Source organism: Vigna unguiculata, chromosome 3 (genome assembly GCF_004118075.2).
Source record: "Vigna unguiculata cultivar IT97K-499-35 chromosome 3, ASM411807v1, whole genome shotgun sequence".
Taxonomy (NCBI): domain Eukaryota; kingdom Viridiplantae; phylum Streptophyta; class Magnoliopsida; order Fabales; family Fabaceae; genus Vigna; species Vigna unguiculata.
In genome coordinates, this window is record NC_040281.1 from 3,375,631 (window position 1) to 3,486,228 (window position 110,598).

General features: G+C 30.7%; 8 protein-coding genes and 1 non-coding gene across 19 annotated transcripts; 7 read left to right on the plus strand and 2 right to left on the minus strand.

Annotated features, from left to right (window-relative positions):
• Window positions 1-11,901: 11,901 nt before the first annotated feature.
• On the minus strand, window positions 11,902-19,299 carry LOC114178515 (general transcription and DNA repair factor IIH helicase subunit XPB1). Of its 2 annotated transcripts, none has more exons than XM_028064470.1 (20): window positions 19,079-19,299; window positions 18,939-18,991; window positions 18,799-18,868; window positions 18,520-18,679; window positions 18,188-18,410; window positions 18,036-18,092; window positions 17,397-17,537; window positions 16,357-16,437; window positions 16,106-16,193; window positions 15,216-15,553; window positions 15,058-15,133; window positions 14,775-14,968; window positions 14,373-14,536; window positions 14,209-14,281; window positions 13,796-13,909; window positions 13,486-13,566; window positions 13,307-13,366; window positions 12,675-12,758; window positions 12,457-12,599; window positions 11,902-12,356 (listed from the first exon to the last, which is right to left on the minus strand). In XM_028064470.1, the coding sequence occupies exons 1-20, from the start codon at window positions 19,086-19,088 to the stop codon at window positions 12,260-12,262; spliced, it is 2,307 nt and encodes a 768-aa protein (XP_027920271.1). In that variant the 5' UTR covers window positions 19,089-19,299; the 3' UTR covers window positions 11,902-12,259. The 2 variants fall into 2 exon arrangements, with proteins under 2 accessions (XP_027920271.1, XP_027920270.1); XM_028064469.1 differs by having other exon boundaries at window positions 18,799-18,871; window positions 19,079-19,267.
• Window positions 19,300-33,147: 13,848 nt separating this feature from the next.
• Window positions 33,148-36,096, plus strand: LOC114178502 (probable E3 ubiquitin-protein ligase RHB1A). Of its 4 annotated transcripts, XR_003603331.1 has the most exons (6): window positions 33,148-33,342; window positions 33,990-34,114; window positions 34,858-35,287; window positions 35,410-35,519; window positions 35,622-35,727; window positions 35,822-36,091. XR_003603331.1 is itself a non-coding variant. In XM_028064441.1 (5 exons), exons 2-5 carry the CDS (start codon window positions 34,046-34,048, stop codon window positions 35,649-35,651), a joined length of 639 nt encoding a protein of 212 aa, XP_027920242.1. In that variant the 5' UTR covers window positions 33,148-33,342; window positions 33,990-34,045; the 3' UTR covers window positions 35,652-36,096. The 4 variants fall into 4 exon arrangements, 3 of the variants coding, with proteins under 3 accessions (XP_027920242.1, XP_027920239.1, XP_027920241.1); XM_028064441.1 differs by having other exon boundaries at window positions 35,622-36,096; XM_028064438.1 differs by having other exon boundaries at window positions 35,410-36,096.
• An 8,519-nt stretch (window positions 36,097-44,615) lies between these two features.
• LOC114179517 (AT-rich interactive domain-containing protein 2) lies at window positions 44,616-50,468 on the plus strand. The gene is made up of 3 exons (XM_028065884.1): window positions 44,616-44,896; window positions 45,026-46,110; window positions 49,317-50,468. Exons 2-3 carry the CDS (start codon window positions 45,142-45,144, stop codon window positions 50,181-50,183), a joined length of 1,836 nt encoding a protein of 611 aa, XP_027921685.1. The 5' UTR covers window positions 44,616-44,896; window positions 45,026-45,141; the 3' UTR covers window positions 50,184-50,468.
• A 1,803-nt stretch (window positions 50,469-52,271) lies between these two features.
• LOC114178222 (ubiquitin-conjugating enzyme E2-23 kDa-like) lies at window positions 52,272-55,129 on the plus strand. Of its 3 annotated transcripts, none has more exons than XM_028064006.1 (6): window positions 52,272-52,549; window positions 52,673-52,752; window positions 53,118-53,232; window positions 53,354-53,406; window positions 53,495-53,623; window positions 54,743-55,129. In XM_028064006.1, exons 1-6 carry the CDS (start codon window positions 52,506-52,508, stop codon window positions 54,871-54,873), a joined length of 552 nt encoding a protein of 183 aa, XP_027919807.1. In that variant the 5' UTR covers window positions 52,272-52,505; the 3' UTR covers window positions 54,874-55,129. The 3 variants fall into 3 exon arrangements, with proteins under 3 accessions (XP_027919807.1, XP_027919809.1, XP_027919808.1); XM_028064008.1 differs by having other exon boundaries at window positions 53,555-53,623; XM_028064007.1 differs by having other exon boundaries at window positions 52,380-52,549; window positions 52,665-52,752.
• A 1,487-nt stretch (window positions 55,130-56,616) lies between these two features.
• Window positions 56,617-56,688, plus strand: TRNAT-UGU. Its single transcript has one exon. It is a non-coding gene; the product is annotated as a tRNA-Thr (tRNA).
• A 745-nt stretch (window positions 56,689-57,433) lies between these two features.
• LOC114178221 lies at window positions 57,434-62,033 on the minus strand. The gene is made up of 3 exons (XM_028064005.1): window positions 61,653-62,033; window positions 61,312-61,381; window positions 57,434-60,667 (listed from the first exon to the last, which is right to left on the minus strand). Exon 3 carries the CDS (start codon window positions 60,580-60,582, stop codon window positions 57,598-57,600), a length of 2,985 nt encoding a protein of 994 aa, XP_027919806.1. The 5' UTR covers window positions 60,583-60,667; window positions 61,312-61,381; window positions 61,653-62,033; the 3' UTR covers window positions 57,434-57,597.
• Window positions 62,034-76,424: 14,391 nt separating this feature from the next.
• LOC114175778 (puromycin-sensitive aminopeptidase) lies at window positions 76,425-86,317 on the plus strand. 4 transcript variants are annotated; one of them, XM_028060575.1, is made up of 32 exons: window positions 76,425-76,488; window positions 77,567-77,647; window positions 77,763-77,807; window positions 77,972-78,112; window positions 78,202-78,277; window positions 78,405-78,481; window positions 78,847-78,960; window positions 79,088-79,162; window positions 79,262-79,369; window positions 79,456-79,668; window positions 79,761-79,822; window positions 79,971-79,998; window positions 80,084-80,170; window positions 80,419-80,444; window positions 80,686-80,749; window positions 80,858-80,938; window positions 81,113-81,160; window positions 81,282-81,300; window positions 81,463-81,467; window positions 81,563-81,574; window positions 81,655-81,711; window positions 81,802-81,911; window positions 81,988-82,068; window positions 82,189-82,372; window positions 83,932-84,080; window positions 84,167-84,305; window positions 84,404-84,550; window positions 84,633-84,714; window positions 84,804-84,979; window positions 85,362-85,589; window positions 85,704-85,775; window positions 85,887-86,317. In XM_028060575.1, exons 4-32 carry the CDS (start codon window positions 78,050-78,052, stop codon window positions 85,965-85,967), a joined length of 2,664 nt encoding a protein of 887 aa, XP_027916376.1. In that variant the 5' UTR covers window positions 76,425-76,488; window positions 77,567-77,647; window positions 77,763-77,807; window positions 77,972-78,049; the 3' UTR covers window positions 85,968-86,317. The 4 variants fall into 4 exon arrangements, with proteins under 4 accessions (XP_027916376.1, XP_027916373.1, XP_027916375.1 ...); XM_028060572.1 differs by lacking the exon at window positions 76,425-76,488 and adding an exon at window positions 76,572-76,850; XM_028060574.1 differs by lacking the exon at window positions 76,425-76,488 and adding an exon at window positions 76,572-76,850 and having other exon boundaries at window positions 77,573-77,647.
• A 3,945-nt stretch (window positions 86,318-90,262) lies between these two features.
• LOC114178605 lies at window positions 90,263-92,737 on the plus strand. 2 transcript variants are annotated; one of them, XM_028064611.1, is made up of 2 exons: window positions 90,263-90,586; window positions 91,150-92,737. In XM_028064611.1, exons 1-2 carry the CDS (start codon window positions 90,470-90,472, stop codon window positions 92,416-92,418), a joined length of 1,386 nt encoding a protein of 461 aa, XP_027920412.1. In that variant the 5' UTR covers window positions 90,263-90,469; the 3' UTR covers window positions 92,419-92,737. The 2 variants fall into 2 exon arrangements, with proteins under 2 accessions (XP_027920412.1, XP_027920413.1); XM_028064612.1 differs by having other exon boundaries at window positions 90,267-90,586; window positions 91,165-92,737.
• A 2,596-nt stretch (window positions 92,738-95,333) lies between these two features.
• Window positions 95,334-97,178, plus strand: LOC114178280 (BTB/POZ domain-containing protein At5g41330). The gene has a single exon (XM_028064097.1). It carries the CDS (start codon window positions 95,502-95,504, stop codon window positions 96,876-96,878), a length of 1,377 nt encoding a protein of 458 aa, XP_027919898.1. The 5' UTR covers window positions 95,334-95,501; the 3' UTR covers window positions 96,879-97,178.
• Window positions 97,179-110,598: the final 13,420 nt, after the last annotated feature.

Genomic DNA, 110,598 nt, shown 5'->3' on the forward strand with positions numbered 1-110,598 from the left:
TGGGTTAAACATGTTGACTCACTAGTTCACTTAATTAAAAACTACAGTTTTTTTCTTTGGTCACAAAAATTAAATTATAATTCTAACTAAGATCTAAATAAACTACAATACAATCCAAAATTATGTTAAATTGCAAATACAAATCAAAATTACAAAAATACAAATTATTATCTAACAACAAATTATAAATAACCCAAATCAACTCAAATGCGAAGCCCAACATAATAAAAAACACATGTGACTCTTTATCTGCAGGTTGGTGAGTCAACTTGACTCATCACGGGTTCAATTTGGGTGATCTTAGTTTTTAGTGGGTCGGGTCAAAAATTAACACATACTAAAATTTATAAAAAAATTTCAACTCAATCCAGTCTGAACCCATGATGAATTGGATTGGTCCTCGTCCATTTTGACAGCTCTAAATAAATGTGATATTAAAAGGAAAATTTCATATATATATATATATATATATATATATATATATATATATATATTATTACGATGTATGGGACAAACTTATAATTATCCTAAACAAAAGAAAAAAATATTTATTAATCATATGCCATTCACTAATAACGTAACATTCTCTTTGAATTTGGTCAAAATATAAACGATAAGTTTGGGCCATACATAGATGACTAAAATTGTAAATTACTTGATCGTCCCTTGATCATTTAAATTTTATTATCATTATATATGGTTGTTTCATTAATTCAATTTACCAATTTTGTAAAGTGGAATTCAGTCTTCCAATTAAACATTAGTCAAACAAATTCCAAATATAAAAGGTTGTAAATTAACATATATTTTATGTTTTGGCACTTTAGTGCTGTCAAATCTTGCTCTAAATGATCATTTAGCACACAACAAACACAAGTGTGGAGTGGAAGACATGTCCTTTAGGTTCTGCTTAAGTCCATAAGCAATCTTTCTTTAACAAAGCGCGATTCTGATATTAATTTTTTTTTTTTCCATGGGACGTAAGAATAAAAATTACCCTAGCTAGAAGGAGTGGGCTGCTTATGATTGATATTATTTTTTTATGCTTAATTAAGCAGTGAAATTGTTTTATCAATATTAACATAGTATCATCAATTAAGTCCATCGACTGATAACAGATTTTTTATTTATTTATGATTTGAATATTATATCCAACCATGTAAAATATTTATAAAAATGTCACTCATAATATATACTTACCTTAAGTATAATTGTTTATCATATGAATACTGTATAACGAATAAATATGAACATAATTATTTTCGATGTTAAATTATGATTAATAAACTATATATCGCGATACGTAGTAAACAAGAGTAGGTCATAAACTATTGTTGAAAATCGTAGTCTATAATATTGTTTATGAAAAAATCGAACCTTATTTATAATTATAGACTACCATTCATAAAAAATTATAGTCTATTTATGATTTTAAGTTATGGTTATTAGAGGATCATAGTCTATTTATAATTATAGACTACGGTTATTAAAGGAATTATAACATATAATCATAAATGAACTAGGGTTTTTTTGTCTAATCTGATGTAACTTATTGTGGAATTATTTAAAAAAATATATTTTAATATCTTTCACGCTCTATTAAATACCTGGAAATTAAAACCAAGTTTGAACAACATTGGATAACATTAATTAACTATAAACAATCAAAATAAAAATTCAGTTTTCACAACTACTAGATGATTTTGAAAAAATAGGTAGAAATTGTTTTTTGAGTCAAATTTTTTTATGCTAACTTCTATAATTGTATATTTGTTTGTAGAGTGTATACAATGCACATTAAGTTTTGTTTTGAAAAGATTTGGTGGAGAAAAAACTTAAAATGATCATAACATTTGCTGTATACCTTGCATGAAGATGTGTTGAATTACAAAGTTGTTGTAATGCGTTTTTCAACATTTTCAAAATTTTACCATTTAATGTATTTTTTTAAGTATTTTTTATATTTTAGAGATTTATTTCACTTACCTAAACTATTCAAAAAGTCCTAAAAAAGTTTCTGGTGTTTAACATTAAATAGAGATTTAAGGTTTAGGCTTCATCATCCTCTAATACTATTATGTACTCGTTAATTAACACACTTGAACGAAAAGGAAACAAAACTGAATAGAGAACAAGAAAGAGCACTTTAAACATGACCAAAGGTGAACCTTCAAACGAATGGTGAACTTGAAAACAAAAGAAGAAAACAAAAGAGAAAATGAAAGAAAAACCTATAAACGACGGTCTTCGCAAGGGCAAAGGGTAACAATATGCAGATCAAGTAAAAAATGTTGAAGTTAATTTTATTCAAAAGGTATATAGATTATGATTATTTCTAAAATCATAGCGTTGTCAAAAATTGTAAAAACGTCACTAAATTTTTAGAAATTACGTTCTTCTTAAAATCGTAGTTTATATGACATACTTAAATGCTATATCTGCATTAATGAGTAGTATACTAGTAGTAGTAGTAAGGCAAAGATAACTCTTTCTGGTTTCTTTTGTATATATATTATCTTTAATAAAAGGTAGATTCAGTTTTAGTTTTGGTAAGAAACAGATATTTGTTAATAGTTAATTGAATTGAAAGATATATAATAAAGGGATCCCTTTGTCTCTTTTCTTGTGTAATTTTGAATTTAAAAGAAGCATAAAGAGTTGCATACTTTTGTTGATGAGAGCATAAAGGCACAAATTGATTGGCAACTAAAAAAATGGCTGAATTATTGTGCCAAGATTAATGCATTATACAATCAAAGGCTGGCATAAAGTAGGTAACATGTGTTGAGCTGCCATTTTGGCAGCAATACTCACAAACATGGACAACATATATATGTATGTCAACAATTCAAGATAACTCTTACATGTACCAGATGCCGACACAGTACCACTTTACATTGAAAATTAGAAAAAAAAAAGTGGAACATCATGAACACAGAACAAACAACACAGTGATTAGATGCATGCTTTGCTTTCATATATATATTCTCTTCCTAAAAGAATGGCATTTCATCGTAACAGTGCCAGAGCAAAAGAGATGCTTCTCATTGTAAAGGGTGCCATAACATTAATTACGTGTTTCATTTCATGAACATCGAAACCCTAAAACTGCATCATTGAAAATGAAAAGGTTAAAAACAGGAACCAAAGGAAACCAAAAGCATCAAATGTATAAGACATTGTTAAAGAAAACAAAGACTGAAGAAAGACCGCATATATCTGCACAATCCCTGACAGTTAAATAATGATAAACTATGTAGCTTCCTATTATGATAAGAAAGTGATAGGAGATAGAGGGAGACAATGCCCTTAATGGAGAGAGCAAGATGAGAAATTAAATGGTAATAAAATTTGATGATTCTGAAGACCCACTTTTGACCAGCACCACTTCAACACCCTATCATTGCAGTGCTATAGATTATAAGAAGATGATTAGGTTGTGTTGCTGGTTCCCTTAGGCTAATCCTATTGGAAGTGACCCTAAAAGAATTTTATTCCTGGGGATGCTTGGTAAAGTTGTCCACTGGGTCTTTGTTTAGTCGAAGAAAAGTGTTGTGATTGGTACATGGAAGGTTCTTTTGATTAATTAGCAATGAAACAAAAAAAAAAAAAAACACAGTGGGAGTGCAAACACGAACGAGAGCATAGTGGAGATGAAAAGTTTTATAGTAATATATGTGTGATCTGGCAGACAAGAAAAAAGTGGTGTTATTGACGATGGAACTTTTGTCTGGGGTAAGACTGGAAAAACTGAAAAGTTAAGCAGAGAACAGAACCCTCTGAATTGGAATTGGCTTGGGTGGAGAATCCAGCACTCGTCAATTTGGTCTTCATCATCAAAGTCTGCGTTAATACTATCCTATCTCAAAAGGACATTGCTCACTTCATCTATTCTACCAACATAACTTTAAATAACTTTTTACCCTTTTTATTCTCTCCTTTATTACGATTTAAGTTTTATATTTCATAAATTTTGTTGACCGTGACATCGTAAACAATTCTAAATTACCCATTCTTATTTTAGGACAAATAACTCTTTTTTATATGTATTCTGTACCGTAGGGGTAGATCAGTTTACAAAGAGTCAATTAGTGCCCAAAAAAATTTGTATAGTGTCTGATCAGTTGGAGTCAACAAAATCTTCCAGGATGTACTGATTACTCTGGAAATTATGGAATTATATGTCAATGAACAACCTAATTTTGTTGGACGTGGCAACCACACCGGAGATCATGGAGCTGCGTTAGACATCAATGTCGCGCGAGCCATATGCCGTGTTAGATTTTTAAGGAGGGGTGTTACTGGGGAGATACAATATCAATGAGACCTGAACTCAATCATATAAGACATTAACACCACTCTCAACCCAAAACCTTAAGACAATGAGTTTATGGGTCTTTATTTTTATATAGTGCTCTACTTTTTCAATTCTGATTAATGTAGAACTTAGACTCACTTGAATTCCTAACATGCCGAGCATTAGACCGTTATGTGTCAACGACTAATGGTCGATGACAAGTGAGACACAGTTGAACGATCTGTCCGCCAACCTTTAAAGTTGTGAGTCTGAAAATATGAAAATATGTGCATCAACAACATATCGGTCAATCATTCTAATGGTACCACCCAGATGACAACGTCAGGATGACAAAGATAAGTAAGTACTTATGTAATTAGGATAAACAAGTTAGTAATCATGTTTAAAAAAAACAATTGGGCCTCAATTAAGGCAACCATAATCAAAGGTCTATGTAAGAAACTATAAATAAAACTCAAAGGTAAGTTGGTGAGAACTTTTCTCTCACATTTATTACAACATTAATTATTTGGACCAAACGAACCTTATTGGCCTAAGCATCATTAGAGTCTCTTTAGCAGGTACCCCGATCGGTTAGGAGATCGAATGATCGGGATACCTGCTATGCCCCTACACCCGAAATATATTCTAATCAGATCTCACCGAAAACTTTCTGATATGGTTGATCAGATTATTGATTATGTGATCGATGTTAAAGATGAACACTATATTTCGTATGGAAACATATATTTATGTTTTTTAAGTTTAAAAATAAAAATAAATATTATTAATGAATTTTGTTATTGTAAATATGAATTTTATTTTTTCAAAAATAATATATCTCATATATTATTTTTCTTATTTAATGTCGATCTTGTATTCGGAGATTTTAGCTTTTAACTCTATGTGAGTCAGCTAAAAATATAATAATATTGTAAATGTATACAGGACCGAAAAATATATACAAATAATTTATTCACCTCGTTATTTTTTTCTCATAATTTTATGTTTGACATCATATATTAAAATTAAAAATAAATAGTGTAACTTTAAATAATTTAAGTTATAGAAATAAAAAAGAACAAACATAAAAATTCAACTAAAAAATAAAATCCTTTATTTTACTATTATTATTTTTATATATTGTTTGAAGTAAAATATAATTTAATAATTTAATAATTATTTTATTTGTTATATATGTAAGTTAACTTTGTAAAAAATGTGTGATAGATTACCTATGAGTAAAGTGGAAAAATTATGCTTGTAGTTAGCATGAGTTTTTGGCCAAAAAAAAAAAAGGATTGGAATTGGATCCCTCTCCCCACTTGCAAAACCACAACCCACATCCTATACAAATTTTAAAATTGAGTTTCTTTGAATTGTAAGTCGTTTAATTCAGTTCATTTAATTATGAGGTTAAATGTGTTTTATTTTTTGCAGGTTTTTGCTTCAAATATGTTTTACAATTTAGTATAAGTTAATTAAAAAATGAAAACATCAAAATTAGATATGAAATTTAAGTACTTTTGATTAGATACTTGTTAAATTGTACTATTCTAAAAAATAGTACAAAATATCTTGAAGATATAATAAAATTGGATAGTCAATTATTATAAATATTTTTCATTCGCACCTACTAAAATGAATTTAAATTCAAAAAATGTCAAAATTATTTTTAAAAATGTATCTAATTATATCATATGTTGTTGATTTAAATGAAACACCGTAGTTTTTTACAAAGATGAACTTATATATTTTAAACTTTCTAGTTTTATTTATTACGAACGAAAAAAAAACATTTAAAAGAGAAACTCAACGAAAGCAGTAAATAATGTTTTTAAAAATATTAATCATCACGTAAAGACGTATTAAGTATTAATATGACTAGTGAATACAAAAATGGTATTTAAAGTTTGTCTGTGAAATAATAGTTTAAAGGCAATTGGTGTACATATGTTACAAAACATACAAACATATATTCTCCCTCTTACTTATGATTGGAAAATTGGTATTTGTACCTCAATCATCTTACAATACAATTTTTTTTTAATGTTATCGAATGTTCTCTTTCTCTTTTGTCCTAATCAAGTTGTTGTTTCAACTTTGAGAGGTAAATAATTTAGGTACAATAATAAATATAGATGTGTAAAATGAATGAATTGGATGTATTTTGTATTTATAATAAATTTTTGGGTTAAATATATTTTTTGTCCCTTAACTTTCCGTGAATTTTAAAATTAGTCCATTTCGAAACTTTAGACCAATTTAGTCTTTCATCTTTCGAAATACGTGAATTTAATCATTTTAATCAAATTTTGTTAAGTTTATTTGACATTTCAAGTGCGTTTCATAATAGTATTGATTTAATATTAAAGCAAAAATGTGTCAAATAATATAAACAACTTAAATACAATCTTGAAATGCATACGAAACATCAAATAAACCTAACAAAATTTGATTAAAAGGACTAAATCCATGTATTTTGAAAGATAAATGACTAAATTGATCCAAAGTTTCGAAATGAACTAATTCTAAAATTCATCGAAAGTTAAGAGATAAAATCATATTTAACCCTAAGTTTTTGTAATGAACCTTTAATTAAATGAGTGTGATTAAGTGTTCAAGTTGTCTTAATAATTTTTTAATACTTAAGCATATGTCATCATTTTCTCCATTTTAGATTATATTAATAGGACCAAATGTTAATATTTCAAGTTTCCAAATCTTCACATAACTATTGGGATTCGTGATAAGATGAATCTAGAAATGGATTTACATTAATTATGATTAATCACTTTTAGTCTTCAAATTTGAATTCATCCCAATACAACAACAAAACCCATTTTTATTTCTAAGAGTCTTACATAATTTTGGATAATTTTTTTATTTTTATTAAGCACCTACCCATTAATCATCTTTTTAATATGTTATTTTAATGTAAGACTTAAAATCATATTTGTATTTTCATATTTTTAATAAAAATTAACAAATTTTGACCTTGCTTACTTTACCCTATTGCATTGGAAAAAAATAAAATTAACAAATGATAATGAAGGAAGGTTGAGCACTAATTGTTTGTGTTGAAGATAGTTGGTTTGTAATGAGTGGTTTTTGTTGTTGTTATGGAATGAGATTCAATTCAACTACAAATTAATTTGCATAAGGCAAAGGTTAAAAGCATAGAGAATGTCCCAAAAAAGTAGTCAAATGCTAAATCTTCCTAACCCTAGCTCTTCACACCAAAACACAAGATTCCTTCACCAACGTCTTAAGTATTCACAAAACGCAACCTTCAACTACGTTCCTTTCAAAACCTATAACCTACGTCTCACTAAATATTTTTTTACACTTAATTTCACTTAGTCCTTGTAAATTTCAGTACATTCAATTTTTTTTTAAATTTCTATCTGATTTTAATGGGATTAAATATGTTTTTGGTCCCTTAATTTTTAATGAATTTTGAAATTAGTCAATTTCGAAACTTTGAACCAATTTAATCATTCATTTTTTCGAAATATGTGGATTTAATCATTTTATAATCAATTTTTGTTAAGTCTATTTGACATTTTAAGCGCGTTTCATAATAGTATTTAACTTAATATTAAAGTAAAAATATGTCAAACAGTATAAACATCTCAAATACAATCCTGAAATGCGTACAAAACATTAAATAAATCTAACAAAATCTGATTAAAAGGAATAAATTCACGTATTTTGAAAGATAAATGACTTAATTGGTCCAAAGTTTCGAAATTGACTAATTCTAAAATTTACCAAAAGTTAAGGGACAAAAACATATTTAACCCTTTTTAAATTACTAAAACTAACTAATTTTTATCTATCATTAATTATCCTTTAGTTATTAACAAAATATTAATACATCTTTTAGAATAACATCTATTAAAGTTTGTTGCGTTGTGAATCTTAACCATTAACAAGCTGATGAATGAATAATTGACCGGTCCAGATCTTTTTTTTGTTTCATTTCGTGCGCTGTCAATATGTCACGTCTTTAAAATATACTCATTTTAGTAGATTAATTTCTTTTAATATATTTTAAAATATTAAAATCGATATTTTAAAGTCACATTAAAGAAATAACACGAAAACACTGAATAGAAAATTCAAATTTATAATTGACAACTATTATCACTTTCGTAGATACCGTTTACTTTTTTGTTATCAATTGAATTAAATGAATGTTATTCATTGATTGAAATTGTTTAATTTTGCATACATCGGAAAACTAGGTCTACAATTAATTCTTTACGATCAAAATTACTCATTAACAAAACTACAAGGATATAAGATGCTATCAATTTCATTCTTATTAAAAAGGAGAGTAATGGGCAAAAAAATGCTAATTAATCCTTGAATACTGTAATTTGGTAACAAAATATTTATTGATTTAACATTAAATCGGTCATTAGAATTACAACTTGATAACAAAATTAGCTACACCAAATTTTTAAAAAAATATATAATTGTCACACATTTTACAATTCATATATGAAATAAGATCTTTTATTTATTTAATAAATTGAAAGTCACACAATGACCTAATTAATCTTACATTTATTTCTTCAAAAAAGGTTTTCTCAAGGCACCAAAATTAAAATAATTTTCACAGTATATATATATATATATATATATATATATATATATATATATATATATATATATATATATATATATATATATATATATATAAAGATTTCTTAACAGATATATTTCTGTATGCAGAGTCTCTAACGACTAGTTTAAAAAATAAAATTATTTATCCACCATCTATATTGATTGAACAAACAGTGACACAATTAGTGATGATTAACTGCGGCTGTGGAACAACTCCATCAATTTGAACGCAACACAAAAATCAAAAAGTAAATTATTAATTTTATATATCTTCATGTGCCACTGATAGAGAATTTTCTGCAGTTGTACTAGTTGGTGACCGGGGAATATATTATAGTATAAGATTGTCATTATTCTATTACACTTATGATCCTCCAAGATAACTTAGATAATATAAATATATATATATATATATATATATATATATATATATATATATATATATATATATATATATATATATATAACTTTAGGTGTGAAAAAGGTAATAAATATGTTACTTAGTTACATATATAAATCATGAATATAATCACAAACTTGTTATTGATTATTTAGTTAATGATTGAAATCAATTCAATGAAATAATGTAGCTTAGGTTGAGTTTAAAATTTTAGAAGCCTTTGTTATAGTAGTTAAGTGATTCTATCCTCCTACTATGCAGTTTCTGATGGGAGTGCATTTAACAAAAATAACTCAAAATATCTTATAGTTTGCTTAAACTAAGTTATGACATGATAAATTAATTTATTGGTCCAAAAATGTTTAGTTTTATATTAGTTTGATTATATATATGAATAAACTTTCTATTTTTGTTAGATAACAAAATGGCATTGTATAATTGTAATTTAATTTAAATTACTGTTACAATAAATTTACTTTTTATAATTTTTATTATGTGAAATTTTCATATCTTTAGTTACTTTAATTTGTAATGTTGACTTTTTTTAATTGAACTACATGAGAAATTAAAAAAGTAATTTAATAAATATTAAAAATAATCAATTATTTCTATAAAACAAAGAGTACATAATAATAATGATAATAATATATATATATATATATATATATATATATATACATTAAAATAGAAAGAAATAGTAATAAAATAAAATAAGTTACAAACCATAAATTGGTTAAAATATTTTGTAACATAAATTAAAACAAATTAGTTTGAGTACTTCATTATATATTTTTGTGTTGGTTAGAGTAATTTATAAACTGGTTAAATAAATTAGTAATTAGTTTGTTGATTTTACTAAACAAATTTTTAAAATATTTTTAAATTTAACAATGGAATAAATCCAGCTCTTAATATTAGAGGGCATTTATACATTTATACCACTTGGAGTTGAAAAAAAAAATTATGGTCTATTATAATTTTTCATATTTGTTTCTGAAAAAGCATACATGGAAAATAAATATTGACACATTTAATGTAATCTCAAACAAATATGTCTACTTTTCCTTTGTGTTCCTTTCTTTATAGATATGAATGTGGGGTTTTTTAAATAGGTCCAAAACAGTTAAGTAAAATACTGTAAACAAAATTCTATTACCATAGCTAATAAAAAGATGAAATTTATTATTTACTTTTAAAGTTTATTAAATAAGTAGGTTCTCAATAGACAAAGTTCTATGATCATAGCTTAAAAAATTAAATGTATTATATATGATCCACTTTTAAAAGCGAGAAAATGAGTTATTGTGATTTGATTTTGGTCAATACTACAACACACGCGCAAGAAATAAACAACTAAAAATAAGAATCTGTCCTGTTTAGGCGTAAGTTGACAAGGAAAGTTCTAAGTACCTTTCTCACAAAACTAAAACAATAGCCAACTTTATTTAAAAACCTACTAACAGTTTAGCCTAAATTTCATGTGGAAATAATTTGCTTCAATATTACAAAAACTGAAATTATAAAATAACCTAATAACAAAATATATTGCATTTTTTAATGTTAAAAACCTAAAAAAGACACTGAAAACCTACATAATATGTTTCATTTTTAAAAATATATATAATAGTTCAGAAAGTCAATCATGGATTCTTGATAAATCAATTGGGGGAGTACGCGTCCCTGTTTTAGAAAATATGTCTAGTTATCTTATAAGGTATCTGTAAAACATATTTACGGATTTTTCTATATCTGTAAGTATTTATGGATATCTTGAATATTTTTTATATTTTACTTTTTAATTTTCAATAAAATCATTTAAAACTATTTAAAAATAATAATTTTAAAATATCTCTATTTTTCAAAAAATAAAATAAATTACTTGTATCAAAATATAGATTTTTATTTCTTTTGAAATTCAATATCATGTATTTAAATAAAAAACAAATATATAAAATTAAATTCTAAGTCATTCTTGAATTATTAATATTTCTCAAATTATATAGGATACTTTACCCAGTTTGTGACCTCGCAAAAGTAAGATTGAAATGGAAATCTAATAAAACATAATACATGTATTAAAATTTGCCTTTCCTTCATTGACCATCTCAATTAGGGATGAAAAAAGGGATTTATCCAACTGATTTTGGTTTCCATAATGGGTAGCATGTAAAAAAAAAAGGACAATGTAGATTGATTAATCGAGTATTACTAAAAAAGGACAATGCAAATTGATTCATCAATTGAGCTATATCTGCAGTCACTTTGGTGCTTATGTGACTCAAACAATTGTTTCAGTAATAAAAATTTAGGAAAGTAATGATAATTAGGTTGATATACATATCGCTTCAAATTTAATATTTCGCAAAAGGACGAAACATACTACAGTTATTTTTCATTTTATCAAACAAAAAATCACAGAAAAAATTGAGCTTGCTAATTCTCATGACAAACAAGTAAATATACAAATGCTAAGGGACCTATATGTAGAACAAGCTTAATGCATATAATCTGCATGCTATGACTAGAAGAAGAGTAACAGAATATTATAGATATGTGAGAATCTAAAAAATATAGTAACTGATGATGTTATGATTAATTATATTGATTTTATTTTTACATTATAAGTTAATATATGAATATTTATAATTACATTTTTCTTAATGAAATACTTCTATTATGGTCTAAACAAACGTGATCTCAATTTCTCTCTTCTTAACATACATAGATAAGAGCTTATGGTGAACAGTGGAATATATGCATTATGACTTCTTCAGAGCATCAAATGATTTCTGTGCATATATTTTTGACGAAAAAGGCAATCAATATTGCATATAGGAAGGCTGAAAATCCTGTGTATTTGATTATATTGATATAGTACTTAAAAAGACGACACATTCTTCGTCGTTTATATAGAGCAGGTGTACCATTTAGGTTGCGCCATATCTTCTTTTAAATAAGAAGTGTCTCTTCGCTGGATCTTTTGGCTTGCTCTTGATCTGTCCTTGGCCTTTGTTACGCCCAGTACTGCACGGGGAAGAAAGTTAACATATCAAGGTTTAAGATCTAAAAGACATTCTTGAGCTCGAGATAATTTACACACTCAGGCAAACAATGAGAAACCTACCTGTATTCCATATAAACCATCCCTTTTGCACCGGACATTGCACTCATGGATCCATGCGTGCGGCGAGCATTGTGAAGAGCTATTTCATCTGAATCTTCTTCCAGTTGTTCTAATCCAACTGCATCATCACCAGCACTCAAAACCTGATAATAGATGCAGATTAGTTATTTTCCAATCAACCTCTTGATTCTAAGTAAAAAGGGAATCAAGATAAAAACCTTTCCAAGAAGCGCCAATTGATCCTCAATATGATAATAGCTCAAACTAGGACCTTCATCAGCAGGAGGCAAGCTTGTAATTACCTGTCAAGTATCGTCGAATAAGCATATATAGATTGAAAACTTGACAATGAAGTTATGGAGGCTGACATAAATTACAAATTATCAAGATTGGCATCGGGACTGCTGTTGCAATAGGGGGGATGACAATGTATTATTTATTAGACTGAGATCGAGTCTAAATATATGAGTCAGTTTCTACATAATGTGTTTCTAGAGCACTTTATGTGCACAAAAAAACAAGGTAATTGTAATATAGGAAGGACAACATACACCACACAAAAGCTTAGAATCATCCACAAGTGCTTTAAATACTTGACAACTGCTTTACAGTATATTTTAAGGACACGAGATTTTTGTAGCCAAAGAACATCACAGCAAAGGAGCAACTGGCTGAAATTGTATTAATAGGAAAAACAGAAACATTATCATAAGGAGATTCAGCTCGTTCTAACTTATTCCAAGACAGAAAACCACCCATCCCATCGAACACATAAAATTTAAATACAGAGAACAAACGGTGTCTCAAGGAAAAATAACTAGAAATGCAGCATGGAGTTAACCTAAAATACCTTAAAACTGTAACCCTGATCAATTAAAAATTGTTGCCTCTTAGTTGAGTAATACATCTCCTGCACACAAGCACACCAAAGCACATTACACCATAAATATCCAGTATAATAGTTCAAGTCTTACTTTTCAATGAATGCAGGACTCGATGAATGAATAATGACTAGGCATATATGAATACCTGGGTATCAGTTGAGACAAGGGAATAAAAAAAAGCATTATACTCCTCCTTACCCCCAGCCATCCTATCTTGAAGCTTTCCCTGGCATTCAATTCATTATTTTGAATGTCAGACAACCCCATAAGCATAAGCACTACTGACAGACACTAAAAAATCATGCAGCAGAGAATTTGAATTTCCACAAACAGTCAATCATCATTTGAACTTTAAAATTCAATCCACAGGGCTGGTAAACAGACATCAATGAGATATCATACTTAAAGACGCAACTCAGAAACAATAATAAATGTTGAAACATTTGGAAACTGACCTTTGCCCTAAGAATACGACCCAGACGCTGGGCTTCTTGTCTCCTTGAACCAGCATGTGAAGAGATCTGAATTATCACATTTGCTTCAGGAATATCGATTGAGTTATCACCCACCTGAGAATATAAGAAAGCATGCGAGGATTAGGTTACCAACTATCCCATTCTTTAAGACGTTAACAGGGAATACCATACAATCTTAATAATATCAACAGGAACTAGGGGAAGCAGCATAGCAGACAGCAATATAACATACTAGCTCTGCGTATTGCAAAATGCTAAGTAACCCAACAAAAATCATATACCCATTCAAATGTTTATATTCATGGCTCAAGATGCCAAACCAGTATATTATTTGTCATATTGAATAATAGTAAAACAAATAAGCCACAAAATAAAAAGTAAGGAACACGTACCTTCGAAAGAAATATGGTATTTACATCTTTGCTAGTTTTGAACGCTTGTAAAATTTTTGTCCTCTCTACATGGCTATACACAAGACATAAAATATAAGGTTCAAAAACAGCCTAACCCAAATTACAGCTTCCAATAAAAATAAATAAATGTATGCCCTTAGCACCTTGTAGCACCATAGATCATTGGTTTGCGAAGTTTCATGGCATACTCAGTGAGAGCAAACAGATTATCAGCAAAGACTATAATTTTATCACCACGTGCCCTTTCATGGTAATTTATGAGAAACTCGCACGCTCGGAACTTATTAGGATTCATCACATAAAGTGCCTGTAGATGTAAAGATCATCAATCAAGATGAGTGAATTCAAGCAAGTAAACTACAAATAAATTGAGTAAAAATTATCATGAAAATATTTTTCAGCTCATAAATAATAAAAATTCAAAACCACTTTCATAGAACATGCACTCTAGTGAAGAAATAATCCAATTTTCTGCATAACCTGTATTACATAATCACCCATAAATTTAATAATTCAAAGATCTACAGTGTTTCAAGTGGACTTGCCTGCCTCTTCTTGGAGTTTTCTTTCTTCAAATACTCGGCAAAAAACTCTTTTGTCATTGGACACCATACTTCAGCACACTGTACATTTGCAATGAATCCACCTTTTACTAGATCTAACCAATTTGCCTCGTACAGCTTGGGACCAATCAGGAAGTTTAGATCTGTAATCCTTTCGTCCTCTCTGACAAGTGTAGCTGCAATTTAAACAGTCATGACCTCTCTTTTAGTAGGGAAAGTTATGTTCATGATCAAAGCAACCACAAACCAATGCAAAACAGTATACCTGTGAGCCCAAGTTTACAGTGAGATTTAGTGATACTAATAACTTTTCGAAACATGTGGGCTGGAACCACGTGCACCTGTTACTCATGCCAAGACATAATGCATAAGGAACAATCCCCATCAGGTAAGGAGTATATAACCTTCAAGTTGCGTGACTACCTCATCCATGAGGAGCAATCCCCATTCTCTGTTTCGTATTTCTTCAATGATCTTTTCAGATTCTTCAGACCGTTTACCACCAAAAGCAACCATATTATATGTTGTCACGACAACTCCAGCATTACCACGGAATCTCTCTTTGCTATCAGATGTGAATCGACATATGTTTTCTTCTCGGATAGTTGACCAAAGTTTAAATTGAAAAGCCCACTGATCTACGGAAACAGCATTTGTTGCCAAACAAAGGCAGCTCTTTTTTATACGGCAAGCTGCAGAAACACCAACTAGGGACTTTCCAGCACCACAAGGTAGAACTATTATACCAGACCTTGCTCTGCCTGGAATGGTAGACAATAAATTGAACTCAGAAATAATTTATATTTAAATGTGCAATTACCCACAGCATACATTAATGTTACTGAAATCATGAAGAAGGTTGACACTTAACTATGCAAGAGATAAGTCAGTCTAATCCTTATCTTTAACATGATTTTTTAAATTTAATTTATGCTACCAGCACATCAAATACCCTAGTTATTAAAAGAAAGAAAAAAAACAGTAGCTATCCCATTCCTAATGGCTTCCAAGTGAAAAAAAAAAAAATCATTGACCAAATGTTGCACTCTTCTAAAACATGAACTGAAGTCTGCAAATTTTCTTCGCATAAAACTTCAATTTTCCTTAACAACATACTGGTTTTAAAATGAAGTTGAAAATTATAGTCTAGAACATATGAAAAACTAGAATGGTATGTTTTAGATCTCAATACAAATAATCCAAGTAAATTTGATCAAATTTAAAATAATAGTTAATGGGCACTCTTAAATTTAGCATGGGAAAAGTGAACAGCTCGTGACATGTGTCCTTGCAAATGTTGTCAACCTTCTTACCGTTTCCAAACATTTTACTGAGACTCTTCTCTTGATAAGGCCGTGGTTGTGCTTGAGGCTTTAGTTCCATGTCAAGGTCTGGGTTCACCTGCAACAATGAAAGAGTTATATTATACCCCATGAGTCACAAACAAAGTTTAAACCCCATGATGAAAATTTTAAAAGATTTTAACACGTCAGTAAATATATTGATTATAATTCGAAAAGTTTTTAGCCACACTGCTACCACATGTACATAAAGCATTACTCACCGTATCATTTCTGAAGTCATACTCCTCCAACATGGGATAATTTAATGCATTTGGCAAGCAACGTTGCTTTACATTTTCAACCTGTATATAAATCAGAGAAAATTTTAATAGAACAGTTTGATGCAAAGCAAATCTAGTTACTCTATTCTTGTGACTTATGATAGCAATCTAGTCTATTCCTGGAAGTAGCCGTCATATCTTTCTACAAAATTTTAATTTTCTTAGAGGCTTCTTGTAGTGAAACTAATGGAATGTTTTGGCACTGCTGTTAAAGTATTGGACACTTCTACAATACAAACCATGCACTACTAACTGCAATAAGAATTAACACTTATCACTGGCAACTAAAAGCACTTCAAACAGTGCCAGAGCTAAATCGTAAAGTAAGAATGTAGCATTAAAAAGTACATACATCTAGTTCTAATTGTAATATATGTATTTATTCATTTTATATTTTCTTAAATATCCATTTTCTTTTTCTGATATGTGAATGACCTCAGCCGGCATCAATCCTCCAAAAATATCGAATCATTGATACAATTTTGAGGTCTGCCTCGGGAATATAATGTAAAATCTAAATACCATGGATATATAAAAAAGACATTTTTTTTAAATTTTGAAACACAAGACACACATATGATACAAGATGAACAAAGAAACATGGAAAATTTCAAAAATCATAGAACATAGCACAGCTATAATACATGCAAAATTAATCTAAACAAAACATAAAATAAAATTCATAATCACAAGAGATTGATTCGTTTAACATATAAAAATGCTTAAGTTTATCTAAATGTTATGGTATTCCAATTCGTATTGATACAGAAGTTTAAAAATAAAAGTAAAAACTATAAAATGCAGCTAGGCAATGTGTCCTTGCAGTGTCTGAAATAAAAATATATCTGACATCAGTCAAACAAAAAGGGTACTATTAAAGGGTTTTGTACTTCTAACATAAAAGAAAAAACAAACAGATACAGAGCAAGAGTGTTAAGAAAAATCCTGCAATCTTGTCTGAAAGCTCACAGCTATATTACCTGAGAAGGATCAATTTCAAATGAATGTGTTTCTTTCTCTTCTGCAGCCGCTGCCACTTCTGCTTCGTTTAGCAATTCATCATGAGTGCCTTCAATTTCACCTGCTGCTTTGCTTATTGTAAATCCATCTCCATTTACATTCTAGTAAAAAAAATAAACAGAAATTTGTGAAAGGTTAGCAATTGGAATGCACAAAGCAAGAAGACAATAATATCGGCAATGTTAGAAAAAGCAATTCGCAAACAAAATTATAATTTTCAGAAAAATCTACAAAAGATGAAAAGACGTATGAGCAACCAATTCAATATGACAGTGCAGCATTTTAGTAGAATTTCTGAAGTATGCACTAGCATTATCAAAATTAAAACCAGACAGTAAAAAGAAGGTCAATCTAATTGTGCCCCACTAATACATGGAAATAATGAATGTAGTAACAGGCAGGGTAACAAATCAGCCAAGAATATGAGAACATATAAGGATAATGCACCATGAACACACATATTTATGTACCCATCACCAAGGCTAATGTAAGGAACAATCCAACTATATTTATCTGGATATTACACAACAAGGCCAAGCAAAGCCACCCCAAACAAGCTCTAGCTCCACATACAAAGAAAAAAAGAATGTACCACAAACCTCTGAAATAATCCTTGCTCGAGATATAGTGTCATCCCTGAGCAATGTCTTCAATACCTGCCAAATATGGTACGATGGACACATTAAATCTTACCACTTAGAAGAGAAACTCAAGAATATGGCAGAAAAAAATGAAAGCATCATGCTTATACCTCTGGAAATGGAGATTCAATAAAGTAGCGATTCTTCTTGAGCACGAGTTTCACCTTGCCATAATTTGCAGTAGAATCATGTATAAATTTAATCATCTCTTTGGGAAGCTTGGTCTTGGATAACTTGTTCAAAACACTTATAACTGTTTCAGTTTCCAGACCAACAGAAACAGCCGCATACAGCGAGTGTGGAGTAAGGTTGTACTCGTGCATAGACTCCGGCCTATTATCGATCAAAAAAACCCACATATCAAACACGTAAGTAATGCTGTTCCGTCAACTGAATATGACATTAAACTTGAATTTCTCCTTCTCGTACTAAAAACTTTTACCTGCAAACAGGCTCAGCGATTGCGATGAGAAAATCATAAGCTTGTTTGTACAAAGGCGAGAAAGTCTCGAGGAATATGCGGCCATTGCCGCAAGCCCACAGAGGGCGATTGGTGTGATCCTGTTTCAGCTCCAATTTGCTAAAATCCTTGGTTTTCCCTTCTGTTTCAGAGGCAAGCCTCGATTTATTATCAAACACATAACAATCCAAAAAAAAAAAAAAAACGCTCAAGAACTAACCCTACGGATAAGTAACTCTTTTAAACATAAATTAACATTACCGTCATCGTCGTATGCATCATCGCCGCCATATATCTCTTCATCTTCAACAAATCCTTTTCGAGGATCATCCTGCTGCAAGAAGCGTTAGGAACGCGAAATTTAACACATACAGAAAAAAACAAATCGAAGATGAACTAACGAATTTAGAAGAGGCCTTGAACTTTTTGAACGGAGGTCTTCCTCCTTTTTCACCTGTGAATTTCAAATTATAAGAGATTAATATTATTACATACATTTGATCTCAGATGGATTATAGAATTTGTATGAATGGTGAAGTACCGTATCCCATGATTCCGATGGATTGTGTTAGGGTATGAAATTATGGTTTAGTTGTTGATTGTTAAAAGGATTTCTTTCCCTGTGAAATACTGCAATAATCGAGAACAAGAATGAAAGAGGACCGAATCTGCTGATTTAACAACCATTGCTTCGTTACCGCTAATAAAAACAGCGATGGAGAAGACGGTGCAGGTCTCGTGCTCCCCCAACAGTTTGGGCCGGCCCAAAACTTCAGTTAGTTACTTGCCTCACTTGGGAATTCGTTGGAATAGTTTGATTTACAGTATATACTATATTATAATATTTCTATAAATATGTTTAATCACCATTTAATAATTAAAAATTAAAGTAGATTTAATTTACAAAAAAAAATACAAATGTAATTGAAGTAGTTATCGTGGACAATAACATATTCTCATGTGAATATATCATATACTCGTCCTCTTCTAGAGAAAAAAAAGAGACTAAAATGTAATTTCCTCGGAAATAAAATGTAATTCTTAACTCAATGCAATTTTACATAATTTATATATGATTTAGAGTAAGAATGTTACAAATTTTGCATACTAGGACATAGTTTTCATGGATGTTCCTTCTATTTTTTGTTAGTACATATTAAGCTTGGATATACTTGTATTGCTTCTTCTTCTTCTTTTTGTCAAAAAAGCATAATTCATTGAGGAAAAAAATCTTGAAAAGAAAGCTGAAATCTTAAAAGACACTAAAAAGATGTGAGAAAAAGAGAGAGAAAAAAATGGAACAAAATCAAATAACGCAAGGAAGATTCAAAATGACGTGGTTGCAAGAGGTTTGCTTTCCATCATGAAGAAATGTGTGATGATAACTCAAAAAGGGCATAAATCTGACTCACCTTAATTTCTAGCAATAACCATATGTCAGATCATCACATTCAAATACGTTTTAATTATAATTTGGACCAACATTGTCTTTTAAATAGTGTTTGTTTTTTCTTTGTTAGATTTAAACTTTAACAATTTCAACATATTTTAAATTTTCCTATGACACCGATCAATTATAAGTCATTAGAAATAATATCTAGTATTATTATTAAAAAATTAATAATTTGATTTTTATATTTTGAACTTTTATTTATTTTGATTTCTATATTTGTTTTTAATTTAATTGAGCTGAATTTCTGTTAATTAAAATTAATGTGATGTTTTTTGGTTAAATTAATGTTCATGGGATTTGAAAGAATAAAATATTTAATTAGTAATTTGGTTTTTATATTTTTGTTTTAACTTAATTGAGTTTTTATATTTTTTTATTAGTGAGGTCTTTTTTTTGTCAAGGTCGTCTTTCACAAATTCTAAAAACGAATGCAAAAGTCACAATTAGGTTCATGACTCAATAGTTTCTCTTTTTTTTTTTTTTTTTTTGAATGATGACCCAAATTGGTTTATTTGGGTTGATGACCCCAATTGTTTTGAGATTAGTAACCAGGTAGGACTAATTTAATATATAGATTTCTAGCTAAAGTTAACGTGGTCTTTTTTGACATTCTTATGGATTTTTCCAGCAAATATTCATGAGATAATCAGAAAGAGAATTTAAGATGTCTTTGAGATATTCAATTTCAAAATCATAAACACTTAAAATTGTTTGCCATTTGGCAAAAAATTGTTTTGATGATAGAATTTTAACATCTTTTTACAAAATGACTTTTATAGATTTACAATCAACATGAAACAAAAAATTTTGGTTGAGTAAATTATATTGAAATTTTGAAACATAAAGAAAAAATTGATAAATTTTATTTCTTATCAGTTGAATAATTTTGCTATGTAATATTCCAATGTTTAGAAGTAAAAGCAATTACATGTTTCTTTTGATCAAATTTTTGTTTAAGGATAACCTTTGTTTTAACTCATAAGCATTTGTCTCAACAATTTTAAAGGCTTCGAGTATTGGTAAAGAAAGGAAAGGAAGTTCTTTAACCAAAGTTTGACCTATTTGTCCAAGAAGAAGAGGTAGTTGTTTACAGGGCAGGAATACTATCATGAATGTTGTTATGTGAGTTGTATTGACAATAGGGACTCAAATAAGATCATCGTGAATGTACTAGCAATTGAATTCATGTAAATGAAAATAACTAGTTGTGAGAGTCAATAGAAATTCATATTAGAGTATCAACAATAGTCAAATTCATTAAGTATAAATTTATCTTGTCATACTCTATGAATCGGAAAAAACCTGATTATATTATAATTATAGCTCTTAGAAAACATGAGTGATTAAGCATCGGTCAATGCGTGATCTTAGGGTGATAGTTCATATACCAATCCTTTAGGGATTGTGATGTTTGGATGTTTGAATGAGATATGAAAACCTTATAGTTGAATGTTTGATGATATGATGTGAGAAATGCTTGTAGTTAATTTAATAAATTTATAGTAATGTCCTTTTTTTATTTAAAACAAATTTATAAATTTTAAATCACCTTTAACTTATCTACAGATCTGTAACTTATCTACATGTTTTATGTATGCGTGATGTTGTATTTATATGTCATGACCGTATATTTTACGCAAGCATAAGAAAATGTAGGTGCCCAAGAGAATTCATGTTTCTTTTGTGTTCTCAATTTAAGGGTTTTTTTTTTTTTTTTAATTATAATAATATTTACATTTTCAGCAAATCATTTTTTCGTATATATCAGCTTAGTTTTACGCGTTCCTTTCATAATCCAAAAGTCTGTTTAAATTTTATATTTATTTTTATTGAAAATAAAGTTTCGATCAACATGAAGGTAAATTATTTTACTATCTGTTAGTTTGATTGAAATATTTGTTTTTTCTATAAGTTTACTCTTGTTATACAATACTTTTATTTTATTCAAATTAAAATTGGTAATCTTAAAGATAGAACCATAACTTATATTGATTTCTTTTCAATTTAATATTAATTTCGATTTTAATCAAAAACACTTTGATAATAACTTTAATTTAAAAAGTATTAGTATCCCATAAAAGTTAATTAATAACTCCGTGAAATGATTCCTCGTACAGGTTCGATATAATTATTGGTATATTAATATAATTATAAAAAGAAAAAACAAGGAAAACAAGTAATCTAGTACGGGACCAGGCTAAGAAAATAACCAATTCGCAAGTTAATACATGAAAATACCTAATAGTACTGAAAATATATATTGGCCCACAGTTACCAGGTGCAAAATATTAAATTAATGAGCTGTATTTCAAAAGGGGAAATAGGCAATTTATTTTCAATTATTTTTTTATGTAACTTGTTTGGGTATTTTTTTTTTAAAGTACTTTTAAGTGAAAATATAAACAAAATTTTCTAAAATCTAAAATCAATTTACATGACACTTGACAGTAAACCATTTTTATGAAGTAAATATTAAAGGTATTTAAAACATAATTAACTGAAAAAACTGCATAGTAATTAGAAAATTGGAAATAAGAGAATAAAATTAAAATTTACAGTCTATTTTTTCCTTGCTGCTTTGCATTTTGGATTTGAAACTAAAATAAAATCAAATACATGTTATAATTACAAATAATTAGCAAGTAACAAACATATGGATGTATATCTTAAAATTTGTTTATAATTTGATTATATACTACTTATAATATATTTACATTTATAAAAGATAGTAAATTTGTATTATAATTTTTAAATATAAGATTGTATACTTTATTTATGAATACAGACTAAAACTTATGAATATAATGGAAATTATAAAAAATTTACTAAAAAATGTTTAATATTGTGTAATCTATCTGATGTTTGATTTTGAAAACTTTTTTATAATGAAAAACCAAATAAACTGAAATGCAGGACAAGAATCTTTTTAAAGCATATTCATAAATAAAAGGAGACATGAAAACTTACAGTAGATTTAATTAGTTCTAGACGGATATTTAATAAAAAATATTATTATTTAATATGTACTTTTTTGTTTTTTTTACATTTATTTTTTGAGTAAAAATTACAAATTTTCTCTCATAACTTCTATCAAAAATTGTAATTCACCTTATGACACGTAACCATCCAAATTCTTAATACATTTACAGATAATTGAACAGGAAAGTAAAAGTTAATCCAATTTCGGTATCTCAAATTTAAAAAGTATATTTTTAGTTACTATACATTAAATCCGAGAGATTATAATAATTCTAAACCAAGTTGTAAAAGTTAGTAAACATTTATATTCCTTTAGCATAACATATGATGACAGAGGGTTTGATTGTGCCGTCTGTGCTAAATTGGATTCAACTTGAAACAACATATATACTTACTTTTGTGTTTGAGTTTTTTTTATTTTTTTTATTGTGAATCAGATAAAAATAATGTTTGTAAACGCTAATCCAATTATGTTATTAGTCTTAGCTTTCCAACTAGGTCATGTTTTCCTAAGAAAAAAATGATTTCTTTAAATTCGTTTTAAATTTCTAAACAAAAATTTTGAGATTAAAATCATATTTTTTTAAGTTAAAGAACTTTCATTTTCTTAAAACGTAACAAAAAAAAGGAACGTTTTAACTTACAATTCTTAATACTTAAATAATATTTAATGCACAATAAATATATATATATATATATATATATATATATATATTAGACTTTTAATGAAAAAAGTGAAATAATGTTAATAAACTAAACTAATTTGACCTAATAATGAAAATCTCACCATATAAATTTTCAAGACACATTTATAATATACAAACTATAAATAATTTATCTCATCTATGATGAAAATTTTTTTAAGTTAATTCAACCTTAAAAAATATTCATCTCAACAAATAAATTTTGTTAGTACTTTCATAATTGAACATCTCGAGTGCAGAAAAAAAATAGCAAATAACATAATAGGTGTCACAATATATATTTTGAAATCATCTTAGAAAATGAATATTCAAATTTAACTCAAATTTAAAAATAAGATTTACACTCATTATATCATTTTTGTGTACCTACTAATATATATATATATATATATATATATATATATATATATATATATATATATATATTGATTTTCATCATATATTTAGTCCATGTTAAATATCAATCAATTTTTCCCAAGAGTTTGATTGTGACATTTTTTTAACAATAGTTGGCTTAAAGAAATGTTGTTATTTGATATAATCAATTATTAATATTTTATCGTTATGCTTTATTTGATTTGGATTACTTTCATGTTAGAATGAAAATAATAATTAGGCAGATTGGGTTCGGTTCAAAAGAAAACGCAATTTGATCATATAATATCATAAAAGTGAGCCTAAATATATGTACCATTTATAAAGTTGTTTCCATGGGAGAATGATAATGATTCCAAAAAGAAATTGGTATTCGACACAATTACATATTAATATTTGATAATTAATGTTATGTTGGTTAATTAGTACCACATGATTGTTAATAATATCAGTTTAATAAATGTTGTTGCTTTAAGTAAATTACATCCATACTTAATATTCATGCTCAATGAGACAAAATTTAATATTCAAACAAAAGTTATAAATAGTGTTAGACTAGAAAAAGAAAACAAAATGAAATAGAATAACTGTTACAGTAAATTCATTTACATAAAATATAAGTGTTTGAAGATATAACATATGATATTATTACATTATAGTCTATAAATTACATCCATGCATGATCTTTATGCTCAATGAGATAAATTTATTATTCAAATAAAAATTATAAACGGTGATATATATATATATATATATATATATATATATATATATATATATATATATATATATATATATATATATATATATATATATATATATATATATATATATATAAAAGCAAAGTTGACTAACTATTGTGTAAATTCATCTCCATAAAATATAAGTGTTTGAAGATATAACGGATAAAGATATTACCAAATTATAGTATATAAGCATATGTAAGTTTCATATTATAAAATTATTTATAAGATTTATTATGATATCATAGCAATATTTATTAGATTTATTGAATCACTCTATAATAGAGATGACAAATAAATTTATTTTTTATCAAATTAGTCCAAATTTTGAGACTAACAAAAAAAATTCAATATTGATTGAGTACATATAAAAGTATGAGTAATATCAAATTTTTTTATGTTGAACATGAAGAAAAAATTTATGAATTATATATATATATATATATATATATATATATATATATATATATATATATATATATATATATATTCCTCGTACACATCCTAATATTGTTTTATTTACTTTAACTTATATATAAAAAACAACTAAAATTCATTTTTTTTCTGTCTTTGATTTGGTAACATACTTTCAAGACAAACATTTGACTATTCTTATTTATTAAAATTCATATTTTTATTAAATATTTGTTTGTTCAAGGATAAAAATAATTTAAAATTATGTCAAAGTGAATTAGGTATAGTCCATGTTAGATTGAGTTGGCCTCAATTCATATTGGGCTAATCCAAGTCTAAATAGATACCATCCATGTTAATTTGAGTTGGGGAAGGCTAATGTACAACAAAGTTGGACAAAAACAAAGTCGAGTCATGTTAGGTGGGTTATGGGGTGGGATAAGTTGGGACGAGTTGTGTTTGGTTGGACCAAGTTGGATTAGGTCCATGTCGGGTTGGATAAGTCAGGTTGGATCCATGTTAAGTCGAACTAGTTAAAGTTCATATTAAGCCTAGTTGGTCAGGCTGAGTCCTGTTAAAAATAGATATGTCTAATTATCTTAACCACAAAGGGATCTGAATTGATTAACAAGCTTTTATATGGTTTAAGATGAATCTTGAATAAATCTTTAGGTTTTAAAGCTCAATTAATCAATTTCGCAGTTCTGGGTTAATGGACTGTTTAAATCAATCCAGAAAGATTATGAGAGAGAAGAAAGAAGCAAGACACACAATTTATACTGGTTCGATTCAAAAAGAATCTACATCCAGTCTTCTCCTAAGTAACACACTTAGGAGGATTCCACTAAACAGAAAGGTTCCAAGAATTACAAGCACACCTATGTAATTCTAACCCCCAAAACCCAAGAACTTGATTCAACAATCAAGAACTCCTCCTAGGAGCAATGCATCCACACAATTGCACCTAGGTCCACACTTCAAACCCTGAAGCTACTGTAATCAGAAATACAGAAAACAAAACAAGAAACGAAAACACCTAAGTTGTGCAGATTTGACTTGATGCTCCTTGAATCAAGCAAGATCCATCATGGTAGAATCAACCATCAACTCTTCTTGGATCTGTACTTGAGTTATTTGTAGAATCTTCTGAAGCTTTTGTGTCTCTCAGATGGCTCTATCTCAGATGAAGACTGCGTGATCTTTCTAAAATTCTCCAAGCCAAAACAGATTCCAAAACAACTTTTATACAAAGGTTTTTGCTGTCACTAATTTGATTAGCAAATTACCTAATCGATTATCGTGAGTACATTTTTACTCACTTTGTGCCAGACTTCACAGCTAATCCATTAGTTCAAAAACTAATCATGTGCAGGATTACACAGCAGGCCTGAAATACATTTGATAAAGAGAAACTATTTGCCTAATGCATATCCTAACTGGACCAAGCTATGTTTTATCCCAGATCAGTAGACATCATCAAAATTGTTCTTCATTTATGGATGAAAGGCTCCCCCTTTCAACAATCTCCCCCTTTTTGATGATGTCCAAAACATGGACTATGATAAGCCTGCCTGCAGCACATTAAGCAAACACAACAGCAGTACAAGCACACAAGGCAAACAACAACATAGGCATATAACAGATATCACTTTCATTTTATGCTCCCCCTATCAGTATAGCCTATCAATGCAGTGGCAAAATAATTCTCCCCCTTTTTGGACAGTAGCAAAAAGACATATTCAAGATGGGACAGGAAAAAAAAACAACTAAATAGCGCAGCAAAGTAAAAGATGCAGCAGTAGATAATGCATAACAACCAGGATAACAACCAGAATGCATAACAATTTCGCATAATGGATTAGCGGGCTCCTTTTGAGAAATTAAGTAGCAACTATGTGATGCAGAACTTAACACAGACTAAGCTTTAGACAGAACACGATAATGGATTAAGGCCAAGGTTAGGCAAGCAGCTACACAGTTTGAACACAGTAGGCATACAATGTATGACAATACTAACAACGCAGCAGGTGAAATCAGTAGCGCAGGTTAACATCAGAGTGCAGACAGCCATAAATCAAATCAGCAATTAAGTATTGCAATATCAGTTTAAATCAGTTGCAATATCACAATAGAAGAGGAACTTTTCACCTTGGCAATGCCTAAAATTTGACCTTTGTTATTAACACCTCTTGTAACATGAACAATAATTGGCTTTGTAAGATATCCTGCAAAACTTCTTCACATCTCCTTTCATGTGTCTTGAGCATCCATTATATAAAAGCTACATTGTTTTCCTTGCATCAAGACACACCTGAAACAAAGATTAAAGAGAAGATGCAGATACCCAATTGAACTTGGGTCCTTTCATGTTAGTGGTTTGAGGTGTTCCTTTAGGTACCCATTTGTACTCTCCTTTAGGAACCCCACAATTTTTAAAGTAGCAGGAATTAGAAAAATGGCCAGGTTCAGAACAGTAAGTGCAGATAATAGAGGATGGTTTGCTGATGTTGAGGAAATTTCTACACGATAATCGATTAGAGTTGCCACTGTAACCAATTCCCTCTTTATTCAGCACACTCCTTTGAGATCCTAGTACAACATCTAGGTTGGATCTTCCTAGGGTAAATTTTGAGAGAGTTTTCATCAAATACTCTATCTTTTCTAGCTGTCCTGGGCAATGCTCACATCTGGACCTAGGATGCTTTTCAGATTTTTCTAATTTCTCCAAGCAAGTTATTAAATTCTCATTTTCCTCTTCTAACTGTTTTATACTACCCTCAAGCCATTTAATCTCTCCTTTACGCTTGCTATTTGACTTTTGCAGTTTTGTAGCTTCCTTATGCAGTTCATTAAATGCATCAAGCAGTTCATAGTAATTATTTTCCTCATGTTCAGATGTGAAACTACTCACACTGCTTTTGGATGATTCTGCTTTAGCCATCAGACACAGATTATTTTCCTCTTCAGTGCTGTCATCAGATTCACTGGATGTGCTGGAATCATTTTCTTCCCAAGCAATGTAGGCTTTCTTTTTCTTCAGGTGCTTCTCTGCCTTATTTTTCTCTTCTAGTTTCTGCTTCATCTTCAGCACAGGGCAATCTGCCTTGATGTGTCCTGTCTTGCCACACTCATAGCAGGTTTGAGTTCCAGATCTGGACTGCTTCTTGTTTCCTACATGACTGTTATTAGTTTTATTCTTATACTTCAGAAATTTTGAGAACTTTTTCACCATTAGTCTCAAGGCTTCACTGTCAGAGTTGTGATCATCATTAGAGTCATCTACAGTTTCTGCTTTCTTCAGTTTTACTGCAGATTTCACTGCACTCTTCAAGGCTATAGTGTGCCTCTTTTCTCCATCCTCTTCTTCCTTGAGTCTTCCAAGCTCTAATTCATGTTCCCTCAATTTTCCAAAGAGAGTGGCTATGCTCATGCTAGTGAGATCTCTAGATTCAGAAATTGCTGTCACTTTGGGCTGCCATGTCCTATTTAAGCTCTTCAAAATTTTGATATTGAGTTCCTCTTTGTCAAAGGTCTTGCCAAGAGCTAGGAGGTGATTTACTATATGTGTAAATCTTTTTTGCACATCACAAATGCTTTCTCCAGCCTTCATTGTGAACATCTCATACTCTTGAATGAGAGTATTCTTCCTTGCCCTTTTGACTTCATTCGTGCCCTCATGGGTGACCTCCAAAACATCCCACATCTCTTTGGCGGATTCACACACAGATACCCTGTAAAATTCATCCAAAGTTAGTGCAGAGGATATAATATTTTTGGCTATAACATCATAGTGTTCCCTTTTATTTTCATCAAGAGTCCATTGTGAGAATTCTTTAAGAACAGTTTTGCCTTCCACAACTTTAATGGGTTGAAAAGGTCCATTAACTACAGCATCCCAGACCCCTTTGTCCACTGATTCAAGAAAAATTTTCATTCTAATTTTCCAAAAAGGGTAGTTTTCACCAGCAAACAGAGGTGGCCTGTTGATGGATGCCCCTTCAGCAAAGATTTGAGATGTATTAAACATATCAGGATCTTTCTAATCGATTATCGTGCGATTAGCCAACTCTGGTGCCAATTGTTAAAAACAGATATGTCTAATTATCTTAACCACAAAGGGATCTGAATTGATTAACAAGCTTTTATATGGTTTAAGATGAATCTTGAATAAATCTTTAGGTTTTAAAGCTCAATTAATCAATTTCGCAGTTCTGGGTTAATGGACTGTTTAAATCAATCAAGAAAGATTATGAGAGAGAAGAAAGAAGCAAGACACACAATTTATACTGGTTCGATTCAAAAAGAATCTACATCCAGTCTTCTCCTAAGTAACACACTTAGGAGGATTCCACTAAACAGAAAGGTTCCAAGAATTACAAGCACACCTATGTAATTCTAACCCCCAAAACCCAAGAACTTGATTCAACAATCAAGAACTCCCCCTAGGAGCAATGCATCCACACAATTGCACCTAGGTCCACACTTCAAACCCTGAAGCTACTGTAATCAGAAATACAGAAAACAAAACAAGAAACGAAAACACCTAAGTTGTGCAGATTTGACTTGATGCTCCTTGAATCAAGCAAGATCCATCATGGTAGAATCAACCATCAACTCTTCTTGGATCTGTACTTGAGTTATTTGTAGAATCTTCTGAAGCTTTTGTGTCTCTCAGATGGCTCTATCTCAGATGAAGACTGCGTGATCTTTCTAAAATTCTCAAAGCCAAAACAGATTCCAAAACAGCTTTTATACAAAGGTTTTTGCTGTCACTAATTTGATTAGCAAATTACCTAATCGATTATCGTGAGTACATTTTTACTCACTTTGTGCCAGACTTCATAGCTAATCCATTAGTTCAAAAACTAATCATGTGCAGGATTACACAACAGGCCTGAAATACATTTGATAAAGAGAAACTATTTGCCTAATGCATATCCTAACTGGACCAAGCTATGTTTTATCCCAGATCAGTAGACATCATCAAAATTGTTCTTCATTTATGGATGAAAGGCTCCCCCTTTCAACAAGTCCATATTAGGGATGTCAAAAAAATCCGTACCCGCAGGTATCCGCGGATAAAACCCGCAACGGGTAGGAAATGAATATTAAAAATGGATACCTGCTACCCGCGGGTATGGGTATTTTTGATACCCGTATGTTAACGGGGCGGGTACGAGTATCATAGTATCTATACCCGTGGATACTCATACCCGCTAAACTTTACCTTATATATATATATATATATATATATATATATATATATATATATATATATATATATATATATATATTAGTAAACAACATTATGAGTCTCCATCCAATAATGGTGGTCAGATTCTTACCCCACAAATGAGTAAATTACTTCCATATATTGTGGAGGTATTGATGTGTCTATAAGATTGATTATGGACCAATATGGAAGGTAATGAAATTAACACTTTTACTTAGATATTTTAATTAAGTGATTTTAGAAATTTTTACTTAACTTCTTATGTTTTAAGGCTCTTCTAGATTAAAAATGGACAACATGAAACTTTATACAATGTTGCAAGAGGTGGACATTGATGAAGTTAGTAATTTCTTTAATATTTTATTCAAAAATAAACTACAATATAAATTGGTAGTGATTTTTTATTTGTTTGTTTTTCAAGAATCAATCGGAGAAAGGGGACTTGTTGATCTAAGAACTAATTATGGTTAAATATTTATTTTTTAAAATATTTTTGTAAATACCCGCGGATACCCGTGGATACTCGCGGATATGAAAAAAATAGACGGGTACCCGCATAACGGATACCCGATGAATATGGGTATGAGTACGGGGCAAATATTTATCCAGCGGGTAGGGTACGGGGGAGCTACTACCCGTACCCTACCCGCCCCGTTGACATCCCTAGTCCATATCAACATGAGCAGATCAAGGTCAACATTAACTTAAGTTGGCCCGAGTCTAGACAAGGAAATGTTGGGTGGGATGAAATTATGAAGGTTGGTTTGGACTCGACTAAGCCCAAGTCATACTTTAGTTGGATCCACGAAGGTTAGATTAGGTAGTGTGCAAATCAAATTTGGTTGGTTCAAGTTTATGACAAGTTGAGATTGACTGAAGTAAAGTCTAAATCAATATATGTAAGGTATTGACATTGTCTTAAACTCAGTTAGTCCTACCTTAAGTTAGGATAAATCAAACTCGATTTAACTATAATAAGGTATAGTTGGACAAAGTGAAACTCCAAATAAAATAAGGTTGAATTGAGGAGAAATCAAATTAACTTTGACATAATTAAGGATGACAAAATTATTTGTATCCGTATGTATCTGCAGGATACAAATAAAATCCAGAAAGAATAGTTGGTACATGTGAATATTTATTACCTCCGAATAACAAATATTTTAATATCTATTCATAAATTATAAACTGGTCGGATACGAATATCATATTATTTGTATCTATAAGTATATGTTATTCAAAAAAATAAAATTAAAATTGATTTATGTTTTATTAAGTTAAATTTAATATATATTTATTACATTAAATTTAATTAAAATTAAAATTTAATCTGATATATATATTTTTATAATTTTGTTTAAAAAATATAAAATATTTTTTCTATAATATGCATAGATATCCGTGTATTTAGAAAAAACCCATTAATATATTTTAAACGGATATTCAAAATAAATAACTGAGCAAATAACGATAATTTTTTTTATTACAAATTAAATTACGAATACACACTGTCCATATCCAACTCATTTATCTTGACATAGTATCACACTTCAGAATCTGATGTTCATGTATCAAAACTATGGACGATACCTTTTTATTCCTCAGACTAAATGTTCTAGATATTTTATCCACTTATTTTGTTCGTGCTTTAATAGTGATTTAACGTATTTTTCGGTCTCTGAACTTTTTTAGGATTGTTTTATTTTAATTTAACTAAATGAGCATTAAAATATTTTACATCAAAGAAGAAAACTGTGTGAATCAGTACAGAATGAAAAAAAAAATACAGAAAAGGATATAACATCAAAGTATTTATGGATACGTACGAAAAACAAGTTTTATGACTTTTCTTAATTAAATATGGAACTTTTTTTTTCCTTCTTTTACTTTCCTTTTCTTTTTAGACAGAGAAAGAAAAAAATAATTTGTCTTTTATTTTTGTATAGTACGTCATATTTAAATGGATTTTGTTTTAGGTGGAATTAGTAAAATTAAATTACATTAATTAACTTCTTCCATCAACATAAACGTTATTTTAGTTTTGTGAATAGTTGAGCTCTCGGACGAATCTCATATTAATACGGAAATTAAAATGATTGGACAACTTTTTGTATTATTATTAATTACAAATTAAATTTAAAACATACAATCAAACGTAAACTAATTATATCAGCGCAATTTGTGTCTTGAATAATTTGTATAATATAATGGTTAAAAGATGGAAATTAATTATAGAAGAATAATAATCCTTTATTTGACTATTGCGTATCCAATAATTATACGCGTTGATTTAGATATTCAGATAACTAAGTTTATGAATATTATTTGCTTAGAAGGGAGGTTAATATTAGTCACTTCCAAAATACAGTTAACTTCTATTGTTTTTTAATAATCCCTTAACATATCCAATAATTACGTAGAATCAGGTTTGATGGATTCATAATCGCTGTGAAGATTAAAATAATCATATTTATTAAGTTTGTATTATCAGGAATAGAAACATACAATATCGGGTGGATGATCCTCATTTTCCATGATGGAGCCACATATTCTTTATTTATTTCATCTTTATCGATAAAGAACCACGGGTCATAAAACGAAAGAAAATCAAATCTACGCGTTTGATTAACTGAAAGGAAGAGGAAATGAACGGTTGAGATGCGAGGAGAAATGACGAAAGCTAACGAAGGGGGTAAGTGGGGGGAATTTTCAATTTTTCCGTGCAATTCTTTTCTCGTACACGTAAACCTGCTCTGCACTTGCGCACACACACCAACACATCATCGTGTCAAATACCAAGGAAAGCAATCACTCGCGCAGTTTCTTCTTCTTCTTCTTCTTCGTCTTCTTTTTTCTTCTCGTCTTCTGTTGCTGAATTTCGATTTCTCAATTCTCAATCTCAAGGTTCCATTCTCCATCGCCACTCCTATCTTTCTGCTGATTTCGGACTCATTACTTGCTCATATCCCTCCTTTTCCTTGCTTTTCAGCTCAGCTATTGGATACTGTGTCGTTTTTTATTTTTTTTTGTTGCAACTAATTTATCGCGTTTTCCCCTTTTTTTATATCCTGTTGATACTTGATGACTGCTTCAAAATGAATTCGTTGAACTTTCTCCTGAGATTTATCTATTTATTTGAAGCGCTTTTCTATCAATCTCTGTTTTCAAGTTTCAAATTAATCGCGGCCTGTTCTGATCGTTTTGCTTAGTATTTACTTTCTATTTAAAATTGGTAATAGGTCTTGATGAATTGGATTGCGTTTCGGAGAGTTAGGTATAATTACTCTCTTTCGGTGAGGTAGAGTGATTTCCACGCGCGATCGTGAATTTGCGATAACTGAATGGGTTGCTGACTCTCGTGGTTTCGTGCTTGTGTGGATTAGTGTGAAGTCGTGTTCTTAGTATAATTAACTATGTGAAAGAATTGTACATGCATATGGTGATGAAGTTGAATTATCCACCCAGTGTGTGTGTGTGGTTTTAAATGTAGAATCATGGTCTTTATATTAATTAATTATCTGAAGGGGTTTTGCATGTATGTGCTGATGAAGGTGAAATGATGCACTCAGTAGCTATAATTACTTTTGGATGCCGGAGATAAGGCGTGATGGGCGGTTGCTGCTGCTGTTGCTCTTCTAAGGAGACTGTGTTGAGCGCTCCACCTGCCTACTATTATGTCAGTGTGCTTTTCATAATTGAATTTTGTGCTTTTACTTTATTTTATTTTTTGCTTTTGCCTAACTTTGCTTTTCTGAGGAGGATTTGATTTATTGTTGCGGGACATGCATCGATTTCACTGTTTTTGGGTTAGAAAACTTTCCACTTATATTCAGTGCTTTCTTTCTCTTCAACAAAACCGAAAAGGAGGGAAAGACATAGATTGTGTGATAGACAGATTTGGCACGGAAGATGCTTGTAACTTGGTTTGCCACCTACTGAGGGAAGGTTTAAGAGGGTTCTCAATTAAGTCTATTCGTGTAAGAAAGGAAACTGATAATAAGTGAAGTTGATCAACATACAGTCTTCCGTTTATTAGAAAGAAACATATAATTGATCCTCCAGCGATAGGTGAATGCCATCAGTTTCGTCTTTTGAAGAACTAACTGATATGATGTCACTTTGAGGACCAATTTAGTATCATAATAACATTTATAGACTACTATGATGCGATCATAAAGGAAGGATGAATCATTCAACCTATTAACGCAACACCTAATTCTTAGAGGACCGAAATGAATATTTTGCTCTTGATAAAAGATATCAGATCATATAAGGTGGAGATTTTTAATGCTTTGTTCAATGAGGTTTTGAAGGCTGTTTCAAGTAACTGAGTTTATGATTGCTTTCCGTTGTTTATTATCTATGATTGTTATCTCAAAATGTTATAACATTGCTTCATTTGCTGCATTCTCTTAGCAGTATCCAAGAGCACCAGAGGAACATGTTCCTCTATCATCTCACCAGGGTGCCGCTTCTGCTTTCTCTGGGCGACTCTTGGTTGATACTAATCTAGATACGTCATCTCCTGATACTTATAGACCTCCTCCTGCTCCTATCCCTTTCAATGTTACGTTTGGTACCACGCAAACTCCACCTGCAGCTCAAGAAATTCATAGTGATAAGAATAATGCACCCTTGCTTTCTACAGATTCTAGTGCTATTCAAGAACCAGTATCTGAAGACAATCATGGGACCCCAGTTAAGATGGAAGAGCTGAAGGAATCAGAATGCAAAGTTCAGACTGATCTAGAGATAGATTCTGCTATGGGTTCTGAAATTGAACTTGCAAAGTCTGGAAAACCTGTAACTTTAGTAGAAGAGGAGGATACATGCCCAATTTGTTTAGAAGGTGATGTTCTCTTGGCTCCTTTTTTTTAAAATATTTATAGCTGATGGTATTAATTAGGTAATTTATTATGTGACAGTTATTATGTTTACTGATGACGGATGTATATCCTTTTATCCTAGCAGAATATGATGCGGAGAATCCAAAACTCGTAACGAATTGTGACCATCATTTTCACCTTGCATGCATTCTGGAATGGATGGAAAGAAGTGAAAGTTGCCCTGTGTGCGATCAGGTTTCTCCCAAAAATTCTCAATTTCTCATCTATCTTTACATAATTTTGGATATGCCCTTATGAATATGATACTTTGAACAATTCTGTCTTTTTCTAATGCAGGATTTGGTTTTCAACCCTCCCATTGAATAATACATGTCAACTTAGGAGTTCAAATATAGTGTGTAGTGTTTGAGAAGCGAGATTACAAAGTCATGACTTTAATATGGTAGCAACCTGAATTGATGGCTGTATTTGGATTGTTTCGTTTTCTTTGTTTTCTGGATTATTCCATTTTTTACTCACTGTCCTCTGCGATGCAGCATACAGGAAATTGAAGGAAATATTCTCCTTTTATAGTTTTATCAATTAGCATGTTTCAAAGTGATATCTGGATATTACATCCGAAAACAGCAGCCAATATGATTTCTCTTGTGGATTGTAAAACTTTTGTTACATTGCCAAAGAATGGTAGGATGTTCTCTCTCTTTCATCTTTTATAAGGTGGGAATACTAGTTCTTGTTTGAGATGTTACTTCACATTGTATATTTTAGGCTTAAATAAGTTTTTGGTCTTTTTGGATTGTCTTTTACTCAATTTTTTGAAGTTTTATATATTGCTTGAGTCATTTCTACTCTTAACTTCTATGTTAAGTTATTCCATGTATTAGTGTTGAATAACTCTATTACCCCCATTAACATGATATGTGATCCATGATCATATGATGCAAAAAAAATAATATATATATATATATATATATATTATGATAAAAAATATTGAGGGATACAAATTTTTAATTTTTTTTAAGAATTTATATTAAAATAATTATAAGATTTAAATAAGTTTTTAGTCATTAATAAATTTGAGTTTTTTCAAATTTCCAATACAAATTTTCACTCTTATGTAATATTTTAATTTTCACACAAAGTATCCGGTATAATTTTTGCTTTTGTCGAAGGTCTATGAATTTTCTTTAGTGTGTTGACTTGGTTATCAATGTGCTGACATGATATTACATGTGTCTGCAGCATTGACACGGAAAGAAAAAATGATAAGAGTTTTGAACAACAATGAAAAAGATATTGAATGCTGAAAAATATAAAATGTTGTAGAGTATTTAATTGAAAAGACTTGATTTTATTTAAGTTTAACGACAAATAAATATTTAATTTAAGGATTTAAATAAAAAGCTTATAGGATATTCAACAAAAGTCAATTATACATTAGGCGTATGAAACTTCTTTTAAGCACTATTTAATATTGAGATATATTATTATGAGAACGTATTCATAGGATTATAAATATATAATAGATTGAAAGGGCAAAAGAAATCATATTCTTATGATTGATTTCATTATTTAATAGAATAATAAGAGGAAAACTAGTTTTCTCATTAAACCGAATAGTTAAAAGTAATATACTCAAATATAATTGGAGGTGATTATGGATTAAATTTTTAATGACCTAATCCATATTTATTTTGGATCTAAATAATTGGATTAAATTTCCGATCCAAATTTATTTTTTTAAAAAAAGTAGATTGAATTTTTTTAAAATCCATATCCAAATATTTAGATCAAGTTTAAATCTAGATCTAAATATTTGGATCAAATTCAAAATTCAAAATCAATTTTTTATAAAATAATTTCAAATTAAATTTTTTAAAACTTGTGTCCATAGGGCTGACACCATAGAATTTGACAGATTTTTTGTCGAAGCCAACAAGGTCAAATTTTAGCAAGGGATGAACTTGGATGACTTTCGAATGAATTTCGGTCGGAGACGACGTGACCAAATTTGGGCCAAGGTCGACTTGACAAAGTTTCAGTCGAGATCGACCTGACTGGATTCGACTGAATTTCGGCTAGGATCGATTTTGTCTAATACGACCAAATTTTAGCCAGAGCCGACTTGGCCAAATATGGCCACATTTGGGCCAGGGCCTGATCAGTCAAATTTCGGTCAGAGTTGACTCCACTAAATTCATCGACCGGGACCGACTTGACTGAACATGACCAATTTTCGATCACAGCCGACTAAGTTGAATATAGTCAAATTTCGTTCAGGACTTACTCGACCGAATACAGCTAAATTTAGGCTAGTGCCGACTCGACCAAATTTTGGTCATGACCAACTCGACTGAATTTGGCCAAATTTAGGTCAGGACCGACTCGCCTAAATATGACCAAATTTCGGTTGCGATCGACTCTGCCGAATATGACCAAATTCAGACCAGGACCAACTCAGTCAAATTTTGATTGAGGCCAACACGACCTAATTTTGACCAGAGCCGACTCGACTGAATTCGGCCGAATTTCAGTCGTGGCTCACTCAGTTGAATACGACCAAATTTCGATCGTGATTGACTCATTTGAATACGGTCAAATTTCATCCTAGGCCGTCTCAGCCGAATACAACCAAATTTGGGCCAATGCCAACTCGGCCAAATCTCAATCGGGGCCAACTTGACTGAATTCGACCGAATTGTGCCTGGAGCCAACTAGGCTAAATACAGCCAAATTTTGGTCGCGGTTGTCTCAGTCGAATATGATCAAATTTTCTAGGTCGACTTAGCCCAATGTAGTCAAATTTCGGTCGGGGTGAACTCAACCGAATACTTCTAAATTTTGTCCAGGACCAATTGAGCCAAATTTTTTATAGGGTCACGCCAACTTAATCAAATACGACTAAATTTGAACTAGTCGGTCTCAACTTTTAGCCCAACCTAACCAGAAATATAAACTGAAAATTTGAATTGGATATTTTGGATTATCCATTTTGAAAATCTAGATTTAGAGTATGGATATACAATTCATAAAATATATAAAATGTAGATCAGATTGATGTCCAAATCCAATAAAATGAATTGGATTTTTAATAAAATGAATATTAAATAGATTGGATCATAGCAAAAATTGTTTGGATCATGAAAATTAGATTTTTTGCCCATCATTAGTTTAACTTTTCAGATCATCCTCTGCTTCCTTCCGCTCATTTAATAGTTTAATAAATATAAATTATTGTTGTTATCCTCATAATTTTTATTTTTATGTGTTAAATAAACATTAATTATTACTTTTACCCTCATATTTTTATTCTTTTAATTTTATATGTATTTAATCTTTTTTTATTAATACATTTTGTTACAAGAGTATAATTTAAATTTGTTAGTACAAATTTATGGATACATTAACAATTCTATTTATTAAACTTCTAAAATTTTCAATTAAAATGTAAGCTTTAAAGTTTATGAATATAAATTTCAAGGTTTAATGTTTACGGACGTATTACATCTCACGTCGAACGTCGCACATCGCACATAGCACGTCGCACGTCGCACGTTGCACGTCGTACGTCGAACGTCGCACGTCTCACGTTTCACGTCTCACGTGGCACGTCACACGTTTCACGTCTCACGTGGCACGTCACACGTTTCACGTCTCACGTGGCACGTCACACGTTTCACGTCTCACGTGGCACGTCACACGTTTCACGTCTCACGTGGCACGTCACACGTTTCACGTCTCACGTGGCACGTCACACGTCTTACATCTCTCACATACCACGTCCCACGTGACATGTCTGACATCCCACGTCTCACACGTCCCACGTCCCACGTCCCACGTCCCACGTGTCACGTCTCACGTCCTACGTCTCATGTCTCTCGTTCCATGTCCCATGTCCCATGTCTCACGTCTTATGTCTCACGTCTCACATCCCACGTCTCACGTCTCACGTCTCACGTCTCACATCCCACGTCTCACGTCGCACGTCTCACGTCCCATGTTCCACGTCTCACGTCTCGCGTCTCACGACTCACGTCTCACGTCCCACGTCTCACATCGCATGTTCCATGTCGCACGTCTCACGTACCATGTCCCAAGTCCCACACATTACGTCTCACGTCTCACGTCTCGCGACTCACGTTTCACATCGCACGTTCCATGTCGCACGTCTCACGTACCATGTCCCAAGTCCCACACATTATGTCTCACGTCTCACATCTTACATCTCACATTTCACCTTTCACGTACTACGTCATTCCACGTCTCATGTCTCACGCCCCACGTCCGACATCTCACGTCTTTCGTTCCACGTCGCACGTATCCCATGTCTCTCGTCCCATGTCTCACGTCTCACGTCTCACGTCTCACGTCCCACATCTCACGTCTCACGTTCCACATTCCACGTCTCACGTCGCACGTCCCACGTCACACGTCCCACGTCTCATGTCCCATGTCCCACGTCTCACGCCTGGCAACTCACGTCTCACGTCTCACGTCTCACGTCTCACATCGCACGTTCCATGTTGCACGTCTCACGTACCATGTCCCAAGTCCCACACATTCTGTCTTATGTCTCACGTGTCACGTGTCACGTCTCACGTTTTACATCTCACGTTTCACCTTTCACGTCCTACGTCGTCCCATGTCTCACGTCCTACATCTCACATCTCACGTCTCACGTCTCACGTCGCACGTCGCACATCTCTCACGTCTCACGTCCCACGTCTCACGTCCCACGTCTCACGTTTCACGTCTCATGTCTCACGTCTCACGTCTCACGTCTCACGTGTCATGTCCCACGTCCCACGTCTCACGTCTCTCGTCTCACATCCCATGACCCACATCCCACGTCTCACGTCTCACGTCCTACATCCCACGTCCCACGTCCCATATTTCACGTTTCGCGTTTCATGTCGCACCTTTCACGTCTCATGTCTCTCGTCTCACGTCTCACGTGACACGTTCCATGTCGCACATCTCATGTCCCATGTCTCACGTCTCACGTTTCACGTCTCACGTTTCACGTCTCATGTTTCACGTTCCACGTCGTCTCGCGTCCCACGTCCCACGTCGTCTCACCTCTCAAGTCGCACGTCCTACGTCTCACATCTCACGTCGCACGTTCCACGTTCAACATATCACGTCCACGTCAAACGTCCCACGTCTCACATCCCACGTCCCACGTCCCACGTCCCACGTCTCATGTCCCATGTCTCACGTCCCACGTCCCACGTCCCACGTCCCACATTCCACGTCTCACGTCTCACGTCTCATGTCCCACATCTCACATTCCACGTCTCACGTGACACGTTCCATGTTCCACATCTCAAGTCCCTCGTCCCTCGTCCTACGTCTTATGTCCCACCTCCCACGTCTCACGTCTCACGTCTCACGTCTTACGATTCAGGTTTCACGTTTCACGTTTCTTTCACGTCTCACGTCGCACGTCGCACGTCCCACATCTCATGTCCCATGTCCCACGACTCACATATTATGTCTCATGTCTCACGTCCTACGTCCCACGTCTCACCTTCCTCGTTCCACGTAGCACGTAGCACATCCCACGTCGCACGTATCACATTATTGCACTGAAATACTTGATTCTTTCATAAAATAATGGTGTTTTGGTTTATTGGTTGCAATATAACTAAGATTCTTCTTTGCTTTTTATCCTTCTTCAGATAATAGCTTCTTATTGATCGAAAGAAGGAAGAGAAAAGACATTATTTTACCGGAAATAGAAAAGTTAAACTTATGCAACAACAATAATTTGAAGCTTTTACAGATGTCTGCTATCATTACATGGATGATTTTAGAAAAATGTTTAGATGTTGGCAGACAATATTTTTTTATTGGTTTTCTGTTCTGACATTCAATATGCGAACAAATGTGTCACAAAATTCTAATCAAGGATAGGCAAAAAATCCATTTTTTATAATCCAATCTATTTTTTCTATTATCTAATCCATTTAATATCTATTTTATTAAAAATTCAATTCATTTAAAATCCATTTTATTGGATATGGATATCAATCTGATATATATTTTATATATTTTATGAATTGGATATCCATTTTCTAAATCTAGATTTTCAAAATGGATAATCCAAAATATCCAATCCAAATTTTCAGTTTATATTTATGGTTAGGTTAGGCTAAAAGTTGAGACCGACTAGTTCAAATTTAGTCGTATTTGATTAAGTTGGCGTGACCCTATAAAAAATTTGACCGAATTCTGTCAAGTCGGTCTCGATCAAAATTTGGCCCAGCTGGTCGTGGACAAAATTTGGAAGTATTCAGTTGAGTTCACCCCAACCCAAATTTGATTGCATTAGGCTGAGTCGACTTAGACAAATTTTGACCGTATTCGGCCGAGACAACTGCGACCAAAATTTGGTTGTATTCAGCCTAGTTGGCTCCAGTCAAAATTTGGTTGAATTCAATCGAGTTGGCCCCGATTGAGATTTGGCCGAGTCGGTCTGACCCAAATTTGGTCGTATTTGGCTGAGACGGCCTAGGGTGAAGAACATGATTATATGCACCAATGCAATTTAATATAGCATTTCACACCTCCTATGCAATAATTTAATTTATATTGATACACATGCATTCACCAATAAACTAATTTTCAACATGTGACTAACCCAAAGGAACATTCAAATTCATAGAGACTTACAACATAGCCCAATCATGCTTCCAACTCATGCCACATTACTAGTTACTTGAAATTATCAAGAGTTTATTCATGCATTTTAAAGACTTCCAAGCCAACAATCATGAGTAACATATATCTCTATCTACTGGCCTCCAAATCAAATCTCCATTGTTCAAAGTGAAGAACAACATATTATGGACCAATTGTCAAAATTTCATCTAAATCAAATGATTAATGAACCGGGAAAATGTAGTTTTACGAAAATTGCACAAACTAAAAAAACGATGGTGTTTAGCGCCTAGAAGTCAGGAACCTGATGCCTAGCATAAAAACCAACACCCGACGATACCTGCTCCACGAAAACACGAAAAACATTGTTTTTCATGACAATACACCAAAACGCATCGCCTGGCGGCAGATCTTCACCGCCATACGGTTCTTAACAGAAACACAGAAACTGGGTTGTTTTAACATGGGTCGCTTGGCGGCGCATACTTGCCGCCAGGTGGATTATCATATTCTGGGTAGAACCCAGATTTTTCCCGCACCCATGAAGAACCTTAAATTCCCAAATCTCATTCCATTCAATTACACACATAAAATTATAGCCATTCGATTTCTTTCCCTGCATATTCATCTAGTACAATCATATAATTGTAATTCCATCATGGTTAAAATCCCCAAATTCATATTAATAATTTCGGCCCCAAACTCTAACATGAACCTTCATGATTTGGAACCCATTCAGTCATTCAAGTATCATAAAACACAATAATGATCAACGATTATCCAAGATCACTCATTCAACATGCATATGATACTTTCGCAACAATCCCGAATATCATAAAGTCCATAAAAAATCATAGAAACCACACTACTATTCGTGTTGCCTGGCGGGAGCACCCGTGTCGTCCGACGGTTCATCTAAAAAAAACATAAATAGGTGTCACGCTCATGCATCGCCTGGCGGGCCTTCAAAGCTGCTAGGCGATTTTTGGGAATTTCCATAAACTCAAAACTAGTGGAATTTTAATTCAGAAAAGTCACCCAATCATACAACATACCACGTAAAATCATACAATTTAATATAACAAATAAAGCAGCTCCCCTAACCTGGATTCCTAACTCAACCTTGATTACTTTGGAGTTCCTTCCTTGATCACTAGTGACCTTCGTTGCTCTTCCTCAATTTAGCTCTCCCTTTCACTCACTAAAACCAACGTTGCACTGAGATTTCTCTCCTCACAACACTCTACAATGGCAACCTCCAAAAACTCACTATCCCTTCCTTAATTTGCCTCTTAACTATACCTATACCTTAATTATGTTTAATGGCTAAGAAAAAACCCACAACCATACAAATGTCACAAATGTCAAGTCAAAGTACAATCCTACTCTCAATCATTTGAACTAATACTTTTTCATGTCATAAAAGCTAACATTAATTGTCATAAAGGCTTCCACTACCCGCATTTATTAATTAATTAATTATTTAATTAATTAAATTTCTCGAATCTTACATTATTAATCATAAAAATTAAGTTCATGCACATATCTGAATGCTTAATTAATAATCTTTATAATTATACATACTTAATGATTATAAATCACTCATCACCATGGAATATCTGTTTTTCCATTTAATATTAAAAAAATATTTTTTTGAGTAATTTAAATATATGTAGGAAAGTGCGCTCAAAAACTCATCTCGTCCTGCATTGTCATCTTTATCTAATTTTATTTCTTTGACTTATTGGATATTTCCAAATTTGATGATTGCGTGGATCAGTTCTAAAGAATAAATATGAAATTCATTATCTATTACTCTTTGAATCTTCAAAAGGTACTTCTCTCTAGTTGAACAATTTTTTGAATTCTAAAAGGGTCTTCTATCTAATTCAACATATCATTAGTATCATGCTTCATAATACGTTAATAAGTTGAATATGTTGTTTACATCTTCACATATAGCTTCCATTTATTACTTTTAAAAAATGAATTTATTATTTTATTCTTTGTCAATATACCTATTGAAAAAACAAATAGTGAAATGAAAGTAATATTTCACCATTACGCAAGACAAGAGACAATTACCATTGTTTTATAAGAATGGATTGTAACATATGAGAAATGAAAGCAAAATAATGAATTTGTGTTTAACTTTCTTTTTTCATAAAGAAAAGAGTGGGGATAAACTCAAACAATAAGTAACCCAATAGGCAAGAAGAAAGAAAGAAAATATAATTATATTATAAAATACATAAGTTGAGATTAAAATTTAATACAAAAATTTAATACTCAACTGAATAAATAATGAATCTAGCTCAGCATAGTAATTACTCAGTCTGACTCTATGAATCAGTCTGAAACTCTAGGTATATTATTGAATTAGTCTGGAATCAGTCTGCTCTGGCACCAACCTATTTAAATATTCAACTTAATATACGTTTAAATATATAAATATTGAACCAGACCTAATAAATAATGAATCTGACTTATCTAACCGAATATAATAAATAATTAGTCAGACTCAACTGCACAAATAAAAATCTATTCAACTCCCGTATAATTTTAGTGGGCCGGACTCGGATAAGCCCGACCCACTAAAAATTCACAAACCCTAGGTATATTAATGTTAGCATTTGTGATAAATGTGTTGTGTTATTTTAAATACAAGTAAGTTCCTCCAATGTTTCAAAGAGGAGGAAGGTAAGGCAAACACAGCCCTGAGATAAGAGGGGGCTTTGATTTCTCTAATTTGCCCCTTGGTCATTGTCTTCAGCTTCTCAAGCTCTGTCCTTCTATGGTGGGTTTCTTCTGCAGCTTCTCCAGATTTTACCACTGATCAATGCTCCATATTCTCAGGTTTCAGGTTTCATCTTTGATCTTGTCTCTCGCCTTTGCCTTTCATATGATTATGGGATGCCTTAACAGCCAGCCAAAGACTTGATCACCAGGTAAATCCGTCAACCAGAAATGGTTACACCCATTCTCATACTTTTCCCGATTTTGTGCATCCAGATCAACTTATAACCAGTTTCTGTAATTGCTCTCTCTTAACAAGCTTATACTTATGTTAATTGTAGCCTGGTTGTGTGATCAAAGCTTAGAAGATGGCAACCTAGGATCGTTTTTGTGTATTTTCCATACCTTTGATTGTTAGCCTTGAGATATCAAGCATTGAAGTAGGGAATTGAAGTTCATGGAAGAATGGTCAACATTCTCAAATGGGCCTTCTTTAGATTCCCTTGGAGTTAAAACAGCTGGTGAATTTCTTGGAAATGGTTGTCGTCTTGGAGATGGTCATGTTGATAATGGTGCTCCTCATGGTAAACTTTCGCAAAAATATCTGTTCTATCAACTTTACCCTCTTTATCTGAAGGATAATTGTTCCCAAGCTGGTGCTCGGCCTTTACTGGTTTTGGTTGATGGACAACAGCTCGATTTGTATAAACTCTTCTCCCTTGTGAAGGAAAGGGGTGGATATGCTGAGGTGTCGAAAAATGGATTGTGGGGTTCTGTGACCAAAGAATTGGGTTTGAACCTTGAAGTTTACTCGCCAGTGAAATTAGTGTACGATAAGTATCTGAATGATTTTGAAAGGTGGCTGAAGAAAATTTTTGAAGAGAAGATTTTAAAAAATGGGAATCATGGGTGTGATTGGGGTTTGGAGTGGTTGCCATTGGATATAGAGAAAGAGTTCAGAGGCCTGTTATGTCTAAATACAAAGAACAAAGCCGATGATGAACTTTTCAAGTCAAAATCAAATAAAAAAAAGAAAAACACTGATTTGGTTAACCACAGTAATGGTAATAATCCATTGGACACCAAAGATCAAAATAATAAACCTGAGGATGTCCAACACATTGAAGGTGACAATAATGAAAAATCCAGTAATGGAATTAAGGACAATCCTGCAACCTTGGGTGCAGAATGTGCTGACAAGGAGTGTAACCCTCTCAAACGCAAACGGGATGCATTCTCAGGCATGCTAAACTGGATGAAGAATATTGCAAAACATCCTCTTTATCCTTTAACTCAACCGATACCAAAACCATCAAAGTGGAAGGAGTATAAAGGCCGGGACTTTTTTGGACAATTTCTGAAGGCAAGAAAGCTTCTGTCACTGAGAAAGCATGAAGAACCAAACAGTGGATTGTCTTCTTTGCAGGTATAAACTTCAATGCCCAATATTAGTTTTATCTGTCATTTCATATCCTGAAGCATATCAGCATCCTATGCTTGAATGTGTGATTATCATTTTATTTTATCTGTTAGGCATTACAGCATGCTTAATTCATCCTAGGTAATAATTATTTGATCTCATTGCATTAGTTTGTTTCCTATATTAACTGTGCATACCTACCAAATCTTAGCTTGCAAGTCAAGTTGCATAGACTCCTATTGCCTTTACAAACTCGACTCACAACCTCATTAGAGTTGATCCAGTCATATTGATAATTTTAGAAAACCTATAAATGATGTGTATGCATGAACTTAATACTTCTGATCATTGTTATCAGAATCTTGTGATTCGCTAATCAAATTTCACAATTAGATACATTTTGGCTATCTATCTATTTGTATCTCAAGATAGATCTTAATTGACTTTGTATCTTGCGATACATTAACGAATCTATGTAATTTCGTATCACCAATGTGATTCACACAATTCAACTATTTTTATGCTTTTACTTTTTCATCAATTCTTATTCTTATGAAAAGAAAAATAAACAGGCATGTGGGCTGAAATTTTTAAATGATTAAATTTTTTTTCGTTTTAATGAAGCAGTTAGAAAAAGATTGTGTTATGAAGTTTCCTTAAAGAACTTTGAATGCATTATTGAGTTTTTTCCAAAGAGAGTAAGCTTTAGCATTATGGTTAGCATGCTGTCATGTGATCTAGTGATCATGGTTGCAGATCATGACATAGGTCTTTTTTCTCATATGGTTGCATACACCAGCCACTTTTCAATCCTTACAATGCTATGAACCATGTGCTATAAGAACTTGCGATTAATGATGTGGAAGTCTATTTCACACATTACCTATATCCACAACTTTGAATCAAATCTGTATTACAAGCTTAGTTTTCCATATGCAAGCTTCCTTAATCAAGTATAAATGGGTAAACATATATTATTTGTTAACCCATTTAACTTTACAGACACTAATGTTAAATTGTGGCACCATGACAAGCATGGAGGAATGGCATGCTTGATATTTTCCAACTGCCACAGGTGGTTTTTTGCATAGAGTTCACATTACAATTTACAATAAAAGGGATATTTTCTTAATAAATTACAAATAATGAAGAAAGAAGTCTGGGTTGATAATTTACATTCGATATAATGATATTTTTAATTTCTTGATTAAAGTTTGTTTTTTCTTATGACTATTTTACTTTTGTGAACCTCTTGCTCTGAATGTGACTATTGTGTTATGCGTAAATACTTGCTATGTTTTATCTACTGGTACCCTTCTTTGGGTTAATGGATGTTAGGTTGAAGGCTTCGAATCTGTTTATTTCTTTGATAATGCTGATTTAGTTTGTTGATGGGTTATTTTGTTTAAACGTTTAATATCTTACAGACAGGTTGTAAGCTATTGATACTTTGATGGTTTGGTTAAATTACTAGTTACGGCTCACTGTTAAGTGTCATACCAATATCTCATATACAATCATTCCATATTTTGTCCTTTTTTATGTGGCTTGTGGTCTCATCTCATGTTCATCAAAATAAACTCAGTTCGGTTTCTTTCAATTTTTTTTCTCTTGTTATCCCTTTAAAGTGTGACATTCAGTATCATAGAATGTAGCTTGTCATATAGTAGCACAATTATTCCTTTTTGAGCTTGCTAGGTACTTTGCAGTCAAAAGTAAGTTCCAACGCCTTTTTCCATTTGAACCAACCACCCAATTTGTACCCTATGTGTGACAACTTTTATTAATTTTTTCATCATCATTTTATAATATTGATTCTAGATAATCTAACCTGAAAGAAGAAACATTTAGATTCCAATGTCTATCTCCAAAGCTCGTGTTTAGAGTTAACCTCTTCCCTTGATTCCTTAACCAAAACTTCATTTTCAAAAACCATGCATTTATATTTGTGCATCACAAGAAAGCACATTCAATATTAGATTAAACATATAAGAACTCAAGGTTGAATCATGATATGAATCTATCCTCATCAGGAAGTCCTTAGTGGCTTTAAAGAGTGTACCATTAGAAGTTACCCTATCACATGTATGTCTTGAATAACTCATAGTTAGTAAACACCTTTCTTTCCTAAAACCTTCTCCGGTACGTCTCTTGACACCTTGTTGTATACCTTTTCCAAGTCAATAAAAATTGTATGTAATGTATCTTTATTTGCTTCGGTATATTTCCATCCACCTTGTAGAAGATGAATAGCTTCTGTAGTAGGTCTTCATAGCATAAGCACAAATTGATTCTTTGCAATCTAGTCTCTTATGTTAATCTATTGGTCAATTGCCTTTTCCAATATCAATGATTCTTTAAGTTTTATCCCTTTATGGTAAACACAATTCTGAATATCTCCCTTGTTCTTCTATATAGGAAAAAAAGTCCTCCTCCTCCACTCATCTAACATTTTCTTTGATCTCAAAATCTTGCTCAATACCGTAATGAGTCAAATGATATTATGTTCTCCTTGTTAAATATTTTTCTGCTCCATTTTATTATTATTAATTTTCTTTCTTTAATTATTATTTTTAGTATTTATACTTCTTTTTAGTTATTATTTTTTAGTGTTATACTGCCACCCTTTTCAATTACGTTTCCTAGATTATACTTAATTATTTTATTTCTGTTTCTATTTTTAATTATTCTTTATTCTGTTTATTTCTGGTTTTGAACTCTGTTTTCTTTGATTATCCTTTATTCTGTTGATTCTGTATTCCTTTTTTACTTTTTTTTGTTTAATATTTAATTATCCTTTTTAATATTTTGTACTGCTTTTCTCTCCCCGTTTGAATAGACTTTTCTACAGTGGTGGACGTATGTACTTATTTATCATCTTTATTTTGTCTGCCATGGCTTTTGCTATAGGTTGGGCCACAACACCATCTGTTCATCTATATACTCGATTTATGATACGACATAATGGCATTTGATCCATGTGACTGACATTTCCTAGTGAGACCCATATGCACAAGATCAAACTATATCTAGTTCTTATAATTTCTGATAACATCGATCACAAACTCTTCCAGCAATCACTCTAATTTATATTACTTAGGTGTTAAATTAGTAACACATGCTTCTTCTAGAAGACAAGATCGTAGTGAGAAATTCCTTTTCATGCTATGTGGAAATAGTATGTTCAATTTATGGAATTATATGTTTTGCAGAAGCAGAAGATGCATCCTGCCATGTTCGAGGATCCTGTTGCTCTCGATCGCCTTGCTACAGGAAAATCAAGATGCAGGGAAAGGCTGCCTTCCTCTGTTAAATCTCGGTCATGCTCTTGCTGCAATCCATGTTCTCACAATGGAAATACATTGGCAGAAAATTGTCCTCACGAGAAAACAACTGAAACTATAGATGTATTGACTGAAAAAGAAAACGGTGAATCATCTGGGGACGAGTCTCATGAAAAGCAAGTATCTGTAGGCCCTCGTTTTCAAGCTGAAATCCCTGAATGGACTGGTGTAGCTTCCGATAGTGACTCTAAATGGCTGGGAACACGAGTATGGTCTTGGAAACATGGCACAGAACCTGCTACTACTGAAACAGATGTTGGAAGGGGAAGACAAGAGAAGTGTAGCTGCGAACATCAAGGTTCTGTTGCGTGTGTTAGATTACATATCGCTGAAAATAGGATGAAAGTGAAGCTTGAATTGGGTTCTGAATTTTACCATTGGGGATTTGATCGAATGGGTGAGGAAGTTTCACTTCAATGGACAACTGTAGAAGAAAAGAGATTTAAGGATATCATGAGATCAAATGTTCCCTCTAAAATTAAATATTTTTGGAACAATGTATGCAAATACTTTCCAAACAGGACAAGAAGACAGTTGGTGAGCTATTATTTCAATGTCTTTCTCATTCAACTAAGAACCTATCAGAATCGGGCGACCCCAAAGAATATTGATAGCGATGATGAAGTAGAGTTCGGCTGTTTGAGCAAAGGTTTTGGAATGGAAGCTGTCGAGGGTCCTGGTGATGATGATTTCCTGGAGTGTGCTCTGAGCGAGCAGTACATTGATTTTGATTAGACAAGATTAGTGTAAATTTGATAATTGGATCTGAGCTACTTTGTGCTCGAGAAAGTTTTTTCCTGAGTCAGACTTGTATAAGACAAACTTGTATAAAACTCTTCCTCCATGATCACTGGTGAATGCTTTTCTCATACTAGCAATTTTTTTGTACACTATAGGGAGGTAGATAGAGAGAAAAGAACCAGGTTGTGGAGTTTTTAGTTTTGGAACTTGGAAGCAAATATGGACATGTGCTCCTGTCATTTCTACTCATAATGAAGAACTTGCTGAGACTGATATTAATCTTGTTGGTTGAAATGGCAGTTTAACATGATGCTTCCTGGAGGCTGCACTGTTAGTGCTGTAAACTCAGTTTTGTTTAGCCAGAGGTAGTGTTTTCAATGTTATATTACTTGTCATATTATTTTGTAAATTGAAATTATAAAATTTTATTTGAGACAATTTTTTCGAATGGAACAACCTTTTGTTTGAAGGGTGAATGAGAATTTCTTTTTCTCTAATCTCACTTATAATTCACACAAATTGTGAGAGAACGGAAAGGACTGTTTCTTCCCTTTTTTTCCCTCAGGACTAGGAACAGGTGGGAACATGATTTTGTGTTTGATTTCTTTTGGTTATTGATTATGCATTTTTGTTTTGTATGTCGGTTTCTTATTTCCTTGTTTTGTTGTCTGGTTAGAACAAGGAAGTCTTTCTTTTCAAAAAGAAATAGAACATCATCCATAATGTCTTTCTACTTTCATGGATTGGGCAAAATCATGTTTTTGGCCTTTTGTTAAATAATATTATTCTTATGAACTATAATTTATATTTTTAATATGAAACGAAATTTTTCTCAATTCGTACTATTATTAGTCCTAGCAAATATTGAATTGATGTTTTCTCCGATTGTAATAAAAGAAAAGCAAATATTAAAAGTGTAAATTAAATACATATAAATTGACAGGTATAAAATTATTTAAATTATACAAATACATATAATTAGGTTTTTATTTAAAAGGAAAATTAAAAAATAATTACAACTGATGTTCTTCAAAATTACAAAGACATTGTTGGATAGGGGTGGAGGAATTATGTGAGAAAAAATTCAATACTTCTAACACATTTCTCTTCAGATATAAGGAATAAACAAAAAGAATAAAGCCTACAAGATAATTTCCAGAGAAAAATATACTCTCTCCTTGAGTGATCTCACTAATATTTATCTTTTTAAGAAATTTGATTTCAGTATACATCCTTTTAATATTTCATTCAAATGTATTCATTATTATTTTTTCATATATATCAAATAATTGAAAAAGGAAAAAGAAATTTAGACTTATATGTTAAGAAAATAAGAGAGAGAGAAAAAACTTTTAAACTTTACTAGTTCACACTAAAAACTATCTGAAAATATACCATTATAAAGAATCTAGTTAAACTGATGTTATAATCCATTCTAAACTAAAGATCGACAAAATGTGAAATTAACTTAATTAGTTAAGAAAAATAAATAAATATTAAAAGAATACCACTATCAAAAATTGTAAGAAACTTATAAAACTAGAATTAATTTTTTTATGAATTATATGTTTTTTCTAAAAAAATATTATTGAATACCATAGCTAACTAATAATCCTTTCTCACTTTCATATTTACTGGTGTAGGTACTTTTTCTTTTCCTTTCACTAGTTTTAATTTGTACTAAAATGAATATGTGGTCAACAAAATTGTGAGGAAAGTTCCAATAAAGCTCAAAAGTGTCATGAATGTTGTCATTCATGCACATAACAAAGTGCTGTTAATTGAATGGTCAAATTGAAAGACCTAACTCATAAGGATATCTCCACAATGTTGTCATTGATTTATATTTTAATAAGGTTTAATTATTCATCTTTATAGCTGTGCAAGTTATATATTTTGATTTGATCTTTATGCTTAAGAATGTACATTCAGGTCATACACATATCATGTTAATCATTCTTTTTCAACCATATTGTTTTAAATTTTAGGTCATGTATAAAAGATTTAAAAATATATTTTTAACAATGGAGATTTGAAAAAATAAAGTTGATTGAATTATACAGTTTAAACCAGTAATTTATCAAAATCATAACATCAATAAAGATTTTTTTTGTTTCTTCACATTACTTTCAAATAACTCCAACTTTCATTTTTTTTTTTGTGTGTTGGGTTTGAGCCTTTTTTTTTTTTTATTTGTGGAAAATGAGGTAAACAGTTTCACACTTTTTTCTTGTACGTGTACCTTTGATTCCACAGAGCTTCGCAGCAGCAGCAGCAGGTCGCACAAACAACAAGAGTCAAGCACAGAGAGAAACAATGTCTTCCCCTAGCAAACGGAGAGACATGGACCTGATGAAACTGTCTGTTATCTTTTCAAAAAAAATTATTTTTATTCTTTTAACTTCAGAAACTCTTATTTTTTCATAAATTTGTTGTCTTTTTCCATTTGGGGTGTGTTTGATTGACATGGATCAGGTCATCAGGATGATGAGTGACTACAAGGTGGAGATGATCAACGATGACATGCAAGAATTCTTTGTGGAATTCCACGGACCTAAAGAGAGTAAATTTTTGCATCCCTTTGCTTGCGTAATTATTTTACATTTTACTTTTTATTCTGTTGTTCAGTTCCTCATCAGATTACTGAGATTATCTTTTTCTCTTTGGCCCAACTTTTTCTTCATTGAAATTGAAATTGAAATTGAAATTTCTTCCTTCACCGACTGTCTTTGAATTCAATGTGAACTGTTTGGATCAGCAGTCAATAGCTTAGATTAATGTCGTTGATTCATCGTTTGGCTATTTTATTCAATGTGAATGAATTGCACTAGGATCTATGTTAACTTCAAAGGTGGAAGTGAATGGTTGTGTTATTTTTCTCTTAGTATTTTTGTTTTTTTTTTGTACTCTGATGGAAATCATGTGCAGGTCTGTACGAGGTCGGTGTTTGGAAGGTAAAGGTTGAACTACCTGATGCTTATCCTTACAAGTCTCCTTCTATTGGCTTTGTCAACAAAATTTTTCATCCTAATGTTGATGAATTGTAAGTTGTTCCACTGCAACCATAACTTCATTGAATCATAGGTTATATCTTATTTAAGCAGCACCACTGAACTCAATGGAAAACACATTAGCTCATTTATACAGTTTCCTGTAATGCTTAGGTCTGGTTCTGTATGCTTAGATGTTATTAACCAGACTTGGAGTCCCATGTTTGGTAAGCAATACTTGCTATGCATTTCATTCTGCCTTACTCTGTTACTGCCACTGCTTTAAAATTGGTGATTTTCCTTATTTTCTTTCAGACCTTGTTAATGTGTTTGAGGTGTTTCTTCCTCAACTTCTTCTGTATCCCAATGCATCAGATCCATTAAATGGTGATGCTGCTGCCTTGATGATCCGAGATCATGCTACATATGAACAGAGAGTTAAAGGTGGTAATCCTTTCTCTTGTATAAAGCTTCAATGCTTCTTTCATGCTCAATTCATGTTAATAGTAAGAGTTTTTCTGCATTATTGTTAACAATAGCTACAGCCATCTTTATTTTCATCGCATTTCAATTGGACTGAAATTAACTGGTTAATAGTTAATAAAAAGCTTTGAAGATTGAAGATTGTCATTTTGCACAAACTGATATTGAACACATCCCTTACCACAACAATTTCAAATGTTTAGTAATATCATTATTAGGTATAACAATTGAAATCTCCGATTCTTGCCAAGAATTTGTTCGATTTAAAGCACAACAACTGTCAATGCTCCCCAACAGATTTAGAATATGAACATCTATCTTTCTTGCTTTGTTTTTTGTTTTTGGATAAACAGCAATTGCATTACCTTCTTGCATCCTATTCTGATATTTGCTTTGGCATTGATCAACCGTACTCTGTAATGATAATAATAAGTGTATATTGAGTGTGTAAAAGAAGAGTTTTTGAATTCCAATACTCAAATGGTAATATAGACCTCATGTTGAATAGTTTGCTGGTAACTGAGCCAATATAAAGTATTTAACATACTCAACCATTTTCAAGTTGTGAGTTTCTGATCAAACCAAGTACTTTCCAATTTACTGTCATAAAACTTCTATTATTGCTTGTATCAATTGAATCTTAGATCCTAGATCTCCGGCCAGGTTTGGTATAGCGAGAAATAATTGCTTATTATAATATGTATTCTGAGAGAAATAACAAAAATGGTGATCATTTCCTTATAAAATGCAGAACCACTGTTTTTGTTTTGTCATTCTTTTAAACTTTTACTTTCTAATTTGGTATGTCAAATTGGTATATATTATTTATTTATCATTGGCATGTGAGTATTTTTTTATCATTGAAGAAAATCACACATATGTGAGTATCTAGATATTGTATCATGGTCACAGAAATCTAGATATTCCAGTGTATTTAATTCTAGGATTTCATGTGAGACAGTAGTTTAAAGACTGACAAGGGAAACATCAGTTTAATATATCTACCATATGTGAACATGTTGTTATATTCTAAGTTTTTTGCTTTTGTTTATAATTTTCATTTTTTGAGCCAATGAACAGAATATTGTGAGAAATATGCGAAGCCAGAAGACATTGGAGCTGTAGAGGAGAAAGATTCTAGCGAAGATGAGCTGAGTGAAGATGGTTATGCCTCTAGTGATGATGCCATTGTTGGCCAACCAGATCCTTAGATTTTTACATATAATGCCTGTCTTATTTGATTGTACATGATATCATATGATTTTATATTGAGTCCAAGAATAGGTTAAAGAGACAAGTTCTTAAGGTTGAAGGAAAACTTCACACCTTTCTATCTGTTCCATGGTGGTTGTGTAAATTGGTTTATGATTTAGGTGTTTAAGGTATTCAGTTATGTGACTGGAAAATTCAATTTCTGAAGGTTGCTGGTTCTGCTATGAATTCATTTATTGCTTCTGATAGATGAAATTGTGCGAAGACGACTTTCCCATTTGTGGCTTCTATGAGATTTTGAACTTTGTTTCTTAATATTTAAGGATGTTATGAGATTGGAAATTGAGGGTCAGTGTTAAAATTTTTATAAAAGAAATTCGGGATAAATATGGTTTTAGTATCTGAATTTTGATTGAATTTTGATGCAAAATTAGAATTCTTTCATGTATGAAACTTTGGTATATTTTGGCCTTTAAATTTTAGAAGATGAATAGATATAATTTTTTAAACTTAATTATATATATTTTTTGTCGTGCTAAACATATTTCATATTAATATTTGAATTATTTAAACAATTTAACATGTTTTACATATAAAAAAATATATAATTAAATTAAAATGGTTATATTTTTTCTTTTCTTTTTTCTGTTTGGGAACTAAAAGTTTTTAAAACAAATTCTAATTTCACTTAAAAGTTCATAATTAAAATATATTTAACCCAAATAAATATATATATATATATATATATATATTATCTAAACTGAGATGTAAATTACCAAAAATTTGTCTCAAAGTAATTGATATTTATATTTTATATACACGTAGCATTGAAGCAATAATTTCAGACAATTTTTGTGTTACAAAGAATAATAATTAACAATTAACGTTGCAATCCTACCGATGAATGTCTGGTATTTGAAATTGGAATTTGAAGAATCTCAATTTAGACTTTGATTTCAAATAAATGCTTGGAATAATTGCATGAATCCTGCATTCAATTATGTATGCAATGCATTTAATTCTGCTTCAGTCCATATTAATATTAAAATATACACCAACGGCTATCTACATTCTTACGCTAGTTAAAATTGATTTAAATTTTTGCCATTTCTTGATGTTTAAGTCACCCTTGATAACTGTTCCTACTTTAAGGAGATACCAAATTAACTATATGAAAAATAAATTATTTAGGTAACAAATAAAAAGTAATATAATGTGATAAAGTTCAATTATGCAATTTAATTTCTTTCAATTTAATCTACTCCTCGTTTTTCATTTGGAAAATTTGTTATTATACATTTTTTAGTTGGTATTCGAAACTGGCCAAGCGAATTTTGTGTATTCACTACGCAATTTTTAAAAATTTGGTGAGTTAGATACGTTCTTGAGCAAATTTTACCGTGCCCATCAATTGCTTTAGATATTTTAGAATTTATTTAATTGCTCGTGTGAAAATTCATTGAGCAAATTATACAAATATCCATAAAACAATACAATTTATAATTCACAATTCAAACAATTTAAGTATTTCGCATGGACTTATACTCAAGATACAAACAAAACTTAAAAAATAAAAAATAAAACTCATGTATAAACTATTGCAAATTAAATATAAAAACATATAGCAAGGACTCTAATTTAATCACTCTAATTACTATTATGTCAGCTACTTTCCTTTTATTTCATGTTAGTATTCATTTTCATAAGGCAAAATAATAACATTAAGTATATAATAGCAAATGGCCCTTATAGCTCAGTGGTAGAGCGTCAGTCTTGTAAACTGAAGGTCCGTAGTTCGATCCTGCGTGAGGGCAAAATTTAATTTTTTTCACTTTTTTTTTTCAATTATCTTTTGAATCCTCAAATATATATATATATATAAATTATAATTGTTGCAACAAAAAAAAAATACAATGCTAAAAGTAAATTATTGGTTGAAACAATAAAAATAAAATATAGCTATCTATTAATTTCAAATAAGACATGTATATATTAAGTTACGTATCTAAAAAACTTAACTATCTTAATTTGAATAACTATTTATTATCTTAATAAATTAATTAATATTTTACATTTTTTTGCATTAAATTAATCCAAGTTAAGTAGAGTTAAGAACTGAAACACAATGATTACAAAATGTAATAGATTAAAAATTAACAAATATTTCTACATAACTAAAAACAGATAGATTTATATTTGAGGCACTAAAAATATATTTGAACCTAATAACAGTGACTAATCAAAGACCACAATGTTAAAAATAACCAAGATATCATACGTAGCAAACACAGCATCAGAACTGTTGAAAAAAAGACAAACTATAGAGTAAATTACACCATACAATGTGAAATTTGTTAAAGATTGCATGTGTCATTCTAATGTATAGGTGATAAAAAAGTGAAATGCTGAGAAACTCCTTGAACTGGCAGAAGGTGCTTATTGATGGCTCAAGCCAAGACTTTTACAACACAAACACAATTAAGTGTGGCATTAGTGCAACGCAACAGTGAGAAATGGCAAATTAGTTAGCAAAAATATCTACAGAAGGGTAATTAACCAAGTGAAGAAGAAGGAATAGTTCTTAAATCAAATTGTATCTCGTATTAGACTTTTAAAATATGCTGTAGAAAGTTCCATGAAAGAGTATACAGAACTAGTTTTATTCTAAAAATCTAGTGTATGATGATGATTCTAGAGTTTGCTTACAAGATGCAGAATAAAGTTTATGCCGAAGCTCGAATTTGGACATTTGCAATTAGTCTAGTGAGTTTGCTTAATGTTTCACGAGCAGATACTGTATCTGGATGATCTTCACCACAAATTGAAGTTCTGATGAAAACAGCTTTTCTGATTAGATCATCACCTATGTCAAATTGTGCACCTCTTAGCATTAGCTTGCCTCTGGTCTCAAGCACAGTGGCTCTACACAGAGCCAACTCTTGCCAAAGACAAGGATTCAACTGAGCATTAGTCTGTATGGACCTCCAGCACAGTGATTTATCGAACCACTTGTCAACTGGGGTAACCAATGCTTGGTCTGCAGCCTCCAAAGCATTGGTGCAAAGGTGCAGAAGCTCTAGAGCAGCACTGCATCTGGAGTAGGTAATGAATGTGTGAATTGCAAGAGGCAGAACCACCTTTTTAACAAGATATAACAGCTCTGAAACCTCGAGTTCAACAGCCGCAGGATTGTGACCGAATGCAAATAGCAGAAAACATGCAGCCCATAAATGCTCTATGCTTTCAGATATTGACCCTTGATTCATAACAGCCTGAACCATTGCTTGTGCTGACCCTGTAACTTCTCTTTTCCGAGCATATAGTTTGATCATTTCATTGAAATGTATATGTCCTTGCTTAGTACTACTCCTTGCAATGTTGAATCTCAGCAGCAGAGAACATGCTTCTAGTTCTGATTTTTTGGTGTGTGAGGATGTGAATCCACATGTTAAGGATTGCAGTAGTTTTCTCCAGAAACAAGTCCCCTTTTGCTTTTCTGGTATCTTCTGAGCAGCAAGTGCCAATAAAGAAACTGAAACTGCACAAGGTGCAAACCATCCACTTACCAGCACCATTCTGGTTGCCAAGCTTCTGGCGCCGTCTGCATGATCAAATATTGAGAAACAAACATCAAGAAGTTGCAGGAGGAAACTGTTCTGCCTGAATGAGGGAGCTTTTTTACCACACCAAGACATGTCCTTCAAGGGCATTCTGTTTATGGTATCTAAGAGCCTGCTTGGTGTTATAGGTAACTCAGACAAAATTCCACTGACAATGGCAAGCCCCAAAGTCAACCTTCCAAGCTTCTCCTCAATGGTTCTAAGAGCATCAACCTCAGCAACTGAATACTCCCTGCCACTTCCCAGCATTAGAGACATTGCCTCCACTCCAGACAAGTATGAAAGCTTCAGAGGTTCCAAGTTCATCACACGAGGAAGGCACGTTGATATAATCACATGAGTCTCTCCACCAAAACGAGGGAGAAGATCCATCACAAGTTTGTGATCCCACCAATCCTTTTCGCTTTCCAAGTTATCAATGATCACAAGGTATGGAATGTTTCGCATTAGCTCTTTGCGGATTCCAGAAACAGCGGCTTCTTCCTGTTCTTCAAATCCTTTTATCCTAGTTTTCTCCAAACTATTCTCAACACTCGCATCAACTTCTAAAAAGGACCTGAGGTTAAGATAGTTTTGCCTAATGTACCTGCTCTCCCCTCCTATCCAAAGCACCATCTTGTATCTCTGGTGAAACCTGTAAGCAAACTCAAGCATAAGTTCTGTTTTACCAATTCCTGAATCACCTGATATGCAGGCAATGCCTTTCCCATATAATATCCTCATTCCTTTTTTCCGCCTGGTATACTTTCCACCTCGTTTGAGCCTTGATCGCCTCTGAGAAAACTCAATGCTTTGCATTTCAATCTCTTTTTCTGACTCCTTCCACAGAACTGGTGTTTTTTCCTCCCTGCTTCCATTTCCCACATGCCTTTCCTCTTGCACACTACTCTTGCTGCGACAAATAGTCAAATGCCTTCTTTTGGGTCTGGCCTTGAGATCAATATAGTCTTGCCTTGAATCTCCAGTAACATCCCCAAAAAGCATAAACTCCAGTTGAGAAAGCTCTTTCTTCCTACCAATGAAGTTCTCATTCCGAGTGAAAGGTAACTCCTCTTCTTTCACTTTCTCCCTCCATTTTGTTAAATGCTCAGCAGCACTTCTTCTGCCTAACTTCATTGCTAACAATGTGACAGCTCTCAGAATGCAATCTCTCCAATTTCCATCCTGAGCTTCCAACTTCCGTTCTTCGACACGTGAGAGGCCATGAACAGCATCTTTCCACTCCTGCTCCAACCCTCCATACAAAAGCCAAAGCTCCCCTCCATGTTTTTCCCACAGCTCACCCCTCTTCTCAATTATATCCCTCACAAGACAATCAGCAGGACTCAGATCAAAATATATAGGGATCAAGTTCTTCTTGCCAGAGAAAAATTGCAGTTCCTCAATTGTGTACGGATTCTTGAAAGACTTCCTTGTTATGATTACTATCCCATAAGAAGCCATGTCCATAGCTTTCTCTGCAATGCTTAGCTTACAAGAGTTCCTATATCCAGCTCTATCTGATACAAAACAACTTATGCCTTGAATTTCTAACTCCACACGCAGCCAATTGGCAAATCTTATTAGAGGAGGTTTACGACCATGTAATCCTATATAGACATCACAACTCTTTAATCTATAAGAAGAAAGTGATCTAGAACCTGGTGTTGAGGATACTCTTTTGTTTCTGCTTTTCTTACTTCTCTTATCTTTCTGTCCGGAATAACTATCATCATAGGGATGGAAGTGACCAGACACAGTGCAACTAGAGATGCCCACTGAGGAAGATATGCGGTCAAGGTTCTGTAAATCACCTGCATTACAGCTAGCTGGAGATGCAGCCACCTCAGGGAAGGTGCATCCAACATTCACTAGAGACTTCGGTTCTGGAATCCCTGAACTGCTACTGGGGGCAGCAACATCTAGATGAATTCTGTCACTGGGAGCATCGGGTTGCAAAGACTCTGATAACTGACACGATGATGATCTTGGAGAGAAAAATGGTGACTGATTAGCAGAAAAAAAAGCTGAAGATGAGGATGACATGTTCCTTAAACTTGGTGTTGTCAAGGGTCCAACTGTGGTGGAGCTCTCTTCTTGGATATCCATCCTTGAAGTTACAGATGGTGTGTGAATGTTTTCCGATTATCGAAGATACCATGTCCCATGCACATGAAATTTATTGGAAGATGAACTGTGAAATTTGAGGAAAAGAGTTCATCAGTCAGAAGCTGCATTCTGAATTTCCAATCATTCAGTGTTCCAATATTGCAGAAAGAAGCAAAACTGAATGTTCTGCACTGTATGCTTATGATGCTAGAAAGCAGAAATTAGTAATATAAAAGAACAAAGTAAAGAAGGGGTGAAGGCCAGACAAAGTCCGAGACTTTTAAGAAAAAGTTAACCGTCCCACCATCATCTATGTTACACTTCTATAGATCTCAAAATTTCCAAAAAGGAAAAAAAAGATAAATTGGTCAAATCACAAACAGTAATTATCAGCGGTAGGAAGCATGATGGTCAACCTAAAAAGAATATTTACTTTACAAAAATGATGTTGACCCTGAACAGACAAGGAAACGTAGCACCAATTTGGGACATTTATTACTGTTGTTACACAAACAATAGGATCCAAAATCAGAAATGTAAAAACTCAACTCACTTGAAGAAAACTCATAATTTCGTTGTTTAGTAATCCACCAACCAAACTTTTAAAAGCAAGGGGAGGAAGAATCATTGAGAAGAAGAAGAAAAAAATTAAAACACAACACCATCCACAGCTATCAAAATAATTAATTGACAAAACTACAGCCATGTGATTCAGATCTGAATACTTACTAGGCAGAGAAACTGAAACACCGTGTCATACATTCACTGTTTTCCTTCCAAACCAACCAATCTCTTTTCTCTGCAAAGGTCAACAAAACGAGATTCAAGCATTCAAATTTCCGAGCACTGTAGGAGTAAGAAGAAAAAACTCAAGCAAACTAACTACTTACGAAAATTAAGACACACATCATTACAACAAAAACCAACAAAAATAAAAAAAGAAAACATATAGCCGAGTTATTGGTAATGAGTGAAGTGGGAAACAAAGTATGGTGTCAGACTAAGACACCCATTTCAGAAAGAGATGAAAAGGAGATAAACTGAAAGAAATGAAGGCAAAAAGCGCCAACCTTTATCAGCAGGTGTTGATGGGTGCAGAAACTGCGGCTAAGTCCTTACAAGGAGTGTTATCTTTGGATGTGGGTTGTGTGACAGTGGTTTGACTTGTGTGAATCTTTGGCTACGGTAGCGTTTTTATTGCGCCTGCAAGGTTCAGAATGGGGTGTCAAGAGTGAAGAATGCTATGGATCTGACTTGGGTGTGGTGGAATCGAAGTAGGCTCCACGCCCATTTATACAACTGTTAAATCTTGCAGATGGCCACTATGATTTCGGCATTTGGATTCGCATTTTTTAAGCTCTTCTTCTTGGTTTTGGTTTGTTCTTCTCTCTTTTTTTTGTGTTTTTCGGTGGATGCTTTTAAAGTTAGCTTTGATTAAGATAGTCCAGAACAAACGTGGTCTTTTGTACTTTGCTGGGGTTTTGTGACGTGTTGAAGTTCTAACTTAAGGAATCGTTTAATTGTTGATTCTTAAATCGCTGTTGGGAGCAATTGAGAATGGAAAGTATCACAAGTTAACCATAAATTTCACCTTGGTTGTGAAACTTGTGACAGAGACTGAAGTTACACCTTACCCAATTCATCTTCAGATGCATTGCATATCCATTGTTTTTTTCTTCTTAAAAGAAGGCTTTTAATGATAATATAAATCAAGAATGTCTTTTCACGCGTACTATGTTGTTAATAGGATTCAAGATAAGGTTTTTCCCCCATTTTCTTTTCTTTAAAAATTATCATAAAACATACATTATATATACATGTGTGTTTGGATTATGAAATTTGTGACCCCAATTTTACAGTTACATAATTTCTTCGGTAATCTTATATATTTTACACTAAATCTATCATATATAGTAGGTGATGTCTATTGTATTTTCTAGATGCATGTGTTGGAGTGCGAATGAGGGTAAAAGGTTAAACATTAAGTAAGATTAAATAAGTTGAATAATATAACAATTTTATAATCCCGGCTTATTAATAAATAAGTAATAATTATTCCATATTTTAAATTTAAAAATAAATGGTTAGTCATTTTCAATGTGTCATAAAAAGATAGGTCCAAACATATAAGTATTGGTCCACAATTATCTAATAATGTATCATATTTGATTATGGTCCTTTTCATCTTAAAAACCTCTATTAAAATGGTAGTAATGTTTTTTCAATGAACTTCTTTAATAAGTACTCAAAGATCTTTTTTTAAGAGTTGAGTCATATCCTGTAAAAGTGTCAACACACAAACTGAAAGGACTTTGTTTGATTCAAAGTGACATCAAAAATCGTAAAAATGAGTTAAGAATAGACGTGCTAACAATCATTACCCATGAAAATGAGTTTTTTTTTTTTTTTTTTTGAAAACATATGTTAAATCGACATGGATAAAGATAATCAAATATAAAATATAAGAAGTTTTTAAAATAAATCCTCGTGTGTATCTATCATTTGTAGTTTTAAATTGTATAACATTTATATTTTCAGAGAAGTCACTCTTTAACATTGTTTATTATTTGTAGCTATAGTAGGGTTAGCAAAACGGGATAATTCGGTCCGTTTTGGCCTGACCCATCATTGGTCTGTCAAAAACAACCCAAGTCAAGTTGGCGAGTCAAACAAAAACAATCCATTAATGCACATGACGGGCTAACGGGCCAGATCGGACTGAACCGTCACTATTTAAAAAAAATTAATTTTTATTTTTAAAATTTGTTTATATGTACATATAAATAAATATTAAAAACATATTTAATCATATAAAATCTTTTCTAAACTTTTAATAGATTACTTTATATTTTTAGTTAGATAAATTAAAATAATTATTGCATATACATGTTAAATTACTTTATTATAACTAACAATTGAAACTTAAGTTGTAAGTATTAATAATTTAAATTACAATATATTTATATTTACATTTATAAAAAAATAATATATAAAAGTAAATCTTTTCTATTATTTATTATTTTAATTTTTAATTAAAAAAACTAATCAAAAGATCGGACCATATTGGCCTGTATTTTGATCCATCAAATTAACAGGTTGAATGGGTCAAGCCAAAACAAACTGACATCTTGAAATTATCAACTTGGCACGTCCCACTTTAAATAGGTTGATTTGTCATACCCAATATATTATGTTACCCTAAATTTTAAATTGTATAATCTTTGTATTTTTATAAAGTCTATGTCAATATTTTTATTATTAGAGAATCTACTTTTTATATTTATCTGCACCATCCGACCAATGTTTCATTTAAATTGAAGTCTTATTTTTATTTTTATAGTCAATCATAATAAATTATTTAAAACAATTATATACTTTACATTTTATTAAAAATATATAAAAATAACTCCAATACATTTTTCACTATTAAAGCAATCACAATATTATTATTTAATTATAATTTTATAAAGTCAAATTAATACAATAAATATATTTTAATTTTAAAAATCTCGTACGGGTACATATTCTAGTGTATCACAAAAAAAAAAAAAAACTAATTTTATGTAACCTAACGAGATTTATAGGAAAATAATATTAAGATATAGTTGATGAATTTCCCTTTTTATAAAATTAATGTTAATAACACCCTATTTTCATTGTGTTTTTAATTGTTAAGTAAAACTTAGTATTAATTTGAAAAATAAATAATCTTTTAATATGTTATCGGGAATTCCAATGAATATACTAGTTTCGAGAATACGTGCAAAAGAATAACTAAGCCAATTAAACCTTTGTTTGATTATGTTGATTGACTATTTTTCAAATTAATACTAAGTTTTACTTAATAATTAAAAACATATTTGGAGTGAGTGTTGTGGTTGTATATATTGACCAGTCCAATTACAATTTTATCTTTATATTTTTTTAAAATTTTTCACCTTTACACTTTTTTTTTCTGTGTTGGGTTTTTCTTTCACTTTTTTTTTTCAAAATAAATTTTTTACATTTTTATATTTAAATTTTATCTCAAATGAACAATTTTCAATTTAAATTATTTTCATCGATGTATAATTTTTTTTTTAAATTACTCCTATTTAATTTATATTAATTTTAAACTAACACATATCAATATAAAATAATTTGATAATGTCAAATTATTACTTAATTTTTTTAAACTAATCCCAAAATTTCATTCGATCTTAATTTCTAAAAATTATATTTTTATCAAATCTTTTTCTAATTTAAATAATAATCACATTTTATTGTAATATAATTTACACTATTTATAATTTAATTTAAATTATTTTTATATATAAAAATAAACTAATAATCTTATTTTTTTTATTAATTAATTTTTTTTTTTAATTTATCACGTCAGTCTCTAGTTTTCGTAAAATCTACTCTTATATCCCTTCAAATTTATCATTTTCCATATATAATGTCTCAAAAAAATACAGAATTAGTTATTTTTTTTATACAAGTATAATTCTATAAGAAGTTTTTTTCTTCAATTAAATAGAACAACTCTAGTCTCTATATGATAATTAAAGTTATTTTTCTAAATATTTAATTAATCACATATTAAACATTTAAACTTAAAATTATTAATTAATCTAAAACATATTTGTGTCAATTAGTCCATGTAGTTAACTGTATAAAAAACTGTTTGGAAAGGACAAACAAGAAATAGTTATCTTATTGTTAACTAAAAAAGAATGCTCACTTGCCACCTTTTAATTTTAGAAAATAAAAATATATTTCAGGAATTATGTGTACTTTTTTTGCTGACTTTTCGTTCTCTCCAAAAGCACCACCATAGATTTAAGACTTGGTTGAATCGATAAATTAATCAAAGACCTATTTAATTAATGAATTAATGTTTAATAAATGAGTTATGTAAAATAAATAACTTTTTTTTCAACTTCAGCTTTGATTTAAATTTGGAAATTACAAAAAATAATCTTTAATTATATTTTAGTTATAGTTACACTAGTGTTATCAAGCCATAGGTGTATTATGTGTTAGAGTTTTTTTTATAATTATTATTTATATTAGGGAAAATACTGTGATGATATATACACGTGTATTATTTATTTTTTATGATAATAAAACATAATTATTTATTTATAGATAATTTTACTTTATTTAATTTTTAAAAATATTTAAATTTAAAAAGTAATTAAATTTGAAAAAATAATTAAATAAAAAAATGATTTGAAAGATAAAATTGGAAAAAAAAATAGTAAACATCGAAAAAAGAATAATTATCTTCATATAGCAGTATAGATTACACGTATTTATTTGCATGAAAATATTATAGAAGAAGAAGCATGGTTAGGAATTTAAAAATGTGTGAATGCAGCAGAAAAGGACAGTGTGGTATTGACTTACAGCACATTTGATTAGGGCATTTCATCTCAACATCACTCCAAAACGCTCTTTTTAAGGGATGGCGATGGGAAGCATATGCCCCCATGTGAGACCATTAACAAAACTTTGTCGTTTTAATGGCTCCAATTCGGACACATTCTGCTAACAAACAGACAAAAATAGTTTGAATTTTAGGGCACTTTCAAATTCATTCTTAGCCATCAAAAGCTGTGTCCCCACAATCTTTCATGTGTGCCAGAAGGGAAGGGCACAAATTCATCATTAATGGGCCCAACAACACATTTCTTTTCAAACCAAATCATCTTCTTCACAACATCAAAACCCAACCAAATCATATTCATTCTTTTTTAAAATGCAAACCAGTTTCAAATAGTAATCCCAAAAGTTAACTTCTTTCACTATCATACATACCAGTTCAATTATGTGCTAAATGTGTTTTTATCTTTTATTTTTGTAATTGGGTTTTTCTTGATGTATATATATATATATATATATATTCAATAACATCACTGTGAATGTTACATAAAAACATAGTGTTGGTATAAAATAGTAAGATTGATTAATTTATGTGATAGTAAGATAATAAAATATATGTTCAGAACTGTTTAGATATTCATTTGCATGTGTGATTTATTATGATTTGACTGATTTACTATCATCGTATGTTTAATCTATAAGAATTATTAAGTAATGAAGTTTAAGAGAGAGTTAGATAGTTAGGTTGGACTTTAATTAGACTTTGGATAGAACTAGAGATTGAGTTAGTGTAACATTTAGAAGTTTGTCTTCACCAAGTTAAAACATAACTCTTTCCCTTTGAAAAACAATGAGACATTACCCTTTTCTTTTCACTTTTTTTTTTTTAAAAAAAAACACTTTTTTTTTCTTTTTTTTTCACTATTAACTAACAATGTAGGTAAACCTATCCGCATTTGCCCGTAAAAAACAAACAGGTTGACTTCACATAACATTTGACCCATATGTTTATTTAAAATTTTTAATTTGTAAGTACAAGACTATTGAAAATATAAATGGTTTGAAATTGACTAAAACGAAGAAAAAAATGTGAATGATGAAGCTACTTTTAGATGAATTGAATGAGGATGAAAGCTATTTTTGGAGGGACTAGAAAAAAAAAAGTAAATGAGCAAGTTTTAAAAACAATGCACACGACATGTGGTGCCAGAGTTACTATATTTTAAAAATTTAAGTAATGAGGATTATGCGGGCCAAATACAGATTATGTAGGACGGGTCTAAGCGAACAAACGGACTAAAATACTTAACCTGCTCCACACATTTTTTTTTGGGACATGCGGGATGACTCACATGACCCATCCCGCATCATCATCCCTATTACTGACTTTTATATTTTTCATCTCATAACTTCCTATTCCAATTCCATTACCCACATTTTGTAAATAATTCACACTAAGCCAAATTAATAGAATATTGTTAGGGTTTGAAAGTAAATTTTCTTATAATTTGGCTCACAAAAATTTGAAAGACTTGTTGATATAAATTGTTGTATAAATTTGTTAAGTGGTGTGGTTGAGACTAGAAAAAGTGTGGAAAGTTATTCATGGGAATATTTGCATCAAAGTTTTGTTAACAAAAATATGGTTTAGGTCACTCCAACAAAATATTAAAATACTAATGAAATAAAAAATCGCCAATAAAATATATTTATTGACGAACTTTGCCGATAGAAATATTTGTCTGTAATAGAACTATAAGTAAAATTCATTGGTATATTAGATTTTTTTTTTATTTATAACATATATATTTGTCAATAAAATAAACACCAAAGTTTTTGCTTTGAACTTTGACCATGTCATGATAAATATCTCAACAATGATTTTTTTTTAATTTGATGGTAAATTTGTCGGTTGTTCAATTTTTTTAAATTTAGTCGTTAATTCATCAATAATTGTATTTCTTAAAAAATTATCAATAATTTTATCAGTAAAATGTACATCGATCTTTCTGAAAAATATGATGAAATATTTGTTATAAATTAGTTAGAGATTAGTGATAATAAGAGAATATGAAAAAGGAGGAAGAAGGAGAAGAGAAAGAGAAGACGACAACGATAATAACATAGGTTTAATAACAATAAAGATGACAATTATATAGATAACAGTGAGAAGAACAAAGATCACAACAATAATAATAGATGAAAGGAAGAGAAGAAGAAAGGAACATGAATAGGAAAATGAATAGAAAAATGAATAGGAGAAGAAAGAACAAGAAAAAGAAAAAAATGAAAAAAATGAAAAAAATAGAAGAATGACTAAAGAAAAAAAGACTAAATTATAATATTTACAAAAATTCAAAATTTATTAATAATTACTGACATACTAACAAATTTTAATTACTAATAATTATCTACACATTTTAGCGGTACTATTGATGATAAAATTTATCAAAAATATTAGACACTTTTTTCGTCAATCATTTCAATAATTACATAATTACTGCAAAAAGGTGGTTGATAAATATGTTTATTGTTGTAGTGAGGCCATAACAATTTGAAAGATTCACTTACCTATATTTTTACACCAAACACTCACTCACGACTCACGAGGGTAAAGACAGGGATGTGAGAGATGCACTACATCTCATTTTTAGATATTTTCAAATTTGTTAGAGTATGATTTTTGCAGAAACATTTGGTATGTAAAGCTTATAGATGATTATATTATTAAAAGTTAATAAATTATTATCAATATTTAATGTGCTTGTTTTTCGAATGTTATGAGATATTTAGTATGCGATGATAAAAAAATATGATTTGGTATCTTCAGACGATAATTATGTTGTGAAATTTTCTAGTGCTCATATATAATTAAATTGGATTGATGTGGAGGATAATTAATTACTTGTATTGTATTAATTAGTTAAAAATGCATTATATTGTGTATCGAACTATAAAACGATTGAGTAAATGAAATATCTTTCAATGAGTGAGTAAATACTTAATATGAGAATTTGCTTTGGACGTTGACCAAACGAGTCTGGGGTCAAAGATATGAGGGGACATGTTTGTTGAGACTGTTTCGAACATTCAGTCAAGACACTTTTTGTGTTAAAGGTCATACAATGATACATGTTCATAAATAATTCAATTAATTAGGAAAAGATGAAGTATTGAGAACACCAAGAAAAATCATTTCACAGCTTTTGTGATACACAAGCGCAAATCGCTGCTGATTTCACGAAGTAAAACTCAAAAAGTTTCGGTCCTTAAACTTTTCTCGTCAACAGATGAAAGTAAACTTAAAACAATTAAAGGTAACATCATTCATGTTATTTTACGAAATGTTGTTTTTTTTCTTTGGATGAGACTAAAAAACAATACCATATTTTACGAAAATTAAGAATTATCACATAAATCAATCATCACCAAGAGACACATACTGATATAACAAGTTATTTTACATTTTACTTTTATATTTATAAGTCAAACTCTAAAGTGATTTTAATATTTATTTATCTTTTCATCTTTCATAACATTTTTTAAAGAAAAAATCATCATAAAGTTGACGTTCCAAACGAATAATGTTTCGGACGTATGATGATCGACAACTATTTTATTATTGGACTTTGAATTAAAACTTTGGTGTACATCTTGAAACTTTAGTGAGTCCTCTATCAGAGATGATCCGCTGTTTCCCCTTGAATTAAATTATTAAAGTTTTATTAAATTATTTTGATTAATTCATAAAGCAATCATTTTAAACTTTGCTTTAAACTTGAATGTGTTTGAATTATTTTAAATCTGAAAAAGCTTTTTCAAAGAGAATGTCACGTTATTTGTGTTTGAGTGTTTTTTTTATTATTTGTTTTTGATTTCTTCTATCATCTCAGAAAAAAAAATTTAAAAAAAAAACATTTTTTCAATATAATCTATAGTTCTGTTATATACCAGTCATGCAGCTCCTTGGATTTTTTCCCCTTCTTTTTTCTTTTACACTCGAGAGAGATTAGTGGACAGTGCATGTTGCAAAACTGACGACTATTGGGCCATTGTGATACAAATTGTTGTTCCTTAATGGATTATTTTTGCACCGTTAAATACTGGGATATTTGAAGCCCAAAATCGACCCATTTATTCAGTTCAGACAAAAACAATATTTGCAATGTTATTTAAATCTGTTGTGTTTAGCAACATCTGGAAGGAATGCACCCCATTTCTATTTATTTGCATTCCAATACCAATAGAAAAAAATAAAAATAAAATATTCCTCAGTGCAACACATCATCCTTGGTTGTTTGATCGATGAGTGATATAATTAAAATCAATCACTACATTTAAAGTATTATTTGTTTTGGAATTTAAAACTCCGTTACACCTTTTATCTTAAAAATGTCTTAAAAGATGAAAGACGAAAAAAAAATTAAATTATCATTTATTTTGATTTGAAAGTAATGTGAGATAATTAAATATACCTAAAGAAACTCAAAATGTTATTACTAAGGTCAAAAACATTTAATTTGTATCTTTAGTGATGGTCAATATGTTTATTTATAATAATAACAAAAGCGATTATTCTCCACCCAATTGCTTAGTAATAGTGGAAAATGATGGTGTCATTAGGGTTTTCTTTTCTAAGTGGACTCCAGCCATGATATTCAAACCTAAACAGCATCAACTTCAAGTATTTGTCTAAAAAACAAAATTTGTTATTCCAGACGGCTCATTAGTTTTGTCAATATTATAATTCCTACGATAAAGAAAGAGAAAGAGACATAACGCATTGTAAAATAAATTTCGGTCTAAAAGTGTATTCTATAAAGTATTTCACGTTTTGTAAAAGGTATGTTCTAAAATATTTATTCTATCTTTGTTTTGATAATTTTATTTTAAAAATGTATTTCATTCGTTTTAGAGAAACTTATTTCTGAATTTTTATTCTGAAAATTGCTATAAAAATATTGCTTCAAAAATTTTGTTCTATAAATCATATTGTGAACATTTTTTGAAACATATTTTGAAAGACGTACAAAACAAATATTTTGACAATTACTTTTATGAAGAAGAAAATTATCCTTTTTAAATTTTTGGAGTAACAACTACAAATTTAAGGGTGAAAGAAGAAAAAGCCCTTTCAAATTAGTAAAACTTATTAATGAAAAAAAAAAGAAAAAAGAAAAAAAAAAACATAATTAGTTATTATTCGTGTAAGGTTCAGTTATGTTTTAAGTTTTTTCTAAAATTTTTTAAACTTTCAATTTTTCAATTGAATCTTTAATAGATTTTAAGGTCGGTTAAATACTTAAAAAAATATATTTTTTTTCAATTGAATTTCGCTTCTTGCTATATGTGATTATTGTCTTAATATGTCACTTAAAAAATTTGAAGGTTTAATTATGTTTTAAGTTTTTCCTAAATATTTTGAACTTTCAATCAAGTTCCTATTAAATTTTATAACTGATTAAGTACTCAATAAATTTAAATTTGTCAATTGAATCTCCATGTTCATTTCTTATTGCTATCAACATGATTATTATCTTGGCATGTCACATTATCTCCATTGTTGGCACATGTAATTTATTATTTGGTTATTTAACAAATTTATAAATTATAATTTTATAATTTTCAACTTTTATAACTATAATTTTTTTTATACTTTTATAAATATAACAATATGATTATATGATTATATGATGATATAATAACATGATAATCTAACAATATGATGATATAACAATATGGCAATATAATGACATGATATGAAGATACGAAGATATGATATATAACAATATGACAATATAATGACATGACGATATAACGGTATAATAATATGTCAATATAATGATGTGATAATATAACAATATGATGATATAACTATATGACGATATAACAATAAACCGATCTAACGATAAAATGACATAGTGATATGTGTTGGAAACATTTTATTATAATTTAAAAAATAAATAATTAAAATAAAAATTCTACTGTTACTTATGTTTTTATAGACCTTTAATTTATGGGTTAATGGTTATTATGGCTAACGGCTATATTCTTATTACTATTTACTTCTTTGTCTTCCTTATATACCTATAAATACCACCTAAGTGCATGGGGAAAGACACAATAACAGAGACAACAAGCTCTAAATGTTCTTATTTTCTTCTCTATATTATCTTTAAGACAATGGTGTTCGTAAGGTTCAGAGATCCTTCGCTGCACTCGATTGATCTGACGGGTTGTTGTATCTTGGGAGAGAAACGCATATATAAGAAACACATATGATTGTGTATTGACATATTTGTTTAGCCTTGTGCAGTAGGGGCGTTTTCTCGCTAAGAATAGCGTTATGCGTGTCTCAACCCAGGCTATTTCTACTCCTTGCCTCATTTACTTTTTATCTATTATTTATTATTGTTATAATAATTATCAAGTCTGTGAATAATATTCTTTGATTTATATATATGTCTCAGTATTATTATTGCTTTAATAATTATTTTATATCATTTTATATTTTTATTATTATTAGTATTATTTGAGTAATCATTTTCTAACGTTCTTAAAGAGAAAAAGTATTATCTTGTTATTATTTCTTTTTTTATTACTCATCTGTATTAATTTCTACAATTAAAAACAATATAGAGTTGAAGACTGAAAACACATTTTATGAACTAATGTGTTTCTTATGATTATAATTTAATCAGTTTCAACAAAGCCTAAAAATTGATGTGTATAATTGTTTCTATTTCTATTGATAACAATAAATGAAATTATGTATAAATGAAATTCCTTCTCATTGAATAATGTTTTTGTGATATCTATAGCTAATGTTTATGTTGTTATATTAATTTATAATTTAATATTGTCTATTCTTACTATTGATAAAGATGTTCTATATAATGTATATATTTTAAGTATTTTGTATGAAAATAATTATAAAATAATTTGTCTCACTAAAACAACTATTGTGTTATGGAAAACAATTAAACTAAACTTTGCATTTGCAAAGGAAAATAAAATTAGCTTGATATTTAAATGAAAAAAAATGACTGATAATAAATTATCATATTATTGATTTTAAAAATTATTGTTTATAACATGAAATTAAAATTAATTATTTTAATTGATATCACGTTTAAGATCATGTAAATGCTGATAAAAGAAGAAATCTCCATATGATGAATTTTCATGTTTCTGAATTTAGGAACGTCATTGCTGCTCAACATAGTTATGAAGTGTTTCTTGAGTACAATAAAATTATTAATTCAAGACATGTGTTTTGGTTGATAAATGATATATTTGTGATGATCTGTTTGCGTAAGTACCTTTGTCTTGTAATAAAATATTTATAAGTTCTCTTTGATTATTACATATGTTAAGTTGTGATTTATGTCATGCTACTATTACAATTGTTGAGAAGTTGAGAAATTTTGGTTAGAGACCATTCAAATTATGAAATTTTGATGTACAAAATTAATTAAATAGAGAAGTGATGATACATATCTTTATAAATGAGTGTTTTTATGTGAAATTCATGGTATTATTCATTAAATAACATTTTCATATGGTGTTAATGTAATGGTGCAGCGGAAAAAAAATGTTTTTGTTTGATATAGTAAATGTTATTCTACGAGTTCTAGCTTGCCTAACATTATATTAGTCAAATTTTATATCTTGCATGCCATTTTTTGAACACAAAAGATTGTGATAAAACTTTTTATGAGTTATGAAAGAAAGGAGAACCACATTTAAAATATTTAAAAGTGTGGGGGTGTCTTGTAAAGGTTAATATACCTTTTAATGAGAAAAAAAAAATCTTGGTTATATATATAAAGTGAATGAATATATACTTCATTGATTTGCCATCTAGTGTAATATTATTTGCGTTTCTTATATTATGGCAATATGTCCAATTTCTTGAGATTATTGAATGATATATATTATTGTGAATTGGATATTGATTATGGTGGCACAATATCACCTATTGGTTATGGTTATGTTTTAACCTTGGATGAAGGTGTCCTGTCATGAAAATATGTTAAAAAGTTGTTGTTATGTCATGATCTACTGTGCAAGCATAAATTATTTTTTTTCCAATGCATCCTGACAATCAAAATATTATATTTAAAGTTTTTAGTAAAAATGTCAATGAAATTGAAAAATTGACATATAAGAATGAGAGACAAATATATTAGAAACTTAATTACTCATGATATTATCTCTATTGACTTTGTCAAGTTAGAAAGAAATGTTGCAGATCTGCTTATCAAAGGGTTGATGCATCAACAACAAGTATTTGAGTCGTCGAGGGGAATGAGACTATAGCCCATAAATTAGTTGCAACAATGGACACCCATCTCCACATGAATGGCGATCCCATGAAATGGAGTTCAATGGGTAACAACAAAGTTGTCATTGACTAAAGTACACCAAATAATTTGATTAAATTTTATGTCTCATTCCTATGGCGAGGTGTACTATAAATTGTGACAATAATAAGGTTGAAGTATGTGCATTATTATGCTTATTTTATAAAATACCTCTTAATAAACCTAATAGTTGAGGTATGTGAATTATTTTATAAAATACCTATTAATAAATCTAATGACAATTATTGTAGGGGTGTGAGTCACAAACCACCATTTGAGGGTTTACCTAGTGAGTGTGATGGTGGGGCCGCCATTGTGAGACATGGGCAAGTCTCTAAGTGACACTCATGAAACAAGATACATGCACAAGGCCGTAACGTGCACCTACTGATTAGAACCTATAATGAACATCGATTGATCTGACGGGTTGTTGTATCTTGGGAGAGAAACGCATATGATAAGAAACACATATGATTGTGTATTGACATATTTGTTTAGCCCTGTGCAGTAGGGACATTTTATCTCTAAGGATAGCGTTATGCGTGCCTCAACCCAGGCTATTTCTACTCTTTACCTCATTTACTTTTTATCTATTATTGTTATAATAATTATAAAGTCTCTGATTAATATTCTTTGATTTATATATATGTCTCAGTATTATTATTGCTTTAATAATTATTATTATATCATTTTATATTTTTATTATTATTAGTATTATTTGAGTAATCATTTTCTAACAATATGACAATATGATAATATCGCGATATTACAATTTGATGACATAATGTTATGATGATATGATAATATAACGATATAAGGATAAAACAATATAACGATACGATAATATAATGATAACATTATAAAATTGTAAATTTTAAAAAATAAATAAAATTATATATGAGACAACTCAACAAACATGACAAAATAATAATCATATCAACAATTTAACAACTTAATTGTTACATTAAAAAAATAGTTAAAAAGTATATTTGACGAAAGAATTTATATAATTGAGTACTCAATAAATATAAATATTAGAGACTCAGTTGATAATTCACAATTTTGTTGTACACTTAAAAACACAATTAAACATTCATGAAGACCAAATAGCCACGAATGACTACTTAACATGTAAACATCAATCATGCACGAATATTATTTATTACATTTAATAATTTAAAGATAATTTTATTAATATACAAACAAACAAACACAAGGAAAAAGTTATTGTAAGAAAAGTAGGAGACCGAACTATAAATCAAATAAAAATATTATTATTTTTAGATAAATAAAATAAAATATTACTTTTAGTTAGATAAAATAAAATAAATTTTTTTAATAAAAAACTTTAAGTGTACAATTATAACCTAAATTTATAATTTACATTTGACATAATTCAATTATTAATATTTTTTAAAAATATTGAAAGTAAGTCAAAATTAAAAGAAAATGCTTTCATTGAAATCGGTTCCTAAAGTTATTATTGTATTTCTTGGTACTGCATTGACAAATTAAGTAAGCAAGTCATATAAGACAAGTGTTTTCGGAATTTAACCCATCTTATGTGGAATTTTGCATTTATGAATCAGTTTAACATTGCGAAAAAAATAATACGAAGTCAATTTACATCATTTACAAATGACTAAATTTAAAATTACAAAAGATTTTGAGATAAACTCCGAATAACAACTGCATACTAACAATATTATTATTATAATTAAAATAACAACAGCCTCACAAGTTCATAAAACTAATACATACAATACAATATCAATACAAATGTAAAAAAAATAATAATACAACAGCATACTATGAATTAACATTATTAAGGAAATCAATACTTTGCTGCTCCTTAATTATTTTCATATCCATTTAATTTAAGAGAAAAACAAAAACTAAAGACTTATTTTACTAATAAAAGAAAGGAACCAATGAAAGGGAAGCAAGACCGATTAACACTATAAAGTAAATAAATCAATACTTTACTTCTCCCTAATGCTTATCCATCCAGTATAAATTATAATTACACATTTGATACGAATAAGTTTTCCATTAATTAATTAAATTCGAATAAAAGTAATAAATAATTATTTGAATATCTTCCGTTCTTTATTTATTCGTGTTCTTTCGATCTTGTTTCTTCCTGTTCATTGCACTTTCATCGCAGAAACCGGTGAGGGAAGCTCAAACATCCTCGTTTCTGCAATTGAGCAAGATTTATCTATTTATTTATTTATTTTATTTACACAAGATATTCCTTATCAGGTTTATCCAATCCCTTTTCGTGGTTTTGTTATTTTGTTTTTGAATTTTGATGTCCATAATTCAAAATTACCCCTTCTTATCCCCATCCGCTTATAAGAACGAAAAATCACGGTGATCTAGGGTTTAAAAGGGTTGTCTTTGTGGTTTTGTTTTTGTGGAAATCCATAGCTCTCAGTTAGGGGTTCGCGATAAATGGCACGGTTGGTTCTGCCATCGAAGAGATTGTCTCTTTCGAGGAACACTCTACTGGGTTTGATCTCCCCTGCTCCTGTGATTATCCATACATACACATTTTCACTTTGTTTTTGTTCTGATTCTACGTATCCGTCACCACCACGCCACCGCGTGCAATTCTTGTTTCTGGAATAACGAAAATCTTTCAGAGAAATGGATTTTTGGTCGTAGGAGCTTGTGTTATTTCTCCTGTCGTATTGTTTTTTTCTCTTTTTTTAAAATCAATATAGAATACTCTTTGTTATACGTATGGCAGTTGTTACGCAAACATGTTTTGTTTTTTTTTTTTTTTTTCGTGTGTGCTTTCTTTATTTCCTACACTTGTTCACTTTTTGCATTACTCCAATCCCTGAATGGCATGATGTTTTTTTCAAACTGCATTTTTGAAAGTCGAATTTGATGTTGAGAAGTTTCTGAACTCGAGTTTTGGCTTCTTGTGTACATGAACTATCAAAAGTGAATATAAATAATTAGATCTTATTACAAATGGGATAAACAGATGTGAAATTTCTAAATTTTCTTTTTTCTTTAAAATACTTTTAATTTTGACTATCCATGAAGGTTGTTTGATCCGATTTTTCTCTTACTATTCTTGTTAATGACTTTCTTACTTGATACATTCCCCCTGTATTAAGATTTATTGTCTGTGTTTTTTTTTTCTTTTTAATTTTCAATTGAGAATAACATGTTGAATGTTGCAATATTGCTTACTCCTCTGTGGATTATGATGATTGTTACCACCTTCTTTGCAGCTTCAGCTTAATTGCGGTGTTGGTTATTTTCAGAATACAGCAAAAAGGAACATCCGATACAAGCATTCCGTTGCTTCGGAGGTTTCATTCGTTCTTTTTGCAGCTCCATACACCAAGAAAAGGATCTTTTAAAAAATATAATGCTATCATTTAATGTTGTCATGTGAATGTAATACTGTTGACGTGGATTTTACAGGTTAATTTCCAAAAGAAGTATTCCCCATTATATACTCCACTACCAGTAAGTTTAATTTGTGTTGAACTTCTTTCTTTGTTGTTTATTTAGTTGCATTTTTAAAGATGTTTCGTTTTACCTTATGTCTGTGGATTCTTTCAGACTCAACGTTTATGTACTATCTGCTTATTTGGTTACCTGATCTTGTTTGTTCCTGTATTCTGTTTCAGAGGGTCAAGCAAGTAAGCAAGAGGCTAATTTGTGCTGTTGCCACCGAGGATTTACCAAAGCAAGTTGAAGAATCTAAAATGGAGACACCAAAGGAAATATTCTTAAAGGATTATAAGATGCCCGATTACTACTTTGACACTGTAAGTTTACAGGAGTTTTCATTCATGTTGTTGCTACTTTTAAAAATTTATTTATTCTTTTGTTCATGTGTTGTATGTAACTATTACAGGTGGATCTAAAATTTTACCTGGAAGAGGAGAAGACAATAGTTAGTTCTAAAATTTCTGTGTATCCTCGCATTGAAGGTAGATAATTATGTTTCCTTGTGATGAACTTGTATCTTGTTGAATCTACTGAGTTATACTGTCCAAGTAATTTACCAGTTTTCATATTTATTTAAATCACTTCTAATTGCTCTATTTTGTGCACCAGGTTCTTCTCCACCTCTAGTTTTAGATGGACAAGATTTACGTTTAGTTTCAGTTAAGCTGAATGGAAAGGCTTTGAAGGTATATATATCTATTGTGTGTGTGTATGTATATATGTATTTTTTTTTTTCAACTTGGCTACTTTATGAACTTAATCACCAGCTGAGTTTCATTGCCATCTTGCAAGTTTTTCAGACAATGAAATTCATATTATTACAACTGATTTTAATTTTATGTGTAATGAACGTCACATTTATGCTTCATAGTTAAAACCTTAGTTGTTTTTCATTTTCAGAAAGACTTTATATTTGTGCTTCCTAGTTAAAACCATAGTTGTTTTTACTTTCCGAAACACTTTATATTGGTAGTGATGGTGGGTTAGGTTTAGATTGTTGTATTACTTGTGTAACTCTATTTGATATTAATTCTGTTACATTCATCTATAGGAGGAAGATTATCATTTGGATGTACGTCATCTCACAATCCCATCACCTCCTAGTGGTAAATATGATCTCGAAATTGTCACAGAGATTCATCCACAGAAAAATACATCATTAGAGGTTAATGAACATTCTACTCGTTATATAGTTTGTTTCTTCATTGCATTGCTATTTTTCCTCTTTAATCACCACAATTTAGTGCTTGAGGGAAGGAAGCTGTGTTCACTGTGGATTTGATTTGCTGTAGGGACTTTACAAATCATCTGGGAATTTCTGTACTCAATGTGAGGCTGAAGGTTTCCGTAAAATTACATTTTATCAGGTTGTCATCTTAAGGCAATCAATATGATAAACTGTTCGTATATTTAAATTATAAGATTAAATTTTTCACATGGAACTAATGGATCCTACCTTCCAACAGGATCGACCTGACATAATGGCAAAATATACAGTTCGAATTGAGGCTGATAAATCACTGTATCCAGTGTTATTGTCTAATGGAAACCTGGCTGAGCAAGGTGACCTAGAGGTAATGTTATCTTGTAATGCATAGCTGTGGAGGCTATCTACATGGTTAGTGTACTGTTTATGGACAATATTTATGCTACACTGTAGGACGGGAGGCATTACGCCATTTGGGAAGACCCCTTCAAGAAACCTTGTTACCTGTTTGCCTTGGTTGCCGGACAATTACAGAGCAGAGATGACGCATTTATTACCCGTTCAGGGCGGAATGTATCCCTTAGGATATGGACACCTGCAGAAGATGTACCTAAGACTGCACATGCTATGTATTCTCTGAAAGCAGCTATGAAGTGGGATGAAGATGTATGTCTTTGTTTAATTTTAAATTATTAGATCAGATGGTTTACTTCGGGTCGCAATATACATTGATGTCTTGTCATATGCTTTCTGAACAGGTTTTTGGACTTGAATATGACCTGGATCTCTTCAATGTTGTTGCTGTCCCAGATTTTAACATGTAATTTCCATCTACCAATTTTTTTAGATTTTAATGATGTGGCCCTCCCTACGTTGTGCCTTTTATATATATTACGAGATGAGATGGGATAGTACGAAATGTTAGAGTGCAGAAAAGTAATATGGTATACCTGTTTTGTGTTTGACAGGGGAGCGATGGAGAACAAGAGCTTGAATGTTAGACCCCGTCTTGTCAGCTTGTCTTTGTTGGTCATCTGTGTTCTCTTCTGACATTTACATAAACTTTTTTTCTTATTTTCAGATTTTCAATTCAAAGCTTGTATTGGCCTCTCCAGAGACTGCTACTGATGCAGATTATGCTGCAATATTGGGGGTTATTGGACATGAGGTTTGTAACTATTCGACATTATAACTTTATAAGAGCTACTTTTCTAAATCTAATTTTCCTAATTGTATCCAGAGCTTATCTCTTAATTGTCAGTAGAGCTTATTTCTAAAACTATTAGATACTATAATTTCTGAGGAGTTAGTTTTCCAAAACTAATTTTATTAATTGTGTGCAGAGCTTATTTTATAATTGTGACCATAGCATATTTCTTAATGGTGACTAGATCTTATTTGTTGTCTATTTTGCAGTATTTCCACAACTGGACTGGCAACAGGTGACGTTATCCACACCATAGATCTTGTTATCCTTTCAAACTTGTTATTTTTTAGGCTTTTTTATTCCCATTCATAGAATGTCCTAAAACTTTTTCCTACTAAGTTCTATTTCAATTTTGACCTATTTGAGATATTGTAAACCTGGGTTTTTGCAGCACATTTGTCTATTATATGTTTATTTCTTTTCATTGCCATGGGTGTGTTAACACTTGAATTAAACATTTTATTTAATAATATCAGAGTGACTTGTCGAGACTGGTTCCAGCTTAGCCTGAAAGAAGGTCTCACAGTTTTTCGCGATCAGGCAAGCACCCGTATCCCAGTTTCCTATGCTTCAATTTAGACAATGCAATGTTTTCCTTCCGTTGAGTTTTTTTTTTTTTTTTCAATGTAATGTATTGATTATTGGCAGGAATTTTCATCTGATATGGGAAGTCGAACTGTGAAGCGTATTGCTGATGTTTCTAATCTTAGAAATTACCAGTTTCCACAGGTTACTTTCTTTTTCCTTCTGTGTTCTGATTATTTTTGTGAGTTCTACAGTGACATTTTTCTGACTGTTCCTGTCATTGTATCTATATAATTTAAATTTATCTTATTTACAATTCTTTTAATGTTAAATACCATGATGTCAGGTAGTATTCTGATATTTTTAACTCCTTTTCAGGATGCCGGCCCCATGGCCCATCCAGTGCGACCACATTCTTATATCAAGGTTAGAATATGAAAATCATTTCCCCTCATCCTTTTTCTCCAAAAATATATTTTACCGTCATTCCCCTTAATATATGTGCTTCTAAGTTTGTGTTCATATTTTTTTTTTTCTATGTTGACAGATGGACAACTTCTACACAGGCATGCCATATTAACAGAACTTAAATAATTGAGTCAATTTCGTATTTGAAAATTTTACTATATTATGTAATAATTTGCTGTGCTCTACTGATTTATCTATCATTTTGCCCACACATGTGGATTAATTTCTGATGTGGCCCTATTGTCTATTTCAATATATAGTTACGGTATGTTTCAGATTCTTTGGTTGTGACGTTTTTGTCTCTATTTTTTTCTCATTAAGCTATTGAATTGTTTATAATGATGTCGTTCTTTTCTGCAGGTCTATGAAAAGGTTTGACCATAATCACTACTGTTTTTAGTCCCTCTACATCCTTCTCTGTGGCATTTTGTTCTTATGATCCTATGTAACAGGGGGCTGAAGTTGTCAGAATGTACAAAACCTTATTAGGAAGTCAAGGGTTCCGAAAAGTAAGAATGTTTATCTAATGCCTATAACAACCGTGTTACCTGCAATGTCTTAATTTAAAGTTCAACTCTTACAAACTCCGCATATTTCAGGGCATGGATCTTTATTTCAAGAGACATGATGGTCAAGCTGTAACATGTGAAGATTTTTTCTCTGCCATGCGGGATGCAAATGATGCTGATTTTGCAAATTTCTTGTCATGGTGTGTATTTATGGCTTCATTTTTTTCTCACTGCTATCTTATACTAATTTGTATTAACTTACGAGCTAATGTTCAGGTATTCTCAAGCTGGGACCCCTGTTGTGAAAATAAACACTTCTTATAATTCAGAAGCACATACTTTTTCTTTGAAGATTAGGTACACAAACAAAACATCAACTTTTGGTTTTTCCTTTTTGATTGGGTGATTTAAAGGTATATTAGCCTTGGATTTTATTTGTGGTTGTCTTTAGTATGTTTGATGAGGACATTTTTGCAGTCAAGAGATACCGCCAACTCCCGGACAATCAGTTAAGGAACCCACGTTCATTCCTGTTGCAGTGGGTTTGCTTGATTCCAAGGGCAAGGACATACTTCTTTCAAGTCTTTATCATAATGGGACTCTGCAATCTGTTTCAAACAGTAATCAACCAGTCTACACTACAGTCCTTAGAGTCACCAAGGTTATTTATAACTTCTGTCTCATGTTTATTTGAACTTTGTAAGTCATTTTTTAAAACCAGACCTGCACGAAATTAGTTTAGACACAGTCGAAGGATTAATGATTTAACAGTGGTCGAACCAGTATTAATTAAATAGTTCATGAAATAATATTAAATAAGTACAATATTATAAGTTTGTAACAACAAAAACTAAATAAAACATCATTATATATAGTCTCAAGATTCAAAGTATATATAAAACTCCAAATGAAATATATCATAATAGTTGAGTTTGAATTTTAATAAAATACATCAATGCCCTGTTATAATAACCAAGTTTACATGTAGAATACAAAATAAAATGACAGATTAATAATATAAATGAGTAAAAGTAAATTATGTTTTATAAAATTGATAAAATAATTTATACCTAGTTGTAATATTCATTAAATATGTGATTTCTTTATCTTTAAAACATAAATTAAAAATTGAAAGAAAATTACATGCGATTTTCTTTATATTTAAAACATATCATATCAAATTAAAAATTACCACAAACTTGTTCGTTCAAACTTGTTCTCAGAACTGGTTGGTTGGTTCTCAAAAATCGTCCGTATTTTTCTGAGGTCATGGATTGGTTACCTGGCTGGTTCCCAATAACACTGGCCAAACTGTGGTTTTAAGGTTGTCAGGCAGGTTTTTAACATGTACTCTGTAGCAGGTGGATAATATACAGTTGCAATTTCCACCCTTCTTCCCTTTCTTCTCTTCAAGGGAAATAACTACTGTTTGACAGTGACTTCATTAGTCACTACTGCAATCTTGAACTTCTTTAAGGTTGAGGAAATTCTAATGATTTGCATTATTCTTAATTTTACACCTTTCAGAATATGTAGGACTATTCCGTCCAGAACTGAAATATTAAAGCTATTTTCACTGGAATTCCCCCGGAAATCCTACCCATTGCGAACTGTTTTAGGATGGGAATGTACGGGGATGGAAGTTGTCGCTTGGTCTCCGTCACCAGAAATATTTTCTACTTTATGGTCATTGATGGACTCAACACATTTTTCAAAATTTTCTGTATCTATATTATCAGTTTCTTTTTTTGCCACCCCAAATAGGCTTATGATCAGTCAATGACTCCAAACACTGACCTTTTTCCTCTTTTAATGAACAAATTCATTTAGCCAGTTATCTCCTCCTCATGCCAAATTGTAGCATTCTCATCATTCATCCATTCTTTAAAATTTACAAATGTTTTTTTCCTGCGTTTTCCCCACTGAAGTTTTCTGGATCCATTACCTTATGTAGTTAAATTATGAACATATAGTTATTCTGACATCAGATATACTACAAAGTAAAAGTTTCACTTGTTTCATTACATAGTACGTTCATGTTAAATAACTGTGTTGAATAAAAATGGCACAGAAATTGTAATTATTTACCTATGTACCCAATATTGCATAACTTATGTCCCAGTAGCCGTAGGTTTTTGTTGAAATGGAATAAGATGCAGAGCATGGGTAAGCTTTTTGATATTCGTGACTAACTGATAATTTTATTTGTATCTGGAGTAGAAAGAGGAAGAATTTGTATTCACTGATATATTTGAGAGGCCTGTTCCTTCTTTGTTACGGGGATACAGTGCTCCTGTTCGTCTGGAATCTGATCTCACTGAGAGCGACCTGTTTTTCCTGCTAGCTAATGATTCTGATGAATTCAACCGGTTTGTCTCCTCTGAAGTTGCATTTTATTCTTTTTTATTTGATAGCTCAATTGGAATTTGTTGAATAGCTGATTCAAATGATTCAGTTGGGAGGCCGGACAAATTTTGGCACGAAAGTTGATGCTCAACTTGGTGGATGATTTTCAACATAACAAACCATTGGTTTTGAATCCCAACTTTGTTAACGGGTTCAAAAGTATTCTATGTGACTTAAGTCTGGACAAAGTATGCTTAGCACAATGTTTTCTCTGTAATATTCTTTTGTTGATTAGTTTTTATCATATTATTTCACTAATTGAACTTTATGCTCTTTTATCATCTAGGAATTTGTGGCAAAGGCAATAACTCTGCCTGGGGAAGGAGAAATAATGGACATGATGAAGATTGCAGATCCAGATGCTGTTCATGCTGTTCGGACTTTCATCAGGAATCAGCTTGCAAGTGAACTGAGATTAGAGTTCTTTAACACAGTATGACCTGCCCTCTGAAGCAGTCTAGAATTTTAAAAATATCTTCTCTTCATTCTTTGAATATCTTCAATTACCTTTGCAGGTAGTAAATAATAGGAGCACAGAAACATATGTCTTCAATCACCCAAACTTGGCCAGGCGTGCTCTGAAGAATATTGCTCTTGGTATATATATATATATACACGTATCTCTTGCTACATACTAGTATACATTTACATGGATGATTCCAGCAAGATCATTTTCTTTTTTGTAGCTTATCTTGGATGCCTCGGGGAACAAGAATTCACCGAGCTTGCACTGCACGAGTACAAATCTGCCACAAACATGACTGAACAATTTGCGGCTTTGGCTGCCATAGCCCAAAAACCTGGTAAAACCCGTGATGATGTTCTAGCTGATTTTTATGGAAAGTGGAAGCATGATTTCCTGGTAAATATCTCGATCGTTAATGACTAGTTTTGGAATTAAGTTTCTTGTTGTGCTTGTTTTCTCCATTCGTTTCTATCTCGTGTGTTATACACATTAGCGTCCTATTTGGTGGTGAGGCTGGATTAAACTTAAGATGCTAACGATTGTCATACCAACTATTATTTGTGAAAGGCACAGTGCTTGCTTCCTTGTGACGCCTACACTAATTTTTTAAGTCTTCTCTGTTTTCGCCTAGCTGACTACTATTCAATCTCTCAAGTTTGTGCACCTATATGTGTTCATATGTTCAGTTTTATTTTAGAAGTTCTTCCTACCTACTGCTTGATGGTATCCTACAATGGGGTTTCTGTATTACTATTTTATACGTTGCTTGCCTTTCCAGGTGGTGAACAAATGGTTTGCTCTGCAATCAACGTCTGATATTCCTGGTAATGTTGAGAATGTGCGGAAACTGTTAAACCACCCAGCATTTGACCTGCGCAATCCCAACAAAGTGTACTCTCTCATTGGAGGTTTCTGTGGGTCTCCGGTGAACTTTCACGCGAAGGATGGATCAGGCTACGAATTTTTGGGAGAACTTGTGCTGCAACTAGACAAGCTAAATCCTCAGGTCATTTCACATTGGCCTTCTTTTTTAGTTACATATTAGTTCGTTTGTGTGTATTATTATTGCTAGATGATCCTTATGTTGTATTTGACAATTTATTGGTTTGGAGGAATGCAGGTTGCCTCAAGAATGGTGTCAGCCTTCTCAAGATGGAAGCGTTATGACGAAAGCAGACAAAATCTTGCAAAGGTAATGTGATAAGCTTTTATTATTTTTTCACATTAGCTCTCATTTTCTCTTTTTTAATTGAATTGTCGCTGTTGGGTATTAGCTTTGCTGAATAAATCTGATGTTTTTCAGGCACAATTGGAGAAGATCGTGTCTAGTAATGGACTATCGGAGAATGTGTTTGAGATAGCATCGAAAAGCTTAGCTGTTTGATTGTCACTGACACGAAGAAAACTGCCAAGCTGTCTTTTAGACGGTTATGATATATTTGTGGGGAAACCAATTGCTACAACGATCTCTATCCTGTGCAAGCTTTGGCGCAACAACGGGTGCCTCTCTTTTTGCATGCACCTACACTGATGACCTCTGATATCGATTTCCATAGGATGTTAGTGCTTTACGCCATAATAAAAGGTGAACTAATTGATCTTGGTATTTAAAAACGATTGAATGGATATGATTATACCGTCTTTTTACTTTTGATTGTGTTATTTGTTTCTTTCAACTATTTTAAAAACGGAAGTCTAAAAAGAAACACTGCATTTTGCATTATTCTTTTTGACTGCAATAACACCTTTTGCACCTTCCTCCTAACCAACGTTTGATGCCCGTTTAACAACTCTCATCTACCTGATCCTATATTTCAGACCTAATTGAGTACGTAGTGTGTACCAGAAACATTTATAAAACATAGATGCTTGGTTTGTGTACACAAGTGTATTATTTAGCTGTAGTGAGAAAGTCAAAACAGTTAGTTTTTTTAGCATCTACATCTCCATCTAAGTGTCTCCTCTCCATAAATAAGACTGGTAGCTGAGAGCAAATTATGACATTGGTCGCGATTAATGGCATACATTTACAGAAATTGTCATTTTTGGAGTTGTTACTCTCACTCCATAACACAACATTTGACTAAACTATCAAGTTTGATGAGAACTCAAACTTCATAACATTTGACTAAACTATCAAGTTTGATGAGAACTCAAACTTCATAGCTAATAATTGAAATTTGTGGATCTAGTTCATTATATTAGTAAAATTATTAAGTGACTGATAAAATAACATAATAGAAATAGTATGTTAATGTCAACTTTTGTATAATTTGAATTTATTGCTAAATATATATCTTCGAAGTACTTATAATTCTAGTTCTTACGATTTTTTTTTACAGTCCAATTTAAAATAAAATAAAAAGTATTGTATGAACGGATAGATACTTTGAATGAATATCATAGTTACCCCAAAAAGATACTTTTGGGGTAAAATTATAATAATTGTAATGTTAAATTATCATAAAACTAATTATTATATATCATTATCAATATCTTAAGTAATATTTCTATCTTATATTAAAATATTAATAAAAATTTACCTTGTGAGTAAAAAGAATATATATATATATATATATATATATATATATATATATATATATATATATTAAAATTTTACTTTATTTAGTAAAAATTAATATAGTTTAAAGATAAAGAAAGTATAGAGTTAGAATCTAATGTTTTAAAAAATATTATTTACTATCTTTCTATAAACCTTGTATATAAACCATTTAAGGTTGAACAAAATTGTCAGCTACTAAATAAAGATAGAAATGTTATGCTAAATATAGCTTGAGAGACAAATTTTGAATAGATATGGAGAAAATGATGAGATTGAAATTGTTAAAACTGTGAGATGATAGTGACACTTATATAGTATTTATTAGAGTTATTTTGGTCATATTAGAGAATTTAGTATTCTCCTATGTTACGAATTGTGTTTATATTACTATTTATACAATTAATTATTTTATATAATTCTTTTACATATATGTTTGAGTTACACGAGTTTGTATTACTTCTAAAATTTGACCGTATTAAAATTGGAATTTCTAAAAACATTTTCAATATTCTAAATATTCTACCCTTAATAAATACGTAGACTAGGATAATTAAATATCAATATGGTTAATTGAAGAATAATAAATTTATCGTTAGCACCAAATTTCAATAATTAACACAATACGTTATGTAAATTGCCATCCTTTTACTCAATCCTATAAATTAACTAGTTTACACACTACTAAAAAAAGGTTAATGAGCCTAATTCAAACAATTCTTTGAAGAAATTTATTTTGTGAAACACTTTCAAGAATGTTGTTCTGCATTAATACTATACAGAAGAAGAACTAGATTAATTAAACACAATTAAAACTTTGAGACTATATTTTCGGCCTCTTAATTGTTTATTAAAGTGGTGGATGCCAGAATAAGTAGCTACGAAAATGTATTGTATGAAAAATGGTATTTTTAATTGTTTGTTTGCATTTGCATAAGTCAAATAAAAAGGTGGGGTGATAAAGAAAATTAAGTAGCACAATGATAAAATTGATATTATCACTTGTGATGCTTACTACTATCTGTCCAATGATGAAAAAGGTGTCCCCATTTATCTAACAAGATTGCTATCTAAACATAGATTAATTATAGCCTCAAAAAGTCTTCAGTTTAATTGTTATTTCAGTTACCCTAGGACACAAGCAAAAGGGAAAAGAATCTATCTATGACTTTTATTATTATTCCTACCCCACTCTTTTCAACCTTTCTTCCTCATATCATACCAACAACTACCAAAATCACTCTTCACGATATTTGGACCAAATTCGCTTCAACAATTTCTCTTTGCAATTAAAATTTAATTAATTAATTAATTAATCACATTTAGACTATGATCATGTATACTTGCAAAATGCCAATCACCATGTTTCATGGCATCAAAACATCACAACCTAGGGAACCTAGCCCTTCACAATTTTCTTCCTATAGTGTATAGTCTTACAATCCAATTATAGGAACCAATAATTTACCCGGAATAGGATGAAAGGGGAAAGTAAAATACTTTGATTTCCTTTAACTATTTTATTCTTAAAATACAGACAAATGAAAAAAAAAAGGTATAATTTTGACTATTTTCATTCTTAAAATAAAGATTTATTTTCATTTTTATTGAATATGATTTTTTGGGTAATTTTTTTAATGTGTTTATTTTGAAAAAAGAAAATCGAAAATGAAGTGAGGTGCATGTAGACATAGGGTAATAATTAGAAAGCTTAGGATTACTTTTGAGGAGGCCAAAACAAAAGCAATCACATGTCTTAGCTTTGCCTTTTGGTTACAAACCTAGTATCATCACACTCTTTCTCATGCCTTATTCATAGTTCCCCTTTTTAACCATTTTAGGTGAATCATTTCATTTCATTTCATTTACTTTACAAAGTATTGAGTATTTTTGTTTTGGATAAGTAATAATTTTTTCCTTTCATGCATGAAAATAAATTAATTAAATTTTGTCTGTTATCCATTTGAGTTTAATATTCAATATTCATAAATATGCACGTTGGAGATCTGATTTTTCTTGTGTTGGTTTTGTCAAACATAAAGATGAAAATTGAAAGGAAAATAGCGAGGAAAGAATCATGACTCGTGGCAACACCAGAGTGGAGTGAAAAGACTACAGTTTCCAAAATTGTGGAGTTGTTTCATGCTTTCTATTTTCCAACCACGTTAGTTCAACAACAACACACCCAAATTTCAACCTCGTAGACAACTCAAATTCACATAACAAAATACCTTTCTTCATGCATTTCCTAAACACAAAATTCACATCTAAAATATTTCTTATCATGTTGCTTCCATCATTTCAAAATATAAACTATTTTAATACAACCCATGTTAACTTAAAAAAAAAATTAAAGAAGTAAAGAATTAAAGAAAGACTAAAAGGGTATGTTAATGATGATATAAAAAAGGGTTAACGAAGAAAAAGAGAATGAAAAGATTTGAGTTAGATCCATAATGATGTTTTGTGCCTGAATTTGAGGGAGAATAATTAATAATATCATCGAGAAATGAGTGATAAATAAATAAATAAATAAAGTATAGAGATTGAGCATTCGTGCAAGTAATTTGAAGGGGTGGTAAAAGAGGAAAGAGGGAGAAGAAGATTGGCCCACATGGGCTATAGTGGCCCCACATCGATGAGTTGGGCCCACAGGGGTGAGTGGGATGGTGCTGCGCACGAAACTAAAGTCATCCAGAAAATGGGTGTGCACACGTGCACTCACGCTAACGTAAACCACCACTCCTCTCTCTCTCTCCATCAATCAACAACACCATTTAATTATTTATATTTAACAAATAATAAAATAGTTTCTACAAGTAGCACATATTAGGTGATACTTTTGAATTACTTGGATCATTTATTGTATTTTTATTAAACACGATAATTTTCTAGGTTGAAAATTTGAAAAGTATCTGTATGAATTTTCATGTTGTATACAGATAAATAACATAATATTGGTTTTATTTTAGAGTTAAAAAATGTGCAATGAAGAAAATAGAAGGGTAGTTGGGTAAAAAAACAAAATTATACAAAAATAAAAAAGCAAGAACTTGGTCTTCGTTAATCACATGAGGAGCAAGTCATTGCCGTGTTTGACCTCAACTCATAACAGCGTTGTACTCACACACGACACAAATACACGCCAACGCAACTCACGCCACAACACAACACAACACCACAACACATAAACTCAGATTTGATTCTCCACTATCATATCATAACCCCCTTCAACTCTGTTCCTAATATTTCCCACTTCTTTATGCTTCCGACACCCCCCTTTTCTCTTCTTCTCCGCAACATTTTCTCATCGCTCACGCACAGACATGAGAGGGACTAATGGGACTGATGCTAACAACAACACTACTTTCGACACTATAAACGCTGCTGCTTTTGCCATAGCCTCTGCTTCCCACAATCGCCTTTCTCAACCTCCTTCCCAGGTACAAGTTACAACCATCAAAAAATGGGTTTCGATCATTTTTCTTCTTTCGGGTTGTTTTTCTCGAGTTTTGCTGTGTCTTCAGTTTGGTTGAGTTTATTTTATAATTGATTGATCTCTTTTCCGAAAAGAAGAGATCTTTTTGTTTTTGTTTTTGTTTTCTTCTTTTCCCCCCTTGTGCACGAGCAAATAAAGTAGCAAACTTTTCGTTTTCTAGATAGTGAGGTCGTGAAGAAGAAAAGAGAAATAATTGAACAATGTTAGGATTTTCCTGTGCTTGGAACTCCTCGGTTTTTCTCACTGTGAATGCTTTTAGTTGATATCAGTCGTTTTCTTGACGAGTTAGTACTAATAATTTGGAATAGTTTTTGTTTTGTTTTTAATTGTGGAAGTCTTCTATTTTGGAAGCAGAGTTTTTTTACCTGCTGATAATATATGCACAGTTCAGAGAAAAGAAAAAAAAAAAACTCAGTATGATTGTTTGGGTTTCTCATTTTCTTTTGTTGCATCGAAATTTGGATCTTTTACTTACTGCATCAATTTGATTCCTTACATCTAATTCAGCTATTTTGGTTGCAGAAGAAAGGATGGGGAAGCTGGTTGAGCAAAATAGGGTGTTTTGGATATCAAAGAAACAGAAAGCGCATTGGACATGCCATCCTTGTTCCAGAAACAACCCCCAATGGAGCAGATCCTGCTGCAACCGTTACTTCAACACAACCACCGACCATAACACTCCCCTTCGCCGCACCTCCCTCATCTCCGGCGTCGTTCTTTCAATCAGAACCTCCCTCAACCGCACACTCACCGGTCGGTAAAATCTCACACACTTGTGTCTCTGCCAGCATGTACTCTCCCGGTGGTCCTGCTTCAATCTTTGCCATTGGCCCTTTTGCGCACGAAACCCAATTAGTATCACCACCCGTTTTCTCAGCCTCTTCCACCGCTCCTTTCACCCCGCCTCCCGAATCTGTCCACCTCACCACCCCTTCTTCGCCGGAGGTTCCATTTGCTCAGCTTCTTGACCCCAACAACAAGAATGCTGACACCTTTCAGCGCTTCCAAATATCTCACTATGATTTCCAGTCATATCAGTTTCACCCCGGAAGTCCGGTTGGTCAACTCATATCACCGAGATCCGCCATCTCTGCCTCCGGCGCCTCGTCGCCGCTCCCTGACTCTGAAATTAATGCCACGCTCTCTCATATTCTTGATTTCCAAAGAGCAGACCCTCCCAAGCTTCTCAGCATTGATAAACTCTCTGCGTATGAAAACAGAAAGTCAAACCAAGGTTCCGGCTCTCTCACCCCTGATGCTGCAAAAGCTGGTTTTCTTTCAAATCATTGGGTTTCTGAGATCAAAATGTCCCCACGTCCAAGCAACAATCGGGTTAATGAGATTAGTATAAATCATAGAGTTTCATTCGATGTATCTGCCCAGAAAGTCTTGGAATCTCTGGAAAACAAGCCAGCGGCGGCATCAGCATGGACTAAGGTCATGTCGAAATTGAAAAACGATGCTCCAGCAGCAGCAGACAGAGAAGAAAAATTTGCAGAAACCGGGTGCAGTGAGAAACAAGTTCTTGCTGAGACTCACAGTGATCAACCACTGGAAACCAATTTGAGTGGAGATGATGCAACAGTTTACGAGAAGGATCAGTCCCTAACTCTTGCTTCTGCTAAAGAATTCAACTTTGATAAAGCAGATGGAGGGGATTCTCTTGCTCCCAATATAGTTGCTGACTGGTGGGCTAATGAGAAAGTTGCAGGGAAGGAGAGAGGGGCCACCAAAGATTGGTCCTTTTTCCCAATGATTCAACCTGGTGTCAGCTAACCATAATGATTCACGAATTTGGCATTGGTTTTTGATTTTGTGCCATGATATGCTTGACACAACCCAACAGCACACATGCTAGATTGAATCATCGTAAATTAAGATTTGCAAGTCTAACACAGTGATGGGGTTCCTTTTTGAATCCAATGACCCCGAAAAAAAAAAATAATAGTAGTTTGCTTAAGGTATGTGTTGTAGTTGTTACCAAGTTTGTGTTAGAAATAGCTGTACATTTTTAGCGTATGTACCCTCTACGATTATATATGTAATATAGTTGACTGATGATGCTGATTTTATATATAGCTAAAGATCATGATTATCGGATTGTATGAATACACCAAATTTGAACCTTGGTCCGAGGTCAAAATTCGTGCGTGCGAATTCAATATTCTGAAAAAGTGAATGTTCATGGGACTTTCCAACGTCAACAAATGTTGGTAACATTTGTTGTGTTATTAGATTTCAGATATGGAGTCAGTAATTTTGAGATTGTTGAAATTGGGCATAGTTAAATACAGGATTAACTCTGATCCAAGTGATTAAAAATTGGGAGACGAAGTCCCTCATTTGAACTATAATGTTCTTTAGTAAAAGACACGTTTCCTACAATAAACAGAATGTTTGTTTGCTTTCCTTCAAAACTCATCCTACTCCCCGTGTACCATGTGGGAGTTTTGTATCACTCTCTAGTATGATATGGACGGTTTCTTTTTTTTTTTTTTCCTCCTGTTGTGGACCGATTGTTAAATTTATTAACCTCATTGGACCTTAAGAGACTTTGTTTCCTACAATAGACCACTTCACTATTCATCTGGGGGAATTCCTTTTGCTTTGGAGACGAATTTTGATGAACAAAATTTTTTGTGTTGTGCATTTGGATGCTAAAATTAAGTTGTCTAGGAGACGAATTCTAAACATTATTTTATTTTGTTTTAAATAAATTAAATACTTTAAAAAAATATTTTTTTATTAAATTTTTTGAATCATATATTAATTTATTAAAAATTAGTGGTAAACTAGTGTCTATGGACGAATTTACATTTGTTTGTGTGTTTATAAAGAGATTTAGATATTGAGAAAAAATAAATAAATATTTTAAGTTTATAATTAGTTTTGAATAGAATCGGTCTTAAAAATTGTATAAGTGTAAAAAATTAATATATCTATAAAAATATAAATAATAGACTTTGTAAAAATATAAAGGATAAAACATGTGCAAGAATATAGTGAACTATCTAAAGGTATAAAGGATATACAGAAATATGTAGAGTTGACTCGTTAAAAATACAAATTCGTGTAGTGTATGAACAGACTCATATAATGTGTATTGTTATATTTGTCTAATCAATGCATTGACAAACTCGTTTAGTATGTACTGTTAGATTGTTAGATTCACCTGATCAGGATATGGACACACTCATATATGTGTATTGTTAGACTCGTCTACTTAATATATGGACAAAGTTGTGTAATGCATATTGCAAGATTCGTCTAATCATATATAATGGATAAAGTAGTCTAATATGGAGGACAGATCCAGAAACCACCAACAACAAACAAGACAAATAACAATACATAAAAACTCCGATAGATACTTAACTAAACAACATAAAAACCCAATATGAGACATGACAAGTTAGTTTATTTGTAAGGGCTATACATGATACACTCATTGCTCTCTTCTTATTCTTTACTCTCTTTACTTGTTTTTTTTTTCATCAAAAACACTCCCAATTTCTGTTTTCCCTTCTAAAATTCTTACGCAAAAGAGTTGCATGATTTAAAATTGCATAATATGTTGGTAGTCAATAATAAAATATACTTTTTTTTAGTTAAGTCAATGTTAAGTCCAATGAATAGGTGTTGAAATGGCAGGATAATAATGAAACTGGTGTTGGAAAAAAAGTTAATATTACATTGAATTTGAAGTCGTATATGCATAATTTTAAACTGGATTTGGTATGACTGTACACGAAATCAAAATCAAACACACTCCATTTAGGTTCATTTGAATTGTCAATGGAGTATAATGAGGGACAGTAAAAGGCCCAGCACATTCTTCCTCAGAGGCCTAAGTAAGCAACTCCAGGTCCAGTTCAGACAAAACTTACCTTTTTCCTAGATGTTTCCATCTTCTAATCCTGGTGTGCATGCTTGACCATCACTTCTTTTATCTTTTTGAAAATCACAAATACATTTTTATATTTAAAAGGTCAATCCTAGACCGAGCAAAGTATCCATATTTTTTTTTTACAGAAGCAAAGTATCAATACTGAAACGTATATTTTTATTAGTTCTATGTACATTAAAAAACATTTCTTGACTAAGGACCCAATTGCTTCCAAACATATATAACATTCTAGAAATTATACTGACTAACCAATATTGGAAACAAGGTAGAACTTTTGTTTCTGTATCTTCTTACTAAATCTCGGCGCCATAAGCTCGTAAAAATTCGATCTGCTGACTAAAACTAGCTTATTGGAAAATCTTTAAACATTATTAATTTATCAATAATGTTAAGTGGTCAAATAGTCAAACAAGCTCTCCTTCGTAACACAAACTTAAAATAGTCGAAACCTTGGGGGCACCAAATTTGACCCAGCCGTTGAAATTGAAAAAAACGTGCAAGAATGCCCAGTAGTAGAGTAGAGAGATCCTGGCCGCAGTTCTCTGAATATATTACCTCTATTCTAGTCTCTCGTCAAAATCCAAACGGTCCATTTTGGGCGGCGAAAGAGTAATAATATAATGTTTTTATCTAAAAAAAAAGTAATAAAAACACGTTGGCAATGATGTAATGCAATTATGCAAATCTAGAAGAGTGGACAATCTTTGATTGACCCACCCTAAGACTTTTTGGGCATTGCTCCTTCTAGAGTCCCACCAGATCCTACACTTAAGGCACACCATAAGCCACCATTTCTATTGTGTCAACCATCACAATTTATATAACCCCCTCATTTTTCTCCATCTACCAAACATCCTCGTTCCATTTCCTAACTCCAATCACACCACAAACTTCTCTTCTCTTCTCTCTTTCATTCTTCCTTATTCACATCAAAACAACAACAACAACAAAAATGCCACCTTTTGCAGGTTCTGAACCAGCTGGCTTCCCCAAGCCCGATTCCAACATAGTTTCCATCGATGTCGGAGGCCAAGTATTCCAAACTACCAAACAGACACTAACCTCGGCGGGTCCCAAAACCTTCTTCTCCAGAATTGCGGAGTCTTCTGGAATCTACACGCCGTTCATAGACAGAGACCCGGAAATGTTCTCGCTCCTCCTCTCTCTCCTCCGCACCGGAAACCTTCCCTCAAAGGCCAAAGCTTTCGATCTCCAAGACCTAATTATTGAGTCAAAATTCTACGGCATCGAAACCCTCCTCATCAATTCCCTCTCCAACTCTTCTCAATTGGAACCCTTCAACCTCCAAAAATCCCTCCTTTTGCCCCTCAACGGCCGCGACTCCCCCTCCGCCCTCGCCGCCGACGCAGCCTGCGGTGCCCTCCACGTCGCGCACGGCAGCAAGATCACCTCCTTCGACTGGTCCCTCCGCCGCAAGGCCACCGTCCTCACCCACTTCACCGCCGTGGACTCCCTCCTCGCGCTCTCGCCGACTCTGGTTGCCGCCGGAGCCAACGACTTCTCCGGCCTCCAGATCCTGGACCTCGAGAACGGCCGCGTCAGGGAAACCCTAAACTGGGAAAACGTCACGAAATCCGGGTCCACCGTCCAAGCCATCGGAGCCTCCTCGGAAAACATGTTCGTGAGCTTCGAATCCTCGCGCCGAAACTCCAATTCCATAATGGTTTACGATTTGCATTCTCTAACCCCCATCACCGAGATCGGTCACAACGAAATCTTCGGCGCAGACATCGATTCGGCAATTCCCGCGACGAAGTTACAGTGGATTGAGGGTTACAATCTGTTGATGGCCTCTGGGTCCCACAGTGGTCCCTCCGGCGTTTCCGGTAACATACGGTTGTGGGATGTTCGATCCGGAAACGTTGTGTGGGAAATTTCCGAGAAGGTGGATTGTTTTGCTGACGTGGCGGTTTGCGATCCGTTGTCGGTAATTTTTAAGGTTGGGGTGAATTCTGGCGAAGCTTCTTACGTGGACATGCGGAATTTGAGCACTGAGAGCGCGTGGGTTTGTCTCGGGGATAAAAGGAAGGTTACGAACAATGGGAAGAAGGAAGGGATTGGGTGCAAAATCGAAACGCAGGGGAATCAAGTGTTTTGCACGAAGGGTGGTGACGTGGAGCTCTGGTCTGAGGTTGTCATGGGTGGTGGCAATGGTGGGAGAATCTTCAAGAAGAACTTGATGGGTAGAATGAGAGACATGGGTGGTGCAAAGATCACAAATTTGGCCTTTGGAGGAAGCACCATGTTCTTAACCAGGAAGGATCAGCAATGTGTTGAGGTGTGGCAGAGTTCTTCAAGGGAATTTTGATGCTCAATGCACTTTCTTTCTATTCTTTTCTTTCTTCCATATTCAATTTAGTTTAGTTACATTCAAAAGAGAAGACAAAGATTTTTTTTTTTTTTAATTTTTAAATTTGTTGGTGAAAAGATATTGTAAATAAACCCTGCCTTGTACATTCTTCGTGTTTGGTAAGATGCCTACCCTACCACCTTCCAATTTGACAAATTGTGTCAATTATTTTTTTCTTTGTTTGACATTTCTTTTGTAAATTATCAAATATTGGTATAGTGAGACAAATATGAATAGCTGTCTACGATGATTCATGTACCTTACTTTTGATATTCTCTTGTTCTTTTTGGTCAAAGTTTTTGTTTAGGAAACTATCAATTTGAAGATAGTTTGGTGATACATTTAATGGAGGTGCAGAAGAACCTGTGTATGGAGATGCAAGAGGTGTGACCGCTAGGTTAAAGAAAGAAATTATGGGGTGCAGAAAGAAATAACCTTTCTTCATGCATGTTTATAATTTCAACTTAGTTCGTTCACGTAAAAGTTTTGCATTCTAGACTGTGTATTTCAAAATATAAAAAATTATATTTTTAATTTTCAATGTATTTTTTTATTTCGTATTTTAGAATGTATAATCTTTTTTGAAGTGTAAGTTAAAATTATGAAGTGCAGAAATGGCCTTGAAAACATAAAATTAGGGAATTGGGTCTTTTCACTACAAGACCCGTGTCCAAATATTGGTTAATATTATTTGGAGATTAAAGAGAAAATTGCATATATTTACAAAAATATGTATATATTATAAATAGTAAATTGATTTTTATGGAATATGCTGAAATTGTATCTTTTCGTGGGATTTACGTAAAGTATAAAAATATATGTTGAAAAAATTTGTGTACACTTGTATGACTTCAAATCTTGCACTAAAAAAAAACTAATAATTAGTTCGTTGCTTCATGCATTATTTGGTTCAGGCGCTCAATTATTCAAACATATTGGTTTAAAACTTTTTCTTAATTGGAGCCATCAGAAAAAAACAATTCTTTTCGTATTATTTATCAAATATAATTAAAATTAGAGAACGGTAAATTTTGTAAAAAATATGAATACTAAATTTATATGAAAAAAGTTGTAAGGATTTGGAAATTTAGCTGTTTCTTTTTATGAGAAATAGGTTAAGGACTGATGGTTAGGCGTTGTTTATCAGAAGTGATCTGGGCTTTTATTTTATTGAACTTTGGGCTGGAAACAATGAAACAAAACCCAATAGTATGAGTAGGTTGAGTAAAATAAGGGTCCCAATAGAAATTCACTATTTTGTTATGAGAAAACAGAACCTTTAGAAAGGTTAAGAATAAGAGAATGTTTGTATGTAACATTAACATTGACTTCTATGAGAAGTTGTTCTAAATTTGGCACGTGCTTAATACTTTTTTGTAAACTTAAATGAATTGTTAAATGGTTGTACTATTTGACATTAAATACTAAAATTTTAGATTTTATTTAAGTTAGAAGTTTTGAATTTAGTTGATGAAATTTGAATGAGTGTTTAATATTTTAAGAACTTATATTATTTTCGGTGTAGTAAAGTTATGATCATGGTAGAAAAAGTGGAGATTGTTTGTTAGGATGAATTATTATGTTATAAAACTCAACATCATTCATAGAAAAGGTTGAGTAATTCGTGTTCAAATGATTTGGAAAGTATGTTTTACTTAAATGGTCAAATTTTGATGAAACAAATTTATTTTTTAACTTTCTTATATAATAGTTTGATTATCTTTTTGGGACAAAATTTGTAATTATCTGAAAATGGATTCATAAGAAATATATTATATTTTGAGTAATCATTGAGAATTTGAGTAAGAAAGATGTTAATTTTTTTTTTCTTGAAAAATTAGGGCCATTTAAGTTTTAATTTAGTCAATCAAACGATGATTTATTTATTTCAAATAATCATAGATTGATCAAAGACGGAGCAACTTGAGAGAATATGAGTTTCAACTAAAAATGTTACTAAATCAGTAAAATCTTTATCAAATCATATTTTCTCCTCTATTTCAAATTTTATTTTCCAATTACTTAAATAAGGTATGTAGTATCTTATAAATGGGTTTAGATGGAAGAATTTGACACTATACGATTGTGTAGTGTAAGAGTTACTTAGGTAATAAATTAACCTTATTTAAGTATACGAAATTGAGTTATAAAGACATTTAAATGAGATATTTGAGTTTCACTAATATTATAAATTATATAAATTAAGATATTAAAATAATTAATTGAAATTAGAAGAATTAAACTTATGTAGCACTTTTTTAAATTTTACAGGATAGAGTACTTATTCAATCTAGTTCAATTAAATATTATTTAAAAATCTTTAAAAATTACAGTGATGATTTTATTTATTTGAATTAATATTAAAATATTGTAATTTTTTATTTATTAAATAGGAAACAAACACGCCACACGATTAGCGTAACGAATTGTGACAAAATTGGCGGAAAAAGTACAAAGCCAGGCACAGTTGGTTCTGGGCCCTTAGATTGGGTCGCATGGGACAAAACAACTAAGCATTTATCAATGAACTATTTATGAAAATTTTCGACTCAGCCCCACAAATAATTATATCGATAACAGTATAAATGCAAGGAATAATATGTTATTTAATACATTCTTTTGTATTATTACACTTATTATATTATGATGAAAAATTGTATGAATCTCATTTCATTTTTTATTAAAGAACTGCAATGATTTTTCGTATGTTTTCTAAAAATTTCAAAATATAGATAATGTGTTAAAGATAATATTGTTACGCTTGTCATCCTAAAACAACTTTACAGTAATAATAAAGTTTATTATTTATTTTTAAAATTTTAAAATTTCTATTTTTTACTATTGAATATTTTGATTATGTTTGTGTCACTAACGTCAAGGATCAGTGACTTGTCATGTCATTTAAGGCATGAGGGAACAATCATTCTATTTTTTTTTTTATAATTTTTTTATCACTGATAAAATAGATAAAAAACTAAAATTGTGTAATGAAATTCTTTACTGACGTGATAAATAAAATTATTAATTGATGTTGAAAAACTACAAATGTTAACGGATCACAAATTTATTAACTAAGATCAATTAAAATTTTGATTAGGAAATTGAAAACAAAAATTGAGGATGTGTTAAATAGACCCTATTAACGCAGAAGCTACACAAAAATACACGATAGTTAACTATTTGGTGAACTCTTGAATAATGTTTGCATTTCTAAATATAATTTTAAAATAATATTGGTTCAAAATTTTATTAAATGGTACTAAGTAGTAAAAGATGTTACTCTTTAAGATATCATGAGAGTGATTTTTGCAATCTAAATTATATACATACATACATACATATATATATATATATATATATATATATATATTAAGTTTAAACTAATTGTTTATTTTTTTTCAGGGTTAGAATTCAAGATTTAGAAAGAAGTGTGCATAGATTAAGATTGTTAGATAAGGTAATTTTTCACTTTCCTATAATTGGTTTTATCACCTTTTTTTCTAAGTTTGTAGAGTTTTATCCTATATTTATATCAATTAACTAAAAAATGTATTTTTTTAGTAATTTGAATAAGTGGAAATGTTAATTGTATAGATTAAAGTTTAAAATTCAAAGTTTATAAGTGTTAGAATTATTTTTCTTACAAAGTAAGTCATTTCAAAGTAAGAGACCTAACATAAAATAAAGAGATTTAAAAATCGTGAATTGGTTTTGTTTAAGCAATATAAAAATATGTAAAATATTATAAGTTTAATTGGCATTTTCATGAATTAAGGATATTATGAGTATTGATAATTAGTTTAAGTTCATTTTGATTGTTATTTTCGGTGTAAAACAACTTTATTTTGGTGTTTAAAACTTTTAAAAGGACTATGTATGTTAAAATTGGTTATGCATCAATTGTGATTTATTGTGTATATATCTTGAAGTACTATCTAACTTGCCTCTCAAGTAATTTTCAAATTGTAATAATCATTGTAAAGACATATAATTATTCTCAAGTGTCACATTGATCACTCATGTGTCATTGTTCATTACTAACACTAAGTTGTTGTTTTAAATTTGAGTTGAAAATATGTTAGAGTAATTATCTATCATTTAGAGTACTTTGATGTTTTATAAGATATTATGTTAGATAAATAATTTTTATTTTGTTTTTCTCAATTATATATAGAGAGATAGAGAAAAGAAGAAGATGTAATCTTTATCAATTTTATCATTTAATAAAATTTCATATTTTATTCATGAAGATTAAATTTGATTGTTCTAATTAAAAATCATATTTCAATTATATTAATAAAATAATAATTACAAAATAAATGACTATGTTTTTGTTATACTCTGATACCTCCAATTAGGTGAATAATGGCTTTAAAATTTGTGTTGTATGTTGTTGGGATACTTACAAAAGAACTTTAACAATCAAGTGATCTGTGTACTCTCAAAAAATAATAAAACTAAAAATTAGTCTTAAAATTATAACTAGGACCTCTACTATTGTTATAAATTATATCCCTTTTAGGAAAGGTATTTTTGTTGTTGACATGATAATTGAGTTTTGTTACTTGTAATAAGTCTTAATACATTTAAATTAAAAGATAAAAATAATAGATATTTAAAACGATATTAACTTTCATTCTTTTTAGGAATTTGAGGATATGGCAAAATTTATTCTTGTGAATTTGACTAACATCTCAATATAATTTTTAACCAACTCTTCATAGAAAGTTAGTCGACAATTTTTTTATTTAATTTGGAATGTTAATTTGGCTTTACGCTACGTAATGAAACAAATGAATTAAAAAAAAAAAAAGTAAGTTCATATTCATGAATTAGGAAAACATCTATGATCATGTGTTCACTTGTAGTTGTGTGGCATAGAAAGAATGAATAATCAATCTCAATTTGCTAGCATGGTACACGGTACTTGTGCAATAGAGGACGATATTCAAAATATGGACAAATTAAAGGTTAACTTTGCAACTGTCTTAAATTTACTTACATCAAATTGGGATTTATCTAAGTAAAACATTTTTCTTAAGATGTTCTTTTCAATCCCTGTTTGAAAAGGGCGTGCACATGCAAAAATAATATGACCTTCAACTTAATTGAGATATTGAAAGAATAAGACCTCTAAAATAGCTATAAAGTAGAGGAAGATTTTTTTTTTTTATAAATGTGTCTCAATTATTTTTTTTTTACTAAAAGGTCGAACTATAAATAGAAAAACTAGTTAGTTGAGTTATTTTTCTAAAAAAAACATTCTATTTCCTTTTTTTTAAAATCTATGTTTTGATTTATTTAAAGATTTGAGTGTATGATAAGAGTCTTGGAATTGAGAGCAACAACCACACTCAATAAAAAGATTATTTAGAATAAGTTCATTTTTTTAGTCATTTTGAAGACCTGTGTTACATGATAGGAAAAACATGTTTGTATGTGATACTTTAGACTCAAGATAAATTATTGTTTGTTTATGATCATTAATATATGTTTAGATCATTAATCTGAATTTTAATTGTGATTAAAAAAGTAATTTATAAAATTCATTAATAAGCCTCTTTTGTGGATTATGTTTTTAGCTACTATGATCGTACCTCACAGGTAAGTAGATTATGTTTTAGTTATTCTGATTGATATATATATATATATATATATATATATATATATATATATATATATATATATATATATATATATATATATATATATATATATATATATATATATATATATATATTTATATATATTTTGTAAACTTACTTACCTCATTTTGAGATTTAAATTATTTTATTTTATAACAAAATAATATAGAGGATCGAAATATATCAATGTTTTTAAATTTAGGGATTCAATACTCTTCACTCCCGAATGGAGAAGATTTCTAATAAACTGAGGTATTCAATAAGTCAAGGAATCAGACGAAAATTCAAGTCAGAAAACATGTCTTCACAGAGTCGAGGTCATTACAAGAATCCATAAAGATGCCTCCACGAAGCCGAGGTCATTGCAAAAATCTAGAAGAATGTCTCCTCATGACCAACGCCATTGAGGGTAGTTGGTTGATGATTCAAGATTTGCGAAGATGTCATCCTAGGACCGAACTCATTGTTGGAAGCTAAGATTGAGAGGAGAATATTCGAGAATATAAAGGAAAATCTTAGAGAAAAATCTCATTTACATTTGATGAATAAAAACGAGATTAGGAGATATTATTGTTATTTACTAATTATCTTTTGATTAGATTATTTGAGAATATTTGATTATATATATCTACAAAAATTGTATCTGACTTGCTTATAAATAAGAGTGTTACTCCCACAGTTAAGGTAGGTAATTATTTTGACCTAAAGAATTCATTAGCTAAGGTTAAAATACTTTTTTTTTTTTTCGGTCTAAGACTATTTTACACCTCTTATATGATAAGAACAAAAATATATTTAAGCATGTAATTAATAAATAATATAATATTTCTTGTATTTAATAATTTTAATAATAATTAAAAAATTGGAAGCATTGTTTTGATGAAGAAGAATGGTAAAGTGCATAGTGTGTAGTAGCTGTGGAGGTGAGTGGAGAGACCAATGCATGTGGCTTTTATCTCTGCTTTTCTTTGCTGTCTAAAGCCTCCACCAAAGTCGTGCATGGGTCCGTAAGGCATTAACCCAATTGTGTCTTGTAATTTCTGTGTCAAGTATCCAATAATAATCACAATAATGTGTTTGTTATGCCATAAATCACAAGTTGTTGGGAAGTACTGTAGGAGTAGTGAAAACATTAACTATAACAAGAATAATGTAACATGATTGTTCTTTATTCCTTCCTTGTCAAATGTCGTGGACTTTTAAACACTGGTAAAAAATAAGTAAACAAAATTGAAAACCGAAACGACAATTTCTGGGCATCGCTCACCCTCTAACTGTTCCCATCACTGTACTTTAATGTATTATCCATTGTCAAACTTAAATGGTTAGGTTTTGGTTAATGTATTATGAAATTTTTTAAAAGCTAATACAAAGTTTTGGTGTCTGAGAAAATAATGTGGGCACGCAGCAAACACCGTCCTAAAATACAAGGTAGTAGGTTGGTTGGGTGGGCCCAGATTGTGAATGAAAACTCTCAATCTGGTCCATAACAACCTAAACACCATTATTTGGGCCTTCCCATTAATGCTACATTGCTATTCAGCACAAAGAATTGATTACTAAATGTGGTTATTTTTATTCACAATCACAAACAGGGCATTCAATGCGTAGCCACTTATAACCATTTTATCGGCAACCGTTGCTGTATATTTAATTTTTCCACCTTCTCAATTCTCACAAAACTCCATAACCCCTATAGGGTTGTTTTGCCTTATTATTATGTTGTAGCTTCATAATATATTGATTATCACTAATTTTGATGTTTTAAAATATATTAAAAAATTTAAAATATTAACATATTGTATTTTTAATACTCAGCAGAAGACAGCACCAGAAAAATCAGTAGAGAATATGGACTCATCCTACACTCTTACTAGGTTAATCTATTCCATTATCATTAATTTGCAAAATTATTATTTTTTTCATTACGCCAAACCTATTTTTTATTATTAGAGATTAATTATGTTTCATAATTACATGTAAATGAATTGTACGTTATAAGGACAAGTATCATTCAAATGATGGAAACGTATTGTATTTCATTGCTGATCTTAAATTTTTTAATCACTCGGCTTAATTTAATAGTAGTATTTTTTTTTCTTCTCGTAAAATGAATATTAATAAAATAAATTAAAACTATATGGAAATATAAATTATATTACAATTTTATTTATTCTTTAAATATCCATGTATCTTTATGAAATGTTATCAACAAAAAACGATGTTTAAATATTATTTTGAGTTTTATATATTAATCAATTTATAATTAATTACTTATAAATCTTAATTAATATCTATTTTTATTAAAATTAAATAATTAATATTATTGTAATTTACTACATTTTCTAATTAATTTAATTTTTTTTCCTATTACATTAATAAATCTATTATAATATTTTCAATAGTTTCTACTTTATCATTGTTTTACTTTTTTTTTCTATAATTATTTAATCTTTATCCAATTGTAGCCAATTATCCTATTTGATATTTATAAAATTATAATTGCTTTCTTAATATTAATATTTGATATTGGTGAAAATAAAAATGTGTATCTTTTAATATTGAATACATAATAATATTAACTTTTATTTGTCATGATTTTTATTTTATTTTATAATTTTTTTAAAATGTAGAGTATATTTGTAGAAAGTAACCATGGGAGACTAAATAGCTTTATAAGACCAAAATGCATAAGAAGTAAAGTAGGTGAAAATGAATATAAAAAATGGAGTGAATTAAATGTGGGTTGAGATGTATGAGGACATAGTACTTGGCGAATGAAGTTTGATACAAATTGGGTTTCTGCATCATCATCATCATCATCAACTTAGGAATAAGTCAAATCTATCTACTTCTCACTATTCTTTTCCTTTCTTGTTAGCTTTATGCATTTCTAGGTCCCAACTACAAATCCCTATAAAAAAAATATATGTCTAACATTTTTAACACGGAAAGATCTACAAAGTGTTGGCGGAGTAAAAAAAATTATATAAAAGTAATATTTTAGTTATTTACGTAATTCATTACGTTTCATATCATTTGAAATATTATTTAACACATCAAAATAAGTTAATGTCATTGAATTAAATAGATTGTGTTTATCTATATTTAAAGTTCAGAGACTAAAATACATCAAAGTTTAAAATTTTATGTCTAAATATAAACACTAAAAATATATTTAATCCTTAAAAAATTAAATTTTTTTTATATGGTCAATTTTTTGCTAATAGTTTTAATTAATAAAGTGATGACACAAACTATTTTACATAGAAGGAGAATAAAGGTAGGAAGTAAACATGGTAATAGTGCAAAACTACATTTTAGCTAGTTTAAATGTATAGATGTCAAAAAAATCTGTATCAGTGGGTATCTGTAGATAAAATCCACAATAGATAGAAAATTGATATTGTAAATGGATACCCACAGGTAACGGGGTATGAATATTTTTTATACTCGCATGTTAACAGGACAGATATGGATATCACAGTGCTTGTACCCGTGAATACTTATACCCGTTATACTCTAATTTAAATTAGAAAAAAAATGATTAAAATATTAACACATTTATTTTGAATGATTTATTTTCTATCAATTGGTTTAAAAAATATTACATTTATATGTAAATTGTTATTCAACATTATTTAAATAGGTTATTTAGACTTTGTTTTAGATGTATGAGTGTTATGTATTGTATTTTATTTGAATTTATGATTAAAATATGTTGTTAAATATTTTTTTATTTTTATTTTTTTAAATATCTGCGGGTTTCCGTGGATATCCATGAATATTAAAACAAAACATGAGGGTACCCGCATAACTGATATCCACACGGATATGATGACGGGTACAGGAAAAGTACTACTCGTACCCTACCTGGCATGTTGACATATCTAATAAGGCTAAGTAAAAATGTAACGAGGGATGATGATGTATATGGTAAGGATGGCAACAAAACAAGGTAGAAATGAGTTTCATTATTTCATCTCCATCTATGAAATAAACATTCATATTCAAATTCCTTAGAACAAACAACACAAACTTCATCTTTAAATCTTCTCAAATTTATCTACTCACTCTTTTTTAAATCTATCTTCAAAAGTAAACACGTTCTAAGTCTTGATTTTAGAGTGCATAACTAGTAATATCTACCTAATGTTGGAAATGTGGAAACTTTGATTTGTACTAAAGATTTGAAGATTAGGATTAGATGTCCAAAATAAATCTTATATTATTCTTAATCTATATTATAACAAATTAAGTGTTATTTGTATTATTTATTTAATTTTCATGAGTTGTGGGAAAAGAAGATGAAAGTATGGAAATTAGGAATCTAAGTGTAGTTGACGCAGTTAAAACGAATTAACTAGATTTGAATTATATATCTAATCCATTCTACTATGTCTAAATTAGATATTGAAAAATCCGATCTATATCCACATTTAGTACGCCAAAATATTGAGATAAGCAAAGACAATGTTGTGATATTTTTAGTATTTAAACAATTTAATCGTTTGTGTAGGTAATGAATATTGAGTGTTGACACAAATAATTAAAATATTGAGGTATTTTATAGTGTTTAAAATGTTTTAATATTGTACTCTTACTTTTGATATATTTTAGTTAAACAATATTAAAGATAAAAATCAGGTAATTTTGCAATTTTTTTTCTTGAAAAGCAAAACGGGTCTATGGATTGGTGAATTTATATTTGGACTTTGCAAAGCAGATACAAACCTGGGAAGAAAAGCCCTATATAGACAAAATTCATTGGTTGGATCTTAGACAAGCCAAGTTGATTTGTATAGACAATTTATAAAGAATCTCTGAAAATGATGTTTTGCAATCAAGTGTTCTATTATTTATTTGAATGTTTCACTAAAGTTTGAACTTATATAATTAGGAATGAAAAAAAAATTCATATTTGTGAATATTTGCGGATAAAACTCGTAATAAATAAAAAATTGATATTGAAAATGGATATCCGTGGATAATGAGTACAAATATTTTTATACTCACATATTAACGGGGCGAGTACGGGTATCATAGTATCCGTACATGTGGATATCTGTACCCGCTATATTATAATTTAAATCAAAAGATTTTATTAAAATATTAACACATTGATTTTGAATGAGTTATTTTTTATCAATTGATTTTAAAAATCTCTATTTATTTATAAACTGTCATTCAACACAATTTAAAAGAATTTTTTGACTTTGTTTGAAATTTATAAAAATTATGCATTGTATTTTTATTTGAATTTATGGTTAATTTTTTTTTATTAAATATTAAAATTTTCTTTTATAAATACTTGTAGATACCCGTACATATTTAAAAAAATATACAGATACCCGCCGCATGACGGATACTTGCACGAATATGATACGTATACAAAATGAATATTTATCCAACGGATAAAATATGAAAAAACTACTGTCCATATTCTATTCGTCCGGTTGACATCCTATACATGACCTTCGTATTTATATTTTAAAATGTTTTGATTTGCAATATCTTATTTATTTTATACGAGATACTGCAAAAACTGGAAGAGGTTATTGATTAAAATGTTTTGATTTGCAATATTTTTTTTGAGAAGAACTTTTAGAATATCACTTAGCTTACTATACCTTGTGAGTGTACTTTCACGTTGAGATTTTAACTTTTCACAAAATTTTCTTATACCACTAAATAGATTTTCTTTTTTCATCTTTTATCATTCTATTAATTCACAGCAGAATGTCTTTACCTCAACTTTCACTTAATTACTAACGCTAACACCTTTACTATTTTCAACACCAAAATCATTTTGATGTTATCAACTTTCAAGTATATATAACATGGCTCTGGATACTTGTTCTCTATTCAGTATAAATCACATTAAGTCATACTATATTATTTTCTACTATTAAAACAATACAAATATTTATTTACTATGTAAACAAAACTATTTAAGCAATTCAAGTAATTAAATTTAAAAATTCTTTTTCATAATAGGGTTTTTATTAAATTATCACTTAATTATTTGACAAAAATAAATAATTCTATATTTGTTGAAGTGGAAAATATACACTTCCCGTTTCTTTAAAACGTATCATTTTTTAAAGATTTTAGTTTTTATTTAATTATTATATTTAAAAATTTTTAAATAAGGTTTTTTTATTTTATTTTATACACGTGTCCTCAACTCTTAATTGGTGTACGTGTATGTATATATTGTGATGTAGGCAAGAAAAGAAATACAAAACTTTATAAACATTTTATTTAAAGTCAATAAAATTTATTACACTTCTTAATTTTTTCTAACAAAGCACTTTAAACCATACTTAAAAAAGGAAAGTAATGCATAATTTTCTTAATAAAATGACATTAATTATATTATAAAAAGTTATTATATTTTAAACTCGAACTTACATATAAGATTAAATTATATTTCTTGATTTTATTTTAAATAATTACAATATTATTATTTCTCTCGTTTCCCAAATTGAAGTCAGTTCAATTAAACTTGTGTGATTATAATCAATGTAATAAAAAATATATTATTTACAACAATAAGTTTGAAGTTTAAATTTCACTCAATTAAGAAAAGTGGATATCTAAAATGCATATAGCGTTTATTTGTTCCACTAAATTTAAATATAACAAGCACTCTTTTAAAAATCATAGTTCAAAAGATATTTGCCCAGAGTTAACGGAACATAGCATTCCATGGTAACAGATGTGCTTTTTGTGGCAAATAAATGTTTCTGTCGGTATCTTAATTTCAACACAATCACGTGACCAAGGAAACTAAAATTTTAGCCTCTGGAAAGGGAAAAAATAATAGATTATGTCATATGAATTATTTATTTATTTGTAAGTAAAATATATTATCCTTTTATATTTATTTTAAAAAAATAAAATAAAAATTCAATCATTTTACCCCTCTAATTCAGTACCCATAGTTTCTTTTTTTTATTTTTAACAAAAAATACCCATAGTTCATGACAACTGGTACAATCTTCCAATTTTTTGTTAATTAAGCACAAAATAATGCATTAATAGTTTTCTCAACCAATATTATTCACTTGTATTTCCTTCATTAAATGCTAGAATTAAAGGCGAAGCAGCACTTTATAGAATTAGTGGGTGAGAACTTTCCTTCAATCAAGAGTATCAATTTATTAATTTATTTTGGTATAAATAATATAACACACTGTTTGAACCTAATATGTGGACTACAGGTTTTGATGATGACTAAGCAAGTGATGTTGATTTATTTTTCAAATTAAAATATCAATTTTCCTTTGTTCTTAATATTAGTCAGATTTTTTTTAACGAATATTCATTTTTTATACAACTTATTTGTAATAATCTCTTTACTAACTATATGTTTTTACTAGAATAATTTCAATTATTTCAGTAAGTAAATAATGAATGCTGTAAATTGTCTCTTTTTCTCTCGTATAAAAAATGAAAATTCAAGAATTTAATTTTAAAAATTAAAACCCCATCACTATTATTATCTGTCCGTACATTAGTTATTTAAAGGTATTTTAAAAATTATTACAATTACAAATAAATATATTGTTATTGGTTAAATTAATTAAGTTTTTTAATACATGTGAATTAATTGTCAATGTGTTACATTTATGGATTATTAGGTGATATTATTATTATTATTTTTTTCAACTTATGGTGCTTTTAGCCAATAGTCATGAATTAAAAACGTGTGATTGATAATTAAATCGTTGAAATTAACGTCATAATTAGTTGTGATGGTGGACTTTGTTGCTAAGATAATAAAAATGTTTTTAATGCAGCTTAAGTTTATTTACTGTTAGAAATTATTAATATTTTGTAGGATTTTCTTATAAATATTTTGTGAGAGTTAAAAAATCTATTTGTTGTGATTATTTTCATAGTAATAATTGTATCTTTTTATGTTACCCAAATAGAATAGTTAACAATATTATAGTGAGTTAAACATTATTCGTGAACGTTTAATAAACTTATAGAACATTCTATAACGAAACGTGAAATGTAAAAGT

Bases quoted from the DNA above. Each gene is read 5' to 3' on its own strand.
- LOC114179517 (XM_028065884.1), top strand. From the start codon at position 45,142: ATGGAAGAATGGTCAACATTCTCAAATGGGCCTTCTTTAGATTCCCTT. The intron at 46,111-49,316 runs GTATAAACTTCA...TATGTTTTGCAG, and splicing joins GTGGATTGTCTTCTTTGCAG to AAGCAGAAGATGCATCCTGC.
- LOC114178502 (XM_028064438.1), top strand. From the start codon at position 34,046: ATGGGCGGTTGCTGCTGCTGTTGCTCTTCTAAGGAGACTGTGTTGAGC. The intron at 34,115-34,857 runs GTCAGTGTGCTT...TTCTCTTAGCAG, and splicing joins CTCCACCTGCCTACTATTAT to TATCCAAGAGCACCAGAGGA. The intron at 35,288-35,409 runs GTGATGTTCTCT...TTATCCTAGCAG, and splicing joins ATGCCCAATTTGTTTAGAAG to AATATGATGCGGAGAATCCA.
- LOC114178605 (XM_028064611.1), top strand. From the start codon at position 90,470: ATGAGAGGGACTAATGGGACTGATGCTAACAACAACACTACTTTCGAC. The intron at 90,587-91,149 runs GTACAAGTTACA...CATCTAATTCAG, and splicing joins TTTCTCAACCTCCTTCCCAG to CTATTTTGGTTGCAGAAGAA.
- LOC114178222 (XM_028064006.1), top strand. From the start codon at position 52,506: ATGTCTTCCCCTAGCAAACGGAGAGACATGGACCTGATGAAACT. The intron at 52,550-52,672 runs GTCTGTTATCTT...TCAGGTCATCAG, and splicing joins GACATGGACCTGATGAAACT to GATGATGAGTGACTACAAGG. The intron at 52,753-53,117 runs GTAAATTTTTGC...AATCATGTGCAG, and splicing joins ATTCCACGGACCTAAAGAGA to GTCTGTACGAGGTCGGTGTT.
- LOC114178221 (XM_028064005.1), bottom strand. From the start codon at position 60,582: ATGGATATCCAAGAAGAGAGCTCCACCACAGTTGGACCCTTGACAACA.
- LOC114178515 (XM_028064469.1), bottom strand. The intron at 18,411-18,519 runs GTAAAAGTTTTT...GATCGATAATAG, and splicing joins ATCGCTGAGCCTGTTTGCAG to GCCGGAGTCTATGCACGAGT. The intron at 17,538-18,035 runs GTTTGTGGTACA...TTTTTTTACTAG, and splicing joins GAGCAAGGATTATTTCAGAG to AATGTAAATGGAGATGGATT.
- LOC114178280 (XM_028064097.1), top strand. From the start codon at position 95,502: ATGCCACCTTTTGCAGGTTCTGAACCAGCTGGCTTCCCCAAGCCCGAT.
- LOC114175778 (XM_028060572.1), top strand. From the start codon at position 76,773: ATGGCACGGTTGGTTCTGCCATCGAAGAGATTGTCTCTTTCGAGGAAC. The intron at 77,808-77,971 runs GTAAGTTTAATT...ATTCTGTTTCAG, and splicing joins CATTATATACTCCACTACCA to AGGGTCAAGCAAGTAAGCAA. The intron at 85,776-85,886 runs GTAATGTGATAA...GATGTTTTTCAG, and splicing joins GCAGACAAAATCTTGCAAAG to GCACAATTGGAGAAGATCGT.